Source organism: Phodopus roborovskii, unplaced genomic scaffold, assembly GCF_943737965.1.
Source record: "Phodopus roborovskii unplaced genomic scaffold, PHOROB, whole genome shotgun sequence".
Lineage (NCBI taxonomy): Eukaryota > Metazoa > Chordata > Mammalia > Rodentia > Cricetidae > Phodopus > Phodopus roborovskii.
In genome coordinates, this window is record NW_026126540.1 from 21704827 (window position 1) to 21844376 (window position 139550).

General features: G+C 49.3%; 6 protein-coding genes across 10 annotated transcripts in view; 4 read left to right on the plus strand and 2 right to left on the minus strand.

Moving 5' to 3' along the window:
• The first annotated feature begins 9744 nt into the window (after positions 1-9744).
• On the plus strand, positions 9745-19249 carry Gpatch4 (G-patch domain containing 4). The gene is made up of 8 exons (XM_051199072.1): positions 9745-9854; positions 15040-15176; positions 15588-15661; positions 15753-15845; positions 15928-16014; positions 17831-17916; positions 18139-18189; positions 18384-19249. The coding sequence occupies exons 2-8, from the start codon at positions 15098-15100 to the stop codon at positions 19153-19155; spliced, it is 1242 nt and encodes a 413-aa protein (XP_051055029.1). The 5' UTR covers positions 9745-9854; positions 15040-15097; the 3' UTR covers positions 19156-19249.
• A 735-nt stretch (positions 19250-19984) lies between these two features.
• Positions 19985-22000, minus strand: Naxe (NAD(P)HX epimerase). The gene is made up of 6 exons (XM_051199052.1): positions 21804-22000; positions 21607-21715; positions 21393-21503; positions 21196-21309; positions 20477-20624; positions 19985-20240 (listed from the first exon to the last, which is right to left on the minus strand). The coding sequence occupies exons 1-6, from the start codon at positions 21965-21967 to the stop codon at positions 20038-20040; spliced, it is 849 nt and encodes a 282-aa protein (XP_051055009.1). The 5' UTR covers positions 21968-22000; the 3' UTR covers positions 19985-20037.
• A 6466-nt stretch (positions 22001-28466) lies between these two features.
• Ttc24 (tetratricopeptide repeat domain 24) lies at positions 28467-34581 on the minus strand. The gene is made up of 10 exons (XM_051199242.1): positions 34553-34581; positions 33716-34431; positions 33343-33546; positions 32010-32138; positions 31781-31893; positions 31380-31478; positions 29608-29702; positions 29392-29489; positions 28710-28800; positions 28467-28551 (listed from the first exon to the last, which is right to left on the minus strand). The coding sequence occupies exons 1-10, from the start codon at positions 34579-34581 to the stop codon at positions 28467-28469; spliced, it is 1659 nt and encodes a 552-aa protein (XP_051055199.1).
• Positions 34582-41810: 7229 nt separating this feature from the next.
• Positions 41811-83281, plus strand: Iqgap3 (IQ motif containing GTPase activating protein 3). Its single transcript, XM_051198960.1, has 38 exons — positions 41811-41899; positions 45009-45096; positions 48204-48360; positions 48946-49023; positions 51730-51806; positions 52765-52832; positions 52922-53035; positions 53219-53397; positions 53802-53880; positions 54496-54659; positions 55429-55516; positions 57741-57904; positions 59543-59700; positions 60976-61097; positions 61179-61342; positions 62780-62870; positions 63776-63943; positions 64024-64163; positions 64243-64413; positions 66809-66892; positions 67046-67117; positions 67208-67277; positions 69146-69354; positions 70122-70274; positions 70604-70767; positions 71044-71268; positions 71571-71711; positions 73833-73917; positions 74119-74351; positions 74648-74780; positions 74888-74990; positions 75505-75631; positions 76768-76855; positions 77545-77757; positions 78300-78466; positions 78690-78791; positions 79195-79303; positions 82211-83281. The coding sequence occupies exons 1-38, from the start codon at positions 41863-41865 to the stop codon at positions 82322-82324; spliced, it is 4899 nt and encodes a 1632-aa protein (XP_051054917.1). The 5' UTR covers positions 41811-41862; the 3' UTR covers positions 82325-83281.
• Positions 83282-100706: 17425 nt separating this feature from the next.
• On the plus strand, positions 100707-127349 carry Mef2d (myocyte enhancer factor 2D). Of its 5 annotated transcripts, none has more exons than XM_051199136.1 (13): positions 100707-100815; positions 101125-101429; positions 113077-113258; positions 113779-113982; positions 115698-115832; positions 116593-116803; positions 117002-117058; positions 118676-118866; positions 119345-119365; positions 120481-120610; positions 124947-125166; positions 125464-125770; positions 126051-127349. In XM_051199136.1, the coding sequence occupies exons 3-13, from the start codon at positions 113205-113207 to the stop codon at positions 126060-126062; spliced, it is 1542 nt and encodes a 513-aa protein (XP_051055093.1). In that variant the 5' UTR covers positions 100707-100815; positions 101125-101429; positions 113077-113204; the 3' UTR covers positions 126063-127349. The 5 variants fall into 5 exon arrangements, with proteins under 5 accessions (XP_051055093.1, XP_051055096.1, XP_051055091.1 ...); XM_051199134.1 differs by lacking the exon at positions 115698-115832 and adding an exon at positions 115511-115648 and having other exon boundaries at positions 100710-100815; XM_051199139.1 differs by lacking the exon at positions 119345-119365.
• Positions 127350-134273: 6924 nt separating this feature from the next.
• Positions 134274-139550, plus strand: part of LOC127232921 (uncharacterized) — a 24905-nt gene continuing 19628 nt past the window's right edge. The window contains exons 1-2 of the mRNA XM_051199244.1: positions 134274-134310; positions 134369-134498. Of these exons, the coding sequence (XP_051055201.1) occupies positions 134274-134310; positions 134369-134498 (167 nt within the window). The remainder of the gene's footprint in view (positions 134311-134368; positions 134499-139550) is intronic.

Below are 139550 nucleotides of genomic sequence, written 5' to 3' on the forward strand. Positions count from 1 at the left end.
TCTGTCCATTTCTTTTCTGTTCCCACCCCACTGGAAACACAATTTCCCATTGTCTCTGTCTTTTCCCCTATTGTTGGATAACAGGGCCCTTTTATTCATCCTTTGGGTAATGGCATGGAAATGTCAACAGCTAGGGACGTGGGATGCAGGACAGGCTGGCACAAACCACCGGAAAAAGGCCTGGGTGGGTAATTGGCTCTGAGCAGAAACTGACATCCAAGGAGAAGACTATAGGTAAGATTGAAGCGGGCACCTTTAGTACCACAAACTCCAGGATTATAAAGAGAGTGTATGTGATGCTGGGAACCAGCTTGTCCCTGGGGGACAGGCGGGGCAGCAAGGATTACTGTTGGAGAGGTAGAAATAACATAAAAATGTTCTGTCCCTGGGAAGGGACATGTGACTCTTATAAGAAGGAACTATGGGAACGCTCTAGTATTTTTATTTTATTATTTTAGATGTATGAGTTGCTTTTTGGATATATGGTGGTGCGTGTCTGTGCACCTGCAATTCCCAAATGGCCAGAAGAGGGCAATAGATATTCTGGAACTGAAGTTAAAGGTGGCTGTGAACCACAACTTGGGTTCTGAGAATTGTCCTTTGCAAGTGCTCTTAACCACTGAGTCATGTCTACAGCTCCCTGGGACACTCTCTAAAACTGGATAATCTTTGTTTAAATTTTCAGGAGGACCAGTGAGATGCTCAGGAGGTAAAAGCCCTTGCCACACAAATCTGACAGCCTGAATTCAATCAGCAGGACCCATAGGGGAAAGAAAATCAACCTCCAAAACCTGTCCTCTGACCTCCACACCCAAATTCAACCTGCACTCCCTCACACAATAATAAAATCTAAAATTCTGAAAAGGCCAAGTGTGGTAGTTCCCATCTCTAATGCCAGCACTTGAAATGCTGAGGCAGGAGGATTGCCATGAGTTTGAGACCAGCCTGAGCTACAGAGTGAACTCTCTCAAAAACAAATAAAAACAGGGTCAGTGAGAGGACTAGAGAGATTAAGAGCACTGGCTGTCCTTTCAGAGGACCTGGGTTCTATTCCCAGCACACACACGGCAGCTCTCACCTGTAACTCCAGGCCCAGGGGATCCGATACCCTCTTCTGGCCACTGTAAGCACCAGTACACACATATGATGCACAACACATGTGCAGGCAAACACCCACACATATGAAATAATAAGATTATAAAAATTAACTTCTGAAGAGGAAGATCCTTAGTCTCTTGGGCAGAAATTTACTTCCTCTCCAGTCTCCACAGCCTCCCTCCCCCTGCTGAAGTCTACTCCCGCAGACAGAGTTACAGTTCACACACAGATGCACACAGCTGAGGAGTACACCTGGTGTAGATTCACCTGTGTACACCGTACAGACAGGTGTCTGCCAGAAACTCAGATTAAGACTTTTGGCTTCTATCAGTGCAGAGGACCTGTCCCCATGACAGCCTTCCAAACTCCTCTCTCTCTCTCTCTCTCTCTCTCTCTCTCTCTCTCTCTCTGTGTGTGTGTGTGTGTGTCTGTCTGTCTGTCTCCCTTTCTCCCTCTCCCTCCCTCTCTTTCCCTCTCTCTGTCTCTGTCTCTCTCCCTCTCCTTCTTTCTGTCTCTCTCTCCCTCTCCCTCTCTCTGTCTTTCTTCCTCTCTCTCTCTGTCTCTCTCTCCCTCTCTGTCTCTCTCTTCTCTCCCTCTCTCCCTCTCTCTCTGTCTGTCTCTCTCAGTCTCTCTCTGTCTCTCTCCCTCTCTGTGTGTCTCTCTCCCCCCCCTGTTTGAGACAGGGTTTCTGGCTGTCCTGAAACTATCTCTGTAGACCAGTCTGGCCTCAAACTCACAGAGATCCACCTGCCTCTGCCTACCGAGTGCTGGGACTAAAGGCGTGCGCCACCAATGCCCAGCCTTCTTCTTTTTTTTTTTTTTTTTAAGATTTTATTATTTTTAACTAGGAGTGATGGCACATGCTTTTAATCCCAGCACTCAAGGCAGAAGCAGACAGTTCTCTTGGAGTTTGAAGCCAACCTGGTCTACATAGCAAATTCCAGAACAGGTAAGGTTACATAGAGAAACCCTGTCTCAGAATAAAAATAGAAGATTTTATTTGTTATTTAGTCATGCATGCATCTGTGTATAGGAAAGTGCAGGTGAGCTACTGAGGAGGCTGGAAGTGTCTGGGCTTCCACGGCTAGAGTTATCAAGCAGCTGTGAGCTCCTGGATGTGGGTCCTGGAAACTGAACTCAGGTCCTCTGTGTGAGCGGTTCAGGCTCCAACCACTGAGCCACCTTTCTAGCCCTTTCAGATGCTTCTTAGCCATCTTTTTCTCTGCTGAGCAACTGCACCTGGATGCTTCAAGATCTTAGAGTTTTCTACCGTTAGAACGGGGGGGGGGGCAGACATTGAAGAGATGAGAAAGATGATGCTGCCCACCAAATCTGAGTTATGACTTCAACTTTCCTCCTTTTTGTTTGAGAGGCAGGCTCTCATTATGCAACCTTGGCTGATTTGGAACTTGATATGTAGAACAGGCTGGCCTTGAACTCATAGAGATCCACCTGCCTCTGCCTCCTGAGTGCTGGGTGTTAGTTTCTGATGCTGCTGCAGCAGCCTGCCTCTGCCACCAAAGCAGTTGTCATCAGCTGTTGCCAGGTGCCTTTCTGCCATCAGCTATGTGACATGTGTACCCTTTAAAGCGCCCTCCAGGCCCAGCCTGCTCTTTGCCTCTTCTCTTGTTTCTCATCTCTCTTGCCTCTTTCTCTTCTTTGTCTCCTTTCTTTCTTGCTTCTCTTCTTCCCCTTGTCGGTCTGCCTCTCTCAAATCCCCACTCCAACACTGCCTTTCACTGTCCTGCTCTCGCCTTTCCCCAGTAACCCTCTTGCACTAACTCTGTTGCATGTGGCGTGTTTGCTTAGTGGCACACATTGGCAGGGCCAGCCAAAAGGAACCCACTTCAACTTTCTTTTTATTTGTCTTTTCACTGGGTTGGAAGGCATTCAGCACCACACCCAGCCTTCCCCCCCCAAATGTGTGGGGGTGTCTGCTGCCTGCACCGGTCAGAAGAGGGCATCAGACTCTCTGGACCACTGGGTGATCTTTCCAGCCCTCCAATTTTTCTGCTAAACCTTCTGCTCCTCTCTTGATCTCCCTTAAATTTGATGAGCCCCCGGAATATCATTTAGGAATACCTAACAAGAAGCCCAGCGGGTTACACACTCCTTAGGGTCAAGTTGACCATCCTTTTCTAAGCCACCCCACCCTAATCCTGTGGCTATCCATTCCTCCCTAGTGAATAGACAAATAGCCTGCTGTCTCATGGTTCAGGACAGCCCGATCTTTTGCATCTGATTGGCTTCCTCCCAAGGCAAACAGAGGAGAGGAGGAGCAAATCTAGCGCACTCGCCCCAGAGACGCAACCCCTCCCCGGAGCCGGCTGGTCCCTCTCCTCTAACTGTGCACTGAGATTCTCCAGCATGGAGGGTTGAGCTTGGCCTCTCAGAACTACTGCAGAAGGATGCCTCTGAGGATGACTGAGGAAAGAGAGCCTGATGAACCGCCGTGTGTCTACTTTCAGCTCAGTCCTTTGGACCCTGTGAAGAGGAAGCAGGTGAGCGCTCTGGTTTGAGTTAGCATCTCTCCCCAGGTCTTCCCAGGAGAGGCTTGGCCTCGGAACTCCATTCCCTGTCCACAGCTTCCAACTGGATGGAAGTGGTAAAGTCAAGTGAGGTCCCAGTTTACCACCAGGGGTTCGCATGAATTGCTGGAAAGGCTGGCAGGATGCTACTGTAGGAGTTGAGAGAGGGGTGGATGTGGTTGGCAGGGTTCCTCTCCACTTCAGCGACCTTCCCACAATTGCATCCAGGGTCCTCTCTAGGGGGCTGGATCTCGCCACACTAAGGGGTGAGCTTGAGAATGAGCCCTGAGGACATCACACTTCCACTCAGGGAGCTTTAAAAGCTCGGATGAGTTAGAGTGAGGGTTCCAACAGGAAAAAGAGAACTGGGGGACCGACACCATGATGGAGAGATGGAAGGAAGTAGGGAAGAAGAGAGAGAGAGAAAGGCAAAAGAAGGCACAGCCAGATCTCAGCCTCCCTTTGCAGTCTATGCAGAGGCTACTGCCCTGGCACCAGACTGTGCCGCCTCCTGCTGCTCTGCCAGCCTAGAAGTCCTGGCTGGGATGCAGCAGACTGCTGTCCACTCTGATCTCTTGATCAGGAGTCCCCCAGTACCTGCTCAAAACCTAGAACTGGAAGGAGGGAAGAGTTCCCTGACACGGCGCTGCTTCCTGACATCATGTTCTCACCCAACCTAGCAAAGGCCAAGATGTCCAGGAACTCTTTTCAGGGCTGTTGACGATGTAATAACTAATGTTCTGTTTACGATCAATCATGCCACCTACCATCTGCAAGTCAGGTCTGCAAGTGTGGTGCCCTTAGGCTCAGGCCAGGTGGAGTGGCCAAAAGAAACACGCATACCCTTTCCTTCCTTCTTTCCCTACAGTCTTTTGAAGAGGTGAACCCACCTCAGTGAACGGGGCTGTTTATTTCTAAACTGTGAGGGCAGATACCATGGGCCTGATGGCTATTCTTGGTTGTCACTTGATCACATGTGGAATTAACCAAGATCTAAACAGCTGAGTACTTCTGTGGGAGATTTTTCTTCATCGAATCATTTAAAGTGGGAAGACCTGCCATTGCTACTGGGGTGTCCCCCAACAAGACTGCGATGCCCTTGGGTTGGTAAAGGGCACAGAGATGAACCACTGTGGAGAAGGTTTCAGGGGACAGTGCCTGCTTTATCACAATCGAACGACCGCTTATCCATGGAAGCCTGTGGACTGTGGCTGGCCAGCACATCACCAGGGTCTCTGTGGAGAAGAAACACATAAAAGGAGGCGTGGAGAGTGCAGCTGAGCAGCTACTTCAATCTGGTGTTCTGACTTATGGGAATACTCAGGAGCATCCTACACCAGGTCCTGCTTGCCCTCTCCTACAAAGACCCACCCTAAATCTGGATCTTTTGATCCAGATCTTTTGATCAATCTGGGCCACACCTTCCGGTGGCAGCATATATAAAGAACATGGAAGAAGGAAGCTTTGGCTGTTTGCCTGCTTGTTCCTGATTTTGGTATTAGAGCCTATGTATACTGAAGACCAGCGGAGACATCCAGCCTCGTGGACTGAACAACTATAGGATTCTTGGACTTTACATTAAAGATAGCCATTGTTGGACTAGCTGGGCCACAGCCTATAAGCCACTCTAATAAATCATATATATGATAATTAATATAATAATGAATCATATATATATATAATTTATTCTGCAGTTTTGTTTCTCTAGTCAACATTGACTAATACAGTGGGAAAGGGCTACCTGCTGAAGAGGGAAGAGGATATTTGGACTTTATATAGGGGGGTTGGAGAATGGGAAATTAAAGTAGCTGCTGGGGCTAAGGTGTAAACCTGGAGTTCCTGGAGTTGTTTGTTCATGCAAAGCCATTTTATCTTTAGAAATTGCCTGGCCCAGTTACCAGGATGTCTGTGACAGTGGGTGACCGAGTTAGGCAGTGGCAGTAAAAGAGGAGGGACTGGCATTTTAACATAAGGCCCAGGTCAGTCTGCCAGAGTTTGTCCAGGGTTTATTATGTCTCAGCTCTTCAGAGATAAAGGATGGGTCAGAGAGGACAGGGGTTCCAGGAATAGGGCTGGAGTTTTGGGTGGGGAGCTTCTTTCTGTTGATAGTGGGATGGGAGACTCCCACAGGTCTACTCTCCATGGTGAGGATGGTGATTTGGGGGAGGGGTTATAGTTGAGGGTCTGTCGAAGTGGGGGGGGGTCCTCTGGGCATTTCGCAGGAGCAGAGTTTTAGCTCAGTCAGCTGTGATGGATCATGTCTTGTCCTCAGCATTCCTGAGGACACTTTTGAGAAGTAATCAATATGGGGCTAAAGGCAGATGATTTGCTTACAGAGTGAAACTGAGAGGTCACCCAGGAAGGGTGAGGGATGAGGAAGACAGACAGACAGACAGACAGAGTGAGTCTGTGGAAACGGGTATAGAGTTGATTCATGGTGTGGTGGTTTGAGTAAGAATGTCCCCCATGGGCTGGTATATTTGAATGCTTAGTCATCAGAAAGTGACACTAGTTGAGATGGATTGAGAGGTGTGATGGAACAGCATGACTCCATTTTAGGATTAGAAGCCATCTTATTACAAGCTCAAAAGAAGTGCATTATTGGTTTCTGAAAAAAAAAAAACTTAAATTTGAGCATATCTTAACCCATTTTCTGGAATTTGACATCACATCCTATAACCTGACCTCTACCCTGATAAGATTAGATGCTCTGCCAAATAATTTTGAGATGTTCTGCCAAGTAATTATATAACAAGAAACTCTTGGAAACCCTCTAGCCTTGAAGTTTTGGGGCTGTAAAAACCCTATTTCTCCTGTGTTTGGGGCTATTCTCCCAAGCCCTGTCTTTAGGGAGATAGCCTGTCTGTCAGAAAATAAAGCTTGCTTAACTGAAAATTAGGGTCAGTAGCCTCTGCTCTCATTTGGTGGAATTAACAGAGTGTGTCACGGGGGTGGGTTTTGAGGTTTCAAAAGCCCAAGGCAGGCCCAGTGGTGCTCTCTTCCTACAGATCTGGATGTAGAACTCTTAGCCATTTCTTCAGCACCATGTCTGCCTGTGTACCACTGTGCTCTCTGCCATGATGATAATGGACTAAACCTCTGAAACTGTAAGCAGGCCCCAATTAAATATTTCCTTACAAACATCACCACGGTCATGGTTCTCTTCACAGCAATAGAAACCCTGAGACAGAAGCTGGTAGCAGGGACTGGGGTATTGCTGTGAAACGCCTGACCATCCTGTTTGTTGGTGGAATGTGGACTTCCAGACTTTGGATTAGGAAAGCAGTTGAACACTTCAAGCAGGAGTTTAATGGGTCACACTAGTAGGAGCAGGGGAGACAGTGGGGCTGAAAAACAGTGTAGACTATGACAGTTCAGCTCAAGAGGTTTCAGAGGAGAAGAATATTAGTAAGTGGCCTAGAGGCTATGCTTGTGTTTGGTGAAGAATGTGGCTGAGTTCGTCCTTGTTCAAAAAATTTGCCTAAGGCTAAATTGAAGAGTTTTTGGGCTAATGGCATTGGCAGAGGAGATTTCAAGACAGTCTATTATTGGCTCTGTCATGTGGTTATTAGTGATCACTTTTATGTAGACCTATAGCATAGTGACTAAGACACAGAATGACAGTAACTAGTCCCACTGCCGGGACTGCAACACCAAAGTGAGCTAGCAGAAGCGTCAGGGAGCTACAGAGCACGGAAGGAAGATGACAGGAGAAAACAGACGACTAATGTACAGAGCAGTATCAGGCCTGGGGTGAAAGGGATGACGGTCCACTGCAGCCAGTTTCTCCACAGCTTCTGAAAGGTCTTCGTGCAGATGTGTTGGAACCAAACGGAACAGATGGAGCTGTTGTAAGTAAGAGCCCCTGGGAGAGCTTGTGTGGGACCTTTTGTTTGGGTCTAGGGGGAGTTCAGTAAGTAAGACATTTAAAAGCCAGGATACAGACATAGGTGTGAGGGTAAGGAGGCAGGGGTGATCCAGGGGAGGAGCCAGAGTGGAAGAGAACAAACACCCACATGTAGGAGGCGGCTAATGGTGAAATTTTTGTCTGGTCCTTGTGTCTTCAGGCCCTTTCTCAAACCAAGTTTTAGGTTAACTTTTTCCCTAGTTGGAATTTTTCAGGTTTTTAAAGCATCACTCTGTGGCTGTACAGGTCCTGAGAGGAAATAAGTTTACATTTCAGCAAAAAGCTTCAAAGACATCCATGGGCTTGACTGGGGGACCATTTTTTTAAACACAAAAATAATCAAGAAGGAGAAAAATTATAAAGTTAGGCATTTGTAATTATATATGTTGTATGTACATTGATTTTCCCCCATTTGTTGTAAAGATGTCCCTAAGGGAAAGTGTTAGGCAATATCTGGGGCCCCCATTCAGTACATATAACAGCGTCACCATTGCTGCAGAGTTGAACTCTCTCTCCATTCTTAGTCTTAGCAGATACACTTAAGTTTTTCCAGAAAGCCTTGAGATCTCATAAGGCCTAATCACATACAACTAGCTAGGAGGAGAGATTGGACACTCAGGCGAAGGGCTGATGACCTTGTCTACCTTGAAGGCCAGCAATGATTACTTTAATTGGGCACAGCTGGAGTTATTGAATGGTTCCCCCCCCCCTTTTTTTTTTCTTTTTTTAGACATCTGGCCTTTCTCGCCCATAACCAGTTTATGTGTGTCTGCAGATGGAGGCAGACAACTTGAAAGAATGTTTTCTCTTATGAGAACATCAAGTTGTCAATAAAATAAGCTACACACCATCAAACACAAAACTATAAAAATATATGCAAGAGTATCCAGGGTTAGCCCGGAGTTGGTGACACACACCTTTAGTCCCAGCACTCAGGAAGCAGAGGCAGGCGGATCTCAGCGAGTTCCAGGCCAGCCTGGTCTACAGAGCAAGTTCCAAGACAGGCTGCAAAACAATATAGAGAAACCCTGTCTTCAAACAAACAAACAAACAAACAAACAAACAAACAAAAAGGGTATCCAGGACTGGTGGTCAGAAACAAAGGCAGACCAACATAAGACAAAAAGGTGTTCCAAGAATGATTCCAAGCCATAGATTCAGGGACTTTTCCTGAAGAGAAAAAAATTGCCTTGCATAAAGATACTTGCTTTGCACTCCGTGGCCGTTCTGAAGCGGGGACCCTGGACTCTGTTGGCTGACAAGGCAACTGAAATGCCTGGGTTGGGGAGGGGGGCAAAGGAATGTGGGAGGGGACTGTCCTGTTTCCATTTTGGGAAGCTTTGGATCCTTGGTTCCCTCAGTCACCGTTTGCCCTTTGTGATAAGCTGTCCCAGTTGGGACATAATCTTGACTTTATGGCTCATTTCCCATTTCCCAATAACTCTGGGGAGCCTTTGCGGGAAGGGGATGGAAGTTAATTGTGTTCTGGGAGAGGTTGTAAGCTGAGTAGCAGGGATCATCAGAAAGGTTAAGACGTTCTGGAATTTATGTGGTGGGAGGGGGTCTTAGGCCTACTCCACTCTGTCTTATGAATTTATCTAGATCAGTGTAGATATTAAAACCGAAATTTCAAATTGGGCCCATGGTGGCTATTGTCCTATTGAGGCCAGATTTGGACTGGGGGGTTGAACAAGTGTGGCTGATCTTAGGTCTCATAAATGGAGGTTTTTAAGGTTAGCCCACAGAAATTGAGGGTGTGTTATTTGGAACCTATGGTCGGTGCAGAACTAGGTAAAAACAGCCATCTGGAGCCATTCTTGGGCTTCCTATAGACCAAAAGTACCTGGAAAGTAGGAGGGGCTTCCCCAGACTAGTATAATTTTCAGGAGTCAGGGGCTCCCAGACTAAGGAAAGCGCTCCTGACTTTCTCCTGAACAAGTCTTGCAAGAGCTGGGAGAGTTCTCGGGACTCTCGATTGAGCGAGGTTTGTGAGTGTATGGAAAGCTCCCAGAACCATCGACCTGACAAATCTCAAGATGATGCAGAGGGGTCTCCCCTGAGCCTCTGAGACCTAACAGATGCTTCTGATTGGCTCCGGGTAGGACCCGGAACCAAGGTTAAAGCCGGTGCTTCCAGTGATTGAGAGGGGGAAGCTTGCCTTTAGCCAGGAAGCCAGTTTCCGTGGCAACCAGCCGGGAGCGTGGCCTCTGACAGGGCGTCTCTATGGTTTTTTGTATCCTAGAAGGACCGAAGTGCACTTCCGGGAATATGGCGACACCCAAGTCGGTATGGCACGTGCTGCCTCGGAACGCGCACTGAAGGTAAGGGGTTTGCTTCCCCAGGGGCTGGAGCAAAGGCGAAGATCGCCAGTAGCTCCACCTGCTGACTCTGTACCTGTGGGGCTCGGATTTATAACGGGGAAAAAAATCGGCGGCCAGCCCTCTAAGCTGCTGCAAACGGGTGGCTCTGGCCATCCCTGAAAACTGGCTGGAGAGGGGACAGCGCCTCAGAGTGTGCTTGCAGCGTCTGCGTACGCCTGCCCATTGCAAATGGGTTGAAAGCGACTCCTACTTGTGTCACTCAGTTCAACCCAGAAACGCTGAACGCATTCTTGCTGTAATTGTCAAGGGCTGGAAACTTGTCTCCAACTTCGGGCACAAGTGGTTTGAATTGCTGTGTCGAGGAATAGGATGTGGGAGAGAGCGAGAGCACGAGCTGTAAGAACCCCCAAAGTAGTAGCTTTTGAAATGCCTCACTACCAGCCTTGGATCTACTAGCCAGGATGGTTCAGCGAGTAAATGAAGTTAACAGTGTCCGATTTCTTCATAAATTATGGATAAGTAGTACCTCCTAATGAGATTGTCGACAGGCATAAAGAAATGTTCGAGTGAAGCAGTTAGTAGCAGGCTGGTATTGAGTCAATGCACTACAAGTGTGGAGTATGATGATTATTGTTAAAATAATCAGAGATAATTTCTGAGAGGTGACAGTTATAAGATGACCTGAGTATTTAAATTTTTCTTGTGTTTCCATATCAAGAAGAAAGGGAGCACCTGGGAGAGAGAAGCAGGCAGGTTCTAACCCTGGCCAGCCAGCAATTAGACCCTGTCTCAAAAACAAAAACAAACAAACAAAAACCAAGAGGTAGGGCTGCTTCTCGGTTTTTCTGTTGCTGTGCTCAACATTCATCTATCACTTGGGCTTCATCTAATCATCCTTCCTAGTGGAAAGATGGATAGAAATGTAATTTGTCCTGAATGTGCTCCTCTTTATACCTGACATACCTGCTAGCTCCCCTCCCCCACCCCCCTTAAAAGGTTTTGTGAGCTTTGCTGGCTTTAGCTATGCAGAAAAAGTTGGAGAATGTTCCTAGACACTAGAGTACACAGGGCATATTCTCTCAACAGAGCAATGTTATCACTCATGTAGTACCTGGGAACTACTGGGTCTATGCAATCAAAAGAGAGAGAGCAGGAAAGGGCAAATGACATGGGAGGGTTTCTGAGTAGAGTTTGACCTCATGGGCCTCTGGGAAGGTCTCAACCCAAAGGGACCTGTGTCACGTTGAGAACTGAGTTTACTTGTTTACCTATCTATTTATTTATTTGAGATAGGGTCTCACTATGTCCCCCTTACTGACTAAGTGTACAAGCGTTTTGCCTACTTGCATGTATGAACATCTGATAGATGCCTAATGCCAATAAGAGGGTGTGCAGATTCATAAGCTGCCTTGTGCTTGTAGAAAACCAAATCCCTGTTCTCTTCAAGAGCAGCAAGTACCTTAACCATTGAGCCATCTCTCCAGGCCCCGAAACTGTCGTTTTACACATCATCTCAATAACGTCTGTAAAAGCCTTTAGTCGGTCATTTTCTTGTACATTAGCTTCATTTCTATGTAAAGAACTGCTCAGATTTAGTGACTTAATTCAATGAATAAATAATAACTCTGAAAAGAACTTATGTGTGTGGATGTTTTGCCTGCTTGTATGTCTGTGTGCCACATGTGTGCCTGGTTCCCTGAGGAGCCCAGAAGAGGTGTCAACCCCTGGAACTGAAGGTTATGAGCTGCCATGTGAGTGCTGGGAATCAAACCCAGGGTCTCTGAAAGGGCACCCAGTTCTCTTAACCACTGAGCCAGCTCTCCAATCTCTGGGGGCCTTTTGTTTGTTTATTTTTTCCAAATGTGTGTGTGAGTGCATGCGCACACATGTGTGGGCATGCACATAATGTGTGTATGGGTGTGCATGCATATGGAGGCCAGAGGTCAACCTTAGGTGTGATTTCTCAGAATTAACCACCTGTTTCTTGAGACAGAGCCTCCTCCACAAGGCCCTGGAGATCTTCCTGTCTCTATCTCCCAGCATTGGGATCACAAGTGCACACCCCTACGCCTGCTTTTTACATGGTACTGTTGCTTTTAAAGTCCTGTCTTAAACTCCTGGCCACTGTTTATCTCCTGGTACATTTTGAAGGAGTTATATTGCCTTGCTGTTTTGTGTTCTTGAGATTTATGCTGCAGGGATTGAGTCATTGGTGGAATTTATTTAGTGGGCTGGAGAGATGGCCAGGGGTTAAGAATACTAACTGCTCTTACAAAGGACCTGAGTTAGTACCCAGCACCGACATGGTGTCTTTGAACCATTTATAATACTGGTTCCAGAGCATCTAACACCCTCTTCTAGTTTCTGAGGGTACTGTATGTACATGGTACACAGACGTGCAGGCAAAACACTCATACAACTAAAGTTCAAAAAAGAGCTGTTTTTAAAAACATCTTTATTCTTTCAGGAGTGTTTACAATGTTCAAGTGGGCCTGGGCTGTTCTAGTGTTGAGACATTATTTTCCTCTGCGAGATCAGGACATCCAGCCTTATTCTTACTGCTCCCCTGGATTTAGAATATTATCCGAACAAACAATATCAAAGAGTAAGCCTACTATGAAGTACAGTAATAGCCAATAAAGCACCAATCATTTTAGGAAGTAATGGAACATTGTGGATGGGGGGAAAACTCAGGGTAAAACATGTGATTTAGTGCTGGGTTGACAGAGAAAAAGTAAGGAAGGAAATATATCAAAGAAGGAAGGAATGGTAGGACTGGGGTGAGGCCCTACCATTGGGGTAAAGGCTAAAGGCAGACTGAAAAGAGGTAGGTTAAGAATCAATCATATAACCAAGAACAGTCCCAGCTTCCAGGAGGAGGCCCCGTAGGCCTGGCCAGTGTGTGTTCTTTGGGAGAGAGGAGAACAGGTCAGAGCTAACTAATACCAGGTATCAGAGAGGAGTGTGTGTGTGTGGGGGGGGGGGGTGTTGTAGAGAGTATGAAAGCAGTCTGGCCCTTGGTTGGTTTGCTGATTCAGTCTTGAGTTTGAGTCTCTCTGAGTTCCTTCCAGGAAGCCAGCCTTTGGGAGCCAGTGTTACAGTCATGGTCTGAGCAGTGTTTCATAGGTGGGGTCTCAGGTGCAAGTTATGCCTCCTTCAGGTTCCCAGTTGCAAGTGCTGGGCCTGCCCTGTGTGATTCCTGCCTCATCAGCACACTGCTTGACACGTGTGTTCAAGTTCCCTGCAGACTCTGGTCCTACCAGGTTTCCACACCAGTGACTAATGGTTCAAGACCTTTCCCTGAAGTCTAGAAGTTCCTGTGTCATTTGCTGTGTTTCTCCCAAGAGTGCAGTCCTCAAGAGGAGCCCCTTTTGAAATGGTGTTTACAACTGTTACAGCATTGCCTGTGAAAGCCTGGCATCTTAGCACCCGCTGGAGCGTTCTTGTGTGGATCCGTCTCGCTCTGCTCTTTGAAGTGTCTATTATAAAATTACTGTGGTACAGCGCAGGTTCTCCAAGCCCCTCTTGAGCCATGTCTCCTACTATCTGATGCTGACAATTGTACTCACCAGGAGTAGAGAGCACCCATCAGACTCTGGATTTCTGTTTCCTGCTTTGTAAAGTTTGTGATTTGCTATTACAGCTAGAAACAGTCAGGTGTCCCCCACTTCTTAACTTATTAACTACCTTTGTCCAGTTTATTCCTTTCGAGACTCGGACAGCCCTAACTGGATGTCACCTGTCACCTTCTATTGGACAGAAATTCTGCACATCGTTCTTAAATGTTTAAGAGCATTTGCTAAAGTTTTTTGGACACTCTAAAGGGTATTTAATAGACTTTAAATCTAATGAAAGTTTTGCTATTTAAGCTGTCTCTTTGAGAAGCTCCAGATTTACTCTAGTCATCCCCATCGTCAGCTTTGACAGTGTTCTGTAGCAGGGCTGTGGCACACAACATTTGTCCCAGCACTTTGTAGGCAAGTAAGCATATCTGTGTGAGTTTGAGGCCAGCCTCAAACTCAGAGTTTCAGGCTAATGGGGGATACATAGTCTCAAAACAAAAACAAAAAGCAGCTGTCTCCTATGCCCATAACAAATGATCTTAGCACAAATTGACACTGGTAGTCTGTTCTCAGTGTGATGTGTCATCTTAACCATTTTGAAGACAAATTTAATATGCAATAAGTTGGGTCCAAAAGAAGTATGTGTGAGTTACTATAAAGAAATGCAGTTACTTACAGTCATGCAATTTGGGCTGAGTAGGTCTTCAAATTGTCTGAATAGATCTTCAGTCAAGAAACCCAGGTCCTTTTTCCTCACTTGCAGGATGAGAGGTTGATACCTTTCAGACAGGACTATCTATGAAGTATAATGAGGTGATTTGACAATAAATGGGGTGATAATGTGTGTCACCATCTTTGTTTCCTGAGCTGGACAGTTTAAAGGGAAGCTTCTGAAACCTGGACTATTCTGGTAATGTGGAAGGAATGGTTTCCACACTAAGACGGCACAATGCCAGGGCACAGGTGCAGGTGGTAGGCTCTCTTAAGTACCAGTCTCTAGCCCAAGTTACCAAACACCTCATAGCTTTGTTTTTACGGGTAATGTTTGGGGAGATCTTACAGACTCTGCAGACAGGCTTCCTGGTTTAAATTCTCCATATGCTGGTTGTGTGACCTCTAACAAGCTACTCACGATAGCTTATATTTGTGTGTGTGTGAACGTGCTTGGGAATGGAGATACGAAGATACCCCATAGAAGCCAGTTCTCTCCTTCCACTGAGTAGCTCTGTAGGTTCAAACTCAGTCATGGCTTTGGCAGGAAGCACCTTTGCTCACTGATCCATCTCTCTGTCGGTAGCTTCCTATAGTTTAGGAGCCACAGCCAGTGGATGGTATTAGGGATTGAACCCAGGGCCTCATGAGTCTAGACATTCTACCTACTAAAATATCCATAGGCCCACACTACCACCCTTTTGTTTTTCACTCACTTAGGGTCTCATATAGCCCAGGCTGGCTCAGCCTTTGTATACAGTTGTGGATGGTATGAACTTCTGATCCTCTTGCCTCCACATTCCAAGTGCTAGGATTATCCGTGTGTGCTATAGGATGCTGAGGGTTGAAACCTGGGACTTGCGCTCTGCTGTCTAAACTGCATCTCCAGTCCTTTCCTCTCCTATTCAAAGGATGGTGCCACATCTTCTTCACTGGTGAGAGCCTGAGGACAGAGCCTCTCTGCCCACCATGAGTGCCACCCCAGAGGTCAAGAGTCGTGGGATGAAATTTGCTGAAGAGCAGCTGCTAAAACATGGATGGACTCAAGGTGTTCTAGGGCCCTTCCTTCCATATCCTCCCAACTCCCTCGTTTTTCTCTGCGCCTTGTCAATTCAACTAAGAAGAAACTAGTTTAAAGAGAAAACGTTAGAATCATAAACTTTCTGACCTAGCTAGAAAAGGGGTGAATGGATGAAATTCTCATTCTTGGATAATGGGGAATAATGAGGGACAAGTAGTTGAACAGCCTTGAGGAGGCAGTAAGGAGGAAATGTGACAAGAAAGATCATTCCACATCAGAGAGAGGCACTTGTGGAGCAGTACTAGAAAGAATGTTGACATAGATTTCTGAAGGGTACATAGTATACCCAGTGATCAGTGAAAGAATGGCAGTTGCCCAGGAAGACTTGGTGAGGGCTCAGGGTAGGCTACAAAATAAGTCCTTCATTGTCCTCTACAGGCAAGGGCCTGGGCCGGAAAGAGAATGGCATCACCCAGGCCCTCAAGGTGACACTGAAGCAAGATACCCATGGGGTAAGCCTGGGAGGTGATCAGCATGAGTGTGACAGGGCACCCATGAGGGCCAGTGGGCGTGGCTCAGACTGTGACTTTCATTTTCGTGGAGGTGGGACACGACCCTGCCAAGGAGTTTACAGACCACTGGTGGAGTGATCTCTTCAACAAGACTGCAGCCAGCTTGGTAGTGGACACAGGGAAGGTATGAGCTTGTCAGGTACGTCTGGGATGGGGCAGGGAGCTGTAGCATGTCATGTCGCTTCCTCACCGATACCTTCCAACAGGATGGAGTGCAGATAAGGCGCCTTTCCACGGAGACCGCCCAGCGCAGTCACCCCAAGTCCAATTTGCTGTATCAGAAGTTTGTGAAGGTACCAGAGTGGGAGGCTCAGCTCTTTGCTGCTCCCCTATTTTCCCTGGGTCCTGATCAATTGCCTTGTGTGCCCAACTAATTTCCAGGATATCCTAGCACACCAAGATCCTGAGTCCAACCTCGCTGTGCTTAGACTGAGTAAGGTCCATGCCCCCCTCCAGAACTGAGATATTATGGTTCCATGGGCCCTGCCATCTGCTGGGGAGGCAGCACTGAACAGTGGAGGGAGGGCCATCATGTAGTCAGGAGCTGCTGGGGTGGAAGTGCTGGTGTCTAATTCTCAAAGATTTGGAAGCCAGAAGAATCCTGAGGGTTACTTCATCCATCTTTATTTTACACGTGTGACCAAAAGGGTGGAAAATGGGTTGCTGAAGAACCCACAGCTGGATAGTAAAGGCAAAAAGAATAGAACCCGGGCTTTCCAGCTTCTTTCACCATAGCTATAGAAAGCCAGCAGTTAGTGAGCATAGGCTCTGCTCAGCAGTTCTCAAGTTATCTAGCAACCCTTCCCAGTTTCTGCATCTGTCGGCATCTACTATTTTAGTTCAGGCAGTCCTTGCCTCTTTAAGATACTCTGCCTCTGGTCTCATTCTCCACCACAGTCTGCTAACTGTGTTCTACAAAACATCCATAGGGTTCTCTCCAAAACACAAAGTGTATCATGATCCTTTTTGTTCGTTGTTTTTCAAGACAATTCTCTGTGTAGCCTTGGCTGTCCTGGAACTCACTCTGTAGACCAGGCTGGCCTCACAAGAGATCTGCCTGCCTCTGCCTCCCAAGCACTGGGATGAAAGGCGTGCAGCGCCACTGTCCGGATCCACCCTTTTTAATGAGATTGGCTTCCGTGGCCTTTGATGCTCCTTGTCTCCCTTCCGCCTGTTCTCCCTGGAGCAGAAGCAGGTCTGTTTCTGCTTCCATCTGTCCTTTCCCTGCCAGCTGTTCTGCCTTTGCCATTTACCTGCTAACCGTTTCTTGACTTTCAGATTCAGATTATACATAGCACCTTCTAGAACCACTCCCCAAACCCTGGCCCGAGTTATCTGTGGGACAGGCGACATTCATCCTAACTGCCCATGTAATTACATCTGGACTGAACCCATCTCATTCTTCCACAAATACACGGGTACTTATGTGTGCAGGCGCTCTTGCATGTGTCTGCATATAGAGGCCAGAGGTTGACATAGGTACCTTTTTTGATCTCTACCTTATATACTGAATTAGGGTCTCTCACTTGAATCCACTTGCCAGTTTGTAGTTTAGTACCTAGCTAGCTTGCTCCAGGGACCCCATCTCCACCTCTTGCATGCTGGGATTGAAGGTGGGTAGCCATGCCTGCCCAACGTTTATGTGGGGCTGGAGATCTGCACTTAGTCCTCATTCTTGCACATGGAGTGTTGTTACCAGGTGAGCTGTCTCCCCACTTGGACCATTTCATTGCCATTCTACTCTGTCCTGAGCTACGAGGCCCATGATAATCTAGTTAGACAAAAGTACTGGGAATAGGAGCGCTCTCTTTATTGTCAGTTACTGGCTCCTACTCCACTAAGAAAACTTAACTGGGAACACTTTTCCCTGCTGGTTCTTCAGTCAGCCAGCTGTGAGCCAGAGAAGCCCTGGCTGCTCCACTTCTCAGTAACTGGCCCATGTCCTGTCCAAACTGAAATATGCAGGCTGCGTGGCTGTGCATGGGAACAGTGGTGAGGGCTGTCAGATTCATGGCTTGGGCAGTGAGTTCCTAGGGACTTCTGAAAGGGAGGAGAGTTGGTGATGGTGTTGGGCTGGCTTCACCCATCTCCATGATCCTTTTCCTCCAGACAGCCACACTAACCTCAGGTGAAGAGAAGCCTGACAGAGAGAGCGGCAGTGCTGATGACAGCCACGAGCCCAGGCCTCCAAAGATGTGAGACTCTGTTTTATACCGAGGGCATGTGGGAGGAGATGCTCTGGACTCTAATGCTTGACTGGGCTCTTGGGGGGGAGGGTTGTAGAATTAAAATCTTTGTATTCTTAGTACTTCAAAAAGTGTCAGATTGAACAAGAAATAGTGAAAATGTACATATTTAGACAGGAGGAAAAAAAAAAAAAGCCTTCTCACCATCTGACTTATCTTCTGCCCTTACAGTCTGACCGATGAGATGCTTCTCAAAGCTTGTGAGGGGCGAACAGCACACAAGTAAGTTGTGGTCACCTTCTGGGTCCCCCATCTTTTCTGCCTATGGTTTAGAATAGCTTGTGCCACCTCTCAAATATTTTCCTTCCAGGGGAATAATTCCTGTCATTGTATTTGTGTTTGAAGTCAGGCAGCTCCCTTCCCTCTGTTCCCAACTTTCTATGTAATGCCCTTGCTGACTTACACCCATCTCTTAGGGCTGCCCGGATTGGAATCACAATGAAGGCCAAGCTTGCTCGCCTGGAGGCCCAAGAGCAGGCCTTCCTGGCTCGGCTCAAAGGCTCAAAGGATATGGGCACCTCTCAACCACAGACTGACAGGGAACCCTCCCACAAAAAAAAGAAGAAGAAAAAGCAGAAACAGGAGGAAGAGGCTGCAACAACAGAAAAGAATGTAGATGAGGCGCTCCTAGAACACACTGACCCTCACAGCTTCAGGAAAAGCAGGAAGAAGAAAAGGAGGCAGAAAGATGAGAGAGAGGGGTCAGCTGTAGGAAGTGGGGAGGAGGAGGCTGAAGGAGCAAGCGGGCCTGGAGAACTGAGCACAGAGCAATCTGATCAGCCTTCTAGGAAAAGGAAGAAAAAGAGGAGACGGCACCATGAAGAAGAGGGGGAGATGGGAGTCTATGATAAAAGAGGCAGAGATGTGACAGGCAGGCCACAGGCAGTGGACAGTGCAGCAGAGACAGACCCACGGAGAAGCAGCAAGAAGCCTCAGCAGTGTGGGAGTGACCTGGACACCCAAGATGAAGAAGGGAAGAATAGCCTAACAAAAGGAGAGAGAAAGGTCAGAAGAGGCAAGAAGAAAAGACAGCAGTGTTGTGAGGAGGTGGCTTTGGGTGTGAGCAATGAAGATGATGATGGCAGGACTTGGGAAGTAGAGAAGGAAGGTGAGAGAAGTCAGCCACACCCAAAGGAGAGAGCTGGCATCAACAAGCCAGCCAAAGACAAGAAGCGGAAGAGGGACTAAAGGCCTACAGTATAGCTCTGCTGGCTCCTTACAGGGTGGCCTGGGTTTGCACAGGGTTTCTTCACACCCTCTGCAGACAACCCGGGAGCACCAGTCTGCTGAAGACAGCCAAAGCAGTCAATGCTAGCTGAGGGATGGATGTCTCCCATACAACTTTTTGTCCGGAAAGTATAGACCTTGGTGTCTAGCAGCTCACCAGCTAAAGGATGGGGGGGACAGGAATCAGGATAGGGAGTCTATATTTGAAGGAGTCTCTGCTAAAAGTCTAAATGTAGACTTATGTGAAAGACTTTTTGTTTGGTTGGTTTTTTGAGACAGGAGTTCTCTAACATAGCTCTTGCTTTCCTAGAACTCACTGAGATCCACCTGCCTCTACCTTAAGAGTGCTGGGATCAAAGGCCTGTACTCCGTACCCTGCAGACTGTCTTCATTTTTAAATACTGTGAAGATTAAGAAAAACATTTAGATGTATGGACTGGGTTAGCCTTCCAGACTGCCTGTTTCTAATCATGCTTAAATGAGAGCTTGGGCCCCAAGCCTAGGTCTTTCCCAGTTAACACCATCATTCCTAGCATGAGAAGGTCTGAAAACAAATCAGGCAGCCCTTGGAGACCTTTCTGATAACATTTTGGGGTCTTGCTACAATGCTAAGCTGAGCTTAGAGGTGTCATCTACCTCCCTGTGAATCACAAATAAGTAATCATTCCTGGGTAAAGGCTATCACATCTGATGTAGCAATGGAGTTGTTTTCCATTGCTTACAAATGCCTGGTCTGTTTCCCCAAAGAAAGTATAACCTACTGACAATTATTAAAGTCAGAAGACTCCAGTTTGAAGAGAGGAGGTACCAAGTCTTTATTAGAAAGTCACCCACCCACCTCCCTTACTGTAGACGGTAGACACACTCTGTCTCAGGGTAGGATGGCAGGTTCAGCTGGTACTTCTTTTCTAGAGCAGGTGGTACAAAACGACCCCCCAGGTAATGATACCGGCCAGTAAAATGTGCTGCAGACTTCTTGGGTGCCGTCAATGAGATGAGTAAGTCTGGTTGGATTCCTCCAGGGTTTCCCTTCTCTACATCCCATCCTGAAGAGAGAAGGTAGTTGTGAGGAAGTACGGAAGGCCTAGTCCTAAAGAGAGAGATTCCCCAGTCCCTACTTGAGGAACACTCAGGGCCAACATGAGCCCCAATATGGGACATGGAAAGGTACATTCAGATTATTTTAGACCTGACTATATTGTGGATCAAGAATCCAGTCCCCTTGGTACCAGGCTGTAGACAGGGTGGAGCACCAGTCCCCCAACCATCTGGGTCCCAGCACCTGAGGGAATGTCGATGCTAGCAATGGGCACAGTAAGTCCACTCAAGACACTCAGGATGCTGTGGAATGGCTCCCGAACATCACCCTTGAAGCTGAAGCCAAAGATGGCATCCACCACCAGCTCATACAGCTCATCAACCATCATGGGCTGTGGAGGAGCAGGAAGAATGTCAGGAACAGTTGTCACAGAGGGAGGGCTGTCCCTGCACCACAGACCACAGAGACACAGATAGAATTGTTTCCTAAAGTGCAGAGAGTAAGGCCATTCCGAATCCAGACATATTTTCTGTTCTGCCTGCCAGTGGGGAGGAAGCGGCTGATTGTAGGGGAGTCTGAGACTGGGAGCCAGAAGGAAGCAATTCTTCTTAGTCTGTCTTTCTCCAATTTTGTGATTTTGGGCAAACCATTTCTCTGCATGTCAGTATCTTCATCTACAGAATAAGTTAATTCTTTGCATTTCAGATTTCCCACCCCTAAATCCATGCATTTACATAAAAGGATTAGAATGAAGCCAGATGAGTGTTAACTGCAAGCTAGAGGAAACAGCTAACTACAGAATGGGGCTGCCTAGAGCTGCTAGTGTTGGGAACACACAGTATGGAGCGGCTCCTGCCCCAGTGCTATTAGAGAGCAACTCGCAGGCCAGCTTGGTCTGAAAACATGAAGGGAAGGGCAGAGGCAGTACTTACTGGGGAGATGAGATATATCAAGCCACCTACCTCTGGGGGCATTTCACTCAGGAAAGGAATGTCCATTTTCTGACACTGAGTCACTAGCCCAGTGAAGAGTGGCTTGTTAGGTCTTTTGGGGTAATAGATAGTTGGCTGGTAACCCTAGATGAAAAGGAAAGTAGCAGTTCAATCTCGGATCCCAAACTCCTTATACCTTTCCACAAAGACTAGGTTCATATACTCACAAAAAGTTTGAGGTGTCGTGCGCAAACCAGGCCGTCCCCTCCGTTATTCCCGGGGCCACAGATGACCAAGACGGTCGGGGTACTCTTGGACATGGACGTGGGAGGATAAGCCTGAAGGCAGAGGCGCAAAGGACCCGGCAGTCACTGCCCTCTGCTCCACCGCGGGAGGCCTCCCGACCCGTTCTTCTCGAAGGCTTTGCACTGTGACACCTACCTTGGCAATGGCCGTGGCACAGCTCAGGCCTGCCAGCTCCATGAGTTGATCCACGCTGAACTGGTATTCGTTAAATAGCTCCTCGTCCACAGCCCGCGCCTCCTCCTGACTGGGGGAAGTCCTGGCCTGAGTCCGCCGCCTGGGTGCTGGGGGCGCGGCCTGCCCCGCCCCGCCCCCGTGGGAGAGCGCGGCCGTACCTCAGGTACTTCACCGCGGCGCTCGCCATGGTCTCCGAGCCCCGGAGCTGCGTCCCCCACCGGGCAGGCCTTGCACGGCATACACTCTGCCGGCTTGCGATCCGGGGCAGGCGCGAGCCTGCAACCAGCAACCCGAAACCCAGCAGCGTCCGCAGCCCGGACATTCGGCACGCAGAGCGCCGCCCGCCCGGCGCATGCGCAGGCCCCCAGCGCAGTTTGCCACAAGCCGTAGGTTCCGAGTCCCAGGAGTACCGTGCACTTTCGTTCCGCCTTGTATTCTCGCCTTTCGCCAGCTTTGCAAGGATTCATACTTACACGTACGGATATGCTTGGCTCACTACGTGGTACAGGCAGGCCTCGAACTCAAAGCAGTTCTGCTGTCAACCTCCTTCGTGGGAGGCTGGGATTATACACATGTACCATCATGCCCAGCTCCTTTTTAATTATAAGAGAATTATCCCTTCTAGGGCTTATCTTTGACCTTCCGCTATGCCAATTTTTCATTTTTAAACATTAAAAATAATGGAAATTGGGGGTGAGGAGGCGTGCACATGTAGAGTTCACAGGACAATTTGTGGGCGTCCATTCTCTTCTTCCTCCATATGGGGATACAGAGATGAAACTCAGTTTGTCAGGCTTGGAAGCCAATGCCCTGCTCTCTGAGTCATTTTGTGGGTCCCCACCATGCCTATTTTACTTATTTGATGTAGGAAATAGAATTTGTAAGGCAGTGGTAGTGGCTGGATTTAGATTACTCATCTAGTTGTACTTGAGTCCAAGGTTCCGAGGTCTTATCCAACACCCCACTAGCTTTATTTTCCTATTTCACCAGCATGTGAGTGGCTTCACTTTTACACGTTACACAAGACTCGTTACAGAATTGCTGGAGAAAATAAATTTGGTCTTTGTTTGTTTGCTTTTTAGTCAGCCGGTTTTGTTTCGGAATGTTTCCGAGTGGGGGTATGTGTCCATGAGCTCAGGGACCACAGGAGCCAGGTGTCAGATCCTCTGGAGCTACAAGCAGTCTCATGTGGCCTAGGCTGCGCTTGAACTTATGCTGCCAAAAATGGCCTTAAATTCCTGATTCTCCTAACCACCTCCCATGTCTGAGATTCTGGGTCTAGGTCACTATGGCTGGCTTTAAGTTGGTGATTCTGAAAACTCGTTTCTGAAATACAACGTAAAACATGTTCATTTGACATAGATAGTATGTATGCTGACCACTCACACATGCCAGATGCTAACATGGACCACTTCATTTCACAGCAAACCTAAAATCCCATTGCAAAGGTAAGAAAACATGACTTGCCCTGTGAGTGATGGTTGGAGCTGGGGGTCTCTGCAGGTGGACCTACAGGCTGCATGGAAAAATCATCCTGTATCCACCAGTGGCAGAAACATGTAAATAAGGGCTTAAGCCTTCTGATTTCATTCTGGTGAGCTATAACTATAGAACGAGACAAAAATATCCCAGCCACATAACTCATGAGACACCCATGAGAACTGTTTCCATGAAGGCAGTCACTGAGTGCCGATTGTAAGGAGTAGGGGTTTTTCCTCCCGCCGCTGGTTTGGTTTTGCTGTCGCACCAGCCCCAATTAACACACTGAGACTCTGTATTTGATATAATTTTGTTGGCCAGTTACTAGTTTCTTATCGGCTAGCTCTGTGTTAATTTCTATGTATTTCCACGTGCTCTTATCAGCGAGAGGCGGCTGGTGGTTCTAGTCTCTCCAGACTCTCCATGTCGACCCCTCCTTCCTTTTTCCTCTTTCCTCCTTGTCTCCTAGTCCCTCCTATCTTCCTTTCCTATTGGCCAACAGTGCTTTATTTATTAACCAGTATGAGAAACATATACAGAATGACTTCTCCCATCAGTCGATCCCTTTTGTTCCTGCCATGGAGCTTTTTGGGGAGTGGTTTCAAATCCAAATTGAGTGACTTGGATTGAGTCTCAGAGGTTTTTTGCATCTACATTCCATTTTAATCCTGCCAAACTCATAATGTATTTTTAGCCAATCAAGTAAGGCAATGATGGTTGGTGCAGGGCCTGACCCAGTAGCAACATTCTTGTGTGGCAGACACTGTCATTTGTCCCTTAAAACCTATTTTCCTCTCCTCTTTTGCTAGCAGATCCCCTGACTTGCATATCTTACATTCTCTAGTCTCCCTCCAGCTGGCAAGAATGGCCAGGTAATTAAATCTTGACCTCTTATGAACAGAAATGATGTCTATCTAATTCCCAAAAAGTACTCTTTGCAGAGGAGGGGGTGTTGTTATTTTGTTTGTTTTTGAGACAGAATCTTACCATGAGCTCTAGCTGTTCTGGAATTCACTCTATAGGCCAGGCTGACCTCAAAGCAAAAGATCACAGAGATCCGCTTGTCTCTGCCTCCACCTCCCAAGTGCTGAGATTAAAAGTATGCACCATTATGCCTGACTTCATAAATTTTATTTTATGTGCATTGGTGTTCCAGATTCCCTGGAAATGGAGTTATAGACAGTTGTGAGCTGCCACATGGGTGCTGGGAATTGAACCCTGATCCTCTAGATGAGCAGTTAATGCTCTTAACCACCAAGCCATCTCTCTAGCTCCATGGTATACACTTAAAAAGGATGTGTCTTCCACTTATTTTCTTATTACTGACTGGAATAAAGGTATGAGCTTGTCTTAGTCAGAGTTATTACTGCTGTGTTGAAACTTGACCAAAAAGCAAGTTGAGGAGGAAAAGATTTATTTGGCTTACACTTCCACATCACAGTACATCATCAAAAAAGTCAGGACAGGAATGCAAACAGGGCAGGAACCTGGAGGCAGGAGCTGATGCAGAGGTCATGGAAGGGTGCTACTGGCTGGTTTGCTCATCATGGCTTGTTCAGCCTGCTTCCTAATAGAACCCAGGACCACCAACCTAAGGATGGCACCATCCATGATGGGCTGGACCTTCCCCTATGAATTGCTAATTGAGAAAATAACCTACAGCTGAATCTTATGGAGGAATTTCTCAGTTGAAGTTCCTTCTCAGATATATCTAGCTTGTGTCAAGTTGACATAAACCTACCTAGCACGGTGCTCTAGGTGAAGCAGCTTTTCTCCTTCTTTCCTTGATGGCCTGTGTATTCGCTTTATCACTGAGCTACTTGCCCAATCCCTGAGGCAGTATGAGGTGGAAATCCCATGTTCATATCAGAGTCTGGGCTGTAGGGATGCCTCAACAGTTAAGAACACTTACTGCTCCTGCAGAGGAGCCAAGCTCAGGTCCCAGCACTCATATCAGGGGGCTCACAACTGCTTGTAGCTCCAGGGATCCAGCACCTCTGTCCTCTCCACCCATATGCATAGATCAACACACAGATACTCTTGCACACATAATTAATAATAATAATGGAAGAGCCAGGCCAAGTAGTACATGCCATTAATCCCAGCACTTGGAGGGAGAGGCAGGTGGATCTCTGTGAATTTAAGGCCAGCTTGGTCTACAGAGTGAGTTCCAGGACAGCCAGGGCTACTGTCTCAAAAACAAACATTAAAAAAAAAAGAAACCCACCCAACAAAGATAAACATTAACACCTAGCATCACTTAATCATCCTGACACTCATCCATTACTGGTGGGAGTGCAAACTTGTAACTATAGAAATTAGTGTGACACTGATATAAATACAGAAATCAGTATACCACTCTCAGGCATGTACCCAAAGGACTCTACATTCCTCTGCAGAGACACTTGCTCATCCATGTTCATAGATACTGCTCTACTCACAATAGCCAAAAATTAGAAACAGCTTAGATGTCTACCAACAGATAAATGGATAATGAACATGTGATACATTTACACAATGAAATATTATTCAACTGTTAAAAATATGGAATTTACAGGTAAATGGAAAGAACTAGAAAAAAATCATGCTGAGTGAGGTAACCCAGACCCAAAAAAGACAACATGGTATGTGTTCTCTGATAGGGGGGTGGTAGCTTTTAAGCCTTCAATAGGTTTACCAGGACAACCACAGAGGTTAGGCATAGAGCAAGGAACTAGATGGGAGGGGAGGATCTTCTTGGAAGGATTTCCCAAGGAAGGGGAAATAGAATATATAGTAAGAGAGAGACTCGGGGGTGGGGGAGACAGGAACAGGAGGATTAAACGGAATAGGAGAAAGGGAGACCTATAGAGAGGGTCAACTAACCCCAGGGTCACTTGAGTGGTCATATGGGCCCAACTACAGCAGACGTTTCTGAAATATATACATATAGGAAAGAATTCTAGATGCAGTCACCAAACAGTAGGAAGACAAAGCCCCAATCAGACAGCTTTTACCATCAAATGAAGCCTTCAGCACCAGGAGCAATGGCATCTAACCGACTTGTTGGCTAAACGGGCCCCATGGAAACCCCAAACAACATGGGTTATTGTCAAGGCGCTTTCCACAAACTGATGGTAAGGACCCATTGCTAAACACAACATTTACACATCTCTCTTAATACAGAGAATCTGTATTAAGAGCCCTGGCTACCTTGGAACTCTCTCTGTAGTCCAGGCTGGCCTTGAACTCAGAGATTCACCTGCCTCTGTCTCCCAAACGCTGGGATTAAAGGTGTAAGCCACCTCTGCACAGCCAAATTTCTCATGCTTTTTATACAAACTTTAACAGTAACCCGTTACCCACAGTTTTAAAGATAAATTTTTTTAGATTTATTTGTTTTATTTTGTGTATATGAGTGTTTTGCCTACATGTATGTCTGTGAATCACATGTGTGCCTGGTGCCCTCAGGTCCCCTGGAACTGGAGTTACAGATGGTTGTGACTCACCATGTGGATGCTGGGAACTGAACCCTGGTCCTCTAGAACAATAAGTGCTTTTAACCTTCTTTTCAAACCCCTCTTCACCCCCAGTTTGCATCTGTAAAGGGAATCAGCAATTGGAGTTCCAGATTACTCTAGACTCTTATGATTTGGGCCACATTGTAAAACCCTCCTTGCTTGTCTCTAATTCAACTGCAGCTTTTTAAAGTGGCAAACCTTGGCCTCGATCCAGCAGTGAGGTGCTTGCTTAGCATATGCCCTGTTAGACCATCAGTCCCTAACTCCAAATGAAATAAATAGAAGCAATCAGGAAAGTCACTTAGTTTGAATGAGTCTTTTTAAGGCTCCAACTGGCTATGTAGAACAAAGCTTCTTTTCACACGTAGGTCCTGGTTTCACACTTTGTACTAAATTGCAGAGGATTGTGGGCCAGCTCAGGTGGGAGTGAGGCTATACAGCTGGCTGCATCACTGAGTTGCACTTCAGGGCACTGTCTGTGTGTCTGGAAGTTTAAGCCCTTAACCTTTGAGCATCCTTTTCCTCATCTTTGCTTTGTTGTTGGATTTTTGTTTTGTTTTGGTTTTTTGAGACAAGGTCTCACTATGTAGCCCTGGCTGGCCTGGTACTTGCTATGTAGACCAGGCTAGCCTCAACCTAGCAGGAATCTGCTGGCCTGGGCTTTCCTAATGTTGTGGAATTGAGTATTTGTTTAACTATGTAAAGATATGTTGTATTTGTTTATGCTGCATTTGTTTAACTATGTAAAGATGTATTGCTGGTTTTACTTTGTCTGCTGAAGGCACCTGATTGGTCTAATAAAAGGCTGAACAACCAATAGCTATGCAGAGGAAGGGATTGGTGGGGCTGGTGGGAAGAGAGAGAAGGGGTCCAGCAGGGGGCGGGGTAGCCAGCCAGACATGGGGAAAGCAGGAAAGCAGGAAGGACAGGACATAGATGAGGTAAACGAGCTCAGGGCAGCACATAGATGAATAGAAAATGGCTTAATTAAGTTAAAAAAAAAAAAAACTGGCTAGAAACAAGTCTAAGCTAAGGCCAAGCATTCAAAATTAACAATAAGTCTCCATGTCATGATTCAGGGGCTGGTGGTTCAAGAAAGCCTGCTATACCCTAGTTATTTTGTTGGTTTTTTGTTTGGTTGGTTTTGTTGTTGTTTTGTTTTGCTTGTTTGTTTGTTTGTTTTGATAAATCTCACTATGTAGCCCAGGCTGGCCTTAAAGTGGTGATCTTCCCCGCCCTCTCCTGAGTGCGAGGGTTACAGGCCAGTGCCCATATGCTGAGCTCTGTCTTTTCCTCACATGCTCCTGTGAGAAATACCTGTGAGTGCTTAAAGGAGTAGACTTAATAAATGCCGCATCATTATTGCTGCTGTGACCTGGGGTGTCCTGCAGGGGGCGGTAGTAAAGTGTTGTTCCTTCATACCTTCTGTTGTACAGCATTCCTGTCTCCCACATGGAAAAGGGGGACATGGAGAAGGTCAGTGGTCCCAAGTCACCCGAGCTAGGGAGTCATTTTTAGAGCTGACCAAGGCCTTAGCAGTTATGAACTCCTAATCCAGAAAAGCAAGGGTCTAGTTTTATTTTGTCTACAGAGTTAAAGACTCTCCAAGAGGAGCAAAGAGAATCTCAATGCTGAGGCAACACAGCCCTCAGCCTGTCTATGCCCATACCCGCTGAAGAGGCTCCTCCCGCAAGAGCCCCTACGTGCAGACATATTGGGAAGTTCCTGCAGAGGCAAGGGCTGTGGCCAGCATGTACAGGTCACAGGATTGTGCAGAAGCCAGAATGGGTGCATGTCCTCTGGGGGTTCCTGCTGAGGACTTGCTTGGTCCGCATGGATGGCCTAAAACAGGCAGAGGGGCCTCCCGGGGGAGGCAGCTTTCCTGAGCCGCAGCTTCTCATCCCTGTTTTCTTTAGGACTCGAAAGCCTGTGAGCAGGCCATGCAGGAGCCAGGGACACTGCCAAGCATGAGAACCTTTCTTCCCTCAACTTAACCATGGTTATGCTCACTTAAAACCACCACAAGCTATGCCTTTTACTTGTGCTGTCCATCCTCCAGGCCCCCACCCCTCCCCTAGGACTTACCTACTGACTTGGAGCTTGTTGGGCGCAGTGATGACGGGGTGATCCGCTCCGGTGAGACTGAGGCCTCCAGCTGGAACATGGACTGTGGCTCCTAAGCCTGGATGGAGAGAGTCGGATACATTGATCACAGGCCTTTTCATACTCGGGCAGCACAGTGGGTGAGAGGAAGCAGGGGTGGGGACAAGTCAGGTGCGTGTCCGGGCGTGGATTGGCCACCTCACCAAGGATGCCTTGCACAGGCCAGGTGCTTGGTAACGTAGAGACAGTGGTGTGAGCCCCTGTGCCAGACGGGAGCAGACTGAGAAGAACAGTGATTCAAGCCAGCTCACCAAGTAGCCATGCCTTTGTCTCCCCAAGCTTGAAAGCTTTGAGGGACAGCCTAGTAAGAAGCAAGGCCCTAGCACAGAGCTTGGCATGCAGCGGGCTCTCCACAGCCCTGCGCTCGAAGTTTAAGGCATTAGGAAATGAAAGCCACCAGACAGGAGGGAACACACACACCCGGGAGGGGCTTGGAGGAGACGGACCAGGCCCTCAAGAGACCTGCAGAAGTGTGGGGAGCCTGCTGCAGGGGCGGCGACCCCGGGGAGATGGGGATGGGTGGCAGGCCTGGGTGGGGGGACCAGAAGGGAGATGAGAGTTCTGGCTGCAGGAGTGGGCATGCTCCTCCACCCCCTCCACTCACGGTCCTGTCTCTGAGGTCCCACGGAAGCAGTCATGCCCACCAACCCCTTCATTTCTTTCTCCTCGTGTTCCTCTCGGGACTCTTCATCTCTCCACCTACTGAGAGGTTTTCAGGGACGGGGAGCTGAATGTGGCTGGGCTGTGGGACACCCCAGGGCCAGCTCCCCACCCCTGGCCAGCGAGCCCTCTTCCACCTACCCAGCCCTGCTTGGCTCACCTGCCCTGGACATCTTCTGCATTGCCTTGGAACCTGGCGGTCCTTGCCACCAGGGAGGCCTTCCACTTGGCCTGGAGCCTTCCAGGGGCAGAGGGCTAGGATGGGGGAAGTACAGAGCATGGTATGGGAAAAATGACCGCCTGGCTGTCACACTGTCCTTTCAGCTGCCTTCAGGGAGCCACCGTATCCCTGACAGACTTACTTGCTGGAGACAGCCCGGGAGGCTTCTGAGAATTCAATCCTGAAGTGAGGTTCTTAGCTCTGTAAATGTCCACCTACTAAATCTTAGGTTACAACCCAGGCTTGCTGACTGAACCCTAACCTGACCCTACCCTGGCATGCCTAGACCCTCTCTGGTACTGCCAGAGTTGGTGAGTGACCTTGGCTGGAGCCCAAGTTTTTTGACTTTTAATCCAAGCTCCTGTGTGTTCTAGGATAACTACCCCTGCCCCGCAGTGTGGCAACTGAACTTAAGGCCTCTCTTGTGGAATATCCGATAACACTGAGAACCCTGAGTTAGCATTTGTGTTAATTAAATAATAAAATCAACCTTGGGTCAGGAGGCTGTTAGCAACCAGTTAACAGAAAATAATCATAGAGCCATAGGTGTCTGTAAGACGATAGAGAGGTGAACAGGAAGTGGTAGGGAGGGACTTAGTATAGCATGGGTGCATTTGTTTTGGTGGAGCATAAGTACACCTTCTTTTGGAGATGCTCATGCCAGCCAAGAGAGAAGGTCAGATAGTTGCCACTTAATCTCTCTGAGCTGGCGTGTTTTCACCGAAGCCTTTGGTTCCGGAGTCTTATGGATAAACAGAACAATTAAGATTTAATGAAAAGCTATATTTGGCCGTAGTGACATAGCTGGTACCTGTGGGAACGGAATTCCCACCAAGCTGCAGCCTGACAGCCAGTTCGCTGTCACAGGAGCAGGCCAGTAACTGTGGAGCTGCATTTGCTGGCTAACACAGCAAAAGATTAAAGTGCAGCCTCTGTGATGACAGAGAAACAACAGGTCTCAAATTTTCTGAGCAAGGATTCTACAACCGAACTATACCTCCTCCTTCAGTTGAATGTAATTGTGCTCAAAGATTGTAGTGTCTTGGTCTTAAAAACAAGAGGACACTGGGCAGTGGTGGTGCATGCTTTTAATCCGAGCACTTGGGAGGCAGAGGCAGGTGGATCTCGGTGAGTTCCAGGACAGCCAAAGCTACACAGAGAAACCTTGTCTCGAAAAAACCAACAACAACAACAAACCCCAAGAGGTCATTCAATTCATTCAATCCCTATAATAAAGCATACATTTCAGTTCTTGGGGTGAGAGGACATTTCTTACAGAGGAAAGCATTTGGAGGAGCCATAACCTGTGGAGAGAGACTTGGAAGCAGAAACAGGTTGGAGGCAGAGTCTAGGGGGACTTGGAGCATCACCACCAACAATACAGCTCCTGGGGCTTTTTTAGAGCACCACCCCCCTCATGTGGCCATTTAGGGAACTACGACCGGCTCCCAATTCTTCACACAAATGGCTACAGGTCTTGGCTTTAACTCAATCAATGGGCTTACCACTCAGCCAAAGTCGCGGGAAAACCCGTGTGCAGACACAACCTCCGCTCACCTCCCCGTCCCACCCTCCACAACCTGTTATGCATACATCCTTCGTGCAAACCCAGGGCGGATGAACACAGGAACAGCTAAGTGTGGCGTCCTGAGAACATCCTTTCTGGGCAACTTGCTCCTACCCCCATCTCCTGGTCTCAGGTGTCATGTTACCAGAATAGGAGCTCGGGCTAGTCTCTCTTGAGCCAAGAAGGTCCGCATGGCATCCGCCAGCTTGGCCACAAGCCGCTCTCGAACAGAACCCGGTTCGTGCTGGGGAGAGGGGGACAGTGGAGGAATGAGAATGGACTGGGCTATACAGTCTGCAGAAAAGGGAGAGAGGGGGGCAAGAACTCCTCTTGCCTCTTTTTGTGCCCTGCCCACATGCCCCCATGCCACCGAGCCCAGAACTGTGGGCAGAATGCCTTTGCCTCCAGGGAACAGCCCAGGCCCCGGATGGATGGTGCTTCTAGTCAGTAACTATGAGGTGGGGGCAAGGAACAAGGGCAGTGTCAGCCAGAGGAGGCTGATGGGGGGGGGCAGGAAGAGTCAGGGGTCATCATGCAGGGTCTCACCTGACACTGGGCCAGAGCCTCTTTATAGTATTTCAAGGCCTGGCCATGTTGTCCCAGTCTGGCTGCAGCTGCCCCAAGGCCTTCACAGGCCTGCCACTGTCCCTTCATGTCCCCTGAGGAAGAGAGCTTGAAAGATCGATCTCACATTGCCTGTTCAACAGATCCTTCTAGCACCGTGCACCCTCAGGCTTTGCCCTCCCAAGTTTCAGGCTAACCGCCTTATTCTTACCAGTATCTTGGGCAGCCTGCAGGGCATGCAAATAGCTGTCCCAGGCAGCCCTGTGGTCCCCCATCTGGCTCAGTGAAAATGCCAGACCGCCAAAGCTCCGACCTTGCTCCAAACGCTGGCCCACAGAGCCTGAAACCAGAACACATCCGTTTGTACAGGACTTGGTTGCTGATTGCATCAAGACTGTTCCCAAACAAGGGAGGGTTCCACGTGTCCCAGAACCCAGCCTCAGTGCCTCTAGGTGACCCACAAAGGCCTAAGCTGTCCAGCTTTAGCCTCGCACCTCAAGTTTTACCCCCAAATGCCTCCCTGGCCAGTTGGAGCCAGTGAGTCAATCAAGGTTAGAATAATAGTTTGAGACAAAAAGCAAATTTTTTACTGTGTAGGACCTGGCTGGTGGAATTCAAAGATCTGTCTCTACCTCTAGAGTGTTAGGATTAAAGCAGGGGTTTTCTGCCATATCCAGCAGAAAAAAACTAATTAGGACTAGGAACCCAGGTCATAGTTACAGCACCATTTATGTGATGTGGATGCTACGTTTACGTTTTTATTTGTTTGCTTTTGTAGTGCTAGGAATGGAATCCAGGGCCAGGCAAGTGCTTTAGCACTGAGCCACACCCCCAGCTATCTGAGGACAATTTCCAGGAACAGGCACTCTCCCCTCATCCACATGGGTTCTGGGGATTGAACTCAGGTCGTCATGCTTGGTGGCAAGTACCCTCACCTGCCAAGCCCTCTCAGCAGCCCCTCATAGTCCATTCTTCTGTGTGGAACCTGAAGCTCAGAGACAGGAAGTGGTTTGCTGCTGAAGGTCACACTCACCGGAGGAGATCTAGGGCGGCACTTACGGTCTCTTAACCTCCAGGCTCAGGCCACTGAGTCCACAACCTTCTGCTCAGTCCCCTCTCCCATTTCACGTAGTCCCAAATGGTCCCAAAGATCCATCCACCCAAGGCTACGGGGTGCACACCCACACAGGTACGGCTCCAGCCTCCAATCCTCCAGGTTCCCAGTCCCCTCCTGCCCTCAGAGTATCACCAGGTCCATTGGAAACTTTTTATTCTTTTCCTTTTTTGACAGGATACCATGTGACCCAAGCTGGCCTTGAGTTTGATAGGCAGCCAAGGATGACTTAAAGCTTCTGATTTTCTTGCCTCCACCTACTGGTAATGAGATTACAGATGTACGGCCACACTTGGTTTTCCTTGTCTGGGAATCAAACCATGGCTTTGTGTATGCTAGGCAAGCCCTCTGGCTGTATATATATCCCCAGTCCTGAAACAACTCCTCAATTCTCCAGTCTTGGCCCCATTCCCCAGCCCCCGGCACCCACCATGTAGACTGGCAGCCTTCTGGTGGAACTCTTGGGCTTCTTGATAACGGCCAAGGATGCTGCAGGTCATTCCAAGGTTTTGAAGCACTGTTGCCTGCTCTGCTGGCTGTCGACACAGGGGTAGGGCCTGCAGAAAGGCCTCTACTGCCCGAGGGAACAGTTGAAGCTGGAAGTAACCCACGCCTAGATCATTGTAGAATGGCCCTGGAGAGTACAGACAGTCACTGGTAGTTAAATGGTCTATAACAAAGGCTGTACAGGTACAGCGCCTCACCCGCTCCTCCAGCTCCCAGTCCCCTCCCAGCACTCAGGGCACCAGCAGGCTTAGGCTCAGCACCTCCTCAGATCCCACACCTTCTTTACTAAGGCTCACCCAGCAGTCCCCGGTCAGTGGTCCGGTGAGCATCAGCAAGCTTACGGCTCTCCTCCAGAGCCTGCAGGACCTCAGTCAGTCCATGCTGCCCACTGCTCAGCATACATCTCACTGCAGCCACCTGAGCCAGGGCTGCATCCCAGAGCTGGCCTGCATGTGCATAGGCCCGGCTTGCTTCCTGGAAACTGCAGGCTGCTTGCTTAGGCCATCCCAGGGCCTGGTAGCAGGCTCCCACTTTTGCCTGTGTTTCCCCATGGTCCCCCTGTGACTGGTAACGGCCCAGAGCCCTGTGATACCAGTCCAAAGCTTGGGTCAGTTCACCAAGGGCCTGATAGGCCAAAGCCACGTTGAAACACTGGTCACCAGGACACCAGCCTTCAGACTTCTCTTCAGGATGGGCTCTCAGAAGTAGCTCAAGTCCTGTGGCTGGGTGCCCGGTCTCCACATAGGCAGCCCCCAGGTTGAAGGCACAGGCCCGAAGAACAGGGCTATCTCTGAAGGAGGGGACCTGGGAGGCCAGCAGGAAAGCCAGCTGGAAGCTGCCCAAGGCCTCCTGAGCCTGACCAGCCTTCAGGGCCCTGAGGCCAGCCCTGGTGAGGGTCTGGATGTTGGCATCTTGCTGCAGCCACTTCCTTTTCTCCTTTTTCTTCTTGCAGTTTGAAGGTTTGGGCACAGGCTCAAGCCTGGGGTGGCTGCCCTTGGGGACAGGGGAAGACCTAGGGATGATACCAGGGAAGAGAGGGGTCAGCATGTCAGCCTTTGCTCTCCCACTCCACCCCGCCCCCAGTGGGGTCCCTCTGACCTCAGAGGACCAAGGACTGCCCTCCGACCTCTTACCTTGCTTCCTGTATCCCACTGGGCAGCATTTTGATTCCCACTTTTAAAGAACTCTTCCTGGGTTCTTTGTCAGCACTCAGATCAAGTAATGCCTGCTTCCTGAACGTCCCCTTCCACGGATCAATCCCCCATGCTACAAAAACCAAACACCAAACAAACAAAAGTGCCTGCAAACTTTTATCATTTCATAGGATTTTTCTCCCAGAGTACTAGGATTAAACCCAGCATTCAAAACAAGCAGTCTCCATAAGCTGTACCACGGGCATCATTTATCACACAGGGTTAACAGGGTTGACTTTCTTATCTTCCACTAGCCTGGGAACAAGTGGAAGGCAATTAGATTTCAATGGAAGTTTACTGAAGGGTTGGGGTTGGGACTGGAGCAATGGCCCACTTGCTGCTCTCAAAGAAGGCTCAGGTTTGGTCCTCAGCAGCTACATGGTGATTGACAACTGCTTGTAATTCCAGCTCCAGGGAATCCAAAGCTTCTGGTACACACATACACACACTTTTAAAAATAAGTATTTTAAGCTGGGTATTGTTATGCATGCCTTTAATCCTGGCACTCAGGAGGCAGAAGCAGTTAGATCTTTTGAGATCAAGCCCAGAACAGTTAGGGCTACACAGAAAAACTCTATCTCAAAAAACCAATATACATACAATTTAAAAGCATCTTCAAGCGTTCAATTCAATGACATTACATGGACTCAACTGTGCAGTCATCATCCAACACTCTTAGGGGATTTTCTCTGCTTTGGCTAATGTCTAGAGAATTGTGTTTGTTACTTTGAATACCTGTATGTGTGTGCATGTGAGTAGGTACACCAGAGGCCTTGGCTGCCACAGTGCTAAAGTTACAAGTGGTTATGAGCTGATGTGGGTGCTGGGAACTGAACTCAGGTCTCTGCAAGAGCAGAGAGTACTGTGAATTGTCTTTTCACCCTCCTTGCATAGTAGTCTTGAGGCCCAGGGTTTGATTCCCAGTATCCCACTGAAGCAAAGCAAACAGATGAAATGCTATGATGGCAGTGCACAACTTTAATCCTAGAGCTCAGGAGGTAAAGGCAGGTAGATCTACGTGAGCTTGAGGCCAGCCTGGTCTGTAGTGTTCCAGGACAGCCAGGGCTACATATAGAGACTCTGTCAAAATACAAAACCCAACCAGTCAAAAGCAAGCACACACACGGGGCTCCCTTCCTGCCTCTTTCACACTGCACTTGTGCAGACAGCTGCCCTCTCGGGTCCTGTGTGCTGCTGCCTCATAAACCAATGGAATGAAGCACAAGCTCCCCCAGTGTGTGCCAGAAGCTGTGCTAGCCCCAGGCATCCAAAGATGAACCGATGCTGAATTAGCAAGAAGCCCTTGTCCAGGATGGGTATGCCTGTGTTTACTATGCCCTTCCTACCACCTCCTCTACTTTAGTCAGTTACAAATAACCAAAGTTCCTGCTCTGGTCTTCGCAGCCCTCTGAAGTCCAGATACATTCTTCCCATCAGCACATTTCCTGTAGGGGTCTTCTTCCTGGAAAGATACAGCCTTGCCCACCTCAGAGAGGCCTCCTCTCTTTCTTTTTAATCAGAGAGGAGGCAGAAGAGATGCCTCTTTTTGGAGAAATTATCTCTGGGGTTGGGGATTTAGCTCAGTGGTGGAGAAAGGGATGAATGGAGGGAGGGAGGGGGAGGGAAAAATAGGAGGGGCGGAGGGAGGGAGTGTTGTTTCTAAACACACATGAAAGCCTGACTTGGCTGAGTCCGCAGCCCTGAGGCATTCCTCCCCATACAGTCCTGGGCACCCACCACAGAATTCCTTACCTCAGCGCTCTTTCCTCCACAGCGGCCTTTCTGGGATGGTTCCTCCAGCTTGGGTTACTCCTTACCAGCTTTAGCTCACAGGTGTGCTACCAGATACCTGGGCACCACCCCCTACTCCCAGGTGATCCTTTGAGTGACAGCTGTGGTGGCCTGTCTTAGTGCAGAACCTGGATGGTGGTCAGGCACAGCTTCCTAAGGCCTATTACCCTCCTGCCCAGCTGCTCCACCTCTGGAGACACACCCTCGAGTTCCTTCAAGTAACAAATCAAAGCATCATGGAACTATTAATTATACCCACAAAGATTACCCATCCCTTCCCATCTCTTCTTTTTAACTTAATTTGAATTTATTTTCAATTTTAGGGTTGGTTCTTGTGGTCCCTCTTTCCTCAGCCAGACATGTGTCACCCAGCTCCGTCTCTCCCTTTCAAAGGGGGAGGTGACAAGCCAAAGTGTTCCATCTGCTACAGAGTGACTGCAAGCTTCAGTGAGGCATAGACTAGCCCAGAAGTGGACCTTTTCATGTGTACACACACCCCTTACACACATACATGCATACTCACAAGCATACGTAAGTGTGCACTGAACGGCATCTTTACAGTTGGTAACAGGATGGAAGGTGATGGTCATAAGAAGCCTGAAGAGTAGAAGAGCCTCCCTGCCCCCGGTCTCTGCAACCTCCAGGTCCTGTTTGATGAGAAGACAGGAGGTCTCACCAGGACTCACTAACTCACCAACCCCCTATCGATGGCTGCATCTGAAAGTAGATGTCCTCATTTGCCTTGGGAGAAGCCCTTTTGAAATAGAAAGGCCATTGTCAGAAACAAACTCATGAAGTAGGCATGCTGACCACAGTTGCAACAGTCTTTAGGGCAGGCCTGGTACACGGCACCATGTTTGTGCCCCAGGCTTCTGTCTGGCCTGGGCTTTCAGGGTTGCTCACAGAGCCTCTCTAGGCCTATTAGGCCACCAAGTGGTCCTATATTCAGCAGGCCTCCAGGAGGATAATCTGGGGAGGGGCAGGGGCTGAAGGAGCTCTCAGTAATTGAGGTCATTTCCAAATCATTATCCAGTTCCTTCTCTGTCTTTCCCACCACATCCTTGCAACTCCCTCTGTAATTATTAAAACACAGAGTACCGCAGAGAATATAAACATGGTGATCACAATTAACACATTCATTTCAATAATAACTTTAAATATCAGTGGCCTCAATTCTCCAATCAAAAGACACAGACTGAATGAATTAATCAAGAAACAAAATCCATCTATCTGTTGCTTTAAAGATAGGTACCACCTTAGAGTAAAAGGATGGACAGAAGTGCTTTAATCAAATGGAACCAGGAAGCAAGCAGGTATCACCATCCTAATATCTGACAAACAGACTTCAAACTAAAACAAATTAAGAGATAAAGAGGAACATTTCATTCTAAGCAAACAAACGGTTAACCAAGACATTACTATCCTAAACATATATGTAACAAACTCTGGGGTGCACAATTTTATAAAAAATCTACTATTGGACTTAAAGATACAAATTAATTTCAATCCATTAATAGTTGAGAAAGTACCCCACTTTCTCAAATAGAGAGATCATCTGAACAAAAAATAAATAGAGTAGCTGGGTGGTGGTGGCGCATGCCTTTAGTCCTAGCACTCGGGAGGCAGAGGCAGCCAGATCTCACTGAGTTCAAGGCCAGCCTGGTCTACAGAGCCAGCGAGTTCCAGGATAGGCTCCAAAGCCACACAGAGAAACCCTGTCTTGAAAAAACAAAATATATAAAATAATAAACAGAGCAACATCACAATTAACTGGCATCATACACCAAATGGACAGAATATTTCACCCACATATCAAAGTGCACATTCTGGAAGCCTTTCTAAAGTAGACCACATCTGGGACACAAAACAAATCTTTACAAACTCAAGAAGATTGAAATCACTCCTTGTATCCTATCTGAACACAATGCAATAAAACTTGAACTTGACAGCAAAGTCTCTAGTCAATATGCAAACTCATAGAGACCAAACAGCTCATTACTGAAAGATCAGTGGGTCAAAGAAGAAAGCAACAAATAAAATAAATAAACGTTCCAGAACTAAATGAAAATGAAAACACAACCAATGAAAGCCCTGGGACGCATTGAAAGCAGCCTCAAGGGGGAGGGGCTTATAGCTCTAAGTGCCAGTGCTAAAGAATCAGAGAGATCACAAGTAAATGGCTAGAGGCCATGAATTTGAAAGAGTAAAGTGGGGAGGGGTATATGGAAGAGTTTGAAGGGAGGGAAGGAGAGGGATAAATAGTGTGGTTATATTATAATCTCCAAAAAAGATGTGTGTGCATGCCTGTGTGTGTGTGTGTGTGTGTGTGTGTGTGTGTGTGTGTGTGTGTGGTGTAACTTTTTAAAAATCAACTGAAGAGAGAAAGGATTATGTTAGCTCATAGTTCATCATAGTATGAAGCCCAAGCATCAGGTGCTTAAAGTAGCTGCATCTACAATCAGGGGACAGTGAGGGACGAATGCAATGCTCTTTGCTCAGCTCCACTTTATATAGTTCAGGAGCCCCTGTCCAGGAAATGGTCTCACCCACAATTTTAAAAGGTCTTCCCACATCAGTTAACATAATCAAGATAATATCCCAGAGGCAAGCCTAGAGGCCTATCTTCCAGTTGATTCTGCCAAATTGACAATTTACAATAGCCGACATGAAGCCTTTTCAAATGTCTGCCATGAAGCTTTGGCCCTTGGCTGCCACTGTTTGCATGACGGGTGGAGAAGGAAGAAGGGAGAAATACAGGTCAGAGAAGCCCATCACACACTAAGCACACTCCTTTCCTCACCAAAGTTGTGATAATTGTCTTTATCAGTGAAGCCGTATTATCTGTCCTCTGTGCCACGGAAGTGGCTTCCCAATTAGTCTGTACCTAGTCTCGCTCTCTCCAAGCCCCTGCTGTCATCTTTTCTAAAGCACCAAGCTGCTCTGACCTGCGTCTAAAGGGTTAGTAGTTGCTCATCAGCCCTTGTCTCAGAACCTTGGCAAGTTGCCTAAGATGTGTAGGACGTGTCCTTCTCCCTAGCTGACCTTTTCTCCACATCACTAAGACAAGTTTAATGTCCCTAATATTCTTATGCATGCTGTTTCCACTGTGTGGAATGCCCCTCACCTTTAATCTGGCAAATGCTTCCATTTTCAACTTGGATTATTAGGGGCCAGAGGCACAGCTCCATGCAGACACTTCTACCAAGCAAAGCCAGGTTTCTGATTTTGCTGCAGAAAATTGTTGCAGGAAAAGTCAGAATGAAACAGAATTGGAGTTTTATTAATATGAGCTTTAAATGGATTTTTAGGCACATCTGTTAATAGGAAAAAAGAAAATATACACCCAAGCATGGGTGTGGGCTTCTTCGTGAGTCATGCTTTTTGTGCCTTTGTAATAACCATATATCAGATTTTAATGGCTTCTGCAGTTACGTCTGAGAAGGTTTCCAAGGAACTTAAATGGGATCATAGGTTGGTTGTCAAGGTACACAGGATGAGGTCATTCGGGGAAGGGAAAGCCTTAGGTAGACATGAAGATTGCACAAGACAATCGAACTGTTTTTACTGTAAACAATGCTATATTCTTTGTCACTAGAAATCCAATGTGCTATCCATTGCACCTCAGAGTCACATAACCAAGTTTATATTCTTATATGTGAGATTCCCAGAAAGGGGGCTTGGCTTTGTAGAAGGTGCTGCCCAGAGCACTGCTCTGTGGGAGCCTGAAGAAGTATGCCTACAAGCAGGTAGACATGCCTGCAGCCTGGCTGCAGGGCCTTCGAGGGGCATTCTCCTTTATTCCCAGGTTCTGGGGCTCCAGGGTCCGGAGAATGTAGATGATTTAGATGGCCCCTTAAAACTCAGCAGTTACCAAAGGCACCGCAGGATGGGGTCCCTAAGAGACTCGGGGAAGGGACTCTTAGGCTTTCATTCCACATTGCAGGTTCATATCTGGAAAAGAGGAGTAACGCCAAACTGGAAGACCCACATATGCTTAGGTCTTAATTGTGGTTCACTGTAATTTTAACATGTTTTTCTTTCCTTTTTTCCTTTTGGAAATTTCATATATGTATACAATGTGTTGTGATCATGTTCATTCCGCATATCGTACCATTCTTACTTGAAATATTTCTGTATAAAAATTATACAGAGAAATTTCTGTATAAAAAGGGTAGTAGCCCTTACATCAATTGTTAGTTGTATAGAAAGTTTTCTTTTTCCCAAATAGTTTATTTATTTTCATTTTATTTGTTTTGCCTGCATGAATGTCTGTGTGAGGGTGCCAGATCCTCTGGAGCTGTAGTTACAGGAAGTCGTGAGCCACCATGTGGATGCTGGAAATTGAACCCAGATTCTCTGGAAGAGCAGACACAGCTCCAAGTAGGAAGTCTTAACTCTTAGCTGGTAAGAGATTTCAACCGGACTCCATGGTGAGGGGGCCCATTTGTAGCTTTTTTGTTATTGTTATTTTTTGTTTTTTTGTTTTACTCTTTTGGCTTTTTTGGGGGGCTGCCACTCAGCTCCCAAATTAATACATGGAGGCTTACTTTTACTTATGAATGGCTGGCCTTAGCTTGTCTTGTTTCCAGCCAGCTTTTCTTAAATCTACCTTTTACCTCTGGGCTTTTCCCTTTCTCTATTCCATAAACCTATCTTTACTTCTTAATCTGTGGCTTGCTTTTTAGCTGGGTGGCTAGCACCAAAATCCTCCTCCCTTCTCTCGCTTCCAGATGTCCCCCCCCCCCCAGATTTCTCCTCCTATTTATTCTCTCTGCCTGTCAGCTCCGCCTACGTTTTCTCCTGCCTAGCTATTGGCTGTTCAGCTCTTTATTAGACCAATCAGGTGTTTTAGATAAACAAAGTAACAGCTTCAAAGAGTTAAACAAATGCAACATAAAAGAAGGCAACACATCTTTGCATCATTAAACAAATGTTCCAAAGCATAAACAAATGTCACATATCTTCATTCCCTACCCATGCCTTTTTAATTAGATCTATTTTTCTATTTTGCCTCTTGATCAGTTGAAGCCTCTACTAGGAAGGTCTCTGGCCTCCACGCAGTTATTCTCCCTCGGTGCGGCACTGACCTCCAAGCTTTTTGACTTTGTGTCTACCACTTGTTATAACCCTACTCTCTAAAGAGCATGTTTACCCATGTTACTCGTTCAATGTATAGCGTACTGGGAGTCCCAGGAATTCTATATGAAGTGGGACAGGATAATGAAAGGAAGGGCAGCGGCAGGGAAAATTTGAAAAAGCCAGCTGAGCAGAGAAGGGGTCTTGTAGAAAGAGTAAATCAAGGAATTGCCACAAAGCAATTTCGTAGTTTCTCCCAAGTGGGAGAAACTACGAAACCCAAGAGTCTCTGCGGCTCGACCGGAAGCGTCCCATCCCGGTGTGACCGCGGTGAGGAGTGGTGTCCCAGCGGCGGGAGATTCAAAACTGGCAGGAGAAGGAACATGGAACCGTGTGCGGCAAGCCGGGCTCGGACAGCCTGTGAGTGCGGGAGGGACTTGGGGGAGGGTGAAGCGGGGTGCTGCCGGTGGGGCTTGGCCTTCGCGGGAGGGGCTGCCTGGAGCAGGGTGGGGAGTGGGCCGGTGTGCGCAGTGTAACCGCTGCAGAACCTTCCAAGGGCGCTCTCCCTTATTCCCAGTCTGGGGCCCCAGGGCTGGGGAATGTAGACAGTCTAGGTGGCCCCTTAAATCTGAAGTTCCCTTACTTGCCAAAGGGTGCCACGGGATGGGATTCCGCAATGCATCTCAAACTACTTGGTTCTTAATCACCTGGCTGTTTGTTTAAAACGCAGGACCCGGAGGGCGGGCTTGGTGGCGCACTGCGGTAATTCCTGCAGTTGGAAAGTGGAGGCAGGAGGTCAAGAGGTCATGATCATTCCTAGCTACATAGTACATAGAGGATGCGCTGGGCCACCAGAAACACTGTTTCCTTAGAGAGAAACCCAGGTTCTTGGGAAGGGCTGAACCGATCAGCGGAATGAAAAACAAAACCTGCTTTCTTTACATCCCTTCACCACTAGGACACAAATAGCAAAATCAGTGTCCACCCACCTCATGAGGGAATGCTTGTTCCAGAAAAACCACTGTGGTGGTTGTTTTTGGGTTGTGTGGCTTTTTTGAGACATTTTGTGCTCATGTGTGTGCGCGCGCGCGCGCGCGCTCTCGCAGGCTCTCGCTCAAGACCCCGCCCATTTCATCTCGCTGAGTCCCCAACTCATAGCTCTGAGGTGATGTCACTCACTTATGGGTTTATTTTCCATTCTTGAACAGCCAACTCTTGTTCCTTGTAAACTGCCTCAGAGGAACTTCTGAGTTTTCCGCCGTTAGCAAGTACTTTCAAATCTTTATTTGGAAGTGTGTGTCTGTGGGTTTGAACTTTTCTAACTGCCAATTCAAATAAGCCCAGCCCTTCCTGAAACCATACAGCAGGATATCCAAGATGAGGAAATAGGATAAAGAGTAAAAATGACTGGTACCCAAAGACAAATTCACCAAGCTGTCTCTTGCATTTCGCTAAACTCATTTTGTTGTGCAATTATGTTTTTGTTTAATTATGTGTTGTGTACTCCATGAAAAACAGAAATACAGACTGTGGCTAAGGCAGAATAGGAATGCTATGCCATTTAAGGCATTCCCTATTCCTGAGCTTGGAGGTCAGAGTGTTATCTACATTTTGTTTAACTTGAAGATTACTTTCCTCCTCAGGTGAGCTATGGAAAAAAGGACAGTGAAGCTGATCTCTGTGAGTTCGAGGCCAGCCTGGTCTACAGAGTGAGTCCAGGACAGGCTTCAAAGCTACAGAGCAACCCTTCTTGAAAAACAAAACAAAACAAAACAAAACAAAAAAAAAAGAAAAAAGAAAAAAGAAAAAGAAAGAAAGAAAGAAAAAAGATAATGATGATACCCATGTGATATTTTAATTCTCTCTGTCCTTCCATTTAATTTCAAGTGTATAGTGTGGGTCCCTCTGTTGGGCCACCTGTTCTGCCTCAATCTGCTCATCATTCTATGTAGCTCAGATAGAATGGTTTGCTTCTTCTGCTAGCCTGAGATCTTCTTCATGGCCTGTAATTGCATCCCTCACTTTGGGTTGGAGTCATTCACTTACATGGTTTCCTCTTAATAATTGTCTCCCCGGGCTGGGGAGGTGGCTCAGCAGTTAAGAGCACTGGCTGCTCTTCCAGAGGACCCGGGTTAAATTCCCAGCACCCACATGGTGGCTCACAACCATCTGTAAACCTGTAGAGGCAGGTGGAGCTCTGTGAATGCGAGGCCAGCCTGGTCTACAGAGCGAGTTCCAGGACAGACTCCAAAGCTACACAGAGAAACCCTGTCTTAGAAAACCAAAAAAGATAAAAAAAAAAATAATAATAATAATTGTCTCTGTGTTTCTTCTCTCTCTCTCTTTCTCTCCCTCCCCCTCCCTCCCCTTCCTTCTCTCTCTCTCTCTCTCTCTCTCTATATATATATATATATATATATATATATATATATATATATATCTGTCTTTTATATTGCATGGATGCCTGGGGCCAGTGGAGGCATCAGGCCCCTGGAACTGGAGTTACAGACAGTTATGAAACACCACATAGCTGATGAAATTGAACCCAAATCCTCTGCAAGAGCAGTCAGTGATCTTAACTACTGAGCCATTTCTCCAGCACCCATCTTTATATTTCCATTCTGTTCTGTTCTCTTCTTCTTTCTTCTTCCTTTCTTTTTTTAAGACAGTGTTTCTCTGTAGCTTTTCAGGCTGTCCTGGAACTTGCTCAGTAGACCAGGCTGGCCTCAAACTCACAGAGATCCACCTGTCCCTGCCACCTGTGTACTGGGATCAAAGGCATGTGCCACCACCACCCAGCCTGTTCTTTTCTTTTTTAAGATAGCAATCCTGGAACTGGCATTGTAGACCAGGCGGCCTTGAACTCATACAGATCTGCCTGCCTCTACCTCCTGAGTGCTGGGACAAAAGGTTTTCGATACCACCGCCCATCTAAGTTTGCATTTTTTTTTAAGAGTAGAGATTCACTAGCCCTGGTTAGGACAAACTGTGCTTATTCATTGGCTGTGTCAGCCTTGCGTCCAAGGGAGACCTGTGACAGCGCATCTTTGAGAAGTTAGCATGTAATGAAGGGTATGACTCAAAGCTAAGGTCCCAGCTGAGGAAGCTCTGGATAGCCCTGCTGGTGGCACTGAAGGACGTGTTTGAGGCAGACTTTGGAAAGAGGAGAAAGAAAGGAGATGGCTGCAGAGGAAAGAAGGAGATGTCTCTGGCGGAGAAGGATGCTTCCTGTTAATGGGTACACTGGGGAAAAGAGCAGGGACATGGAGAGGTGCATCTGTGCTCAGAAGGGGCTGTCTAGGGAATATGTTCAAAAGCAGCATCAGAGCTGAGGTTCCCATCGTTTTGCTGCTGCTGTTGTATTTTAAGATTTATTTTTATTATGGGCGTGTGTCTGTATGTATATATGCCGTGTGTGTATGAGTGCCCATGAAGACAGAAGAGGGTAGGTTCGCCTGAAGCTGGTTGGTTACAGGTTGTTGTGAGCTGCCCAGGCTGCATTCCTTGACTGTGTCCCCTCATACTTCAGATGAACGCCTCACAGCTGAGGAGATGGATGAGCAGAGGCGCCAGAATGTTGCCTATCAGTACCTGTGCCGGCTAGAGGAAGCCAAGCGGTAAGCCAGGCCCGGGAAGATGGATTCCTTTTGGTCCACATTTCCTATTCCAGGCACCTGTCCCCAAAGCAAATACAAACAGGCAAGGGCCTGTGCTGTGGGGAAGGGCAAGTTAAAATAATTTTGCCATGCCAGGCACGATGGTGCATACCTGTAATCTCAGTGCTTAGGAGGTAAGAGAATAAGAAGTTCAAGGCCAGCAGCAAGGGAGATGGCTCAGTTAGTAGTAGAGCATGAAGTCCTGAATTCAGATCCACAGCACACACAGTCAGCTATGGCAGCATGTACCTGCAATCCCAGTGCTGGGAACGCAGAATCAGGCCGATCAATAGATTTCATTGGCTGACCAGCCTACCCAATCAGTGAGCTCCAGGTTCAACGAGAGAAATGAGAGACCCTGCCTCAAAAAGTAGGATGGGAAGTAACCAAGGAAGATGCTTTATATCAGCCTCTGGCCTCTGCAGGCATGTGCACACACTTATACATGTCTCGCCACACACACACACACACACACACACAGAGTCCAAAGTCAGCCTCCACTACATACCAAGTCTGAGGCCAGTCTGGACTTCATGATACCCTGTCTCAAAACAAGACAGAAATGAAAACTAGCATTTTCTGATTTTTAAGGCCAGTCCCAACCATTACATTCTTTCCCCAGTATCCGCCAATATATATAACTCTACAGTCTTGGGGTACCTCTACCTACCATACTGTCACAATGCCCAACTAACTACCGTGAATCCCTGGAAAATCAGGAACCAGGCCATTTTCCAGTTTCACTCATTGTCTAAAAAGAAAAATCTGTCTTTATGTAACAGAGTACCATGTACAATGAATATGTACAGTGAAAATTTTAAATTAAAAAGTAAATCTGTTTAATTAAAAAGAATCTAGCCAGGCTGTCGTGGTATGCACCTTTAATCCCAGCACAGGGGAAGCAGAGGCAGGTGGATCTCTGAGTTCAAGGCATATTAAGGCCCACAAAACCCACAAAACCCTGTCTGAAAACCTACCCCCCCCAAAAAAAAAAGAATCTAAAAGTTTGCACATGACACTTGCCTCTTAGGCCTTCTTTAGCCTGGCACGACTCTTCCTTTTTCTTTTTCCTTTTCTTTTCTTTCTTTCCTTTCTTTTTCTTTTTTTCATGTCCCTGACTTTTTGAAGAAACTAGATCACTTTTCCTGACATTCTGGCTTCATTTGCTTCTTTGGCATTCCACTCGAGCCTCCAAGCCTCTTATTTCCTATAAATGGGTACTGGCTCTTAAAGGCTTGATTAGGTTTAAAGGAAAATGGTGGTGGCATGAGCTTCCCTCAGTAGGGACACGCATCTCCTTATGCTGCCTCTAGCAATACTAAGTCTGATGTTCGTGTGGTAATGATCTCTGTCTCGTGAGTTTCCCCATTAGCTTTCACCACATGACCTGCTTTTAGCCCTCATTGGAACCCATTTTGGGGGATGCAAATGACTGTCCATCCCTCAAGTTACCTGACACCCCATTCCTTCCCTACCCCAAATTCCCGTCTTCCTATTACCTCACCATTTCCCACTTTCCCCAACCTGCTCAGATGCCTAAACATGCCAACCCTTTGCCTCGAGACAAGGTCTCTCACTAACCCTGGAGCTAGACTAGTGGCCAGCATCCCCAGCCATCTTCCTGTTTCCCCAATAGTATTGGGGCTACAAGTGCTGTGGCCATGCCTGGGGTTTTATGTGGGTGCAGGGGATTTGAGCTCAGGCCCCCTATGCCTGTTTGGTAAGCGCTCTGATCTGCTGAGTCATTTCTCCAGTCTCCATTTAAAAATTTTTTAATTTATTTTTATTACCTTTTTTTTTAGTCAGGGTTTCTCTGTGTCCTGGCTGTCTTGGAACTTGCTTTTTAGATCAGGCTGGCCTCGAACTCAGAGATTGTCCTGCCCTTGTCTCCCAAGTGCTGAGGTTAAAGACGTGCCAATGTACATGTCTGGTACCTTTGGGAGCCAAAAGAGGGTATCAGATACCCTGGAACTAGAGTTACAGATGGTTGTGAGCCACCATATGGCTCTAGACCCATGACCCATGTCCTCTGGAAGGACAGCCAGTACTCTTAACCATGGAGCTATCCCTCTTTCCTTTTTAGCCAATAGTCTGTTTTAATGCCCCCCCCAAAAGGTGGAACAGAGCAGATAAGAAATCAGGTGTCAGCAGGGTGTGCTGGTTCACACCTTTAATCCCAGCATTTGTGAGATAGAAACAGGTGGGTCTCTGTGAGTTCAAGGCCAGTCTGTTCTACAGAGTGAGTTCCAGGACAGCTGGGGCTACCCAGAGAAACCGAGTCTCAAAAAACCAACAAACCAATCAGGCAATCAATCAGTCAGGTTTCCAGCAGGAATAGTGTGAAGCAAGGTCTCTTTGGAAACATATGTAGACCTCAGTATCTGGAGAGTCTCCCCAAGGAATCATGCCACAGCTACCAGCGGTGAAATACATTTATGTTCATGTTCAAAGTGTGCTCAGAATTACCAGCTCACTGCTTCTGGCAGCTGCCCACCGAAGCCAGCACTACAGTGACGTTGGCCTCATTTTGCAGAGTGCAGTTGAGTTGCAGGGGCAAAGCAAGGGAGATAGGTTGGAAAGAGGGCCTCTCCGATTCTAGGAGGCTGGCCTTTCTGTCCCTTTGCTGTCCCTCTTCCATCCACTCACAGGCCTATAACACCCTCCTTATCCTCAGAACTGAATTGTGAACTGTGGAGATCATTCCAACAGACATGAGCTTCCTGCACCTGAGTTTTCAGAACCATGCACAATGAGAGAAGTGGCGAATTCCATTTGGTTTGAGTCAGATATGTAGCTAGAGTAAGGGGTTACCTACCGCAACAGGGTAAGAGTCTGGCTCACCTCCTTGAAGACAGGCGGGTATGGGAGCCACTCAGGGAGACTTTCCAGGATGAATAAGGCAAAAGGTTGGCATGTGTAGGCATCTGAGCAGGTTGGGAAAAGTGGAAAATGGTGAGGCAATAGGAAGAGGGGAAGTTTGGGGAGGGAAGGAACAGTGTGTCAGGTCACTTGAGGGATGGGCAGGTCCTGCAAATACCTGTGGGTAAGAACTGCTCTCCTGCTCACAGCTGGATGGAGGTGTGCTTGAAGGAGGAGCTTCCTTCCCCAGTAGAGCTGGAGGAGAGCCTCCGGAATGGCGTGCTGCTGGCCAAGCTGGGCCACTGCTTTGCACCCTCTGTGGTCCCCCTGAAGAAGATCTATGACTTGGAACAGCTGCGGTACCAGGTGGGCACAGTGTAATTCATCCCCCTGCCATCTCATCTCCCTCCCAAAATGTTCCTTCTCACAGCTGTAAGAGCATGGTGACCATGTAACATCAGAGTCCATACAGGATCACTTTTGAGGCTGAAAACAAGTACAAATAATTGTACTGGGGAAGTAGATTCACCAGGTGGGTGCTCTGCTAACAGCAAGGGGCGCTGCTATATGGGCCTTAGGATGCCCCAAGGTACAAATAGCCTGGAGAGTCACAGTTCATACTCCAAGGTTCGTGGGCTTTGCCACCCTAAAGGGCCTTTCTGGGCATGTGTCCCTTCTCTGAACTCTAGTTAGCCCAAGCCTCCTGTCCTATGCCAGCTTGGAAGCCTTACTGCACTGCCCTCCCTGTGCCAGCCTCCCATTGTCTTGCTGGCTCAACTATTCCTGGTGGTTTCAGCTGTTTTCTGTTCCATGGGGTAGGGATCCACAGGGTGGAGTCCTTTGGCTCCACCTAACCCTTCCTTCCCCCATGAATTTTTAAGCTGGTATCTGGGTTCCACCGGTAGGGAGCCCTGAGAACTCTAGAAACATTCTCTCTTTTCTCCCTTTCAGGCAACTGGTTTGCATTTCCGTCACACAGACAATATCAACTTTTGGCTTTCTGCAGTAGCCCACATCGGTCTGCCTTCGGTAAAACGGGATGCTTTAAGAGAACAGTTCCTTGGGTCTCTGTGCCTTTGAACCAGGTTGCTTGGGCTTTGCCTTCCCCTCCCTGTAGATCCTGGGCTGAGGAGCATCAGTGCTGTCTTGTAGTGGAGCTCCTGTATAGCACAGATGGGGCTCATGTTAGCCAGGCATCTTCCCACCAGAATTCCAGAGTGAACCAAGAACCTGCCTCTTCCCCAGGTGGGAGACCGCAGACCCAACTGTGCTCATGCTACATGTCCTCTCCCATGTGAATCCCAGTTTGTTTCTCACCTCTAATGTTGGTAGGAGAATTGCATGGCCTGTGTAAATTCCCTTTGTAAAGTACTACAAATTAAGGCTAGGCAGAATTCTGCAGTGTATGTGTCCTTCTCTGTGTTCCCTGTAGAAGGTAACTATAAAGATGAGGTGAGCCAGGTAGTAGTGGCACACGCCTTTAATCCCAGCACTCGGCAGAAGCAGGCAGATCTCTGTGAGTTCGAGGCCAGACTGGTCTATAGAGCAAGTTCCAGGATAGCCAAGGCTACACAGAGAAACCCTGTCTCCAAAAACCAACAAACAAAAAATATGAGATAATCCAGGCAGTGGTGGTGTATGCCTTTGATCCCAGCACTCGGGATGCACATAGAAACCCTGTCTCGAAAAACCAAAAAACAAAACAAAACAAATAAATGAGATAGCTCAACAGATAAAAGACCTTGCTGCTTAACATGACAGCCTGAGTTTAATCCCCAGGTGACACTTGGAGGAAGAAGAGAACCAACTCCTGTAGGCTGTCCTTAGACACACACACACACACACACACACACACACACACACACGCATGCACGCATGCACATACACTTGCATGTACACTGTATGGGAAATAGTAGCAAAGACATTTTGTTGGGTGTGGTGATGCAAATCTATAATCCCAGTACCTAGAACGAAGCTGAGACAGCAGGATCAGGAGATTGAAGCCAGCCTACATTATATATATTTCAACAAAAGAAAAAAAGACTTGTCCTGGTGGCATAGGCCTTTAATCCCAGCACTTGGGAAGGGGGTGGGAGGCAGGTAGATCTTGGTGAGCTCAAAGCCAGTCCAAAAAAAAAAAAAAATGCTGGGTGATGGTGCTGCACACCTTTAATCACAGTGCTTGGGAGGCAGAGACAGGCAGGGGGAAAAAAAGGGGGGAAGAAGAAAAAGGAAGGATTAAGAGCACAGTTGCTCTTGCAGAGGATTCATGTTCTCCAAGTTCAATTCCCAGCCCCTCCATCAGGTAGCTCACAATGTCTATAACACCAATTCTAGGGTATCAAATGCCCTCTTCTGGCCTCAGTGGACACTTGCATGTTAATAGTGCCTGTACAGACAAGTGGGGACACACACACACACACACACACACACACACACACACACACAGGTAAAAATTTTAGAGAAAAGAAAAAGGAGCTGGAGAGATGGTTTGATGGTTGAGAACACTGGCTGTTCTTCCAGAGCCTGGGTTTGATTCCCAGCACTCACACAGTGGTTTACAGCCATCTGTAACTTCAGTCACAGGGATCCAGTGCTGTCTTCTGCTTTCTATGGGCATGGGACACTCATGTGATACACAGACATACATACAGGCAAAACACCTATACACATAAAAAGAAAAGGATGTAGTTCAGTGGTAGAGCCCTTGCTCGGCATGTTCGAAACCCTGGACTCCTGGGTCTACAGAAAAAAGCAAACAGCTGAGCTTAGTAGTGCATCTCTGCTTCCAGCATTGGGGAGATAAGGCAGGGGGTTTGGGAGTTCCCAGGCAATACCTGGGTTATTCAAATTTGATATGGCAGATTGAGTTACACAATGAGACCTCATTTCAGAAAAATGCTACAGAGGTGGTTTAAAGATTAAGTGTACTTACTGTACTTGCAAAGGATCCAGGTTCAATTCCCAGTGTGCACATGGTGGTTCATAACTAACTATCTGCACTCCAGTTCCAGGGATTCCTTTTCTGCCTCCCCATCTTTGCAGGTACCAGGCAGGCGTGTGGTGCACATAAATACATGTAGGCAAAATGCTTGTGCACATAAAAGAAATAAATCTAAATTAAAAAAAAAATCAAAAGAGATAGACATTTTGGTGGAAGTCAGAAGCAGTGGAGGGCACATGCTGTGTTGGTGCAACTGAGACAGCTCTCTGGCTTTGGTCCCTTGTTAAGAAGCTGAATGTAGCATAGAATGTACTGAGCTTAGGTTTCAGTTCTTAAGTTGCTTATACAGATCAGAGGACTCTATGGGCCTTAGCATACCTCACTGGGTCCTCCCTGGGAGCATGTTCAGCTCCCCAGCATAATCATGTATGTGGTGGAAATTTCAGGTCAAGGACCAGGCTTATGGAGGCTGAATGCCTGGGGCATGTTTTTCCTAGAGGCTATGGCTTGCACCAGGTCTCATCTGGTGGTCAGCTAACCCTGGATACTCTGTTACTATGTGACTGGCTGTGTCTTGGCTTAGTAAGCCTTTTTTACATCGGGCTGAATGGGGATGGTTATAGAAACTGAGTTAGAAGCCTGGGCTGTGGGTGCTCACAGCTCTGGTTGGAGAGAGTATTGCTCAGCCCAGGCCTCCTGTACCACATCAGCTTGGGTGGTTTACTTACTGCACTACCCTCCTCTGTGCTGTGCCTTCTCAAAGTGCAGCAACTGTCTGGCTTCTCCTCTAGATTTTCCTCCCAGAGACCACGGACATCTATGACAAAAAGAATATGCCTCGGGTGATCTATTGCATTCATGCTCTCAGGTGAGACACCCCTGACTTTAGTTAACCAGGTTCCTCGAGGTCAGTAGTTCGTGGTCTTCCTAATGCTATGGCCCCTTAATATAATTCCTCATGTTGTGACCCCCAACTGTAAAATTATTTCATTGCTATTTTATAACTGAAATTTCACTACTGTTATGAATTGTAATGCAAATATCTCTGTTTTCCGTTCATCTTAGATAACCCCATGAGAGGGTCATTCGATCCCTAAAGGGGTTGTGTCACTGATGGAGAACCACTGCTCTAGGTAGATCAATCAATAGATGGAGCAATTAATAGCAATAAATATAATAGAAATTAGTGAGAGTAGCCAAATGAGCAGTTTTTGGGAGGGTGAGATTTTAAATCTGTATGGATGTTTATATCCATTTGTATGTTTGTGGGCACATTTATGTATGAGCCTTATAAATGAAGGAACAACAGGATAAAGTCCTTAGCTTGTGACTGGGACATGAATAAATCAGAACCAGAACCCTTCAAGAGCATCATGTACAAGCCACTTAGTAGAAGCAGGGAAGGCTACTTGGTTCTATTCACAGGCAGGTATACCAGTTGGCTGAATCATAGAATAGGACTGGCCAGTTTCTGTGTCCACTATATCATCTCTTTATGCCTTCCCTTCCCATGCCCTCCTTTGCCTCCGTCCCTGGCCTCAGCAGCCTTGTTTGCTGTAATCTTCCTCTTGTCCATCTCCACCCTGTGACATTCCATTGCAGTGTGTCCTCTGTGGAGCCATCACAGTTACAGAGACTCCCTATGGCATCTTATTTCCATTCTGTAGCTCTTTTCTTGGCTGGTAATCCCTGGTGCTAGAGTGACTTAAGGACAAGTGCTAAGTGTTCTTCACCTCTGGGTCTCCATTGTAATTTTACACACCTGTTATGGACAAAGTGTGAAAAGTCAGATCCCAGTGTGTTCTGATACCTTCCATTCTCCCCAGTCTCTTCCTCTTCCGTCTGGGATTGGCCCCTCAGATCCATGACCTGTATGGGAAAGTGAAATTCACAGGTAAGCCAGCTCCTTCCTCTTGTCCATGGACTAAACAGGGGGCATGGGGATCCTGAGCCTAATGAAGAACACTTCTGGTACCATTGCAGCTGAGGAACTCAGCAACATTGCCTCTGAATTGGCCAAATATGGCCTCCAGTTACCAGCCTTCAGCAAGATTGGAGGCATCTTGGCCAATGAGTTTTCAGCCGATGAGGCTGCAGGTAGGGCTCTATCCTGGAGTAGGACATGGAAGTGAGCATGGGGGTGAGTGGGGGATAAGACATGGGATGGGCTCTGGCATCTCATATCCACAGTCACATGGGTCAGGCTCCCTGGCACTGCAGCTAGCTGTGTTCTGGTCTGGGTCCTTTTGGCTTCTTGACCTTGTTCTCCTGCCCCATAAGTCCATGCAGCTATTCTTGCCATCAACGATGCCGTGGAGCGAGGGGTGGTGGAGGACACTCTGGCTGCCTTACAGAATCCTAATGCTCTTCTGGGGAATCTTCAGGAACCTTTGGCAGCTGTCTACCAAGAGCTGCTGGCCTTAGCCAAGATGGAGAAGGCTGCCAATGCCAGGAACCATGTAAGGAGAAGCCTTAGAATATACAAGACAATAAGTTGAGAGGCTGGGGAGTCTCAAGTGGAACTAGGACTGCAGTTTGTCCTGCCTTGAGTTCCAAAGATACACCTGTGACTCTAGAGAAGTAGGAGAGAGCCTGGAGTGATGTCTGTTGAGCAAGAAGGCTGGAGAAGACTCTGGATGACGGAAGTGACTCTGGAATGAAGCATGAGATGAGACTAGACTAGGGGGGCCACGGGCTGATTGGCTTAACTGTTGGTGCCAGGGGTTAGACCCTATGTTCTCCTCAGAGTCCTAAGCAGACTGGTCTTTGGGGCTGGCTTTTGGTCTGCAGAAGTGAGTGTGACAAGGACAGGAAGGAAGATTGCACTGTGTCCCCAAGTCTCTTTCTACATTCACTTTTGCAGGATGATGGTCAAGAACAGGACATCTATGAGTCCTGCCTCACCCAGGCAGAGATCCAGGGCCACATCAACCTTGCCAATGGTAAGAGATGGCTTGGAAAGCCTGGGAAGCTTGCAGATAGGGGCTTAAATAAGCCCCATGGCCTTATTATATGCCCTGCTCTCTGGTCCCAACAAAGAAGTTTATACCAGACAGCTCCTGTGGGAATGGAAAATTATTAAGACAGAGGCAAATGGCTGGGCTTTTCAGCTCCCAGTGCTGGGGGTAGATGTTTGGATTAGGTTCCTTCAAGAAGGAAGTATAGCTGGAATACCACACACCCATGATCCCATCAGTCAGGAGGATAAGGAAGGAAGATTGAGAGTTTCAAGGACTCACAGGGCTGCCTTGTGAGACTTTCTCAAAAGAAAAGGAAACAGGAAGAAAAGAAAGTATGAAGCTAGACGGGGTAGGGAAGATGGTGGACAGAGGGGCAAGCCGAAGGCTCACAACAGGAGGATGTTTGCCTGCTAGGATCAGGGTATTCTTAGGGTCTGGAACAGTGAGAAGGGAGGACTATGAAGGCCAAGAGGAAGACGCAGGCTGGACCACATGAGCTCACTGTTGTGTGGGAGGCAGAAAAAAGGCATATTCTCTGGAATGGCCAGGGATGGTAAGAGCAGGCTTTCACACACTTGGAGTTTTGCTGTTTTTCAGTCCAAGGGGCTCTAGAAATTGTTGATGATGCTCTGGAGAGACAGAGTCCTGGGGCCTTGCTTGAGGCCCTTCAAGATCCTGTTCTGGCCCTGCAAGGAGTGAGAAGAGACGTGGCTGGCTGGTACCTGGAACAGCTGAGTTCAGACAGAGAGCAGAAGTCACAGGTCAGGCTCTGGCTAGCACCTGCCTGCCTGTCGGGTGGGGAATGGCTTCTTACATGCATATCATCTCTGACTCCATGTTTAAATGGCTGAATCACCCACCAAAGCATAGTGGACCAGGCCAGTCCATTAGGCAACCATATGCTTCTCATTGCTGAATTGGGGGTCTTATTTATCAACTTTATTTTCAATGCTTTGATCCCCACCCTTACATTTTTCATGTGTATGTGTCTGTGGTATGAGTGTATGTCTATATGTATGCTCACATGGGGTAGGGCAAATGTGTGAGCATGTATGTGTGTAGGAGGCCCAAAGTTGATGTCAAGAATCATCTGAAACTAATTCCTCCACCTTGTTCACTGAGGCAGGTTCTCTTAACTGAATCCAGAGCTCACCAATATGGCTAGTCTCACTAGCCAGCTTGATCTGGGAATCCCATCTTTGCATCTAAGCCTAGACTTACAGGCAAGACTTGAATGGGTTCTGGAGATTGACTCTCCAGTCCTCTTGCTTACATGGGAAACACTTTGACCAGGGAGCCATGTCTGCAGCCCTTAACACACTGGCTTTCTGTTTGATGTTATTTATACTTGCATCTATAACATCTAGTCTTGTTAATTTAGATGTTTGCTGGGTTAGAGAGAGACAGCATACTAGAGATGGGTAGGCCAGGTCCTTCTATCTGGAGAGAGGCAGGACTTAGTCCTAGCAGCTCCTAATGCACATTCATGGCCCAGGGACTCTCTTCTACTGCAACTCTGCTCTCTTGCAGGAACTAGGTTTCATGAAGCTTCTAGAAAAGGAGGAGATCCAGGTTGGGGTGGCTGCAGCCAATGAGAAGAGCGATCAAGAGCAAGCCAGTAAGTCCAGGTCGGGGTTGAGGGTCTGCTGGCTCTTGGTAGTGTATCTTGCTCCTTTACTGGCATATGTATTGGACGAGGCAAACTGCTGTCCAGTTCCAAGCCTAAAAAAGGAAATTTACCCCTCATATGTTCTGCCCTCTGCACCCCCTTCTGGGGAGTTTGCCTATGATTTTGTTTCTCCCTGTTTATATTTTTTTGACTTCTGAAATGTGATTTCTCAGGTGAGGAGAAAGCACATTCTAATTCATTGTCCATTAAAATAGCACTGTATGTGGGGCTGGAGAGAGGGCTCAGTGGTTAAGAGCTCTTGTTGCTCTTGCAGAGGACCTGGTTCAGTTCCTAGTATCTGCTGGTCCACAATCATCTACAACCCCAGTCCCAAGGGATCCAAACTGGATCTGAGGCCTTTCCTGACCTCTGCGGGCATGAGACACATGCGGTACACAGGCACGTGCAGGCAAAACAACCTTAAATGGATGATAAAAGGAACCTAAAGAATTAAACAAATTACATGCAAATATAACTGTATTCAAGGTTGAGTGAGGACAACCAGAGTCCTGGAGCAGCTACAGGGTCTGTAGCTGGGCCTGACCTGGCTCAGTTTTGCCTCCATGTCAGGTTTGAAGTCATTCAGTCACCGTTTATTTACCTCTGAGTAACAGCCAAGTGTCAGTTTGCAGCCTCCCCTAGACTGCTCCTGGCTGCTGCCTGCCCTGTGAGCCCACTTTATCCCTAATTGTTGTTGCCAGAGTGATCTTGGTACGGATCTCTCTGTAGGAAAGCTTCAGCTCTATGTTCTTGGCGTGTTTTTGTTTTTTTTGAGATAGGATCTTTCTGTGTAGCTCAAGCTGGCCTGGAGCACAATGTGATACTGTTACCTTAGCCGCCCAAGTGCTAACCCTGAGTGCTTCTGTTACAGGTGTGAGCCACCACACCCAACTGGCCCTTCCGTAATTTTATTTATGCTGGGCAGTGGTGGTGCACGCCTTTAATCCCAGCACTCAGGAAGCAGAGTCAGGTGGATCTCTGAGTTCAAGGCCAGCCTGGTCTACAGAGTGGGTTCCAGAGCAGCCAGAGATACACAAAGAGATCCTATGTGCCACTGTGTGGGCACTAGGAACTGAACATGCACCCCACCTCCCCCACCCCCGCAAGAGCAGCAGGTGTTCTTAGCTGGCCCTGCTCTTTCAGTCTTTATCCCACACTTTGGTTCCATCCCCGGGGCCTGACAGGTGAGGCCTTCCGGGTGTTCCCCCTTGCTTTTCAGCTCGCATTTCACCACACAGGCTGCTCTTCCTTGCTTCCTTCTCAGCCCCTGGCCTCTGGGCCTCTGACTGACATTCCTCGCACATTTCACCTGTCAGAAGCAGGGGGAAACGTCTACAGAGCTGTCTCCAAGGCTTCTCTGAAAGTAGTCTGCGGGCTTCCAGTCAGAGCCCCTCCTCCTCAGCACTGCCTCGGCACTGGGGCGGGGCCTCTTCTAGCACGGCTGGGCACTGTAGGTCTTCTCACGGCCTTATTGCTCCCCACAGGGTTGTGTGCCCCTTGGAGTGAGTGTCCCTTTCTGCTGGCCCCTTGTATGCCACACTTGTATGCCATGGCCCCTTTTAGCCCCTTTTAGCTCCCTCTACCCACTGCAGTGTAAATGGAGCTGGCTCTCCATTCCTCTGCATTGTCACTAAGGTTTGGTCCCTAGAGCCCTTTGACTTACTTCATCTTAGTTATGCATCGTTGCCACCTGTCAATCTTGTGCTCACTGCCTTAGGAACTTACCGCTGCTGTGACAGCCCTCTCTGCTGCATTCTAAGCTATGCAGCTCCTGGGCCCAACACGCTGCCTTTCACAGACCCCTTCTCTCTCTCTCTTTTTCTCTCTTGGTTTTTTGAGACAGGATTTCACTGTGTAGCCCTGGCTGTCCTGGAACTCACTCTGTAGACCCAGCTGGTCTTGAACTCACAGAGATTCCCCCCGCTTCTGCCTCCCAAGTGCTGGGATTAAAGACGTGTGCCACCACTGCCTAGTCAGAGCCTCTCTTTTAAAGTACCACACCTGCTTTTCCTCTGGAACATTTAGAAATGTATTTTGAATCTGGTAGAATGACTTCCTAGAGGTGTTACGAAGCCGTTTCCCTTAGCGGTCCCAGCAGAGCCTGGTGGGTAAGGACAGCCGAGATAACAGGGAACACTCAGCCTGTGTGATTCCTTGCTGTCCTCCCCTGCAGTGCTCCAGGCTGTGTGGAGAATCAACAGAGCCATCCAGAGGGAAGTGGCCACTGACACTGTGAAGGAGCTCATGTGTCCTGAAGCCCAGCTGCCCCAAGTGTACCCCTTTGCCTCTGCTGTGTACCAGCGGGAGCTGTCTGTGCTTCAGAAGCAGCAGCAGAGGGTATGTTCTGGGGACCCCCAAACAGCTGGGGGGGCTGACCAGAAATTAGGATGGGGAGGGTTGCTTTCTAGGGTCATCATGGCAACCAGTAGCATTAAACACACTCGGTGCAGACAGCGGCCTTGCCATGTAAGTGCTGGTTTTGTACTTTAGCGCTAAGAAGAGGGTCGCAGAAGTTGAGTGCTTGCCTGCTCAGCGGACTGGCAGCACTGTGGCTGAATTCAGCGCTGAACATAACTGGCAGGACATGCTTTAACCACAAGGCTGCCCCACCTCACTCCTGTCCACACAGCTCTTCTGATAGCGAGGCATGAGCTTTGCTGTGGGAGTTAGAATACACCCAAGGGGCCAGGCAGAGGTAGAGAGAAGAGTAAATGATGTAGCTAGAAGATGATTTTACAGCAGGGACCAGGAAAATGGAGTAAGCAGTGCTAGAGGAAGTCTGGAAAGCTTTCTAGAAGAGACTCCATAGTGAATCCCCACCAGCAGGCGTTCATAGACCATTTACTTCAGACACGATCTGCACAGAGACCGGTTTCATCAACAGTACATGACAGCAGCTGAGTAACAGGAGAGCAGCCCAGAAATATAACAGGTGAAAGTGTAGTGCTGAAGGCTGTGGACCTGAGAGACCTGAGTTCAAATCTAGCTCTGCTGCTTCTTAGATGTGTGACATTGACAGTTCATTTACTTTCTCTGCTTCACGGTTTCTTGGTAAATGGTGCCAACCTCATAGGATTGTTTCAAGGGCTGTGAGTTAGCACTCGTGCTTTGAGAAGTACCTAACAAGTAAGTTTTAGCTGTCGTTATTGTTTACAAGTCTCCTAGTAGAATGCAGGAAGCGTGCTCCAGAAAAAGGGAGCAGCCTATGCAGATATTTGAAGGGAAGCAGAGAGAAGGTGGCTTAGAAAATGGGGCCAGGGCCCATGATGTGCAGCATAGCATGAGATGGCCACTCGGTCTTCTCTGCCCAGAGCCCTGTACAGTTCTGTTCTGTCACTGTCTCACACACACACACACACACACACACACACACACACACACACACACACTCACACTCACACATTCTCTCTCTGTCCTTTTTGGCTTTTTGAGAGACAGGATCTTACACAGCTCATGCTGGCCTTGAACTTCTTATGTAGCTGATTTTCCTGCCTCTGAGTGCTGGGATTAAAGGCATGTGCTACCATCGCTTGGCTCATGCAGTTCTTGAAACAACTTGGGACCAGAAAGCTGTTGGCAGAGGTCATGGGTTGAGTGTGGGCTCCGCAGTCCGGCAGCTCCATTTAACTGCATTTGACCACATAGCTATGGGCTTGGCTGGGACATGGGTACATACCCCATTTGGCCTGTTATGGGAATTAAGACCACACTGTGTGTGGTCTTCATAATTGTGTTCACAGTAAACATCCCCAGGTATAAAGTATAGATGTTGTTTGTGAATGAATGCATCCTAGGTGTTGGGCATGAGTAGTGTTAGTGGATGAATGTGGCCCAGATATGGCCCAGGTGTTGAGCATGAATGGTGTTGTGGAGTAAATGGAGTTCCTGGAACTTGGGAATGGAGATGGGATGTTGGAGAGCTTGGGGTAGGCTGACTCCCAACAGTGCCAACAACTTCCCTCAACTCCTCTACAGGAGCTGAGCCAGGAAGAGCTCTTTGTGGCCGTGGAAATGCTCTCAGCTGTGGTTCTCATTAACCGCGCTCTGGAAGCTAGAGATGCCTGTGCCTTCTGGGCCAATCTGGTGAACCCTGCTACCGGCTTGGCCCAGGTAGAAGAAGAAAATGCTCAACGGTGAGTGAGAAAGTTTTGCCACCTGTCCGAAGTGAAGGGATAGCGTGAATGTGGCTGACACTGGACAGAAGCCTTCTGTCTGAGGCCCAGTCTTGGTCCTCCCCTAGTTCTGCTCACAGTTGCCCCTGCTGTATTTCTTCCCCAGTAGAGGAGCTCATGATCGTCCCGTTTCCTCTCCTTTTTTTCTTTTTTGGAACAAATGTTGAATGCCTGCAGACTGCCAGACACCATTCTAGGTGTGGAAAACAGTGACTAAACCAAATCCCTGCTCTTGGCAAGCATGTACACAAGCAGGAGTTGTGATTGGATGGGCACAGAGCTATGGAGCCAAACAAAACATGCCAGAGTAGGGGCTGGGGCAGTCTTCCTATTCACATAATGTAGTCATAGATGGCTTCTGAGGAAGAGGGTCATACGGACAAGGATGCCCTTCAGGACAGGAGAGTGACCTAGGTGCACTCACAGAACATGAGGAAGAACTTGGGAATAGCTCAGTGGTGGGTGCTTGCATGGCATGTCTGAGGCTCTGGGTTTAACTTTCCAATGTCCCAAAAAACCAAAAGCAAGGACTACCAGGAAGCCAGAGTGGCCAAATGGAGTGAGGCAGGAAAGGAGTAGGCTAGCAGAGACCAGCCCATGTCCTCAAGCATGGAAGGAAGCTTTGGGGGTGTTCAGCCCACCTGACCTGCTTTACCAAGATTATTCTGGCTATGCTGGGACTGCACCACAGGGCCTGGGCCAGGCAGAGCAGCAGGGATGCCTTTTAGGACCACGGTTTGACCCAAGGTGGGACCGTGGGAGAGGCAGGAGTGGGAAGAAGATGGCAGCATGTAAATGGTATTCTGAAAATAGAATTGTCAGGACTTGGTGGCAGAGGAGACAAGTGGAAGCTGACTCCACAGAAGTTTATCCAGAAGGGACAGGCTGAGGCACAGAGATAGACTGAGGGGATTGGGAGTTCAGATGTAAGCTAGGGTATGAGACCCTGACTGGCATTCGTGGAGGGAGGGTCAGCAGTTCCCAGGCCCTTGAAGGATGGAAGTACGCTTTGGGATTCGTTAGTGTAAGTCATTAAAGGCCTGGTGAGTGGCTGAGATCTGGGGTAAGAGAGAGGAGGGAAAAGATGACTGAAGCTTGAAGAGCTCCATGCTCCACACAGAGGGCTCAGAACAATCTATAAAGGGAGAAGACCCCCTGGACATTAAGGTGGCTGAGGGAGGAGCCAACTCAAAGCTTTCTCCACTTTTGACTTTGTGCTCACTCCTCTGCTGCTAGTTACTTTGATGCCCTGGTGAAGGTGCCACAGCTTCGAGGAACGGATAGAACCTTCCTGAGCTGGAATGACCTGCAGGCTGCCGTGTGCCAGGTCAATGCACAGGTCCAGGAAGAAACAGACCGTGAGTATCCCCCCCTCCCCCAGACAACCTTTCCCATTGTCTTCAGTTTGGGGCTGCTGCTCAAGGAGATGTCTTCCTCAGAGGTCCTCGCCATCAGCCTCATCAATGAGGCTCTGGACCAGGGCTATCCTGAAAAGACTCTGTCTGCCCTGCTGCTTCCAGCGGCTGGCCTGGAAGATGTCAGCCTTCAGGTTGCACCTCGGTATCATCTCCTCCTTGTGGCAGCCAAGAGGAAGAAAGCCAAGGTAAGGTTAGGGATAGATGTCTGGGTTAGAGACCATAGCAAGAGGGTCGGCCTTGGCCAGAGCTGCGCCCAGCATGTACTCTGCAACTGATTCAGCTTAGATATAGACTCTGAACCAGGTGAGACACAGGCAGGATTTACTGTCATGGGAAAGCGTGGACTTCATTCAGGACAATGTGGGAAAAGAGCCGGCCTGGGAATCAGGTGACTGGATTCCCCGCTCTGATCTACAAAGGCCCGGTCTTGGGCAATCCCTCAGTATCCCTGGGGTGTGGGTACTTATCTGTAAAACTCTACACGCTCTGCCCGTGCCCCTAGAGGAACAGAGGATTTGAACTGAGGCACCCTGAGTTGTGTGGCAGCAGAATGAGGTTGGAACCTGGGCCCTGAGCCAGGTGATTGAGTTGCATCCTGTGGCCTCGCCCTGTAGCATCGCCTAGCCCCCCTGTGCTTCCATTTCCCCCTACGGACCCATGCCTGGAACAAGCTTAACTTACAGCAGTTGGGTTTGAGTAAGGTGCCATGGCAGGAGGACTAGCCAGCATTTACTGAGTTTTCACTCTGTACCAAGTACTGCTTGATGTGTCTCACAAGTACTGATTCATGAGGCTGGAGAGCTGACTCAGTGGCTGAGGGCTTGATGCAGTCCCAGAGAGTCTGAATTCAGTTCCCAACCCCACTTCAGGTGGCTCACAACCCAAATACAGGGGATCCAATACCCTCTTCAGGACACCTGCACTCACATGAACACACCTCCACACAGATACATAATAGACACCTAATTAAGTCCTTAAAAATTAATTCATGGGAACAGTACCTGATAGCTACCCCTGCAATGAGGCCTACAGACCCTGTTAGAAAGAAAAGACAGCAGGCGGGCGGGCAAGCACCTGACACATAATGCTCAATGCAGTGTTAGTTTCCAGAGTCCACTGAGTTGGGTTGGGTTCAGAATGACCCCAATGGCTTCCTTGACCTGTGTACACAGTCTCCCTACTACATTTTGGTGACAAGAACTGTGTAGCCAGGAGACACACAGTCAGGGCCAGGATCTGTCTGAGGACTGTGAACTGAGGTGCAGGGAGATGGGGAGGGCTGTGGGGTAGATGTCCCGAGGTGTGGTCCAGGCACAAAGGCCAGCAATAGAGCTGTCAGTGGGTGCTGGATACTGAGGGCACAAAAGCTGTAGGAGCCCCGAGGCCAAGCTGAGCCAATGCTCAGACTGTGAAAGCAGAGTAAGGAAAGAGCCTTCCTAGTCTGGCACTATCCAAGGGGGCCGTGGGGTCATGACTCCACAGGGCCGGCAGAGGGGAGCCGAGAGAGCCTTCCCTGCTGCTCTGGTGTCTGCTTGCACTTTAGTTACTTGCTGGGCTTTTGGGAGCCTCGAGATACCAGTTGGGGTCTTGTGCTTTTTTCATCTTCTTTTTCAATTTGCCAGGTGACAGGAGATCCTGGGGCTGTACTGTGGCTGGAAGAGATCCGCCAGGGAGTGGCCAGAGCCAATGAGGACACAAATACAGCTCAGAGAAGTAAGCAGTTAGGCCCTGAGAGGGCGGAGTGGAGCCCCACCCCTGTCTCACCTTAGCCATGGGGACAGCTTAGCTCGCTTTCTATTGCTGGATGAACACTGTGGCTGGAAGCAATTTGGGGAGGAGAGGCTTTATTCTCACACTTCCACACCACAGTCCTTCATCAGAGGGCAAAGGGCAGGAATTCAAGGCAGGAACCTAGAGGCAGAAACCAAAGTAGAGGGCACGGAGGAGTGCTGCTCACTGGCTTGCGCCTTGTGGCTTGTTCAGTTTATTTTCTTATACACCCCAGGACCACCTGCCCACAGGTAGCACCATCCACATCAATCATTAATCAAGAAGATGCCTCATAGGCCAATCTGGTGGGGGCATTTTCTCAGTTAAGATTCCCCCTTCTCCAGGGGGTGGGAGGGTGAAGGGGGTGGTACACGCCTTTAATCCCAGCACTTGGAAGGCAGAAGCAGGTGGATCTCTTGAGTTCGAGGCCAGCCTGGTCTACAGAGCTAGTTCCAGGACTGTTAACATAGAGAAACCCTGTCTCAAACAAACAAACAAACAAACAAAAAATTCCCTCTTCCCAGATATGTCTAGATTTGTGACAAGTTGACCAAAACCAGTAAGTGGCGGGGGGCAGGCAGAATTAGAGCAGGCGGGTGGTTTGCCCACAGGAAATACTCAAGAATTTAGAAAGTACCTCCACAGGCGCCCTTCTCTAACCGCCACCTCTCGTCCTGAGTGCAGCTGCCTGCTGCTGTTCCCAAGTACAGCTTTGCCACCCTTGCCCCTCCCTATCCCCCTCCACCCGCCATGGCGGCTGTGTGTCTCCTGATTCTGGACAACTGGGCAGGTCAGGGCTCACGGGAGGGACTCCAGAGGATTGACTTTTCTCTCCTGATGCCCGTCAGTAGCCCTTGGTGTGGCTGCCATCAATCAGGCCATCAAGGAGGGCAAGGCAGCCCAGACAGAGCGGGTCTTGAGGAACCCCAGCGTGGCTCTCCGAGGGGTAGTTCCTGACTGTGCTGACAGCTACCAGCAGGCCCTGGAGAGAGCAGCGGCAAAGAAACGACGTCCTGGTAATGGCCCTGGCCTACCCTTCCCGTCTCTGCCTCTCGCCTCCTCTGAGCCTTCTTGGCTCATTTGAGTTTCTACTCAGGGGACACAGCCTTCTGGGTTCAACATGACATGAAGGATGGCACGGCCTACTACCTCCACCTGCAGACCTTCCAGGGCACTTGGGAGCCTCCTCCCAGCTGCCGCCTCAATACCTCCCATCTAACCTGGGAGGAGATCCAGGTGGGCAGGGTTCCTGCCACGGTGGGGGACTGCACATGGGGAGAGGCTCCTACTCACCAAAGGACTCCTGTCTCCACAGTCAGTCGTCACCAAGGTCACTGCGGCCCACGACCGCCACCTGCTCTGGAAGGCCAATGTTGGCTTTGTCATCCAGCTTCAGGCCCGCCTCCGTGGCTTCCTTGTTCGCCAGAAGTTTGCTGAGTGTTCCCAATTCCACAGGACCTTGCTGCCAGCCGTCATTAAGATTCAGGTGGTGGCCTTGGTTTTTCTCCATGCCTGTGAAGATTAGAAATACAGGATGTCCACCCTTCTTCCCTTTCCCTGGGTAGAGTTGGGATGATTCTTGGACCTCTGAGCAGCAGTGATGAAAGGTGTGGACTCTGTGGCTAGATTACCGTGGTTAGAAGGCCAACTCCCTGACCTGCTGGCCACGTAGCCTTGTAAGCTAGTTTGTGTGTGTGTGTGTGAGTTTACTGCCCCCCCCCCCAAAATGGGGATGGCAGTACCACTTTACAGGGTAGTTAGGAAGGTTTAGTAAGACAATGTCTAGAGTGTTTCTGTACAGTAAAAGGAGGACATAAACACCAGTTACAGGCATCATCGTCACCATTGGGGACAAGTAAAGTGAGATTCAAACACTTTTCCTGGAACACAGGTTGTGAGGAATGGCCGTGGGCTAGGCAGAAAGGGAGTCTGCCCCTTCCTGTCAGATGTTAGCAACTGACTGATGTGGGGTTCTCTCTAGTAGGCATTCCATTCAGTTCTTCTATCCTGTGCATGGCCCATGGGGTCTCTGGGGCTCTCCAGCAAGTGAGTGGGGCAGGAGACTATCTGGGAAGGTAACCACAGCACTCTGTGAGCTAGAAATAAGCGACCCTCCCTTGTCAGGTATGATGTGGGGAGCCCCATGGGGACGATGGCAGTGTAGCCACCTTTGCAGACCTTATTGAATAAGCATCTTCGATGCCTTGTATCTTCAAAGAATGCCCCAATGCATAGGGCAAGGTTGGGAGATGGGTGTGGAACCTTCAAATGAATAGCCATATCTCTCCCTTCAAGAACCGGAGTATGGTTGCCATTAGATGTGACAGGAGGGACACAAAGGTAGATAACACTAGAAGGCCCAAAGGGAGAAATGTGAAGCTGTGGGGTGGCCTTAGCATGACCTAAGCCTGCAGTAGTAACTGACAGCTGGAGCTCTGGAATTGGCCTTCTGGTCCCGCTAACCTCTGATTAAGGCCTGTGCACCCTACTCAAGTCCTTACAGCATCTACTTCCTCCATAAAGACACTTGGTTAATGCATTGGGTGTGAAAAATTAGAAGGAATTTGCTTTTGTTACTAAGTGTGGCATGGATTCCTTTGGTGACACACCATTAGATGCTGATGTCAACATTGGTCCCAGAATTCAGTTATGGAGTGGCCCAGGTCACAGACTTCATTGATTCCAGAGGATAGCCATATGCACACAGACAGAGGCAGCCAGCTACTTGTCTCAGCTTTGGGAAAGACTCAGAAGTGAGGCAGCCTAGATGCCCTGAGGATTTACTGGCTCCTGAAAGCTCTGGCCATCAATGGATCTCCAAAGTTCTCGGCACTGACTACTTCAGATTGGGCCGTGTTTTGGTTTGTTTGGTTTATATTGTATGTATATATGTGTGTATATGTGGGCTATGGTATATATTGATGTCAGGACAAGTTACAGGAGTTAGTTCTCTTTCTACCATGTGGGTCCTGGGGATTGAACTCTGGTATTCAGGCTTGGGTACAAGCACCTTTTCCCACTAAGACATCTCACCGCATGTTTTCAGGGAAGAATCTTGTCAGGACTGGCAGAGTATAGGGGAACATAGTGCATTCTCTGGTGGGGGGTGGAGGGCATGGTGCATTCTCTGATGGGGGAGGGGCTGGGGCATGGTGCATTCTCTGGTGGGGGAGGCTGGGGGCATGGTGCATTCTCTGGTGGGGGAGGGGCTGGGGCATGGTGCATTCTCTGGTGGGGGAGGCTGGGGGCATGGTGCATTCTCTGGTGGGGGAGGCTGGGGGCATGGTGCATTCTCTGGTGGGGGAGGGGCTGGGGCATGGTGCATTCTCTGGTGGGGGAGGGGCTGGGGCATGGTGCATTCTCTGGTGGGGGAGGCTGGGGGCATGGTGCATTCTCTGGTGGAGCTGGTGAGCATTTGTGCTTTATTAGTATTTTGGGTCCATGTCTCTCATTTGAGTTTCTCTTCCCCACACCTTCTTTCTTAGTCACTGTTCTATTGCTGTGAAGAGACATCATGACCAGGGCAACTTATAAAAGAAGAGCATTTAACTGGGGGCTTGCTTACAGTTTCAGCGGGTTAATCCATGATCATCAGGCTGGAAGCATGGTAGCAGGCAGGCAGGCAGGCTCGAGAGCTTACATCTGATTCATAATGCAAAGCACAGAGAGTGAAACCAGACTTGGTGTGCATTTTAAAACCTCAAAGCCCTCCCTCAGTGACACACCAGTCCATCAACTGGGAACCAAACACTCAAATACATGAGCCTATGGGGGACATTCTCACTCAAACCACACCATCCCTAGAAAGCCGCGATAAAGCTGTTTCCACTGACCTCTTGAACCCAAGGAGATCTGCTAGGGTTCCCTCTTCTGCTTGGCAGGCTCACTGGAGGGGTTACAGACAACGGAAGGTTTACCAGGAGCGGTTGCAGTGTTTTAAAACAAACCTGGACGCTGTAATCAAGGTAACCGTAGTGGTCTGGGTGGCTCCTTTTTCCCGAGGGCCCTCAGTACAGTTTTGTCATTCACCCCCTTGTGGCCCTGGAGTTGGTTACGCTGGCTAGGGTCTGAGGAGGGGTCTCAAGCTGATGCTCTGAAGGTAGTGTCTTTTCTCTCAGATCCAGGCCTGGGCCCGAATGTGGGCAGCCCGGAGGCAATACCTCAGGCGTCTGCGATACTTCCAGAAGAATGTAAGTGCTGCTCCATCACACCTGCCTGTGCTCCTAGATCAGAGCAAAGTGAGTAGAAGGGCCCCACCTGTTCTCTTATGTCCCTGGTAGGTTGACTCCGTTGTGAAGATCCAAGCATTTTTCCGAGCTAGGAAAGCCCGTGATGACTACAGGATGTTAGGTATGCTGGGGAGATAGAGACCCAGAGCCAGATAGGTCTAGGTGACCCTTTTGGGGATGCACAACAGGCAAGGGCAAGGCCATCCCAAGTTTTCTGAGGTGTGTAGAGTCCCCTCCTCCCAGTACCAGATAGTTTTGTGGTAGGCAAGTCTCCTCTAACCAGGTACTTTCTGAGCAGGCATAGTATATCCATCCCTCTATGTTAGGCTCTTTCCCCGCCCTGAGCACCCACCTGTGTCATTTACTTGGCCCAAATTCCCACCTCCAGGCCTCTTCGGCTTGCTCCTGGCTTCCTCAGCTTGGTTTCCTATTTACTCCAGGACCACCTGCCCGAGGATGATCCTGCCCACAGTAGATGGGGCCCTTCCACATCAGTCACTAACCAAGAACATGCCCCACAGACTTCCCTACAGGCCAGTCTGAAGGGGGCATCTTCTCAGTTGAGAAGTTCCTTCTCTGATGTCTCCGGGCACACTGTCCTTTCAGCTTCTCCTGACCTCTGCTGTGGCCCTTCCTCTCCTTCCCACCAGATAGTGGGCTGCACGGCCTCTGGCAGGGTTTCTTTGCTCTCCTGCAGGAGTGGGGTTCACTTTTGTCTCCCTCCCGCTTGCCCCTCTCAAAGCAACAGCCATGTATTACCGAACAGTGGCTCATCGGTCTAGATTAATTCAGCCTCCAAATCTGACTGTTTCATTCATTGCCAGCTGGGTAACCTAGGGTAAGCTACCTGCTCTCTCTCTGTCTTTGGAAGCTCATTGGTAATGTGGATACTAAGTGTTTGACCCATTGAATTTTTAAAAACACTTAGATGTGGGGCTGGACGGATGGCTCAGTAATTAAGGGCGCGAGCCGCTCTTCAAGAGAACCCAGGTTTGATTCCCACACATGACAGCCCACAACTGTCTGTAGCCCTAGTCCCAAGGGATCTGATACCTTCTTCTGGCCTTTGTATAGTGCCCAGACATACATGTAGACGAAACACCCATACACATAAAATAAGATGAAAACAAAACAAAAACACTCAGACTCAGGCCTGGTGGCACCTGCCTATAAGCTAGCACAGGAGGATCCTGAGTTCAAGGCTAGCTAGGGCTGCACAGCAATACTGTCTGAGAAGCGCCAAACCAGCAATAAGACACGAGGAAGCCTGCCTGTCTCAGTGAACATGCATGTGTTTATTGTCTTGTTTCCCTGAAGTTTAGCTCAGAGGCTTCTTTGGTGATTGATTGGTTGATTGATTGATTGATTTAGTTTTTTTTTTTTTTTTTTTTTTTTTTTTGAGATAGGGTTTCTCTGTGGCTTTGGAGGCTGTCCTAGAACTAGCTCTTGTAGACCAGGCTGGTCTCGAACTCACAAAGATTCCACTGCCTCTGCCTCCCGAGTACTGGGACTAAAGGCGTGCCTCCACCGCCCAGCTTCTTTGGTGTTTTGTGTGTGTGTGTGTGTGTGTGTGTGTGTGTGTGTGTGTCTGTTTCCTGGCCTCTCCTTAGCTACCTATCCCCCACCCCAACCATGGACACTCCACACAAGTACTACATGAAGCTGGCAGGGCTAAGCTGTGGCAGATAGGTCAGGGGCATGAAAAGCAGGCCAGCCCAGCAGGCAGGGGAGCGTGTGGAGTGGGTAGAACAAGGATGCCTTTGAAAAGCATCAAAAGGCACTGGCTTTGGTGGTGGAAGTCACTGGAGAGGCCCACATGCGTGGTGCATGAGGGACAGAGAATGGCTGTGCAACTTCTAGGTGTGACACAAGAGCCCAGAGACCTGGCAGTTAGAAGAGGCCTGGATCGGGCACAGGGGATCCTCATGGGGCAGCGGCTGCCAAAGAGGCTTTATGGCCTCTGCCTGATCCGTGTCTCCCCCCTGCCAGTGCATGCCCGCCACCCTCCCCTCTGTGTGGTGCGCAAGTTTGTTCACCTCTTGAACCAGAGTCAGGAGGACTTCTCAGCTGAAGCGGAGCTGCTGAAGCTCCAGGAGGAAGTGGTCAGGAAGATCCGATCTAATCAGCAGCTGGAGCAGGACCTCAACCTCATGGACATCAAGATCGGCCTGCTTGTCAAGAACCGAATCACTCTGCAGGTGAGAGGCCCCCACCCACCCAGGCCAGCTGCTCTATAGAGAGAATCCTTACCATTCTTCACCTAGTAATTCAGCCCTTTTCAGATGTGTGTAGATTACCACCTGGCTCAGTCCCTATGATCTCTGCCCTTGCGATCAGCCATTGGATGGATGTGTGTAGTGAAGTGCCCCATGGGCAGGATAGGAATGGCTGGCTCTGCTGACTTCTAGTGAAGGGGCTATAGGTGACCAGTTAACTTAGAAGTTCGTTTCCTGTGTAGCTCACTGGAAGTAAGGAGTTGCTATCTTTCCCCTGCAGAATGCAGAGACAGATATGAAAGCTTTATAAATCACATTCAGATAAGGAGTAGCAGGCCAATGATGCTCCATCCCCACAATTGTACATTAGTCAATAAATAGAAGCAAGAGAATAGCCCAGAGTTGTTTTTGTTTTTGTTTTTTTAGATTTATTTATTGTGTACACAATGTTCTGCCTGCAAGTATGCCTGTAGAAGAGGGCACCAGATCATACTAGAGAGGGTTGTGAGCCACCATGTGGTTGCTGGGAATTGAACTCAGGACCTCTGGAAGAGCAGCCAGTGCTCTTATTTAACGTTGAGCCATCTTTCCAGCCCCAGCCCAGAGCTTCACCTGTGAAAGCAAGGGTTCCAGGTGGCTTTGTAGAGGCTTCCTCCTCTCCCTGGTTCTTCAGACACTGAGTCTGAACCACATGTTTCATGGTTGGTACCAATCTGGGCTGGTTGGTTTGCCCCTACCCCCACATCCAGGAGGTTGTCTCCCACTGCAAGAAGCTGACCAAGAAGAATAAGGAGCAGCTGTCAGACATGATGATTCTGGACAAACAGAAGGGGTTAAAGTCACTGAGCAGAGAGAAACGGCAGAAGCTAGAGGCCTACCAGCACCTCTTTTACTTGCTGCAGGTGAGCAGGACTCTCTGAGGGGAAGCCCTGGTGGGCTAGCACAGCAGTAGAGCACTTGCCTTGCATACACATCACTGAAGAAAAACAAAACAGCTTAAAAAGCCAAGAAGTCTCCATCACCTCCTGAGCTTGTTCCCTTTGCCTTTCTCCATGCCTGTCTGATGCTCTGTGTCCAGGGACAGAACCTGTCTCTCCCTATTTGTATGGGATATTTCCAGTGCCCTGAGAAGGCGATCCTTTTCTCCACATCAGGAAATCCTTTGTAACTGATCTGATCACTAACTCTCCGAGAGCACTCCCAGCCCTCTTGTCTCCCTGATTGTTCACAGACTCAGCCCATCTATTTGGCCAAGCTGATCTTTCAGATGCCTCAGAACAGAACCACCAAGTTCATGGAGGCAGTGATTTTCAGCCTGTACAACTATGCTTCCAACCTCCGGGAGGCCTACCTTCTGCTCCAGCTGTTCAAGACTGCGCTCCAGGAGGAAATCAAGTAGGCTCTCCTGACCAAGGAGCAAGGGTGGGGATGAGGGTAGGAGAGTGGGTCAGAGATGGCAGCTGATGCACCTACAAACATTCTTCTCTTCAGCCTATAGGAAGAATGTAAGACAGCTCTGGAACAGCATGGTGGGGGGGGGAGTGTGGGCTGACCTCAAAGGATGACACCCAGAAGTGGGACCTCCCTTAGGGTATGTACTAGAGTAGGCTGGAAAAGGCAAGGCAGCTCTGTCCTCCTTAAAGTATGAGACCAGTAACCAATGCACCACAGGTCAAAGGTGGAACAGCCCCAGGATGTGGTGACAGGCAACCCAACAGTGGTGAGGCTGGTGGTGAGGTTCTACCGCAATGGGCGGGGACAGAGCGCTCTGCAGGAGATCCTGGGCAAGGTTGTCCAGGATGTGCTGGAAGACAAGTCAGTCAGCATCCACACAGATCCTGTCCACATCTACAAGAGCTGGATCAACCAGGTGGAGGCCCAGACCGGGCAGCGCAGGTGAGCCAGCAGGGGGCAGCATGCTTTGATCAGGCCCCTGTGCAGATGGCTAGGGAAGCCTGCCTGTGTTTGAGGATGGTACACAAAGGACTGTGCGGAGATGACACGAGGCCTGTGTAACCTCACCGCTGCCGTCCTCCCTGGGTGCTGCCTTTTTCCTCTGTCCCTTCCTCTTGGTACACTGGTCTGTCTGGAGCCTCTCTGTAGAAGAGTGTACAGTTAGGGAAGAGTCGATGAGGAAAGTTTGAGAAAGGAGGCAACGGAAGGGGACCCCAGCTTTACCCATCTCTCTCTACCCTCAGCTGCCTCCCTTATGACGTCACCCCTGAGCAGGCTTTGAGCCACTCTGAAGTCCAGAGGCGGTTAGACATCTCTCTACGCAATCTCCTCTCCATGACTGATAAATTCTTTGTCGCCATCAAGTCATCTGTGGATCACATTCCGTATGTAGAACCACCTGCCCCAGGGATAGGCCAGTTTGGAAGGAGAGAGCAGAACAAGTAGCATCCCAAAGGAAAGGGGATGGGAAGGAGGAGCCTGAGGTGCCTGTAGGATCTTCAGATGTATCGAAGCCCTTTGTCAGGGAGCTGAGCTGGGATTCTACAGGTGGGTCTGTGACTGGTCAAAGAGAAATCCAAAATGGTGACAGGGACATACTGTTGTCTGAGGACAAGTGAAGAAAAGATGGGACTTTCTGACCCACAAAGTAAAAACAGGTAGCATTTCAAACTGCTGAAGAACTTCGTAAGTATGGTCCTCCCAAGACTTTGCTTCTTTTTTTTCTTTAGATAGAATCTCTCAACTTAGGCCTGGCTGTCCTGGAACTTGATAATAGACTCACAGATGGCCTCAAACTCACAGAGATCCATCTCCTTCAGCCTCCCCAGTGCTGGGATTAAAGGGATACTTCACCATGCCTGGCCCTCTTTTAAATTATTTATTTATTCATCTGTGTATTTATATATTTATGTGTAGCCCTAGCTGTCCTAGAACTCACTTTTGTAGACCAAGTTGGCCTGCCTCTGCCTTCCGAGTGCTGGGATTAAAGGCGTACGCCACCACCTCCGGTTTGTCCTTTTTTATTTTAAAGCTTTTTTTTTTTTTTTTAAATGTGTATGGTGTTTTGCTAGCATACATATCTGTGCATTGTGTTTGTGCCTGGTGCTCTCAGAGGCCAGAAAAAGGGCCACAGATCCCTTGAGACTTTAGTTGGGTGGTTGTGAGCTGCCATGTGGGTGATGAACATCTTTCTCTGGGAGAGAAGTTACTTATTAACCACAGATCCAGCTCTCCAGCCCCTAGCTCTCTTCTTTCTTAATAACTTAGAGGTAGAGGCAGTGTGGTCAGACTATAAACAAGCTTCACACTTGTAAGTTTGAATCCAGCCTAAGCTACATGAGATCCTGTATGAAAACAAGCAGGCAAACAAAAATGGTTCAATAAATGTTTTACAAAGAAATGTTTAATAAAGCCAGGTGGTGGTGGTGGTGGTGAGGCATGCCTTAAATCCTGCACTCAGGAGGCAGAGGCAGGCGGATGTCAAGGCCAGCCTGGTCTACAGAGAGTTCCAGGTCAGCCAGGGATATGCAGAGAAACCCTGTCTCAAAACAAAACAAGCAAAAACCCAAAAACTTAAAACGACTTAAACATGAAAATGTGAGCAGGTGGTGTCATCTGGATCGAGCATCCAGCCACTGGCCTTGGTTCTCAGCACTGAGGGTGGTTGAGTACCAAAGGGAAAACAGCCCCAAACTGGAGAACTGGACTGAGGCTTTGCAACTGGGAGTGAGAAAAGATAGCCTGGCGTCTAAGAAGAGAAATACACAGCCAGTTATGAATCTGCTGGTAGCTGGGAGTGGAAATAGCTTTTCACAGAGTCTAATTGGCTTTTTGGTAGCAAACCCATCACAGCAGTGACAAGGGAGCTCAGTACAATTGGAATAACTCTGCTACTTTCATAAAAACCTTGTGAGACTGACTGCTCACTCCAGTCTTCCAGCCAGGAGGCAGGTGTGCAGATGGGAAGGAAATGGCTGAGAGGGGGTCTCTGTAGGCAGGCAGCCCCTGCCTCAGCCCAGTCATGCTACTCTGGGAACTGGCAAAGTTGGCTTCCTTGGAGCCTCCTGGGCTGTCAGGTACCCAAGAGACAGAATAGCGTGCCTGTAGAGAAGGTGAGGTGGTTTATGGGGAAGTGAGGACCTGGGGGAGAAGGTTCCTGAGCTGGCTATGTTAGCACACAACTGTAGCAGAAGCATTTGGAAAGCAGAGGTTGAGATCATGAGTGTGAGGCCTACATGCACTGCATTGCAAGTCCCTTCCTCAAAAACAAGGCGTTGGAGGCAGGGAGAGCTTTAGGGGCCAGCTGGGCCCTATCCCTGGTATTGGCACAAGGACAGGAGGAAGGGCAAGGGACAGGGGCTGAGGACTGCAGCAGGGAGCTGCGGCAAGCAGAGGGAATGTGTGTGGGCTCTGCTCTGGTGTGGCTGAGACGGGGAGAGAGGCAGCCAGGCTCTCACAGCCTGAGTCCTGGGACAGGAATGGAAATGGCCTGCTTTGTTCCTAAGGTATGGGATGCGGTATATGGCCAAAGTCCTAAAGACAACCCTGGAGGAGAAGTTCCCCGGTGCCACAGAGAGTGAAGTCTATAAGGCAAGTGTTGTGTCTTTTCCTCCATCTCTAAGACCCTCCTTTGCCCAATTTTGCCAGTGATAACAAACTATGGTGTAAATATCCAAAGAAAGAAATGAGTCCCATTCTATATACAGAGCCTGGCCCACCATTGTGGAATATGGAGCTATGGCTGTCAGGGTAGCTTCTAGATCTTTCTAGAAGATTCTCCTCTGCACTCAGGTGGTTGGGAACCTCCTGTACTACCGCTTCCTGAACCCAGCTGTGGTAGCCCCTGATGCCTTCGACATTGTGGCCATGGCAGCAGGAAGCACAATTGCCGCCCCACAGCGCCATGCTCTAGGCGCTGTGGCTCAACTCCTACAACATGCCGCTGCTGGCAAGATCTTCTCCGGAGAGAGCCAGCACCTTCAAGTCCTGAATGGCTATCTGGAGGACATGCATCTCAAATTCAGGTCTTGAGTCCTGGCACCCTTTCTCCACTCCTTATGGTTCACATCCTCTCTAGAGTCTGAGGAAGAAAAATCCAGAGGCACGGGGGGATAGGGGAGCCCTAGGGGCAGTGATAGGCCTCCGGGGGACAGAGAAGACCATCGAAAGCTAGTTTGGATGGCACACTGAGAGGAAGGACCAGACAAGAGCAGGGCAGGGACTGAGACGTGCAGCAGACTTCACCTGACTTGGATGGTGGCCATCCAGGTGGTGAGGCCTCTGGCCTAGTCCACCCTGACATACCCTCTTTCTGGGATAGGAAGTTCATCCACAGAGCCTGCCAGGTACCAGAGCCAGAGGAACGCTTTGCCATAGATGAGTACTCAGACATGGTAGCTGTGGCCAAACCCGTGGTGTACATCACTGTAGGCGAGCTGATCAGCACGCACAGGGTAAGGGATCGGCACTGGTGGGCTAGGCTGAAAGTCCTCGAAGATCCCTGACCCCCAGAGCCAGGCTTGGCTCAATCCTGCACCCTCTTTCTTTCTACCATCCACAGCTCTTACTGCAACACCAAGACCAACTGGCCCCGGATCACCAAGACCCCCTGCACCAGCTCCTAGAGGACCTCGGGGAGCCACCCACCATCTCTGACCTCATCGGTGTGTGCCTTCTTGGCATCTGGAGCCAGCTAGACCTTCAAGGATGTCTGTCAGCAGGCAGCCCATCATAGGGAACTCCTCTGTTGTTCCCTAGGACTCTGATGGACACAGACTCACAGCCTTGTGTGGACAGGGCACAGATATTGATGCTAGAGGAGACCAAACTATGACAGTGGCCAATGCAATCATGCACAAGGGATGTGGCGGGAGAGGACCTCTTAGGTCTTACTGGTCTAGCTGTCTAGCTCTAGAGCTTTGAAATGAGAGGAGTCTGGCATGCAGTGGAAGGGCAGTGTTCCTGGGATGCAAGGCGCAGCTGGCACCCACGTTGAGCTCAGAGCTACAGAGGCCCAGCAGTAGTAACTCAAGTCCTTCCGTGGGTGTCAAGGTTGAGGGTGTGGTATGGTCCCTGGGGACAGTGTGGGAGGACTTCCTGAAAGATGTATGCCGAGGAGCACTTTTGCTGTGACCCCCATCTCTGTGTGCCTGTCACTCATCCCTCATCCCATCTCAGGTGAGAACATAGCCACAGATGGGCAAGTGGATCTGAGCAGACTTGAAGTATCCCTGACACTCACCAACAAGTTCGAAGGGCTGGAGACAGATGTTGACCACACCAGCAACCAAAGTCTGCTTCTGAGGTGGGTGTGGTGGCTCTCCCAGGTAGCCCTGCTGCCTATGTGGTGGTCCCGCTCAGAGACGGCCGTTACACCTTCTTACTGCCTTACATTCGCCTCACTCAGAAGTGTGTCAGCCGGTCTCTGATGACCTCACAGCCTTTCCCCTGGGGTCACAGCTGAAGGTGCGGAAGGAACAGCAGGGTGTGCTGCTGCCCAAATGCTTTGGTTAATTTACTTTACTCAGGCAATCCTCCTGTCTTAGCTGAGATTACAGACATGAGCCACCATGCCTGGCTTGACCAAAAGGGTGGGTTTTTTTTTTTTTTTTTTTTGTTTTTTTTGAGACAGGATTTCTCTGTAACAGTCTTGGCTGTATTAGAATTCACTTTGTAGACCAGGTTGGCCTCGAACTCACTGATATCCTCCTGCCTCTGCTTCCCAAGTGCTGGGATTAAAGGCATGTGCCTCCAACTGAGCAAATGCTTTTTAGTTTATTGTTTCACTTTGGGCACAGGCTACTTCAGGTAAGAAGGGAGTTTATGGAAGCCTACTCTAAAGTCCACAGCCCTCAGAAGGTGGGATCCAGTTGTCATGCCTACCCTAATGATGGTCAGAAGAAAAGCTGAAACATTTTTTTCCTCTGCTTATTATTGTTGTGTATGTATGTGCATGAACAGGGATAGCACGTGTCATGGCACATGTATGGACACCGGACAGCTTTGTGGAAATCAGTTCTTTTGAAAAATTTCCATCTTCACATGGGTTCCGGGGATGAAACTCAGATCCACAGACTTGCATAGCAAGGGCCTTTGCCAACAGCCATCTTACCAACCCGGGCTAGGAATTCACTCTTCACATTTGTATAAAAGCCAGTCAGGAAGGACCACACGGGGCTGGGCTGGCCACCTGGGTCTGTTAGCAGCACCATCTCCCTGAGGCAGCTCTCCACTCATTCACACACTGTCAACCAGACTGCCAGGCAGCGGCAGTGTTAGCAGAAAGCTACCCAGAGAGGAGGGAGGGGTCAGGTCATGGGGACTAGCGGGAGGGTAGGAGGACAGTTTAGGAGACGGTTCTCACGGGACAGCGCCTCTCCTGGATCTTCACACTCTTCCTTGTCCAGACCCTTCCTAACCCTCACCCTGCCCTCCTTGTAGCACCAAACTGATGCTGGCTGACCTCATCCAGTTCCATCCTGGGGATTCCCTGGAGGAGATCCTGTCCTTCTCAGCTCCCAGAGAGCAGGTGAGGAGCCAGGACAACCCTTAACAGTTTAGTCCTTAGCTCAGCCTGTCCCTTAGCACTGCCTATCCCTCCCAGTCTGCTACAGAGGTCTGGCATTCTTAGACCAAGCTCTGACCTTGATTCCAGAGGCTGCGTGCTGAGGGGTCGGTCAGCCCAGGCAGCCCACTCTCTCCCTGCTCCCTTCACAGTGTTGGGGTTAGGGTAGCGCTGAGGGGCAGTCTGTTCTGAGAATCACATAAAGGAAATGGTCTGAAATCAGGGAGTGTTGGAGCCAGGAAAGGGTGCCAGCTGGGCTCCCTGCGGGGCCAGATTAAGGGCAAAGCCAGGAGTTCTCTGAGTAAAGATGGTAATGGCAGGCAGAGGCATGTCCCAAAAAGCTAGGCAAGCTCCACATATACCTCATGCCCACAGGTACCACGATGAGTTGCAAGTCTATTAGCAGCCTTGTCTCCTTGGTCTGTATGTGTCCCTTGAGCCCACCTGTGATCCACAAGGCACTTCCTTGCATTGTGGTCTATGTGTTCTCCACCTCCCCCCCCCCCCACACACAGAAGCTAGGCTGGGAAGGTGGTACTTTTCCTGAACACACAGGAATGTGCACAGGACCCCCAAGCTCTGGACTTGGTCCTGGTTTGAAGTAGGATGGTAGGTGCCTGGGAGCTCCTCAGCATCTCTGCCCTTCCCCCCAGGAAGAGGCCCATCATCGGCTGATGTGTTGGCGCCAGGCCTGTGACACCCAGAAACCAGAGTCACTTCGAAGACACCACTCAATGATGGCACACTCCCTCCTGCCACTGGCGGAGAAGCAGCGACGTGTCCTGCGGAACCTGCGCCGGCTACAGGGCCTGGGACTGGTCAGGGCCAGCGACTGCTACCAGGGACTGGTGGATGAGCTGGCTAAGGTGATAACTCAGGCCAGGCTACACATGGCTGCATGCAAAGCCACTGCACTGGCATTTAAAGGCAGTTCTCCCCAGTGGGTGCCACCTCAAATTGCCAGCAACTTAAGGAAGGCCCAGGGTTCTTTTTGAAGGAAAGATCCTAAGGTTAAGTAGGCAGAATGATTTTTCTCTGAGCTCTCTTCTACTCTGTAGCCTTAGTCAGGTGCACACCTTTAATCCCAGCACTTGGGGTCCAAGACACCCAGGGCTACTACACAGAGAAACCCTGACTCAAAAACAAAAAGACATGGTAGTACAGACAGAAGCACCGAGCTTGTGCCCTGGGTGTGAGGTGCGGTATCCCTGGACTCTCTCTTGGGTAAATAGCTTTCAAGGCGGACTTCCTGGTGCTGGGAATGGAACACACATGCTAGGCAGACACTGCCCTGAGCCTCTCCTGCCCCAGGCCCTCATCCTATCTCCTTACTCTTCACAGTGTGTTAGTCAAGTGTTCTAGGCCTTAGGAAGGTTGCTGACCTGCTCCCCCCCACCCCCATCTGCAGGACATCTGCAACCAGCGCAGGCACCGGCAACGGCGGAAGGCAGAGATGCTGAGACTCCAGGCCACACTGCAGGGCCTAGATGCCAAAACCACCTTCTATGAGGAGCAGGGCGACTACTACAACCAGTACATCCAGGCCTGCCTTGACCACCTGGCCCCCAAAGCCAAGTAGGTGTTGTGAACCTATCCTAACCCTGGCCCCTTCACCGGCACTGTGCGCCTTTGTCCTGCCGTCTCCCAACCCCAGTACAGCACTGCTTGCCCCTAACTCTGACATGTATGGCTCCCTCCTCACCTTCCACAGCAGGCAGCCTCCTCCCCAGCAGCCAGGAGCTGTCAGCCAGTGTTGAAAGTTTATGGGACAAACTCTCTGGGGCCTTCTTTTAAGCAGGAGTTCTGGGAAGGGGAAGAAGCAGCCGTGTCTCCATTACACAGCCGCCCAGCTGCTGGAAAAGGGCGTGTTGGTGGAAATTGAAGACCTCCCTGTCTCTCAGTATGTGATTGGGGGCAGCATGTCAGACCCTTCCTGTCTCCTGGGAGGCACGAGGCTGGGATGGAACTCTGAGCAGGGGTTGGAAGGAAGGAGGAAGCTGCTTGCTGAAGGAAAGGTGGGGAGATGGGGTGTCTTCAAGCAGAGGGGAAGGCAGTAGACATGTTCCAGCACTGGTAAAGATGCTGCTAAGAAAGCTTCCTGGGGAGAGCAGCTTGGTAGTGCCAGGCAAGTAGAAAAGATTAAATGGGCAGAAAAAGTGGGAGAAGACGGAGCAGGGCCCCAGCAGTGGGGTATACAGAGAAGTCAGGGCTGTCAGTGGCACACACTGGATTGGGGAGGGGGGCAGGTGTCATCAGGCGGGCTCTGAAAAGAGGAGCCCTGTGTTGACCCCTATTCCTAACAGCTTCAGGAACGTCATCTTTGACATCACTCCTGGAGATGAGGCGGGAAGGTTTGCCGTAAATGCCAAGTTCCTGGGTGTAGACATGGAGCAGTTTCAGCTCCACTATCAGGTGAGACTTACTTAAGGCCCCTGCTAGAGCCAGGCCTGTGGGGGAGGGCTGTGATCCAAGTACCTAAGGCTGAGGCAGAAGGGTCAAAAGTTCGAGCTCCAGGGCTGTCGATGGCTCAGCTCACACCACTTACCTAAAAAGCCTATGACTTGTGTCTTGATCCCTAAGGCCCACACACATGGTGGAGGTAGAGAATTGACTCCTGCAGACTGACCTCTGACCTCTACACATGTACTGGGGTGTGCATGACTACATATATGCACACACACAAATAAAATTAAGAAAATAAATATAAAACAAAAACTTTTTTTTTTCATTTCAAGGTCAAACTTGAATTACAGAGTTCTAGGCCAGCCTAGGGAACTTAGTGAGACCTTGTTTCAAAACAAAGTAAAGCTGGGATGGTGGTGTGTGCCTTTAGTCCCAGTTCTAGGAAGCAGAGGCAGGTGAGTTCCAGGCCAGCCTGGACTACATCCTGAGACCCTGCCTTAAAACAAAGACACAAGTAAAGATTAAAATTAAAAAGAGGGGCTGGAGAGATGGCTCAGTGGTTGAGAGCACTGGCTGCTCTTCCGGAGGACCCAGGTTCAATTCCCAGCAACCACATGGCAGCTCACAACTGTCTCTAACTCCAGGATCTGACACCCTCACACAGACATACATGCAAGCTAAATACCAGTGCAAATTAAAAAAAAAAAAAACCCAAATTAAAAAAATAAAATTTAATTTAAAAGAGAGCTCAGTGGTAGAGTACTTCTTTAGCATGCCTGAAGCCCTAGGTCAAATCCCAACACTGCCAACACTGAGAAACAAAATATACGGTTCTTCCCCCCTCCCCCCCCCCCAGACTTTAGGTATCAGCTCCCTGCCTGGCCTTGCTTAATCCCTAGGTGCTCTGCAGCGTCTGCCATTTTATAGGCTAGGAGACTAAAAGGTTAAGAAGTTGACCTCAGTCCTAGCTAGTGTTCAGGGAGCAGTGATTTCATTTTACTTCATTATTATTTGAAACAAGGTCTTGTGTAGCCTAGAACGCCTTCACTAGCTGAATGGGACCTTGACTTTATGATTAGCTTCCCTCCTCCCGAGTGCACTACCTCACCTGACTTACCGGTGCCGAGGCTTCACACATCATAGGCAAGTGCTATTCCAACTGAACTGCACCCCCAAGATTGATTTTTTTACATGGGTTCGGGGAATCCAACTCCAGTCCTTGACAAGCACTTTGCCAACTGTACCATATCCGGCTCTATTTGCTGTCGATGTTGTTGGGGTGTGTTTTTTTGTTTTTTTGTTTTTTTTTAAGAGGCAGGGTCCTGAACCTGGAGCCTGCCAGCTCACCGTTTTGAGTAGGCTGGTTAGCTAATGGGCCTCTGGGGTCTACCTGTCTCAGCTTCCCTGGGCCAAGGTTATATAGCACACACCTCTACAGATATTGAGGCTCCAAACTCCGGTCCTCACTCAGCATGCACTTTCTCTGCTGAGCCACACTCTTAGTCCCCCTTTTAAATGTATATTTGATTTATTTGTGGGTGAATGGGTGCCTACATCTATGTGTGTGCAGAATCCAGAAGAGATCACTTGCAGCTGAAGTTATTTATAGGCATTTGTGGACATGGGTGATGGGATCTGAACTTTGCTCCTCTAGGCTGAACAGCAAGTACTCTTGATCCCTGAGCCATCTTTCCAGTCCATATTTTGTTGTTTGTTTGCATTTGTTTATCTTTTGGTTTTTCTAGACAGGATTTCTCTGTGTAGTCCCTGACTGTCTTAGAACTCACTCAGTAGACAAGGCTGACCTCAAATTCACAGAGATCTACCTGCCTCTGCCTTCCCAGTGCTGGGATTAAAGGTGTGTACCACCACCATCGCCAGGCTTTAGCTTTAGTTGTTTATTTATTAAATTTATTTATTTATTGTTTATACCGTGTTCTGCCTGCATGTATACCTGCATGCCAGAAGAGGGCGCCAGATCTCACAACTATAAAGAGTTGTGAACCACCATGTGGTTGCTGGGAATTGAACTCAGGACCTCTTAACCACTGACGCATCTCTCCATCCCTGGCTTTATTTTTTAAGACAGAGTTTCACTCTGTAGCTCAGGCTAGCCTCAAACACACAGAACTTTGCCTTCTCTGTCTCCCAAGTGGTAGAATGAAAGACACAAAATACCATACCCAGGTCCTATTTACCTATTTACCACTTAGCTTTTTGGTTTTTTGAGATGGGGGTCTGTAGACCAGGCTGATCTCGAACTCACAAAGATCTGCCTGCCTCTGCCTCCCGAGTTCTGGGATTAAAGGGGTGTGCCACCACTGCCTGGCTGCTTGGCTTTTTTTTTTTTTTTAAAGATTTATTTTATTTTTTATTTGTGTATTTGTATGTGCACACTCATTCAGATGCTCAGAGAGGCCAGAAGATGGTGGTGTTACAGGCAGTTGTAAGCCATATGGTTGCTGGGAATCAAACCCAGGTCTTCTGCAAGAGCAGCCAGTGCTCTTAACCACTGAGCCATCTGCCCAGACCTATTTATTCTCTTTTGTTTGTTTGAGAAGGGGTCCTGTTCTACAGCCCAGGCTGGCCTGGAACTTGTCACTGTCCTTGCGCCTCCTCCTCCCAGGTGCTGGAGTTACAGGTGTGTGTCACAACTGGTTCAGGGCATTGGTTTTCAGCACGAGTCTCTGTGGTTTGCCTTGTGAATAAGAAACCTAGTTTCAAGTCCTGGCTCTACTTGGCTTGACGTTTGGTCAAATCACTGGGCCTGTTTTCTCATTTGCAGAGTGGGCTTTCCAGGCCCCGCTTCAGTGGCCAGTGTCCCTGGCAGCTGTAAGGCTTGGTGACAAGTGTTTCAGAGGCTGCAGGACACTCCCAGAAGCTCATAAATACCCCTCCCTGTCCCTTCCCTCCTAGGACCTCTTGCAGCTGCAGTATGAGGGTGTGGCTGTCATGAAGCTCTTTAACAAAGCCAAAGTCAATGTCAATCTTCTCATCTTCCTCCTCAACAAGAAGTTCCTTCGGAAGTGATGGAGGCAGTGGTGCTGCCTGGCCTGCCCCTTAGCTGCCTGCTATGCTTTAACATAAACCTGTCATGCTCCCTGCAGACCAGGCTCAGGCCTGCCCGTGACTCACGATTCTCAACCCTTCCTGCCCAAGAGGGATTGTCCTACTTGGCTACAAACACTGTGTTTCTACCCAGCTGAAGTGGGCCTTGCTTCTAGTTCCAGCTGTGTGATTTTCCCACACATCTGGCCCCATCCCTATGAACCAGAAACCTGCACTGATTCCTAGAAAGGTTCACGGTTGGTCACCCCAGTATCTGCAAGCAGTTGCAGCACTGAGCAGCAGCCTGTCTCCCTTTCCACAGACTCCCAGAGCCAGAGCCAGGCTGTCTGCCCTGCCTCCCCTTAATAAGCAAGTCCTGGGCATTGCTGTCCCCTAGCCCAGGGCCCTCTAGGCCATGCCCTCAATAACCTCTAGCCTTTTATCACATCCCAGCAGTGACTTGGGTGCAGCATTTGCTGATGTCCTCCATGGCAGCTAGATGCACACCTCAACTCTCATTCCTTCATTTGTGGTCTGTTTCTTATGTGTGTCAGCGGGGTATTTATTCTAGCCTGATTGTTGTGTAGCCTTAATCATGGTTTTAATTCTCACGTTTGAACTCAGAGAGTTCTTGTGTTCCCCCCCCCCTTCAAATTAATGTACACTCCATTTCTCCTCTCCCTGATATTCAAGTCTCTTGTGGGTTGGAGCAGGGGGGTTCCTGGCTCCAGCTGAAGAACTCATTGCCTCAGCTTTCCACAAGACAAAAAGCATCTGGCCATCTTCCTTGTCACCTCAGAGCTGTCTTCCAGGTGGTTCTCATGGAACTGCAGGCCTGCCCTGGCCACTCTCTGTCCACCCCACACCTTCCAGCTTCTGGCCCTTTCTGCCCTCTAGATTTCCTCTCAATAAAGCCAGCTGAAAAGCCACATCTGTTAAGCCCGGTGTTATCTCCTGTAGCGCAGCCCTCAGGTCCTGGGGAGCAGCTTGCTACCTGCCCTGGGCACATGCCAATCATGCCTGCCTTCCCAGGCTTGATGGAGGATGTGGCATCTCTTCCTCTTGTCCAGGGGACAGAGAGGAGGAAGAAATGTTCAGGCTGAAGAGAGTCCAGCCCAGACTCAAATCCACCCATTCAACACAGTTCGTGCGTGCCGTCTGAACCACAGCTCCTTACAGCTAAGCCCTCGTCCCAGGGAGAAAGCTTCCCTGCTTTCAGGAGCTGCCAGGGCTGTGGGGGAGGGGGCAACACAGCCCTGCCTGACACTTGAACTCAGCAGCATCTACTGGGCACCCACATTTTCCTGGCACAGCCTGCCTGCCTCTACCCCATTCCGTTCTGTCACTCAGTTATCTGTCTTGCTGTCACATTCAATCTCCCTCAAAGCCTCTTCCCCCTTAACATGTCACAGTAAAAACTCCAAGTGCTGCCTTGCTCTGGGTGACAGTGACATATACCAGGATCCTAGTTTCTACGCACACACAGTCATTAAAAATCTCACACTCACCAAGTAGCTCTGACATTGTCCTGCTGCAGAAGCAGCATGCATGAATGTGTGCATGCGCGCACGCACACACACACACACACACACCCGGTCACAAGCTCAGCTACACATACCAAATGAAGAAACGACACAGTCTAAGCTGTGAAGGTCATCACGGGACTCCATCGGTGCCGTCCCTTGCATCCATCCCTGAGACATGTCACTCTCACCCCACACTCCTTCACCTGGTAACAATTCCTAATAAACTCAAGGTAGTCAGTGTCCTTGCCAACTTCCAAGCCCAGTTTGAAATACAGGGGCTGAGCCTCTGTGGATGGGAGTATCAGAAACTTAAATACAAAGTGCTAGCAAGCAGAAAAAGTACTCTAATCCCGGCAACTCAGCATATGATAGTAGAGGCAGTATATTCAAGACCAGCCTTGGGGCCAGGCAGTGGTGGCTCACACCTTTAGTCCCAGCACTCAGGAGAAAGAGGTAGCAGATCTCTGTGAGTTCGAGGCCAGCCTGGTCTACAGAGAGAGTTTCAGGACAGCCTCCAAAGCTACAAAGAAATCCTGTCTTCCTCCACAACCCCAAAAAGACCAGCTTTGGCTACACTCCACATTCAAGCCCCAGGTGCTAAGGATGTAACTCAGTGGCTCTGTGGTATGGTGGTTGTCTACCATACCCAAGGTCTTGGGTGACTTAAGTAGATGGTCCTAAGAAAAACTGGAAATCCACGCTTTTAGAAAGGAATGGCATTAAACCTTAAACCCCTGTCTTGCACAATATGCAGATACTCTTTTTTTGAGAGTCTCACTACATAGCACAAGCTGGCCCTGAACTTGCAAACTTCCTGCCTTAAACTCCCAAGTGTTGGGGGAAATTCACTCAAGGTGGTTCGTGGAATTTAAGTGGAGAAAAACAACAACTATAGAACTCTTAGAAGAAAACAGACTGGGCTAGGGCTCAGTAAGTAGGGAGCCTGCCTAGAGAGCACAAAGCTATGGGTTTGATTTCCTGCACTGCATAAAACCAGGTATGGTGGTGTGCACCTGAAATCTCAGCACTCAGACAGGAGAATCAAAAGTTTGTGTTGACTACATACCAAGTGCAAAGCCACCCTGGTATACATAAGACCCTGACATGAATGGGCACCTACACACACACACACACACACACACACACACACCCCTAAATTTTCCTTACTCCAGCTTGACAGTTTTAGGAAATAAAAAGCAGAGAAGAGAAGATAAGCTGGCTTTACCAGCCTGAAAGGTGATGCTTTGAAGGGCATGTTCAAGATAATGAAAAGACATGCAGTGACACACACTTTAACCCAGCATGTGAGAAGCAGGGGGATTGCCAGCAGTGGGAGCTCAGCCAAGGCTGCATAGTGAATCCCAGACCAGAGTGAGAGCAACAAACAAAAGGAAAACACTCCCAAAGAGCATCAGGCAGGGGAGGAGGTGCCTTCTAAGATGTTCATCAGCAGTCGCAAAGCACACACAGCTCAAAACCACCATGAAGGGACAGAATGGACACAGAGTTTGTCTCTGATTCCAGTCTGCAGATGCCATGTGACCAGCACCTGAGACTCTGGTTTCTGTGCTGTCCCTGCCACATATACTATAACCTCAGACTTAAGAAGCACACCTTTCCCTACTAGGACAGCTAACACAGGGTAGTGAGGTTGTGGATAAACTACAATGTGTGCTACTGGGAAAGTCATGTTAGCAACTCCTCAAAACGTTAAGTAGAGTTATCAGGCAACCCAACAATTCCACTCAAGAAAACTGAAGCTGGATATAGTACTACATGTTTTTAATGCCAGTACTTGGGAGACAGAGACGGGCAGATCTCTCAGTTTGGGGTCAGTCTGGTGTAAAAAGTGAGTTCCAGAACAGCTAGGGCTACTCAGAGAAATCCTGTCTCCAAAAACTAAAACAAACAAATGAAAAACTGTATGTTGAGCCGGGCGGTGGTGGCACACACCTTTGATCCCAGCACTTGGGAGGCAGAGGCAGGTGGATCTCTGTGAGTTCGAGACCAGCCTGGTCTATAAGAGCTAGTTCCAGGACAACCTCTAAAACCACAGAGAAACCCTGTCTCGAACCCCCCCCCCAAAAAAAGAAAAACTGTATGTTGAAAAGCTGGAGAGATAGTTTAGAGGTTAAATGCACTGGCTGCTCTTCTACAGACCCAGGTTCAGTTCCCAGCACCCACATGGTGGCTCACAACCATCTGTAGCTTGCTTTAGATCTGGTGCCTTCTTCTGCCTGCACAGATACCAGGCACATAAATACACACAGGCAAACTCAAACACATAAAAACATATAAACCTTAAAAAAGAAAAAGACCATCCCTGTACTTGGGAGGCAGAGGCAGGTGGATCCCTGTGAGTATGAGGCCAGCCTGGTCTATACAAAGCAACTTCCAGGACAGGCTCCAAAGATACAGAGAAACTCTGTATCAAAAAAGGAAAAAATATTGACAACACATTTCATACAAAAGTCTTCCATAAGTACTTATGTCAGCATTATTTGTAATAGCCACCAATTGATAAATGGATAAACTCAGGTGGGCTGTCCACACAGTGGTATATTAGCCATTAAAAGCAACTGGGCTCTGAAATACAGACAAAGCTTGACAACAGACTGGCACACATGCCTTTAATCCCAGCATCCCAGCACTCGGGAGACAGAGGCAAGCAGATCTTGTGAATTTCAGGCCAGCCTGGTCTACTGAGAAAGTTCCAAGACATGTGTCTCTATGTAGCTAAGACTACATAAAAAAACCTGTCTCAATTTTTTTTTTTTTTTTTTTTTTTTTTTTTTGAGACAGGGTTTCTCTGTAGCTTTGGAGCCTGTCCTGGAACTCACTCTGTAGACCAGGCTGGCCTCAAACTCACAGAGATCCGCCTGCCTCTGCTTCCTGAGTGCTGGGATTTATTCTTGTATTTTGGTGTCCCTGGGCTTACATACATCTTCCCGTTTGCTAAGCATGCAGTCTCCAATTGAGCTGCCAATCTTCTCAAAACTTCTCTTGTAAAAGCTTACCATATACTTTGCCTTTTCTTTTTTGTTTCACTTCAAACAAATGTCTAGTACATATGCCATCTCAGCATAGAAAACGCCAGTAATTCATACAAAAGTAAAGTAAAAGCTACCCGCCCCCACCTTCCTCACAGGTGGTAGTGTTGGCAGCCTGGGACAAACCTTCACAGCTAACTGTATTTTCAAAGACTGTATTTGCTCTTTTACCTGCCTATACCTTCTGCATGAGGTGGTGGTTCTGGTCTCCACACTAGAAGCTAGACAGCCTGGTACTCCCTGTGACTGCCTTAGCTACCGTATGGCCTGGTAATGCTGTATCCCCTAAGGCCAGGTCACTGCTATGGTTTAGACCTGATCTGCATCCTACTAGAGTTTCTGTGTCCCAACCTAATCCCCATTGTGTGGTATTAAGAGGGTAGGAACCTGGCTGGGGCCATAGCTCAGTGATAGAAAGAATATGAGGCTCTGGGTTCAATCCAGGGCCCCCCAAAGAAAGGAGAAAAGAGGACAGACTTTCAAATGACGGTGGTGTGAGGAAGGGATTAGGGCCAGATAGGGACACTTGAGTGGAGCCTCATGAGTGACTTTACAAGAGACACAAATGCAAAGTCCTGTTATTGCCATTTGATGCCCTGTACCACCTTGGGACTTCCCTGGAAAGAAGACCGTCATGAAACATGGACAAGATGGGTTCCCTCATTGCATGTGGTGAAATGCATGGGGTGGGGGTGTGTAGTGAGATAGTCCTTCTGTGGCACTGACCACGCCCATTGGGGGGTGGAGCCATGGGCGGAAGTGACCTGTGGAAGGAGGTCAGAGAGAGAGCCGGACAAAGCTCTCTTGCAGGCGTGACTCGGACAGGAGAGGATCGGGTTGAATTTCCTGGTGTTCATCTGTCTAGGTTGTAAGTTATTTCTCCCTGAATAAACATCTATTCGGCCTATTTGTTTATCCTGATCCTTATTTAACCACGATATCTGGTGTCAGAAGTGGGATACGAACCCACGCCTCCATACGGAGATATGAATACTTTGTTTTGGAATGGATTTTCATTTATTGATACAATTAAGGTCAATTTTGTGATGTGTATATTCTCCTTTTGTTTAGGTATTGTGTTTTTATAGCTCATTTAGAAATGTAATGTATAATTTAATGCAGATTATAGATAGTTACCTATAATAGTAAAAACTTATAGTTAAGTTAGTTAGGATTTCTAGATATAGAGACATGTATTTAAGGTGAATAGGTATTCTTCAAACCTTTCAAAGACCTACAGAATATGGCATTTAAAATGGTTTAGGGTTTTTCTTGACAATGAGACATAATTGTTCCTGGCAGGAGTGGGGGGCAAGAAGTCATGGTGCTAATGGGGCAGTAGATTCCATTCCCATCCTTCTAGAACTTGTGGTTTCTCTGAGTTTTCTCAATATCTGCATTAGAGGAGCAGGAAAAGAGGAGCTAGGAGTTTTATTCTCATCCTCTGTCACCAGGGTCCATTTGCTCCAGCAGGATTACGTTAGCTTCCAGCCATCCTGGGTACGTTGGCGCCAAACATGACTCCATACTCTGTCCCTTGCCTACCACTAAGGAGGGTATTTTGCTATAGTCCCAGCACTCCACCAACAGATTTCCCCCCCACCCCTCACTCCGCCTCTTGAATTTGACTCTAGCAATATGTCCTCTGCAGGGGGTATAGCAGAAGCACCATCCATTGTTTCCAGGCAACAATGGACATTCTCTTTTGTTTACATATTTGTTGTCATTTTTGCAGCCCTTTATGAGTAAGCCTCACATTATTATAGCACTAAAGAAGCCATGGCTCAGAGAGGGTCAATGATTGACCCATAGTCACACAGCTAGAAAAAAATGGAGCAGGGATTGGATCGCAGAGGAGTCTGATCCAGCCTTCTTACCTAGCCATTTCTTTCTTTTTTTCTTTGTTTTGTTTTGGTTTTGTTTGTTTTCAAGACAGGGTTTCTCTGTATTGTTTTGGAGCCTGTCCTGGAACCTAGTCATTTCTAAATACGAGTAATTCTGAGATCCCCATGTCCAGCCCCAATGTCTTACCTTTCTATTGTTGTGAAGACACCGTGACCAAGGAAACTTATAGAAGAAAGAGTTTATTGGGCTTACAGTTTCAGAGGGTGAGTCCATGACCATTGTGGGGAGCAGCATTGCAGCAGGCAGGCAGGCATGGTGCTGGAGGAGTAATTGAGAGCTTATATATTGATCCACAAGTTCAGGCAGAAAGAGAGAGTGCTAACTGGGAATGCTGTGGGCTTTTGAAACCTCAAAGCCCACCCCCAGTGGCACACCTCCAACAAAGCCACACCTCCTAATCCTTCCCAAACAGTTCCACCAACCGGGGACCAAGCATTGAAACATATGAACCTACGGGGGGACCATTCTCATTCAGACCTCCACATATGACCTGGCTACTGGGAACTGAACGACTCCAGTCCTCTAGAAGAGCAGCAAGCATTCTGCCTCTCTCCACCCCCCCCCCCACCCTTGGTGACACCTTCACCACGGTACTTGTAAAGTCTTGTTCTAAGTTTGCTTCAGTGTTGTGGGATATTTGTACACTGTATAAAGAAGTATTGCGTAATAAAAAGCCAAATGGTCAATACCTAGACAGGAGGTATAGGTGGGACTTTTGGGAACAGGGAGGACTCTGGGAAGAGAAAGAGAGAGACACAGAGCAAGCAGGATGTGCAGGAGGACAGGTAACAACCACGAGTCATGTGACAGAATGTACAATTAATATAAATGGGTTAATGTAATTTAAGTTATAAGAACTAGTTAGAAACAAGCCTAAGCTATAGGTCAAGCTTTCATAATTAACAAGAAGTCTCCATGTCGTTATTTGGGAGCTGGCGGGACAGAGACAGACTTGTTACTCCTCAGTACTTTTCCTCACCATCTCTGGACGTGCCACTGTGATCATGGAGTGCTGGCTCTCTTCCTCAGCAGTGGTAAGGTCCAAGCTGATTTTTCCCTGTACCTTTCACTCCTGTCTGCTCACATGCAGTACCTAACCCACAGTTACTTTCTGGAGTTTGTTTTGTTTTCTGAGATAGAGTCTCACTGGCTTTGGCTTCTAGCAGTCCTCCTGCCTCAGCCTTGGGAAAGTTGGGATCCTAGGCATGAAGGGCCACTCATTGCGGGGTGGGCGTGGATATACTCATTGGCCTCTATGATCTTCAAGTTTCCTTGTCCAAAAGCCTCCAAGCCCTAGTGAGCAGTGTGGTGGCATAAAGCAGGGATGAAGAGAAAAAACACTTAGACCCTTTTTGTCCCTGACTCTTTCTCTAAATAAGAGGCTTTATGTCCCCTCAGCAGTCAGCCCTGGCCTAGGCCTGGAGCATATGAGGCCAGGATTTCAGCTTCCACTTCTTCTGAGAGGAGGGGGCTGCAGGAGGTGGGGCCATACCAGGATGAATGGCAGAAGACTGGTAGCTAGCAGGTGCCGCATATGGGAGCTCACAACAAACCTGCTGAGGCTCCAGCCTGCGGGGTACGAGCACCCGGTACCCTCGAGGTTCCCCCATACCTCGACCAGTGGAATCTAGCTGCTTGGTAAAGGCCTGTTGAATAAAGGCACACTTGTCAGGAGAGAAACTGAGCCAGTAAAGGACAGCAAGAGGATGGTATTGGCCCTGTTTCAACATGGAGAGACTTGGTGGCATGAATCCTACCAAAGACACAGTCACTTGACTGAAGACCAGGAGAGGAAGAACAATCAGTCTTCTGCTGATTCCACGGGCCTCCAGCTGATGGGTCCTGCCCATCTGTGGCCCAGTGCAGCCAACCTGAAAATAGAGAGGAGCTGGCACAGTAGTACGACCTTTGATCACAGACCTCAAAGGCTGAGGTAGGAGGATCACAAATGCCAGGCTAGCCTGGGTTACAGGGTAAGACTCTGTCCCCTAGAACAGCAACCAGGCTGGCCATAAGGACATGTACCTGTAATCCCAGTATTCAAAAGCCTGAGGCAGAAGGATGACTAGGAGTTTTTAAGCTACAGAGTGAGACCCTATCTCAAAATACCCTTAACCCTCTACAGAGACTCAAAACTGAGGAGGGTTGGGCATAGTGCTGTAACCCCAGCACTCTTGGGAAATAGGAGAAACTGAAGTTCAAGGTTATCCTCAGATACATGTTGAGTTGAGTCCCAGCCTAGACTATAAGAAAACCTAAGTAAGTAAGTTAGTAAATAAAATAATAAATAAACCAGGAAGGTAATTGTATGGTAGGGAAACTGGGCTTGAAAGGTACCTGAGGCCCGGTGTATGCTGCCCTACTAAGGGGACATGTGCAGCTGCTCCCAGCTCCCACAGGCAAGAGCTGCATCCTGAGATACACTGAAACCCAGAACTGTGCTTAACCTAGTTCCTGTCCTAGCTTTGCACAGCCCAGGTTCTCAGGCCTGTGAGTGTCTAAGGTCAGCACCTACCATCACCAAGTTAGAGAAGGCTCACACACTTCTTCCTCGATGCTTGCTGAGCCGTGGTCATCCTTGTCCTGTAGCGATGGGGAGGCAGGAGAGAGCTATACACTTGGCCCACCCAGCTCTTTCTAGTCTCCCTTGCTCACCATCAGTGCCAGGATCCCTCCTATATGCCTTCTGTTGCTTGGTAACCATGCATCCTCCCATTCTGCAGCAGCACCCTGGAAACTCTAGTGGTGATACTGTAGGAAAAGCCTTGGTGGACCCTGCAGGACCTGACAAGCCATTAGTAGTCAGTATGTGGGAACAAGGTCCAGAAAGGACTAGGTGTGAGCTGGCTGCATCACCTTCAGGCCCCATACCAACTCTGACTGCTTAGCCTACGCTGGCATGTCCACCGCTGGTACTCTCACAGCTGCTCCTCTTGCCCTGCATTTCTGGGTCTGTGCCTGGGGATTCATCTCCACTAGCTCAAGCAGCACTTCCATCATTTTGGCTGACTCCTGTCAACACACACACTTCCAAGGCCTCACCCATCAAGCATGTAGTAGCCAGTCCTCACACCACTTACCGCCGAGGACCAGTCATTGTAGCCATCCCACGATGTCTCGAAATGAGGACTACAACTCCTGTGGCACCTTCTCACAATGTCCATGGTGGGAGAGTCACAGGAGTCTCAGGAGCACTGTTTCTCTGTCACCAGTGGGCTCCCAGAGAAACCACACTGGTCTTAGTGGGCCAAGCAAACAAGGGCTGGGCCCTGAAGAGAAAGACTCCACCCTCACCTCCCTTCCTTTATGTGGGCAGTCCTGGGAGACCCTGTCTGCTCCAGCCAAAAATCTCTCCACCCAGACCGCTACTCCCCCACCAACTAACAGCAAGTACCCTCCAAGGGCATGGTGCTTGCCTGATCCACTCAGCTGTCCTCTGCCATCTAGCCTTCCTGAGTCACCGATGCTGGGTTTGACAATATTATTTTTTGTGGGTTCAGAAGCTGGACAGAAGCTGGGCAGTGGGGGCACATGCCCTTAGTCCCAGCACTCGGGAGGCAGAGTCAGGAGGATGTCTGACTTCAAGGCCACTCTGGTCTACAGAGCAAGTTCCAGGACAGCCAGGGCTATACAGGGAAACTTTGTCTTGAAACAAACAAAACCAAAACCAAAACCAAAACAAACCAAAACAAAAACAAAAACACCACCACCCACCAAAAGAAAAAAAGAAAGGAAAAGAAGAAGCTGGACAGAGAGGTTAGCATAGAGCTAGCTGAGACAAGACACCTTCAGGCTGAAGGGACATGCTGTGCCGTGGGGCAGCTAGCTCCCAGCAAGCTGGAGGGGTAAACTGGTGTGGGGAGCCTGCAAGCTGCCTTCTTCTAGCTGAGGAGGCCAGCAGACAGTAGGCAGCAGGTACTTTTAGTCCTGGGCCAAGTGATCTCAGCAAACCCCTGATGTTGTTGCAACCTGGCGAGTCTCCCAGCTCTCCTGGGTCCCCAAGTAGAAGGGCTTTATATAGCTCACTCCCCAACTTGGGTTTGAATAATTAAACAGAGTGGACAGAAATAGCAGCCGGACAGTGAAGATGGGTTATTTTGGGGTTTTCTGGAACACAGTGCTCCTGGTGTCACCCAACCTCTATAGGAGGGTGGAGCCAGCACCAAGGCTGCTGGGAGATTCCTGTGGGAAAACCCACCTCAGTCTTTGGGCTCCGTGGCTTGTTAGGGCTGCTCTGAGCCAAAGGAGAATCTCAGCTCTGCTTGGGCCTCTTTTTCAAGGATGAGTCGGTGCCACTGCCTCCTGATCTCAGTTATTCCCAGGCAGGAAGTGCCCTCTGGTGTGTATCAGGCCTTCAACCTTGGAGAGGGTGACAGAAATTGACAAGATCAATAAGCAGCTGCAAGACAGGCTGAACAAGGACTAGGTGGTCTCTAACCACAAGAAACCGGAATCAGGTGACGAGGCCCTGCTCACTCACTGTGGGGAGTGAAGGTTGGGATGGGGAGCAGAGGCAGAACTAGGAAGAGAAGAATGGCAGCTGGGGGTAGAGGTGGGAGAGAGCAGGGGTGAGGCATCAAGGAAGAAAACACCCAAGTCGAGTTAGTTATCTAGCCGAGAAGCCCGTCTTAGATGCTGCATTATATTATCTGTAATTACACTCTATGCCAAAGTCAGATTGCAGACTCAGGCCAGCCTGGGCTATAGAATGAGACCGAAGGCCGTGACTCTCCTGGCAGGAAGAAGTCCAGTCTCCCACATTTCAAAGCAGGTGGCTAGCTGAGGCACATTTTAGCCTCTGAACTGAGCCTCAGCTCTTGAAGTTAAAACTGCCATGATCATACCCCTCTCTCCCTCAGAATAACTTCAGGGTGGGAATTTAGTTCAGACTTGAGAGATACTAAAGTCATTAACTTTTTCCTTTTTATTCATTAACAAGGAGTGTAGGTGCATGTTGTTTTGTTTTAGATGGTGTCTCATGTAGCACAGGCTGGCTTGGAACTCTTTATGCAGTCCAGGGATGACTGAATGACGAGATGTCCTGTAACGTGGTGTCACTTCATTGCTGTGATGAAACGCTATGACCACGGCAACTTCCAGAGGGAAGCGTTTAACTGGGGGCTTGCCCACAGCTTCAGATGGTGAGGCTGTGATTGTCATGGCAGGGAGTGTGGCAACAGGAAGGTATGGTGCAGGGGCATAGCTGAGAGCTTACACTGAGAGCCATAGGATAGAGGCAGATGGTGGGGGGGGGGGAGGAGACTGGGTCTGCGCCTGGGCCTGCACATGGTGTGGGCTTTTGAAACCTCAAAGTCTACCCCCCCTTCCCCCCGTGACACACCTCCTCCAACAAGGCCACACCTCCTAATCCTTCTCAAATAGTTCCGCTAACTGGGGACGATCATTCAAACGTATGATCCTAGGGGTCCTAGGGTTTGAACCCTTATTCAGACCTCTACAATGACTGAACGTTTGATCCTCCTGGGTGCTATTGTTACAGGTGAGCACCACCACACTTGACTTATGAGGCATTGAACCTGGGCTTTGGGCATCTGGCCAAACACTGAAAACTAAGCTAACAAGAAAGCTTTAGCCAGACACGATGGCTCATGGCTTTAATCCCAGCACTTAGGAGGCAGAGGCAGGCAGATCTCTGTTGTTTTATGTTTGTAATTTTATTATTTTGCCTACATGCATGTCTATGTGCTGCCTGCATGCCTGGTGCCCAAGGAGGGCAGAAGAAGGCATCAGATTTGCTGGAAATGGAATTACAGACAGTAGTGAACCTCCATGTGGGACTTAGACTTGAACACAAGTCCTCTGGAAGAGCTGAACCATCTGTCCAGCCCTGCCTTATTAAGAGACAAGATCTCACTACATAGATCAGGCTGGCCTTGAACTTACAAAGACATACCTGTTTCTGCCTCCAAAGTGCAGGGGTTAAAGCCATATACCACCATACCTAGCCTGATGTTTTGAAAATGAATTTGAGCTATGTGGCATTCTAACTTTCAGGGATATTTCTTTCCTTCTGTTACATGGGGTCTGGGTATGGAAGAGATCATAGGTTTGGTAGCAAGCTTTTACCCACTGAGCCATCTCACTCATTCTCAACAAACATTGGTTTTTCCAGACAAGGTGTCTCTGTAGCTTTGGAGCCTGACCTGGAACTCACTCTGTAGAAAAGGCTGGCCTGGAACTCACAGACATCCTCCTGCCTCTGCCTCCCTAGCACTGGGACTAAAGGCATGTGCCACCACTGTCTGGCTCAACAAACATTTTTAGAGCACCATCTATAAGCTCCATGTTGTGTTTGGTGCTGAAAATAAATTTGATTGCCTTATTCTCCTGAAGCTCAGTTTTAGTAGGGGAGAAGGTCATTACAGAACCCATTCCCAGCCAGGCTTTTAATCCCAATACTCAGGAGTCAAGAGGATCAACAGTTTAGGGCCAGGCAGAGATGCCTAGTGAGATTCTGTCCTAAAAAAGTACTGACAACCGTACACATACTCTGCACTACTCCTGAGCGTTTGCCCCAAGCTAAGTGCCAAACAAGTACTTCACAAAGGGCTGGCAAGCTTGGTGACCTGCACTCTGATGTTCACACCTGAACTTGTAGCATATGTGCATATACACTAACAAGAAATTTTTAAAGAGGTTGTGTGAGATGGCTTTCTGGATAGGAGGTACTTACCATCAAGCCTGACTTGAGTTTGAACTCCCTCCCATAGGTTGTCTCTTTACCTCTACATGCAAACATGGTATGTGTGTACACTCACACACATAGAGTAAATAATGGAAATGTAATGAACAATGACAAAAAAGAGCTTGACTAGGCATGGTGGCTCACACTTTAAACCCCACACTGGAGGCAGAGGCTGGGGGATTTCTGTGAGTCTCAGGCCAGCTAGGGCCTATTTAATGCCCTATTTAATGCTCACAGTAAGCAACACTGTCCAAGGTCAGTCAACTAATAAACAGTAGAACCAGAGCTGGGACCTAGGTTCCAGTGCACAGGGCTTGAATGCAAGAGCTGCGCAATAAATGCTGTGTGCATTCAAAAACACAAGACCACCTGATACCTGAGTGTGAGTGCTGTGTGCGTGTGCATGGGACAAACAGGAGAACCTCTTGAAAAAGGTGTGTCTGCATCGGCGCAAAGTATCAGTTCTCTCACGCTACAACTGTCTACTCCGTGCTTTGCTCTAGTTGGAGGCACAACACTTGTGGACAGACACACTGAGTAGAGTGAGGGAAAAGACTGAACTCATGTGTTTTTGCTGTTTGTTTTTGTACCTCTCCCCCACCCCCCAGACAGGGTCGTTTCATGTAATGCCTTAGTTCCTGGAACTTAATGTGTAGACCAAGTTGGAACTCAGAGAGATCTGCCTGCCCCTGCCAGTGTTTCTACCCAGCTAGAACTCAGGGTTCTTTTTGTTTTGTTTTGTTTTAGCTTTTCAAGACAGGATTTCTCTGTTGTCCTGTTTTGGAACTCACTCTCTAGACCAAGCTGGCCTTGAACTCATAGATCTGCCTGGCAACTCATGGTTCTTAAAGTTCAAGCCTTCTTTGCTTTTAGACTCAGCTTGCAAACCCAAACATCTGGGGTAATCTAAATAGAAAGCTTGGTTTAGGATTCAACCTCTTGAGCTGGGCTGTGTAGTTCAGTGGTAGAACATGTACTTATTAGTATATGTGAAGCCCTAAGTTCAAGCCCTGAAGGGGAGGGAGAGGGGAAAGAGGGAAGAGAGAGAGAGACATGGGGGACATCGGGCTCAACTGTGAAAAGAGTTTACTGCCCCACCAAATCGCCCAAAGTAGTGATCTGAGTTCGAATCCAGGAACCTACGTGGTATTTGGAAAGAAAACCAACTACTGCAAGTTGTCCAATAGAAAGTAAAAGAAAAAGGACTATACTAACTACTCTGAGAAGTCTTTTTTAAAAAAAAATTTATTACTGTACGTTTGGGGTGGTAGAAAATGCTGTATGTGATGGTCAGAAGATAACTATGGGGAGATGATTCTCGGGCTTGCACAGCACCTTTATCCCCTGAGCCACTTCGCTGGCCTTATGCAGTCCTTTTGAAAGTCTCCCCGGCATTTCTTCCTGCGCCAACTGTTACCAGCATTCCACTGAGCTTTTCTTTTCTCCGGTAACCTAACAGGCCCTGAGCGACTGTCACTTTAAGATTGCCTTCTTCCCCCCACGTGCTGTCTGGTTGGGCTGGCGATGCTGACGCACGATTGACGTCAATAGCAGCTGGTGGAGTTTGGGCACGAGGAGAGAAGTTGGGATGGGGGTTGGGGGAGCGGAGCATGAAGGCGATTCATTTGCATTTAAAGGGGCCTCTCCCGAGTTAGTTCTCGCTTTAAAGAAATTTGTGCTGGGCAAACTTTCCGTCCTAGGCTGGAGATGGGGGCAAGAAAATGGCGTGGTACAACTTGAGTCCATGACAACGGGTTTCAGATGTCCTTCCGCAGAAAATGGGAAATAGTCCGTCGATACCCAAGCTGAGAGCACGTGACCCGGAGGGGGTGGAGGCAAGAGCTGGGGGAGACTACTGTCGGGCTGCGTTCGTCTGCCCCCACCCCCACATCCTGCCCACCCAACTGCAGCTGCCACCACATCCTGCCCAGCCGGGGGCAGGGAGCTCCTGTGGGGGTACACGGTCTCGGGACCCGCTCTAGCACCTCTCCCTCTCAGCTCCAGGGGCCTCTGCTCTTGTCCCCGCGTCTGGTCCTAGGCACCCTGGCTCTCAGCGTAGGGCACTACTGTGCCACACGGGCCTTGAGTCCGGGGGACTCCTCTATCTATCCCTCACCCCAACTCTGCCCTGAAGTGGAGTCATAGGACCCGAGACTCGACCCCTGTCCTTGGCTATCACGATTATCGATGCAGAAATAAGGTGTTCAGTAGAGTTTGCACAATCCAAACTCACACAGCTGCGCATATATACATTTGCTGAGCGCGTTCCACGCCAGCTCTGCAAAGCTCTGCATCCCCGCAGGGACTCAGGAGCTGGTGAGGAAAAGTACTTTAGAAACCCAAACCAGCAAGCTAGCTAGTGCGTCCTGAGCTGACTGGCAGAGAGTGCAACATCCCATTTTTGCGCTGAATTATACACTCCCGCCTGCTGAGGGTCCGGTTCGCAAGCGTGGTGGTAGATGCGGGGAGAGATTGGAGGGTCTTTGCTGGCATCATCCAAAAACTGAAGGAAGAAGAATGAGCTGGGTGGCTGAGTTGCGGGTGGAGGTGGGGATTGAGAACTGTCCAGATGGCGCAGGGGAAGGTGAGAGGAGGGCCTGCCAAGCAGTTCACCAGACTAGAAGGGATGGCAGGAGCACTTTTCCTAAGTTGAGGAAGGGCTGCCAGGTGGAAGAGGGGTGCTGAGAGGGATGGGGACCTGCGGGGAAAGACCTTTCCAAGCACAGGTGACTTGGAGAAGCCTGAGAAGGGGCGGATAAAGGAGGGTTAAGTTTTGTTTGCCCAAGAGCCTTGTGAAGATGGCACTGCAGGTGAGTTTACATGGTATTTTTTTAGGACTTCGGTGGGCATCTAAGTGTCCCAAGGGCCCACGGGGAATTTTACAGCAGCTTTGGGCTGGAAGGTGACTTTTTTTTTCTTTTAAAGAACAGATGGGTAGAAGCCGGCGAGACAGTAAAGCGCTTGCCAGGGAAGCCAGACAACCTGGGTTTGAGCAAAACCTATGGAATGGTGGAAGGAGAGATCGACTCCACAGAATCGTCCCCTGACCTCTAAGCATGCACCATGGCACGCTAACAAACACAATAAATTAATAAGAGATAGGTGTACAGTCAGAGATGGGAGAGAAAACGTGAGGCACAGTTGTTTGCCATCCAGAGGATTCTGGGATGAGAAGTCCAGGGGCCAGAAGCAAAGAATTCAGTCATTTTCAGGGAGTTCAATTTTCATCCAACCTCCAACATTACCTTGGCCCTTTTCGGTCCTCTGTGGAAACCAAGACATCACGTTGTCACTTTTTCTCTTCAGTCCCAACATGTTTTCAGACTCTGGATTTTGTCCCGCGTGTAGTGTTGCTGCGCCCTACTCTGGTCTCCTGCGAGCTGCCCAGTCAGCGCGTTCGCGTCCATGGCCCCCACCTCCCCGGAATTCTTCCCGGTTTCTTTTCCTACTAGCTAGTCCTTTAATACCTTCCTCAGGTGACTCACCTTCCTTCCTCATTCCTTTGTTAAGGACTCAACATTCCAGGTCTAGAAGGCCCAGTCAACCAATCATAGCTCTGGAAGGCCCGCCTCAGGTTTGAGATTGGCTAGGGTTGTGGTTGGCGGGAGGCTCACCAGGCAGATGATCTGGCAGAGGTTGGGGAGGGGGATTCTGGGAAAGGATTTCTTCTGGGCATGGTTGTGTTTTGAGAAACAGTCTTCAAATAGAGCCAGGCCAGAGGGTTCTCTATTTTGGATAGCCTCCAAGGTTGAGGCAGGTTGAAAACTCCTGAGGGCTTAGCTGTCCCGGGCCCATCCTGTTTTGTTTTCCTAAGCGCTGAGAGCCAGTGGTCTGAAGGCAGTGTTCCCAGGCCTGTTCCTAAGAAGTCTTTTACAGCAGCCCTGGATCTCTCCAGTCTCAACATTCTGCTTTTCCCGACGTCGGAAACAGCCGGAAAATAAACACCCTGATGACTAAACGTTTTCTCCAGCTAGAGCCTGGGGAAGCACTAAAAATAGAGGCCACAGTGAGGGGAGGTTCCCCACCAGCAGGGCACTTTCCCATACTGCTCCCACCATAGCTTCCAAGCCCCAACAAGGCTGTATTCTCCAAGTGCTTGGGGAAGGACAGATGCCTTCCCCGAAGTATTGGGGGCAAACCAGCCTACTCAGGAGTACTGGCGTCTCTGTGCTGGGAGCGCCACCCCCCATTCTACTAGGGAAACTAAAGAGCGACATTTGGGGACCATGTGTGTATACTGTATAAATCGGGCTTCTAGAAGGGGGAGCAAGTAGGGTTGAAAAGGGAGGCCAAGGGAATAGGAGCCTGCTAGCTTCCCGTTTAAGGAGGTACATTTAAGTCTCCAAGTTCTTTGCGGAACAATCCTATTTAACTTATCCCCCATGAGCCTTGTCTGGACTCACCCCCACTAAAGGGACTCTTTTTTTTTTTTTTTCATTTGAGCAGCCCATGAGTCATTACAGTGCAATGAAGCACTGTACTAATCTACTGGGAGCTAAACTCATTCCAAATTTCAAGTTAAATACTGTGCTCACCACCTTCATTTTACCCAAGAGGAAAGAGTTAAGAAATGTGCTCTGCAAAAAAATTAATTTTAAAAGTTAAAAAAAAATGTGTTCTGCTCTTAATAAATAGTGGAAGGATTTGAACCACGACAGTCTGACTCCAAGACAGATGTTTCTAACCCACCACTTGTTGCCTCTCCGTCTCTCCCACAAAAACCCAGAACAGTAAACTAGACCCTAGCTTGTGAAGAACCTGTGCTTCTGTTCTACAAGGCTTTGAAGTCCAAGCCAGACTCCGTCATTTCCTCAGCCTCCAGGTAGAGCCAGGGAGGACTTGGAAGTGACAGGATGCTGGATGCTGGACAGGAAGTCTGACGGGTCAGTATTCAGAAGCAATGGTGCGCACAATCTTGTTGTGAAGCACTTAAAAATTCGCCACGCCCAGAGGCCTCCAGGGATTTTCAAAGGTTTTTTTTTTTTTTTTTAAAGAGAGTTACTATTTCTTCTTTAAGACCAGGCTTCTGGATTTCCTGTAAGGCAAGGGAGGTGGTGTTTGTGGTCCCGCCCCTTTAAATTGCCCCCTTGGTAGTTCAGTAAGCTGGGGCCCTGCAGGCACTGAAGATTAGGTCACCCGAGAATTATGCACTGTTGCTTTAAATGTCTGGGCGTCAACCGAGCCGGGCCAGGGGAAAGGAGGGGACCTGTCACAGGTAGAGGGAGCAGCGGAGCTCCCCAGGTAACCCCGAGAGCACGCAATCTGGCTTCGGAGCTTTGTCACACAGTAAGTGGAGGGGCTGGGGCCTCCCAACACTCTCTTTCCCCTAGAAGTTATCTACTTAGACCTCGACCAACTCTGGGGCCGGGGCGCTGAGGTCCCTGCGGCCCCGCACTGTCCCGCAGGCGGAGGGATCTGGGCTCCACGCGCCGCGGCCGCGCGCCCCGGCGGGGGTGGGGCGCAGGCGAGGGCAGGGGGCGGGGCTGCATCCAAGGCCGCCCTGCCAGGCCCCGCCCTCGCCCTGCAGGGTCCTCCCATTGGCCCCCCGCTTGTCCATCACCCACCGCCTTCCCCCCCTCCCATCCCGCAAGCTAGGCTGCGCCGTGCCTACGTCGGCCTCGAGTCTGGGGCTGGAGGAGTTGCCTTTGGAGCCCGAAAGGAGGAAGGAAGCAAAATATCAACAACCGTCGAGGCGGCTTGGGCGCTCGGCCGCGTCCCCGCCGCCCGCCGCCGCCACCCCCGCGCGCACCAGGGGGTCCGGACCCTGCGGCGCCGCCCAGGCCGCGTGGACGCGGCGCCTTCGCTGTTCCCTGTCGGAGCTGCGGCTTCGCGCAGCCGAGGATACCGCGGGCCGGGCCGAGGCTCCCGGCGCTGTGACAACCCCGTTCCCCCGTGGGCTGGTGAGTCGCGGCGCGCGCCGGCCCCTTTAAGAGCCCCTCCCCCACGCCGCGCGGCCGAGCGCAGGGTGGTCTGGAGCGCGAGGGGTGCCAGGGCGCCCAGGCACGAGCGTCCCGGGCCGGGCCGGGCCGGGCGGGGCGGCGGCGGCGGCGGCGGTGCTGGGGCGTCTGCTGTGACAGCCGCGCCTGGCACCCGACCCCCGCCGCCTCGCGCTCTGGCGGGCGCAACGCACGTGGCTCCGGCCGCGATCTCGCACCCGTGGGGCCCCCGGGTCGGGTGTGTCAGCGACGCCAGCTGGAGAACCCCTGTCCAGGAGTTTGCAGCCGGTCACATCTGGCAGGACCTGTCCGCGTTTCTCTTGTCGGTCCTGGCGCGAGTAGGATTCGAGTGGTGAGGCTGGCCCAAGGGACTACGGTGCTCCCGGCCACCCGTGGCAGAGATGGGGCAACGAGGCCTCCTAGAGATTCCACCGAGCCTTTGGGGTTCCCAGTGGCCCTGGGCTACCCAGCTTGTCCTGAGTGCCAGCTCAGCCTGCGACTGACCGGCGCATTAGGGCCAGGCTAGGGGACTACAGTGGGTGGATCCGGTATCCTGCCCTCCCCGTCTGAGTTTCCCTCCGAGGCCTAGCTGCTTTGGCTGAGTGAGTGGCGGATCTGGCGGATCTTTCCCCTCCCCCTAGCCCTCAGTGGGTCTGAGCTGCCTGACTGTGGGAAGTTTGCCGTCTGGGATGGTGACCTTGGGCTGCTCTGGCTGGATCTCTGAGGGGAGCCTACTGAGTGCACTTGGCCTTGGGAGCTGTCCACCTCTGTTCCCCTCCCAGCTCTAGCGGAGGCATTGGCTAGGTACCTGTCAGTGTTCCCAGACACCCAGCTTCTGGCCTCTGGCCACCGGCCACCAAGCCCCAGTGCTCAGCCTGACTGTCCCAGCTCCCATGGCCTTGCCAGTGAATGAATTTCCTTCCTGCGTCTTTCAGGATGGGGGTGGGGTGGGGTGGGATGGTTGTGGGAGTGGTTGAGAACCTTGTTATGTGGGGTGGTTGGGGAATACTGGAGCTTATTTACCCCAGAAATGGACACTGGGACCTTGGAATCTCTGTAGGCATTCTTTGTTGTGATTCCTGTGCCCTTCACACATACCCTATGTGTGCCTTTTGTAAGAGGATTCACTTGGAAGGCTGGAGCTTTCATTCATTCCCATACCTACCAGAGTGGTCAAGCATTTTACCTGATATCACACAGCAAATCTGTATCAGAGTTTAATTTCCCCCTTTCTGCCACAGATTTCATGCAGGGGGAGACTCTTAAGAATGAGGACATACAAGCCTTGCTCTTGCAGGCACTGGCCTATAGAAGCAGTAGGACCCAGTCAGAAAGTATGGGAAACCTTGTATTGGGGGATGGGCAAAGGGCTTGTACTGCCTCTGCTAAGCCCAGTGCCTGGAACAGGGTGTGGGGACTTGGACTGGAGGCAGGTGCAGGTTGCCCATCTCCCTCTGTGTGGTGACACTGGGCTGGAGGACCCTGCTCTGGCCCTCTGGCTTCTAGTGCTCATAGGCCAGGCGATGTGACAGGCTGGCTGGCTGGCTGCCGTTATATAATCTCTCCTGCAGGTTTTTTCTTTCTTCTCCCAGTCTTCCTAAGTGGTATAATGGGAAAGGTAGAGGAAATCTCCCCAAGTTGGAAGCTGGACCAGGGGATGGGGCTGGGCTCACTAAGGCCTCACTCTAACCCTGCTCTGGAAGAGGGCTTCTGCCGCAGCATCTTGGGCTCTTGTGTCCCCGGCCTGGACCTCTGCCCATCTTCCCAGCTTTGTCTTCCTTGCCAACTTAGCCCACTGTCCTCCATGGTTGGCCCTGGCCTGGCACTGGTCCTTGTTGTGTATTTTGCTACCCACACTGGAGTGAGTGGATAGTCTGGCTTTTCTCTGTTGTATCCACTTCTCTGTCCCCCTGCCCAGACAGTGTGGCCTACAGGATAAGAGCTGGAGGCAAGGGGGGATAACTGTGTGTCACAAATACAGTTGTTGCTATCCAGGTTCCCTCAAGGGGTTGATGATTCAAGGCAAGCCCAGAGCCCATTGGCAAGGGTCAGATCTAGGGCTCTGTGGTGGTGGGCTTTTTCCATCCCTTGAGACCCTGACTTGGACTTTGTAGGCTCTCTGGAGCCAATTGGCCTGAGAAAATTATGTCCCTTTACAGGGAAGCGGGAAGGAGGAATGGTCGAATGCCGCACAGCCTCCGCATCGCTGTAATCACTGGTGGCTTTTATGAGGTAGTCATGGGGCCAGAGTCCAGCCAACCCTCTGTCCTTCTGTCCCAGTTTGGTGACTTACTCATGGAGGAGAGGTGGCATTAGCTGCTAGGAGCTGTGTTATAGAAATCGACATCTGGCTGTGTTGTGGCTGACATTGCCCTCTCCACAGTTAAGGAGGCTGGATGGAGCTTGGATATCAGGAAGAACTTCCCAGTGATGCTAGGTTGGGGAAAAGATGGCTCTTAATTTGGCTAGGAGAAAGAGGGGGAATCTCAGGCATTCTCCAGTGACTCTGCTAAAAAGGCTTTGACCTTTGGCCTAGTGGGGCTGGTGCTGTTTGACTCCTGGAATATTTTCTCATCTCTCCCTGCCTAGGACAAAGCATATTCTGAGTTGTCGTGGAGCTGTGGGAAGGCTGACCTCAGAGCCCCTTTCCCCAGAAAGCAGGCTGGGGGCTTCTGCAGGCCCAGCTGCACCTGGCAGTCTGCACCAGGTCATGGGACACATGCGGGAAGGGAAGGTGTACAGCACACCCTTGGGGGTGTGACACCCACAGAGCAGCTGTTGCACCGCGGGGGTGGGGGCAGCAGTGGTAAAGATGATTAAAGGATTGGAGAGTGGGGGGTGGTGAGGGACTAGAGGCAGGAAGGCGAAAGGCAGGCGCACAGAACCCAGAGAGCCAGGCTGGTGCAGGGGTTGAGGTCAGAGCACAGATGGGCAGGCAGGGCCTGTCTGTGGAGAGCGAGCCTTGTGAGTCAGGGAGCCCTGGCTGACTTCCACCTCCCTTGCTGTTCTGTCCCTGGCCAGCCAGTGCCCCCACCCCCTGGCCTGAGTCCTTGGGTAAGTCGCCCCTCTTCTCCCTTTTGGTGGCGTAGACACCTGTGTGCTTGATGGTCCATGCTGATCTTTGTCCCCACCTTCATGAGTGAGGCTACTCTGCTGCATTTGGGGGCAAACCCTTCGCTTAGGAGGTCTCCAAAGCTCTCCACATCCACTTTTCTTTCCTTTGTCCAGGCCCAGCCCACATGCCACCCCTCCTCCGGTTTCCAATGGCAGAATTAGGCAGCACTGCTAGTGTGGCGTGGATTGAGGAGGCTGATTGTGGCTGACAGCCCCTTCAGTGTAGTGTACTGGAGGGAGTGACCTGCCCCAAGCTCTGGCCTGTGGCAAACCACACCCAGGCGGGACCATATTTACTCATTTAAACTTACCCTCCCAGGAGGCCCTGAGCTCCAGGCTTGGTCACTGACCTTGGCGTGGTGCCCCTGGCTGTTCTGGGGCCACTCCCCTAACATTGGGCAGACAACATGCCACAGGGAAGGCGTACCCTGCCTGTCCCTAGCTCCCCACTGGCATTACCTGTGCACACCCAGTTTAACAGGGTACATGGTTCAGTCAAAAAATGGAGACTTTTGAGATTCCCCAGTCTCTGTGAAGAGTCCTAAGCTGGACAGGGTTCTGCCTGCTACTGGTCTTTGGCCTTGGGGAAACCAAGGCTAAAACTGAGGATTTATTCAGTGAAGTTCATTGTGAGGGGTGGAGAAGGCATCTCTCCAGGAGGGACTCTAGGCCACTGTTGGCCACAGTGCCACCCTGGTGCAGCACTCAGAGGCCTCAAGGGTGGTTTGGTGACAGTTTGAGGGTCTGTTGCTCTGACTCCTGAGACGGTAATTCCTTCAGATTTCCCCACCAATGGAAGAAGCCCCAAAGCAAGGATCTGGAGCCGGAGCCAGCAGCATACAGAGGCCCCTGGAACCCTGCTTGAGCAGACAGGAAAGGTATTGAAGGTAGCTCAGAGGCAGGGCAGTCCTATCCCCCCTCCACCTCTGCCTTTCCTAGAGGAAGTAGGTTCAGTGGGAAGTGTCACAGCTGCACCCTCCCTCAGGACCTTCAGCCAAGACCTAGGGTTAGGGATGAGGACTTGGAGAATGCTTTGAAGGGGCCACAAGACCCTGGAGTGGCATGAGAAACAGGATCGCCTTCCCACTCAAAGCCAGCTGCCTCCTGGCCTCAAAAACCTGCCCTGCACACGTTCCAGGTCCTTTCCTATTCCTAGTGATGTCCTCCTCCCCCTCAGACTGGGTTTGAGGGCTAGAGAATAATGACTAGACAGGGCAGGAGGGCCAGTGCAGCGGGGGTGGGGCAGATGGCAAGGGGAATAGGCCTCTTCTCTGGGTTCTTTGTGTCCCGTCGATGAAATTGAAGTGGGGACTGCAAGCAGGGACTGGAGTCTGACCTTGGGCCTGGGTCTCCTCCAGCTTATGTGGTGGATGAGGGTGGTCCTCCTTACTCTCTCCCCCTGACATCTGGACCCCTCTCTTTTTGCCCCCACACCTGCCTGCCTCTTGGCAGACTCCCCCGTGTGGTCCCCAAGCAGGCCCTTGGCCAGGCATGGAGTGGAAAACAGGTGTCCTGGCCCAGCTGTTCCTACTCTTCTCCCCACCTGTCGGCCCGGAGTTGGGGGTGTGGAGCTGAGGAGAAAGAAAGCCTTCACCTGTTCCAGGGAGGGATGGGCCTTGCTTGTGAAAGCCCCTGAGAGCTTCCCCTCATAGGAATGAACCCTCTGGGTCATGCATAGACAGACAACAGTCGTTGCTGACAAAGTCAGAGGGGTCTCTGCTGTGTTCTGATGAAACAGTGAACTCTGGTGGATGAAGGCGTGTCTTGATGAGAGTATGTGTTTGCCCAAGGGTGCTCAGGACCCATGGGCTAGGTACCCACCCTCACCTAGTCTTTCCTTAAAGCAATAAGCTAATTCCCATAAGAGCCTCCTTGCCATCTTCTGCTTAGGGCTTAGAGACCCAGCCACCACCAAGGCCCCTTTAAATCCTTGGTGCTTCTTGAGGTCACAATACCAGGAGGATTTGGCGTCCCTGATTGGATTGGCCTCTTTCTGGCCTGTCCCATCTGAGTATGCCTGGCCCTTCAGTTTGCACTGCCTCCCATTCCCCTTATCCCAGAAACCCAGTGATCAGGACTCAGCTCTTGGTCTATTCCTGGATTCTTGAAAAGATAAAGTGCCCTAGGAGAGGGCCCTTGTGATATTCTCCAGCATGCTCTGTGGCCCAGATCATGCTCAGAATTCCCTACTGTTCTTATTTCCATGGGAAGTCCCTCCACTCATCTAGCCAGCACCACTTGTTGCAATAGCAGGGAGCCCCCAAACCAGCACTAGTGGCATCATGCTCATCCCAGTGTCTGTCAAGATGATCTGTCTTCAAGGCCCAGCTGCAACTTTCACTTCTGTCTCCTGAGACCTCAGGGGGAAGTAGAGTAGGGAGGTGGAAGGTGACATGCTAAACGGTCTCAACTGCCCCCACCTCTCCTCAACTAAGGCTTCTAATGGCCAAGGTCACTCATACACTGTTCTTGTCTAGATGACTGAAGTGGGCTTAGATTGCCATGGCAGGATTGGCTGTGAGAAGGATGGCAGTTAGATACCAGAAAGGACTTCCCAGAGTAGGGAAACTCAGCAGGTCTCAGTTCAGAGGGTATGGCTAATGTGTGGTGCTGTAACTGGACAGATGGCAGTTGGACATCCAGGTACTCATGGGGCTGGTTGTCTGCCCATACCTGTGGTGGGAACACAACACCCTCGTGACCTCTGTGTGTCCCCAGCTGTCTGTCTTGGCTGGTTAGCTTCTGACAGGGTGAGCTTGAAACCCAGGGTCTTCTCTGAGTAGGACCCAGTCTTCAAAGTCCCCTTAGTAATCTAACTCATGTCCACTGTCTGGGACACACTCAGCACAGTGGAGAGTAGACTCCAGAGGTCAGGTGCTGGTAGCCCACCTTGAGCTCCATTCTAGATGCTCCTAGCTAGGCTGTGCACTTCTGCCTGTGTGTCCCTGGGCTGTTTGTGCATTCTCACAGAGAAGATGGAGCCAGCTCCGAGGTCCTGAATGCCATGGGGGGGGGGTGCTGCTGGGTAGGGGTGGCCTATGTGCTCTGGAGTGGGAAGCTGAATTTGGAGGAATAAGGGTGGAGATGCTATGCAAATCACCATGCAAATGGGCAGCTGTGAGTCATGGCTACTTGGGCCTATTAGGCAGAGCTAAAGCAATGCACAAGCTTGGGTCTCAAAAATGGGCCACACCAATGGCAGTGACCTTGGGCCTAACCAAAACCAGGACCCTTGGCGCCCTCACATTCTGGGTTCCAAAGGTATACTCTTTGGAGTACATGGCTGACTTTATTCATGATGGGCCTCTACAGGAAGCCCAGGAGCAGAGTAGTGGGGTAGTAGGGCATCTGGGAGAACCTCACCACTGCCCTTCTGGAATTCAGCCCTGGATGAAGCTGGAGGGCCAGTGACTGATTTAGACACACAGCAGGATCTTAGTACAGGCTAGAGAAGCCCAGCCCAGGCCTTCCTGGCAAACTCTTCCTTCACTGCCTGACCTCGAGGACTCACCTCTGTGCTACCAGGATGCAGTCTGTCTTCTGTAGCCCACAATAGTCCCTGAGGCCCAGCGGGTGGCTCTAGGGTGGGAGTAGCTAGGTGGGAGGAGGCATAGGGAGCCTCAAGGCTTCAGCTGCTACAGGAAGAGTGAGAGCTAGACTGCAGGAAGGACAGGGAGTGGGCCACAGTTGACAGACAGTCCCTCTCGGAGAAAACAGGATGACATTTTCCCAAGAGGTTTGCTAGACAGGAGGGGTGGGAAGTGTGGGGGGGGGTTGCCCAATGGAAGCGAGGGGAAGGTGGGTGCTCCTCAAGCCAGTTTCTGTCTCTACAGGTCACAGTGCCTGGGACCATCCCTCCCTAGCCTTGCTTTCCTGGACTGCCCCCTAGCCCGCCCTCAGGTCCCTTGTTGGTGAGTTATAATTAGCTCACTGCCCAGGCTAAAAATAGCCCCTGCCCAACCCCAAGCTGCTGGCTGGGGGAGGGGATGGAGGGACGTGGTGTGGGAACCAGGGTTTTAGGTAGTCAGCCTTCAGAACTCAGAAGGCTTGGGGCTTGCACCTTAGTATGCTGTTGGGAACTCTAGAGGAGAGAGTTAGCTTGGGGCAGGGAGGGTGCCCCCGGGGCAGGCTCCTGGGGCACCCCTCCGCTGCCCAGCCCAGTTGCTTTCCTAGCCTTGTGCCTTTGCCTCACTGGCCCCTTTCTGTCTTCTTCCTGTGTCTCTGCATCTGTCCCCACCTTGCCCACGCCTCCCCCACTTAGTTAAGCAGGCTGCCCGACTGTGGGGGTGACAGGTGGATTGGATTGTCGCCCCCTCCCCCAGCGCCTGCTGCTTATTTCATGCCCTGCAGCCCTACCCGGGAGAGGGTGGAGGAGGGTGACAGCTGTCTTCAGTGCAGCCTGAGGCCCCCCAGCGGCCTACAAGGGAGGGGAGCCCTGCCTAATGAGAGCAGATCCCTCCTGCCTCCCACTCCCTTAGCCCAGGGCTTGGCCTTTCTGGCCTCTGCTCCTTTGGAACCTGCTGGTATAGGGCTCCAGAGTCAGCTGCATGCTGCCTTTTAGAGCCTCAGGCAACCAGACACAGTGCTCAGGGGCAGAAGGGCGTGAGAGCAGAAAATAGGGGTTCATTGCTGAAGAGCTGAGAAAGGATAGAGACTTCTGGAGGAAGGATGTTCCTGCCTGGCCCTTCAGCGGTGGCTGCAGGAACCAGTCCTGACCTTACTCCCATCTCCACCCAGGCCTTTTACACAGGAACTGAGATGCCTCATTCTGAAACCCCAGAGTGGTTTGACTATTGCTCAGGTACCAAGACGTGTGACATTAGGGAGACAAGGGCCTATCCTCCTATGACCCCTCAAGCCAGCGTCCCTTTGCTTTTCACTTGTCCCTCCTTTGCGCCTGTAAACAGTGCACAGTTGCCATGGGATCCTAGATCCTGTGCCGCGCCCCCCCTTACAGGTCCCCCAGCCAGTGCTTTCTTCTTTCTGCTGCTGCTGTGGCCTTCTGGGAGCACTACCCTGTCCAGCTAGAACCTAGTGCAGGGCAGTGCTGTGACACAGCTGTGGTCTGAGGTCAGGATGGGAAGACCTGGGGCCTGGCACCTCAGCATGTCTGCCAAGAGCTGCAGACTAGGCTTAGAAGAGCAGCAGCCCAGCACTCAGGAGCCAGAGGCAGACAGATCTCTGTGAGTTCGAGGACAGTCAGGGCTACACAGAGAGACCCTCTCTCAGCCCACCCCCCAAAAAAAAAAAAAAAAGGAAAAAAAGAAGGAAAGAGCAGCCCAAAGGCCAGGACATGGGAGAAGAGGGGCTGGCTAAGGCTAAGCCAGGTAGTAGCAGAGCCTGCATCTGGAGAGCACATGCCCAGGCCTCTGGCGCCTGGCAGTTAGTTAGGTTGTGGAACAGAGGACTAATTAAGTAGGTCCAGGAGTTCGATAAAACCTCCTGATGGAGTGGGGAAGTTGGGTCAGTCTGAGGACCTTTGTGACCATCTCTGCCCAAGACTGAGTTCCTAATCTTGCCCTAGGGCTTCTGAAGCAATGTGGAGGACAGCAGAGGGGACAGAGCCTGCTTTGTAAGAGAGCTTGTGGTTAGCTAGGAGGAAGGACTGCCCAAGGCAGGGTATTATAAATGGCTGAGCCAGTGTAGAAGGAGTCAGGCTTTCTGGGCCCTGACCTCTTAGACAGGTTAAAGGATACTCACTGGGTCTCTCTGGCTTCCCTGCCTTCTCAGCCATGATCTCTCTCATATCCTAGCTCCCCCAGCATGCAGCAGGGATGGGGGGGCAGTGTAGGAGATCAGCCAGGGAGCTGGTTGCCAGGCGACAGTTGCCTAAGCAACCCCATCCTCTCCATCTCCATGTGCTCAGGGCTGCTCCTTGGAAGACTTAGAGTCTTACCCTCTGCACCAGCCTAGCTGAGTGTAGAGAGGGATGAGGGTGAGGGTGGCAGAGTTGGTTGGAGGGTCAGAGGTGTCCAAGCTGATAGGCTTTGAGGGCAGCTGATAGCTCAGCAGAGGACAGTGAGTGAGAACAGCAGGACAGACAGAGATTAGACTGCAGGAAGGACTTTCTCCTGGGCTCATGTTTTCTTTGCATAGGTATTTTCTGGGTTACTTTCTACAGGTAGTAGCATAGTAAAAAGACAGATCTGATTCCTGCCTTTATGAAGCTCCAATTTTGGGGGAACCAGGCACAGAAGAGAAGCATAATTATTTGGAGATTGAGACAGTTCATGTTCCCCGTTCCTGAGGAGATAGCACTGGCCATAAGCAAAAGAGAGGCTCTGTCATCAAAAATCTATTCATGGACTGAATGTGGTGAGCTGGAGACAGGAAAGGGGACAAGAAGGAAGGCAGCTAGCTGCATGGCTACTGGGGTCAGGAGACCTTTCATGGTGGTTCTAGATTGGAGTTCCCAAGGCTGGGCCAGAGAGATCCTTAAAAACCAACTTAACCATAGCCCTTTCTCCAGTGTGCATTCCCACCTGAAGAGGCCAATGGGGAAGACAGTTTGAGGACCATCCTAAGAGTTAGGAATAAAGTCTAAAAGTTCAGCTGGAGCCTCTGCAGTGAGTTGAGCAGGATTTGGGTCACAAGCCAGGAGAGGTGCCTGCTGCTTGGGTCATGGAGGGCTATCTAGGCTGCTGCTGGTCTGGGATGTAGAAGGCCAGGGACTGTGAAGTTCCTTGAGTATCTGAGTAAGGGAAAAGGGCGTTGGTTCCCTCTTTTGGTGACCTTACACACATGCAGACAAAACACTTCCTTCCAGGGGAGGAAAAGGAGCTAGATGTTCTCTGTAGACACTTAGGCAGAGTGGAAGCTAGACAATGAATTCTGAGGGACAGTCATGTGATCTCTGATGGTCCTAAGCAGGTTGGGGCCTTCCCTCCCCTCCCCTATCTATCATAGTCAGGTACCTGGTGAACTTGGCCATTTACTCTCTGTAAATTTCGGGCCTTGTGGCATAGGCTTTACTTCACAGCCACTGGCACCCAGCTATTGCTGAGGAACCCTTACCTCCCTGCCTGCGAGCGTGTCTATTCGCCAAATATGTGCAGCTCCTGTGGAGACCAGATGACATGGATATCTTAGGCTGGGTGGTGGCAGGTGGATCTCTGTGAGTTTGAGGCCATCTTGGTCTACAAAACAAGTTCCAGGACAGCCAGAGCTGTTAAAAAAAGAAAAGAAAAGAAAAGAAAAAACCCTGCCACCCCCTCCCCCCAAAAAGAATAATTTGTGCTGGAAACTGAACCCTGCTCCTTTACAAGATCAGCAAGGGCTCTTAAATGCTAAGCCATCTTCTCAGTCTTCCAGAACATCCTCTTTGCAAATCTCCTGCCCCCCCCCCAGTTTAATTATTTATTTATTTGTTTGTTTTTGTTTTTTCCAAGGCAGGGATCTCACTGTGTAGACCAGGCTGGCCTCAACTCCCTGATATCCGCCTGCCTCTGCCTCCTAAGTGCTGGGGATTAAAGCCCTGTGCCACCACCACCCGGCTACTGTCTTCTTGTCTTTTGCCAGAAAGGCTCCTGCAGCAAAGCTAAACATTACTATGGAATTTACAGCCTGTGGTGCCGGTTCTCTGGTACATTATAGAAACACTGGCCTGGATTAGGGTGAATTCAGTGATGGAGGACTTACCTAGGGAGTGTGAAACTATAGGTTCCATACCAGGCATCAGAGAAAAGAGCCAGACTTTGTGGTGCAGGCCTGTCACCATTACTTCTTGGGAGGTTGAGGCCAGCCTGGGAAACTTAGAAAGACCTGAGCTCAAGAAATAAAAATGGAGGTGAGGATGCAGCTAGGCAGAGCCTTCCTAGCCTGTGCAGGACCATTGAGTTCAGTCCCCAATGTGAGGTGGGTGAGGAGTTAGGGAAAATAGATTTGTCTGTGTGTAAGCAGCAGGACATCCTCCTTCAGACAAAAACTGTACTTGGGCTGAGAGAATGAAACAGACTGATGTACACAAGCTGTGACTGGGGGTGGGCATTCTATAATTCCAGCCTCCACGGTCCCCAGGTTCCATTAGTTCATGTAAGGACCCTGCTGCCAACCTGAACTGGGGCACCAGGCATCTTCCCTCAGCCTGTTGCACTCAGTCTGGGTAGATATTAGTTCAACATGTTCTCACTATGGTTCCAGCATAGGAACCTCCACTGGTCCAGGTGGTGGTGGTGGGTAGGAGGGAGGGGGAATACAATACATAGTACAGACAAGCTATACAAGAGAATAGGGTATGGGTACTCTCCAAGAAGCCAAGAGCCCAATATCTTCTGTGTGACCTAAAGTCCAAGAAAACCAATGACTTGGAGAATCAGCCTAGACCCAAGTACTAGTCCCAGTGGGAGCCTAACTTACATGTAATATTGGGGGGCACATTTCCACTATAGCCAATATTGCCTCAATTTGGGGTGGGGCACATCTCAAGTCTGGCCCACATCTCAAGCAACAAAGCTGGGGCTTGGGGGTCTAATGTCCTTTTATGACCTTCCACTCCCAGGAGGCTGTGCATGGGTTTTCTGCAGACCATGAACTGAACACTAGTCCCAGACATTCATGAGCACAGTGTGAGGCTCCTGACCACCACCCAGCGGCCCCTTCTTCCGGCAGCAAGGACCCCCGGAGAAGATGGGGAGGAAAAAGATTCAGATCCAGCGAATTACTGATGAGCGGAACCGCCAGGTGAGGAGATCCAAGAGTCCCACATGGTATGTGAGCAAGGGGGCAGGGAGCCAACATCTGTCACCCATGATCAGTTCTAGAAGAGGGCTTTCTTGGAAGCCCAGGAACTCAGTGGCGGTTGTAGCACAGGAGCCAGTCTGCATGGAGAGAGGGTCACCTTTGTGTGCCTCTTTAGCTCTGCAGGTCTGAGATGACCAGGGCTTCACACCATTGCCATACCCGCAGCTCCCTCGTCCCCGCAGGGATCCGCCCTCTCCTTGCCCAGGAACTGCGCTGCTCTTCTCAGCCCACTGCACAGAGATGTGGCCTCCTGGCCATCTCAATCCTTTCCCATCAGAGGCTGGTGTGTCTTGGCTGTGGTCTAGTCAAGGGGTGCTGTTGTGTTCTTTTCTAGACCAAGGATTTCCATAGACAGTGGTTGAGTCACCCTGAGAATGGAACTCTAGGGTAGGGGCTATGTCCAGGTATCTGTGGGCAGAGGGACTCATTGTGGACCTGGCCACCCACTACTCTCCTGCAGGTGACATTCACCAAGCGGAAGTTTGGGCTGATGAAGAAGGCTTACGAGCTGAGTGTGCTATGTGACTGCGAGATTGCACTCATCATCTTCAACCACTCCAACAAGCTGTTTCAGTACGCCAGCACCGACATGGACAAAGTGCTGCTCAAGTACACGGAGTACAACGAACCGCATGAGAGCCGCACCAATGCTGACATCATAGAGGTGCGCCCGTGCCCACCTCTGCCCATGTGTAAATCCATCTCTTCTCCTGAACCGAGGCCCCAAGGAAGGAGGGGCGTGGCAGCGAAGGCATGAGACATGTAGTCAATACCAGGTCTCAGCCAAGTCTGAGGCACATCCTGCTGTCTTCTGCTCTCTCTTTAGCGCCTCCTTCCTTCATCCTCTGGGATATTCCTCTTTTGTGTCTCCTTTGTTCCCGCCTCTCCTTTCTGTCCTGTTCCTTAATGGGTCTGTGTGGTTCTCGTCCTCTACTTCAGAGTCAAAATTTGAAATGTTGAGGACTTGAGCTTTGGGATTCATCTCTGGTCTTTACTGGCCACGTGGACTTAGGCAGGTGGCTTGGTTTCTCTGGGCTGTGGTCTCTTCCACAGACTGAGCAGTGCTGGCTATAAGGCTGTTCTGTGAACAAACAGCTCATGTTTCTCACTCTAGGATGCCAATATGGGGCACAGAGGCCAAGAGTACTGGCTGCTCTTCCGGAGGAGCGGGGTTCAATTCCCAGCACCCACATGGCAGCTCAGAACTGCCTGTAACTCCAGTCCCATGGGATCCACTCACTTCTGACCCCACAGGCACCAGGCACTCATGTGGTATATATACATACAGACAAAACAGACATACACATGAGATAAACTAATAATAATAATAATAATAATAAGCCAGATGGTGGTGGCACACACCTTTAATCCCAGCACTTGGGAGGCAGAGGCTGGCAGATTTCTGTGAGTTTGAGGCCAGCCTCTTGTACAGAGTGAGTCCCAGGGCAAATGGGGATACATAGTGAAACCCTGTGTTAAAAAGAAAAAAAGTAATAATAATAAGAAAAAAGTAAAAATTAAGCAAGGGCTGGGGAGATGTCTTAGCAGGTAAAAGCGCTTATTGCCAAGTCAAGTCTGATGACCTGAGTTTAAATTCCAGGATCCCCATGGTAAAAGGAAGAGAACCAACCCCTGCAGGTTGTCCTCTGACATGCACTCATGTGCCCTGGCATGTGCACGCACACACATGTAAATAAATAAATGTGATTTAAAAAAAAAAAATAAAACAAGTATCTTTAAAGTTCTGAGCAACTACAAGTACTTGAGTCTGCCACAGGTACACTCTAGGTCATGTGCAAGGCCTTGGCCTGGTCCTTTGTGCTCTCCTGTACCCTCCTCTCCTGTCTCCATCCAGTTCTCTACCTCAGTAGAACCTAGGGGTTTGGATGGGCAGAGCCCCCCACCCCCACCCCCAAACACATCCTTAGGGGAACAGGCTGGGGTTGGCCTCTCCCTGCACAGAGTGTGGAATATACCTGTCCCATGCCAGTACACTGCCTGGGCTAGGTCCCACTTCCCTCAGGGCCCCAAGGGAGCATTGTAGCAGGGAGGATGGCTCTTGGGGGGGGGGGGGACTGGAGCTTCTGGGAACCATGGGAGAGAAGTTGGAAAAGAACAAGGGATCGTTGGGAGGAGCTTGGAGGAGGCAGGAGGACCATTGCTGGCTGGCTGACTGAGTGGTGCGGTTGCAGACCCTGAGGAAGAAGGGTTTCAACGGCTGTGACAGCCCAGAGCCGGATGGGGAGGACTCACTGGAGCAGAGCCCCCTGCTGGAGGACAAGTACCGGCGGGCCAGTGAGGAGTTGGATGGGCTCTTCAGGCGCTATGGGGTGAGCCCTCCTCACCTTTTCTGTGGTCCCCTTCCGGCCCCTCCCCCAGGCGCTGCACAAGAAGCACAGGGAGTGTGAGAGCCCTGAGGTGGACGAGGCGTTTGCCCTGACCCCCCAGACGGAGGAGAAGTATAAAAAGATAGACGAGGAATTTGATAAGATGATGCAGAGTTATAGACTGGCCGTGAGTAGTCGCATGGAGGAGAGCCTCCTGTGCTGCATGGTGTGGCTTCACCCAGCCTTGCCCGGCCCTCGGCTGCCTCTGATGGGTGGACTAGGATGAGCCGGCTTGGAGCTGGTACTGACCGCTGAGGAATTCCTGGCCTTGGTTTTGATAACCCTCTTCTTGTAAAGTTCTTGCATAAGCTAGAGAGACAGGCATTGTCCCCCACCAACAAAAAGTGTGCAAATGCTTTGAGTCTTTAGAGGACAAAGAAGAGTATGTTTTGGGGAGAGGCCTCTTGGGCTGCTTCGGCACCTCTGCCTAAGACATTGAGCTGTGTCTAAAGGAGGTGGAAGTGCTAAAGGGAAGGGAGAGGGTGGGCTGGAGCTGCACCTGAAGCAGGCCAAATGGTGGGTGGCCACTTAGTGAAGCCATACTGCCAGGAGTGTGTGAGTTTGGGTCTGTATGCAGGGCACTAACTTGCTCCCAGTGTGTCCTGCCTGGCTGAGGACTAACCCACCTCCACTGGGGGTATCCAGTCCTGTCTGCAGGGGGCAGAGCCTTGCTCTCCTGCCTTGGACCAGACCTATGTTGCAAGGTGCTCTCATCTTTCTGATGGGAGGTAGGTAGGACTGCAAAAGGGCTGAAGGCAGGGAGCCCAAGCTGCTGGCCCTTGGAGATAGTCCAGGAGCCAGAGCGCTCTTGTGCCTACCCTCTAGGGAAAAATGGGTCCAGGTAGAGTTTCACCTGGTGTGACACTGCCCTCCATCTTTCTGTCTAGTCATCTGTTCCGGCCCCCAACTTTGCCATGCCTGTCACAGTGCCCGTGTCCAATCAGAGCTCCATGCAGTTCAGCAATCCCAGTGGCTCTCTGGTCACTCCTTCCCTGGTGACATCATCCCTCACGGACCCACGGCTCCTGTCCCCCCAGCAGCCAGCACTACAGAGAAACAGTGTTTCTCCAGGCCTGCCCCAGAGGCCTGCTAGTGCAGGTAAGTGGGCTGGAGGGTGAATTGCTAAGATGGAAGTGAGCCTCTGGGCTTCCGTTTTCAACTGGGGGGGGGGTTCTTCCCGTCACAGCATTCCTGAATGTGTGTGACTCATGAGGGGGAAAGGCCTAGGGCTCCCCAGGAAACCCTCTTCTTGTCCAGTCCCAAGATAAAGCTTATGATAGCTCTGTTTTCTCCCAGGAGCCATGCTGGGCGGAGACCTCAACAGTGCTAACGGAGCCTGCCCCAGTCCCGTTGGTGAGTGTGGCTGCCTGCCTTCCACGGGGTGGCTCAGAGGGGCCAGGAACTAAAGGGAATGGGAGGAAAAAAGATTTGAAGGCCCCTGGATTATTTTGGTATCTACAGCAGTGACCAGTTAGCAGAGGTATAGGTCAAGAAAGCTAAGAATGCATCTACAGTGTATTGAAGTGGAAGGTCTAGCATTTTCCATTTTGTCCCCCCCCCCAACCCCCGTGTTTTTTTTTTTTTTTTTTTTTTTTTTAACTTAATTTAATTTTTTTTTTTTTTTTTGGAGACAAGTCTCACTATGTAGTCCTGGCTGACCTGGAACTTAATGTGTAGACCCAGATGGTGTCAAATTCATAGAATCCACCTGCCTCTGCTACCTGAGTATTGGGATTAAAGGCAAGTGCCACCATGCCTGACCATGGCCCAGTATTTTCAAATAAAAGGGAATCTTGTTGGGATCAGGACTTGCCTAGATGAATGGTAGGCATGTATTTACCAGCCATGCACACAGGCCTCTGTGCCCCCATGGGGTCACCGTACAGATATGTACCTGTGGGTATACGTACCAGAGTCACAGAAAGAAACTACTGCTGGCCCTGTGCCCAACCACTTCCAGCCATTCTTAATCTTGGTCTGTGCTGGTGTATGGCTGGTGACCTTCTAATGTCACCATTGACGTCGCCCTGTCATTCTTGCCATTCCCAGAGTGATCTTGGAGTTGGGATAGAGACAGCAACACACTTTGAGAGTAACTGTGTGCTCTCAGGGGACAGAGCCAGGTGGGATTTTACACTATAGTCACCACATACATTCCTGAACCTTAGACTCCCCCGATTCAGTCAGTGAACCACCCCTTTCCTGTCCTGTGTGAAGTGGGCAGAGGTGCCTCGGCAATAGTTGTGCATTGGAGTCATGGAATTACGTAGTAGAGGTATATACCTCCTTTGTTTGCCCTGGGCAAGTCATCACACCTCTTTTAACTAGTGCCGTGTTTCCCTCTCTGCCCAGATCTGATAATGCCCATCCCATGCGCTGCACGGGGCTGAACACATATGAGATACTGTGTATGGAAGGCCTGTACCTGGCAGAGTGCAGAACAAATATAAAAGATAGTTGTGATGCCTTTATCCCCATTCTAGTTATGGTGGTGACAGTAGCACCATTACCGGCATCAGTGGCCTGTCTACCCCAGGCTGGTCTTGTGTTGATCAAAAGCACAGTTACAGTTCCTGTCAAAGAAACAATCTAAATGGTTAGCTAGCCCTGGTGATCCGGCTCCTAATGAAGACCAGGTCATAGCCTACCGTCTTTTCCCACTAGTCATTATGCATCCCGTATGAAGTAGATGGAGGGGTCTAAGTGCTAGATGGGCAAAGGCATGGCTGTAGGGCTCTGTTGTGTACCCAGGGCTGATAGTGACACATTGTGACGCTTTTTAGTTCTGTATTCGGCCCCACGCTCCCACTGGAAGCTGAGTTGAGGACCAAGGCTTTAGGCTGTTCATGTGGAACCATAGCATGCCTCTGAGGTCCTCCAGGTGACAGATTGACAGATATGACTGATGGGGCAGTTGGCAGGGACAGAAGGCAGGCCAGCATTTTTTCTTTCTTCATCTCACTTCTCCAGGGAATGGCTACGTCAGTGCCCGAGCTTCCCCTGGCCTCCTTCCTGTGGCCAATGGCAACAGCCTAAACAAAGTCATCCCTGCCAAGTCTCCACCCCCACCCACCCACAACACCCAGCTTGGAGCCCCCAGCCGCAAGCCTGATCTGCGGGTCATCACTTCCCAGGGAGGCAAAGGGTTAATGCATCATTTGGTGAGTGGGTTTCTGGGCCATGGCAGGGACTGGGAAGGTGGGAAGAGAAGAGTGACCTCTAGCAAGAGAAATGAAGGTTAGTGGTATGTAGTAGGACTGAGAAAGGAAGGGGAGGAAGGAGAAAATAGTTTTTTGTGAACCTTTTCTTCCCTGAGGGCCTCTTGTGAGGTTAGAACACAGTGGTGCTGGCCAGAGGGTAGTAGAAATGAACAGGAGATAGGAGAAAAGGTTCTGTGGTGGAAAGGATGATACAGGAATTCACACTGCAGCATGAGAATAAGAACTAGCTCACAGTGTCTGGCTGGTGGAGGCCAGGTTACAGTGTTTTCTGGATATCAGACAGTCAGAATATCTGGATATATCCTTCTGGGCCAGAAAGAACACTCTGCTCTCAGGCAGATAGGTAGATGGGGTGGCTGTGTGGGAAAGACAGAAGCCATAGCCTGAACATCCTCTCTGGTTTTGTTTCTGCTACCAGACTGAGGACCATTTAGATCTGGTAAGTGTGGCTGAGATATTAGCAGTGCTTTTGGGTTCCAGCTTTGCCCTTGTTATCCAGTCTATAGCATGAGTATGTGTATCCGTCTTCTCCCTGTGTGTGGTTGTTTAGTTCCTGGCTGCCAGGAGCTGTGCTTAGAGCTGAGTGAGACACTGAGGTGAATGGGGCAGGGGGAAGGGCTAGACATGGTATGCATGTTTATCTGCGTGTGCATGAGTGTCTATGTATTACCACATTTACTCAAAACATATATGTGTGTGCATCTGGAAAAGAGCATGAGGCGATCCCCAAGCCTTTGAGGCCCCAGCCAAATGCCTGAATTGAGCCCCTGGATTCCACTGGCTACCTGATTCCACAGAGGCCCACACAACATTGTAACCCAAGACTGACCTAATCCTTACAGGAAAATCTAGGAAAGTCAGTTTTCCAGGGGCAGCTGAGCCCTGAGGCAGGACTGAAATTGTTCTTAGCAAGGGCTTCCCTACCTGTCTGTTTGCTAGCTCCTACCCTGAGCCCATCTCACAAGCACTTATACAGCCCTCCCATGCTTTCATACTCACCATCAGCCAGGAAAGAGGAGGGTGCTTCCTCCCCAGCTTGCTGACAGGAGGCCAGAAAGGCTGGAAAAGGCAAGCAGGCTTTGGCGGCCAACACACCGGCAGTTTCGGCCCCAGCGTGGAGTTGGAATAAACAAGTGACTCAGCAGCAGATGGAGCTGACAGCCCTAAACACGTGTGTGCATACATGCCATCACATGCCACCCCAGATCCCACATTCCATTCGCAGATGCCAGTATACATCTCCAGGGGCATCTGCTACTGTAATGGGTGTAGAGGAGACCCCAGTGATTCTAACCCAAGGGAGACCACAGCTCTTCTGTCCCTCCACCCAGGAGCCATGGCTGTGTTCACATTGAGCTCCAGGCTGTCCCCATGCCTTCCTTTCTGCATGGGTGCAGATGCAAGTTAATCTGTGCATGTTTTTCTCCATGAGGCTTCCAGCCTTGTGTTTGTGTGTCTGTGGGCCTCCATGCTGTGGTGCCTACCCTTGGAATTCAGGGACCTTGAGGTAGCCCATCCATTTGCCATCTCTTGACAGACACTTTTCTCCTACAGAACAATGCCCAGCGCCTTGGGGTCTCCCAGTCTACCCACTCGCTTACCACCCCAGTGGTTTCTGTGGCAACACCAAGTTTACTCAGCCAGGGCCTCCCCTTTTCCTCCATGCCCACTGCCTACAACACAGGTGAGTGTTCATGTTACTTGGGACATTTGTACACTTGTACTTAGGGCAAGCGAGTGACCAGAGAAGGAGACTTAGAATGCTGGATAGGCCCCGATCTGAGGAAGAGTCTCCATTAATTAGTGTTATAGTTAGTAGATCAGACAAATAAAAACAGAGTGCCAGGTGGGGGTGTGGCTCAGTTGGTAAAGTGTTTACCTTGAAGGCATGCAGCCTTAGGTTCCGTTTCTAGCCCTTCATGAGCTAGATGTGGTGGCTCTCACCTGTAACCCGAGCACTCAGGAGGTGGATATCAGAGGGTCAGAAGTTCAGTGTTACCCTCAGCTACAAAGGGAGCTAAGTCCAGCTGGAGCTACCTACAGAGACCTGGCTAAAGATAGGGCTCAACAATGAGGAGCACTGGCTGCTCTTCCAGAAAGCCAAAGCTCAGCTCCCAGAACCCACTCAGGTTACTCACAACTCCTGGCCTCTAGACACCCTGTACATGTGTGGTATACACACTCACACACACACACACACACACACACACACACACACAGTATTTTTTATAAATGGAGAAATAACAAAATTCTTGGGTAAATTTGAACTTCAGATAAAACAAGTACATTCTTTGTGCTAAAGTGTATCCCAAAGACATACTTCTCGTTTTTTTAGTACGTTGTTTATCAGAAATCTGTTTTGAACTGAGTATCTCTTATTTTTAACATAGGTCCCCTGCCTGCCCAGTGTGAGGGGGTGAAGGGTCAGGATGGAGGTGGTGGCCTGAGCAGATGATCAGGTCACCAGGCTGATAAATAGACTTGCGGTTTGAACCCAGGAAGGAGAATATGATCAGTGCAGCAAAGCTTCCTGGGGGTGAAGAGCCAGTGACAAGTGGCTGGGTGCAGAGTGGGTTTGCTCAGTGCAGCAGTGAGTGGGACGCAGGCAAAGGTGCACACTTCCCGGGACATGGGAAAGGCCTCTGGGTAGAACTGCAGAAGGACATTCAGTGCAAGCTGGCATGGGTCCCCAGGGTTGTTGTGGTTTTGTCAGCCACTTATACCTTCCCCAGAACAGTGCGTGGTGCTCCCAGCCTTCCTTGCCTGCCTTTTCACGCTGCTGTGTCTGTCAGGGACCTGCTGGTGGGAAAAGGCTTTATCACCTAGTTGCAGAGCTGTTGTGTGGCAGGAGGCTTTTTCCCAACAGGGAGGCCATTTCCCACCTCAACCTCTGGCCCTCATAGTTGAGTGACCTGTGCTCAGACTGATTGGGCGGTGAGAGTAAACTAAACCAGAAGACCCCAAACTCTCCCACCTCCCTAAGTCCTCTTAAAGCTGAAGCAAAACTTACCTTTGCCCTCCTTCCCAGCAGTGGGAGAAATCCTGAGCGGCAGGAGGCAGCCTCGTTCATGCTTCTACAGGGACAGGCTATTGAGTCTGGGCAGACTTTCCTGCCCAAATGGCTGGGAAAAGGCTGCTTCAGAAATGGCACCCTGTGGGCCTGTCTCCTGTTGGGGAGTATTAGTAGATGAGAGGACTATGAGGTTCTACTAGCCTGTCTCTCCCCCTGCCCGCCCCAAGGGTAAGGAGAAGTCTTCTTCCTAAGTCTTAACAGGAGAATGGACTAAACACAGCTCAGATCTCCTTGGAAAATTTGTTTGGGAATCCTACCATGGGAGCTTTCTGCTTTTCCCACCCAGTCTTGTCAAAGAGGAAGGAAGTTAGTGGACATCAGTGAACCTGAAACAGGCTCTTAACAGAACTGGCTATGGACTCTTTTGTATCACTGGGGTGTGAAAGCAAGGCTCCAGTTCCTATTGCCACAGGATTAGCTAAGCAGACTTCTGTCAGCAGCAAACATTTGTGGGTACCCCATATAGTGTAAGCTAAACTCCAGCAGGTGCTGGGTGATCTACTCTGCTAATACCCTTCCTAAGAGATGGGTCTAGCCCTTGAGGGCACAGCTTTAGAAGTCTTGTCTGTGGTGACTACAAGAGCAGCATGAGGAGGCAGCCAGGTGGCCTGGGGATTGACCTCTAGGCCCTTAGGAAATGAGCTTCCCAGTAAATAGGGTTAGTGTGGTAGGATGGGACAGGACTAAGAGTTGGATTGTTCTGATCCCTCCCTAGGTCCTTGGCAAGGCCCTGCCCTGTTCTGAACCTGGCTTTCTTGTTTTAAAATAAGCGTTAAATATGGTTAGTCCTATGGCCCACTTTTTGCTCTTACACTGCTCTTTTTTTGGTTTTGATTTTGGTTGGTTGGTTTTGGGTTTTGGTTTTGGGGTTTGTGGTTTTGGGGTTTTTTGAGGTAAGGTTTCTCTGTGTAGCCCTGGCTGTCCTGGAACTCACTATGTAGATCAGGGTGACCTCAGACTCACAGAGATCCACCTGCCTCTGCTCCCAAGGGCTGGGATTAAAGGCATGCGTCACCACCATTTCTCTTACACTGAATTTTAATTCTAGTAACCAGGTTTCTGGAGAGATGGGTTAGAAATTAAAAGCACTGGCTGCTCTTCAGAGGTCCTGGGTTCGTTTTCCAGCACCAACATGGCAGCTTATAACTAACTCCAGTTCCAGGGCATACGACATCCTCACACATACATGAAGGCAAAACACCAATGCACTTAAAATAAAAATAACTCTTTTTTTAATTCTAGGAAAAAAAAAAACCTTAAAAACATAAAAAACAAACAAACAAAAAACCTAGTAACTGCCATTGGCCAGGCTATAGTGAGGTTTAAAGGTACTGAAAAAAGCTGGGCATAGTGGTATACACCTTTAATCCCAACACTCAGGAGTCAGGCAGGCAAATGTCTATTAGTTCAAAGCCAGCCTGACCTACATACTGAATTCTAGGTCAGCCAGGGCTATATAGTGTGACCCTGTCTCCAAAAATAAAATAAGGGCTGGAGAGATGGCTCAGAGGTTAAGAGTACGGGATGCTCTTCCAGAGGTCCTGAGTTCAATTCCTAGCAACCACATGGTGGCTCACAGCCATCTATAATGAGATCTGGTGCCCTCTTCTGGTGTAAGGGTATGCATGTAGGCAAAACAGTGTATACATAATAAATAAATCTTTATAAATAAAATAAAATTGTTGGAGAGGTTTGGGGTGCAGAGCAGATCAGTAGATCAGTGGTGAGTTCTTGCCTAGCATGTGCAAGACCTACATTGTGGAAAAACAATAAATAAAAGCAGTGAAGTGGCCAGGGCTCTCAAGAGTGCTACCACTAACTTTCCCTGTGAAGGCAGCTCCTCAGACCTGAAGCTGCACCCGTCTCCTGTGAGCAGTGGTGCGTGGGGAGTCTTGGAGTGTTCACTAGGAGCCCATGCTGTTGCTGTCCTACATGCTTCCTGTAGGACATGCCACTTGCTTATCCTTGATGGCTCTGCTGTAGAAGGGACTGTTGCCCCTGCTATAGAGAGTATTTTTCCCGGATCTCATAGTGAGTAGAGGTTGCCAAGAATCTCTCCTCATAGCTCAAGCTGTGGATGTTACAGAGGTCAAACTATCTTCCTGCACAAACAGGGCTAGAGCAAGTGACCTTGGATTCACTGTGGAACATAAGTTGGGGGTGACTGGACAGTACATCTCTTTCTAGCATGTCTTCCCACTGTGTACACATCTCTGTGGCTTTTGTGGAAGACATTTCTAAATATCTCAAATAGGATATAGCATGAGGCGTACTAGAGATGTGTGAATGGTGAGGCGCTTAACCAGTTCACCTGTTAACAGGGCAGATGTCACAATGTTTTCCTTAAGATCAGTGCTAAGACAAGCACTCTTCTCCATAATGCAATGTCCCCAGCTTAGGCCCTGAAGCCCCTTTCTGCTTCAGGGACATGAGTATTGGATGCAGACTCATTTCTTATGTCTCTATGCAAGCAGCAGCTTAAGCCCTGTATTTTTCTTTTTTTTTTTTTTTGTTTTTTTTTTTTTTTTTTTTTTTTTTTTTTTTTTTTTTTGTTTTTGTTTTTGAGACAGGGTTTCTCTGTGTAGCTTTGGAGCCTGTCCTGGAATTCTCTTTGTAGACCAGGCTGGCCTCAGTCTCACCGAGCTCTTCCTGCCTCTGCTTCCCAAGTGCTGGGATTAAAGGTGTGTGCCACCACTGCCCTGGCTTACCTTGAGCCCTGTTTAGGGATCAGGGAAGAAGGTAGAATGTGGCCAGTGTGCTCCTAGAGCTCCCAGCTGCCTCTCCTCGGCCTGATACTGGGCAGAGGCTACCGGGCCTTCTCCATTGCCTTCCCTCATTTCTCTCTGTAACTGTCCTTTCACAACTGTGGTTAGACACCAGCTGTCCTCCCCAAAGGGCTGGGTGAGGTGCTCCCCCTCCACGTTCCCCTTGATTTCTCTTACTACAGATTACCAGCTACCCAGTGCAGAGCTATCCTCCTTACCAGCCTTCAGCTCACCTGCAGGGCTGGCACTAGGCAATGTCACCGCCTGGCAACAGCCCCAGCAGCCCCAGCAGCCACAACAACCACAGCCGCCACAGTCACAGCCACAGCCGCCACAGCCACAGCCACAGCAGCCACCTCAGCCACAGTCCCACTTGGTTCCCGTATCTCTCAGCAACCTCATGTGAGTCTTTTGGAGGCCTTCCATGGGATTGGTGGGGAGTGAGGGACAGGTCTCCTTGAAGTTGTCCATTTTCAGTAAGTGGCGGTCATGAGCCCTTCCTCCCAGCCAGCAGGGCTAAGGGTGTGGGCTTTAGACGATGGTGTGGACACGATGGAGCTAACACTCATTTCTCTTCTTTCCTTTTGACACATGTCTCTCTCTTCACCCCACTCTCATTCTGTGGTGTTTTTACCCTTTGGTGACTTCTGCCCATTCTTTCTGTTATTGCCTCCTATGTTTCTGACCCCTGAACTCCAGCCCAGGCAGCCCCTTGCCCCATGTGGGTGCTGCTCTCACTGTCACCACCCACCCCCACATCAGCATCAAGTCAGAACCAGTGTCCCCAAGCCGTGAACGCAGCCCTGCACCTCCTCCACCAGCTGTGTTCCCAGCGGCCCGCCCTGAGCCTGGTGAAGGTCTCAGCAGCCCAGCTGGAGGATCCTATGAGACCGGGGACCGGGATGATGGACGGGGGGACTTTGGGCCTACACTAGGCCTGCTGCGCCCAGCCCCAGAGCCTGAGGCTGATGGCTCAGCTGTGAAGAGGATGCGGCTGGATACTTGGGTACTGTAACATTGCCCTTCTGTCTGCCGGTGTCTGCATCACCCAGGGACTGCCCCACATGCACTCAGCCTGCTTTCTTTCCCACCCGAGAGGCCTTGTGGCCAGGCATTCCTTTTGGGTCAGTACTCACAGCCCTTGACCCCTCCTCGCAGCACTGTGCCCTGCTCAGTGACCTGCAGCTGGCCTCGCCCTAGAGTTTTACCCCTTGGGAGAGGGTTGGGGTGCATCCTACAGGCCAGGCTGCCCCTCACACCACCTTTTCCATCTCCTCTCTTCACAGACATTAAAGTGACGGTTCCCACTCCCTCCTCTCAGCCTCCCTGATGAAGAGTTGACAATCTCACCGCCCACCCCTCCCTGTCCTGGGCTCCTCCCGCTCGACCCCCCACTTCCTTTCTTCTGCTCCATGTCCTGTTGATGGTTACATTTGTGTATAATTATATTATTATTATTATTATTATTATATTTTTAAATTCGAATTCTCGCTTTAGAGAGAGGGATGCTTTTGCCCCTTTCTTGGCCCCACCATTTTCACTGGTGGGGGACTCTCTTTATTGCGGGAAGGGGGGGGACACTTTGCACGTTGTACACATATGCTGCAGGAAGGGGGGGGGCAGTAGGCCTTGGAGAAGGACAGGTGCCGAGCCCTGCATGTGGAGCCTCCCATCCCATTCCTAGATAGATGTAAAGAACCAAAAACTATCCAACAACAGAAACCCGGACAGTAGACTGAAACCCCAGAGCTGGCTTGATGATGGGTTTGTGTCTCAGGGACAGGAAGAGGCAGACTCTGCTTCTGGGCTGTTCACAGCTAATTACCCATCTTGGTCCCTCCAGCTTTCTGCGTACACACCACACTCACTGATCCTGTGTGCTGCATCACAAGATCTGGGTGCTATGCTAGGCAGGCTGCCTGGGAGTCTGAGGCCAGGGCAGGGGCTTGCGGTAGGAACCTCTCCCCAGGTAACATTGGAGGGAGACCGCTGTAGAGAGAGGGCTAATGAGGGCAGTAAGGACTGGGTGTGATGACCTGGGACCCTACCCCTGGCTTTTTTTAAAAAATGTACAGTGCAATAGATCCCCATCCCTCGGCCTGTCCCAACCCTAGAAAGCTGGCCATGTACTGGAAGAGTTGGGAGAGGACCTTCAGTGAACTGGCTCCAGGGTGGTTCCCTGGGGCACTGAGGGCAGGAGGCCTGTCAGGGGCAGGCACGGGGCGGGCACCTCTCTGCTCTGCGCACCCATACCCAGAAGAGTGCACACTGGGCACACAGCACGGTCTGTGGAGCTAGAGGTCCCTGCAGGTGAGGCCCCTCCCCCATCCTCCCGGCTGTTGCCCTGACCCACCTCCCAGCTCTTTTTGTGCTCCTTGTCTCGCTACCTCCTGTCCCTCCACCTCCAGGCCACACCCCAAACCTGCCCTCTTGCTACTGTAATTGTAAATAGCGACCTTCCAAAATGTTAGTGGTTAACAGTCCAGGAAACTGTTGTGTTTGTTGTTGTTGTATTGATATGAAATGAGATTCTATTTTTGTCAAAGTATATTGTAATAATAATGACTCAAATGGCCCGTACTGTACAGATGGGATTCTTCTGCTGTTCTTGCCTTCCTCTCCCAGACCTGTGCTTTGTCGCCTCCTCAGTGGGGCTGCAGGCAAGCACCCAGGGGCAGTGCAAGCATTGGGTCCTCAGGCCTCTTGCTGAATCTGAGATCAAACTGGAGGGAATAAACACACCCCCAGCCTGCTCTCTGTCCACCCCTCCCCATTCCTTTGCCTCCTCGAGGACCCAGGGAAGGGGATGGGAGGCAGCACACACTCCCTTGGGGCGTAGGGAGGGTAGAGTTAGACAAGGCTCAGTGTTGTAGTAAGATGGTCTTTGCCCACCTATGACCCAGCATTTTGTAGTATTTTGACACTTGATGCAGGGAAGGAGCCAGAAGCAGAGGGGTGTGAGCATGCTCTCGGGGGCGTATCTGGGTGCACCCTGTGTTTATGTGTTTGTGTGCAGCTGTGTGGATGTACCTTTGAGTGCCTCTGAGTCCAGTGGGTGTATTCGTAAATCTTATGTGACTCAGGCTCCAAGGGCCTCTGTGTCTGTGTGGTTGGGTGTGTTTACACAGGGATAGGTGGCTTCCAATTCTGTAGCTCTCACTCCCCTCTTCCCTGGGCTGCTCTCAGCCCTGAAACATTTGTCCTAAAGTTATAGGGAGTTGCTAGTTGGCCATCTGCTTCTCCCGACAGCCTACCTCCACCCAGGGCCTCACTCTAGGAGCTCTGTCTCCTTACAGTTTTCCCCAGGCCCCTCCCAGACTAGTTCTGACCCTGGAGTTCTCACTTGTTTGTGAAGCAAACTCAAGTTCCTCTTCCTTCTGGGAGCTCTGCCTTCCATAAGGCAGGGACCCTCCTTTGCCCAGAGTTTCACCCCAGTAGCTGACCAGGCAAGGGTGTCACGCACAGGCCCTGCCTTCCCACCCCACCTCACAGTTCCTAGAGGGAGTTTTAAGACTTGGTTAAGGCCTTGAAAGAAGCCAGGGTGTAGTCCTGTACAGGAAAGCAGCTGGCACATTGTAGGCCCTCAGTAAATGCTGAGTGGGTGAGTGATAGGTGCTCAATAAACATGGAGTCTCTGGCCTCTTCTCAGGCCAACCTTTCTAGGCTGAGCTTGGCCACCGTTACACACAGCTCAGGGTAGGGCCCCTGAAGTTCACAGTGTGCTACTCAAAAGTTTGCCATCTGCTTCCTGAAAGCAAACCTGGCTTCTGATTGCCATGAATGGGTGTGTGTGTGTGTTGTGTGTGTTTGTCTCTGTCCCTGACAGTAGGGACAGTCTGTGAATGAATATGTGATATTTCTGCAGTTCAGTATATCCAGGTTTCTCCTGGGGCTATGTAGGGGCTTCTGGCTGGCCAGGTAAATGGATCCCTGGGAACCCAGACCTCAAACGGGGACTTATTTTCTTCCTCTCACAAGCCAAATTTGCCTCCTATCCACTCCCTCTGCAAAACTGGGTATTTGCCAAAGTAGCCTCTGGTGTCACCCAGTGCCCTTCCCACCCAGGTGTCCCTCAGCTTTCAGGGATAGTGGGACTGAGGGCCATCCCCACATGCCTCAGCGGAACACATTCCCTCCACCCACAGCAGTGCACTCGACCGTCCCTCCCCACCTTGGACAGGAAGGAAGAAACTTGCACCTTCTCTTGCTGATTATTTATTTGTTTGGAGAGACAGAAATGATGTATCTAAAAATCTCTCTTATCTCTATATATTTTTAACTGACTCTCTGGAACCCCCTGTGGGGGAATGTAGGCTCTCCTGGAGGCTGGGAGCTCCTTGTTCTACCCCCTTCTGCCTCCTGCTTACGCAGGATGGGACTTCATGGGGCAGGAGGGCTAAGATTCCCAAAGAGAATCTGAATTCTCTACCCCACTCAAGCCCCAGAGAGAGGGAAGTAGGAGGGGTGGGGCCAGCCAAGAGGTGACCCATCCCCAAACTTGACAATCACCCACACTCCTGGCTCCGGAGTCTTGGGGCAGGGTGAGTCCAAGTGTGTGGCTGTTGATTTGTTTTCATTATTTCTTTCCGTGCTGTACGGTGACGCTTTCTAGTATTCTGCACATTAAGAAAAGACAAAGTCCTCGAGATTCTTACGAGTTTGGTTTGAAAACTCTTTCACTATATTTGTTGTAAAGAGGTTTACTATTAAAAGAAAAAGAAAAAAAAAAAAAAAAAAAAAAAGAACACGTTTCTGATACCTCAGCTTGGGTTTTGATTTCTTTGGTGCGGCGAGTAGGGGGAGGAAGACCTGGTGCCCTGGCAGAGTGAGAGGGATTATCTGAGGACAGGCTTCTCGGGCTCTCTTAAGGTAGAGGCAGCCCCAGGACTGAGGAGAGGGGTATACCCAGGTAGAAGCCTTGAAAGGGATCATGCAACACAGGAAAACCAAGTGTTCCTAGGGTCGGGTGCAGCCTTCCCACTCCAGTCTCTCTTGGCAGACTTCCTTAGCAGTGAAACAGATGGAACCCACCTCTACAATCTACCAGTGTCCCTCAGGTCCAGCACCATGCTCCTTCCTCTTTTCACAGTCAGGCTGTCAGCAGATTTGGCAACTACGGAAGCGTGATACGCTGTTCTGCACCTGGTCCATGTCATGTGCTGAAGCAGCTAAGTGTGTGAGGGGCCTCTGCTTAGTGGCTACAACTGCCCTGCAGTGCTTAAGATGACACAGTCTCCTGATCCGGCGACTGTGAGAGGACAGGAGTCAAGTCAGGCAGACACAGAGTGTCCTCAAGCCTCAGATTTCCATATTGCAAAACACTTAGCATCTGTGTCGGCCCTGCCTTTCTCACAAGGTCACTGGATTTCACCTCATTTCCTCAGCAGTGGCAAAAGAGATGGTGTCCTGATCAAGAAAGGGTTAACAAGATACTGTCTTCTAGCTCAATTGAAAGAGTGCTTGTCTAATTCAGTCTCCAGGACCACATAAAAGTGTTGTAGCACACACCAGTAATTCTAGATATAAGCAGGAGGATCAGAAGTTCAAGGTCATCTTCAGCTCTATAGGGTTACATGAGACCCTGTCTAAAAGAAAGCTAACACTGTCTTCTGGAAGCTGCTCAGATAGCAGCTTGCACAATAGCCTCCCACTGTCCCTGCCTCCATCCCACACTGAGTGATCAAATAGAAAAAGGCAAGTAATGGTATGTCCTTTCAAATGGGAAGTGTGGCTTCTACTTTTCTTGTTATCTGCCCTTATGTTATGCTGTACATCCAGCCCTGTGGAAAGTCCACATGCCAAGGACCCATGGGCTCCTACCAGCTGCCACTTGAATGAGGTCATCTTCTCCAGCAGTATAGTTGCCTAACTTTTCCAGACGTTGCTCCAGGGGAGAACCTTCAGGTAAGATGTGCTACCCAGCTCAACCATGCCCATGGGAAAGACTTTGTCTCTGAGGTGACCTCACAACCCAAATCCTTAGCAAAACCTTTCTGCTCAGTGCATCTCCCATCTGCCTTAGACTCTGCAGCCTTTTCTCTGGCAGCCTCTGCCTTCCTCAAGGTATCAACTGCTGGGGTCTAAAATAAGCCTTACTGTTGCTCACAGGCTTCCTGTTCCCTCTCTTCTGGTGTTTTCCCAGTCCCCATGTAGTTCAGTGGTATCTTGGACTGGATCTGGCCAATGGACTAATGAGCTGTCATGTGTGTCCCTTCTGAAATACAGGTAGGCCCTGCCTCTCCAAGTGTTGTTTCTCTGTTTTGAGCATCCTGTGAAGTTCTACAGATCAAAGTAGCCTGGGGTGGGGGTGGGGAAGTCTCACGCCCTCTTCTCGCCTCCACAAACAATGCATGCAGGTGGTGCACATACATACATGCAAGAAAAACACCCATACACATACCTATTTAAAACAGCCTGGATTGCTAAGCCACCCCAGGAGGGTGTTGCCACCAGGGAGAACTTTATGTGAATACAAATGAAACCAGTGCTGTGACTACCCTGTCCTGGCCAGTGCAGTACCTCTCCCACTCAGTCATGGAGCCCTGACTGTTAAAATCACAGTAGTGTGATACAGGGGTTTCTGGACTCAGCATAGTGCAGAGTATGCTGTAGTTCTGATACTCACTGGCTGTTACTATGCAGCACTGCTAACAGCTGCCTCTTTGCTTTAACTTCCACCTGCCCTTCTCCAGGCTGTTTAAGGCAGGATCTCCCTGCATAGCCCTAGCTGTCCTGGAATTCACTATGTAGACCAGGCTGGCCTCAAATTTACAGAGATATGTCTGCTTCTATTGGAATTAAATACATGCAACACCACAACTCACATGGCTTCTTAAACTTTCTCACAAACTCTCTTCAGCTGAATTAATGACCTGGATGTTACTGGAAATCACAAACTTATATTCGTGTGTGGGTAGGTGTGGGGTACATGTGAAACATGCCATCAATGGTGAGTGTCTTCCTCAGTTGCTCTCCACAGAATCTGGAGTTTGCCATTTCAGTCATACTGGCTGACCAACAAGTCCCAAGGATTCTCCTGTCTCTGCCTCCCCAGTGTGGGATGACAGGCACTCAGAACTGCGCCCAGCTTTGGTGCAGGGGACCTGAACACATGATTGTGTCATCTCGATAGCCCAAGAAACTTATTTTAAATAAAATTCTAACTTTATGTACTTACATTTTATGCATGAGTGTTCTGCATGTACAACTGCAGGCCAGAAGAGGGCACCAGATCTCATTGTAGATGGTTGTGAGGCACCAAGTGGGTGCTGGGAATTGAACTCAGGACCTTTGGAAGAGCAATCAGAACTCTTGACCCCTGAGTCATCTCTCCAGCTCTAAAATTCTTTAATAAAGATTGAAGCATCCAGTCCAGCCAAGGCTACATAATGAGACCATGTTTCCAAAAAAAAAAAAAAAAAAATATTAAAATAATTTTTTTATTTCAATGAAATGGATTTATTTTTATATAAATGTGGGCTGGATACTTGATAGTTTACAATGCAGACCTTCAATATTTCTCAGAATTAATATTTTGATTTCATAATTGTCAACACTGAGTAATACTGCTTGACATAAATAAAGTGACATTATGTAGCCTGGTCAGTTTTGTCAACTTGACCCACCTGAAATCAGCTGGGAAGAGACAACCTCAACTGAAGAACTGTCTCAGGAGCTCAGAGAAGGCTCAGTGGTTAGATACTGGCTGGTCTCCCATAGGAGCTGGGTGCCCTCTTCTGGCCTCTGTGAGGACCGCACACATGGTGCACATATGTGCATTCAGGCAAACAAACATGCACGTAAAAATGTTTTTAAAGAATTGCTTCTATCAGGTTGGCCTGTGGCCATGCCTGTGGGACAGCTGTCCTGATGCTAATTAATGTAGGAAAGGAACTAGGAAGCAGCATTCCTCTCTGGTTTCTGCTTCAGTTCTTACTTTTCTAAGTGATGGGTTGTGACAGAAATGTAAACCAAATAAACCCTTTCCTTCTAAGTTGCTTTTAGTCATAGTATTCGTCACAGCAACTGATCAAACTGGATGAGTGCAATTTCGGAAACTGCTGGAAATTCTGTCCTAATCAGTAGTATTAGTTGAATATTGTTGTGACAAAATACCCAACAAAAGAACTTCAGGCAAGAAGGGTTTTGGCTCACAGCTCCTCACCTTGCATGTGCAGTCAAAAGCAAGAGAGATGAATGCTAGCATTCCGGTCACTTTCTCCTTTTACCATTCTGGGTCCCTACTTCAATTATCCTAATGAAGAAAAATCCTGCAGGCATGCCCAAGGCTCCTTTTCGTGGGTGAGTCGAGATCCTGTTGATTTGGCAGTGTAAACCATCACATCCACCAAGCCAAAGTTCATTTAAACTTTAAAATAGGACTCAAATTGGCAAGTCAAGTAGCAGCTTTCAAAATTAGGCCTTTGGGGACAGTGATGTGACTAAGAGATCTTGCTCAGTATACAGGAAGCTCTGTGCTCAAACCTCAGCACCAAAAACATGTCCAGGGTGTTGCCACACTCCTAAAATCCCAGTAAGAGATAGAGGCATTAGAGGTTCAAGTTCATCCTCTGCTATATAATGCGCTCAGGATCGCAAGGAATACATGAGACTTCATTCAAAAAGAAGTAAATAAAATGAAACAATGTCAAACATTCTAACGATGATCACAAGGATCTTAAAATACTAATTGGAAACAGGCTAGGGAATGACAGTATCTGACACAGTGCCTACACAGGACATAATTTTATGTTTGTATGTACTACGAGTGCCTGAGTGTCCACAGAAGGCAGATCAGTCATTGAGTCTTTTGCAACTAATGTTACAGGCAGCTGTGAGCTGTCTGACATGGGTGCTGGAAACTCAATTCATTTAAGAAGAAAATTAAAAATACTCCAAGGTGTAACTTTGCCACTTCTCTTTTTAAGCTGAAGGACAGGCTCCTTAAGAACTGCCATGTAAAATGGGACTAAGGTCTGGGTTTCTTAGACTTAACTATAGGTCAGTGGTTCTTAGGAGGCAGAGAGCAATTGGTAATGTCTCATTGTTCATGCCACGGGGGCCAGTCCAGTTATTATGGGCTAACTTTCCCAGCCTTGTAATTGTGTGGAAACTTATTTAGGGAACAGCAGATGTGTAAGGGACCCAGGGCGATCTCTTAATTAAAGCGGCGCCTAGTGGAGCCAGTAACCCGGACTTGAACATTCTGAAATCACTGTTTCTGCCTGGGCAAAGAGCCTGCCCTGTCTCAGTGCTGGGTCTCCATCGGAAGAGATGGCCCTGCAGCGCACACAGCCTCCGTTCTTCCCACCCAGCGTAGCGCATTCCTATCAGTGTGCTGTTCGTGAGCTCCTGCCGGATTTCGGGAAGCGTCTCCTCCCTCACAGCACAGCAGCCCACGACCACTCCTATTTAGGACATCAGCTGCCACGTGCACGGAGCATGCTGGGTGACTCCGGGGAGAAGATCTGCGGAGCGTCGGGTCACGCCCGCGGTGTGTTCCGGCGGCGATGAAGTGCTTCCGGGTTTCTACGGAGAAACGGGGAGGTATAGAAGACAGGCCCTAAAATTCTCCTGGCATTCATTCCCGCACGTTTGGCCCCAGAGGCGTTTCTGGGCGCTCGGCTGCCGTTCCAGGGCAGCAGAACTCGCTCCCCAGCCGCTCTCGAAGCTCCGCCGCGCGTGGAACAAAGCCCTCCAAGCCACGCCCGGCACCGCCTGCCGTTCAGTGGGAAGTAGGTATCTAGGCTCGCTCATTGGCCCTTCCGGTGAGTGACGGAAGCGTCAGCCAACCGCTGCCTGCACAAGGCGCGTGCGCGCTCAAAAAATTAGTGCTGGGGAAATGCGACTTAAGCCACTGCCTTCGGCAGGCTCTCTGGGACTTGGAGAAGGTACGCATGCGTAAATCGGCCTTCCTGCTCAAATTGAGAGAATTGGCGCCCCTCGGTCCTCTTGGCAGTTTTACAGAGATTATCAGCACTGCGTAAGATTTGGCATTGCCTAGACGTTCCAGAAGGAAAATCTGAGAGGCGAAATGCAGTCGTTTTTCATAGCCAAAACTGTTGTTACCTACAAAGTTCACGCCGATGAACTGCACGGTTGAGTTATAAAAAGATCAACAAAAACAAAAAAGTCGCGGGGCTGGAGATGTAGTTCATTTGATAGTTTGCACAAAGCCTGGGTTGCAGCAACCTGGTATTGCATAAACCAGATACAGTAACTGATGTCTGTAATCCCTGCACTTGGGATCTGGGGTGAGGCGGATTAGGAGTTCAAGGCCAGACTACAATGTTCAGGGCTATCCCGGAATCTATGAGACTCTTGTCTTAAAAAAAAAAAAAAAAAAAAAAAAAAAGCCACAAACGATTTTGTGTTGTTTTCCTCCTTAACCTTAATGGGCCACAGGTTGGACACGCCTATTTTCCTGTCCTCTGGCGGTAAGATTATAGTGCGAATAGCCTGAAAGGTATTGGCCTGAATCTGCAAAGCCCTGCAGTTGTAAGAATGGTTTGGAGAGAACATTTCACAGCTTGTCACCTCCTTATATCCTTTCTCTCAAGAGGATCCTCATAATACCTCCAGTAGGTTGGAGGTGTAGCTTAGTGGCAAAGCACTTGCCTAGTAGAGTTCCATTCCCAGCCTATAATGACCAACAAAACCCTGTAGAAAGGTGGATAACTAGGTCACAAGTTTAGGATTAGGATGTTGGAGTCTAAAATGCTGTCAAGATGAAGCAGTCTAAAGCCCCCATCTCCCCAGCCAGGGTTCTTTTACTATTAGGAACAATCTCTCTGCTCACAAAGAACTGGTGTCTAGTTGGGCTGGTTACCTTTCAAGGAAGAGCATAGGTACAGTTATAGTCAGAACACTGGAATCATGGCTGTGTCTGCGGTCCAAGAAGCATGCTTGAAGGAAATGAGGACAGAATGCACAGGTTGTAACCTCAGGGGTCCAGCTCAGTGATCCAGGAAACCTCAGAGCATTCCAAACACCTGAAAGCAACTCTTGCATTTCAAAGATAACAAAATAACAAGGGCTCTGGAAGAGTAGAGGAATGATAAACACCGAGTGTGCTGATAGTTAACCTGGAGAAAGAGAGGCTGAAATAAAAACAACACAAGTGAATGCTGTTGACAATGTCCTGTTTACTAGGTTAAATGCTACGTTTCAGGCTATTCGTTTTGTATGTATGAAATGTAATTTAAAGGGTGATGATACAGTGGCCTTAGTAACAAAAACTACTTGGGAAACTAAGGACTACAGATGCAAGGCTGGCCTACATTGCAAAGTCAGTTCAAGGCCGGTGTTCTACTTTGCTTTCTTTTATTATTATCATTATTTCTAATTTTTAAAATTTATTTTTATCTTGTGTGCATTGTTGTTTTTGCCTGTATCCATGTCTGTGTGAGGGTGTCAGGTCTTAGAGTTAGACAGTTGTGAGCTGTCATGTAGGTGCTGGGAATTGAACCCAGGTCCTCTGAAAGAGGAGTTAGTGCTCTTAACCAGAGCCATCTCTCCAGCACCAGTTTGCTTTCTAAAGTTGTGATAAAACATTACAACCAAAAGCTTGGGCAGGAAAGGGTTTATTTCAGCTTACAAGTTAAAATCCCTTATCAAAAGATAGGGATAGGAGCTCAAGACAGGAACCTAGAAGTCAGAACGGGAGTAAAAATCATGGAGGAACACTACTTACTGGCTTGATTCCTGGCTCTCTTCCAGCTACTATTTTTATAATGTTTTTATACTCTTTTAAAGATTTATTTAGAAACTGGAGAGATGACTCAATGGCTAAGCACACTTGTTCTTTCTGAGGACCAGTTCCCAGCACCCACATGGTGGCTCACAGCCATCTGTAAATCCAGCCCCAGAGGATTGGACACTTTCTGGCCTCTGAGGGCACTGGACATGCATATGGTACATAGACATACATGCAGGCAAAACATGTGTACACATAATATTAGAAAAGAGAGAATGAGAATAGTAGAATTCTTACTAAGTATATGTCAGTCCCTGGGTTCAATTTCCAATACTTCAAAATAGAACTAATTAGGAGCCGGAGAAAATTTTAAGTGAATAAATGATAGTGCGAGTAGTGCAAAATGCTCAGTGTAAAATCAGGTACTGATCCAACGTGCTGCCCTCTGCACCCTTAAAAAACTCATACAGTGTGACATTTTTAAAAGTTCTCCGGACTCTGTCGGTGTGGCCAAGTGGTAGAGAGCTGGTCAAGCATTCACAGTGTTGGGGGATTTACTCCACAGGAAGAGGAGAGCAGGAGGCAGTGGCAGCAGCATGGCGTTTAATTCGAGACAAGAAGAGCCTTGCATGTGCTGCACTTGGTTTACAGAGCTTTTCTACAAACATTGTGTCAGGGGGCCTCTCACACACAAATCTTTCTGTATTAGATTTATTTAACTTCAATGTGTAGGGATGTTTTTCTTGGATGTGTATATGTATACCATGTGTGTACCTGGTGCCCATGGAGGTCAGGAGAGGGTGTTGGATCTCCTGGAAGGAGAACTGAGATGGTTGTGAGCCTCTATATAGGTGCTGAGGCTGGAAGCCAGGTCCTCTGCAAGAGCAACAAGTGCTCTAAACTGAGCCATCTCTTCAGCCCATACACAGATCTTTTAAAAGGCAAGAGAGGGCGCTATGGGCTGGGGGCAGAGACAAGGTGGTACCAGCTGGAGGAGGGTGCAGATAGACACTGACCGTAGGCCGCAGCCCTCTCTGGACGTGCTGCTCATGATCAGGCATAAGACCAGCGTCTTCACAGACATCAGGGGGTCAAGCTGAAACTCACTGTTAAGGGTATCCTCAAAGCATCCTTCAAGGAGCAGCAGCTCATGCCACCCACTAATCTTCCAGGTTAGTGAGATGCTAAAATATGGAAGACATAGTATTGATTTCTGAGGAGTTCATTGGGACAGTATCAATGAACTTGGCAACAGATATCCTTTTCCCTTGTGGAAACTGGAGGCTCACCTTAAATGACAGCAAATTAACAAGTGGTGGCAGTTAATGATGAAAAGACAAAAGGAAGAAAATGGCAAATGCAATTTATTACTGTGTTTTTTTGTAGAAGGAGAAAAAAGTAAAAACTTTCTTGAAGGTGCAGTCCAAGGCCAGCCTAGTCTAGTGAGTGAGTCCCAGGATGGACAGAACTACATTCAGAGCCCCTGTCTAGAAAACACAAAACAAAGAGCAACAACAGACAGAAAAACGTGCTGGGGTAGGTGGCATAGGAGAGCTCAGTTGGATCAAAAGTTCGTGTTCGCCTTAAAGGGGGAGGGCATAAAATTGTAGACTTCCAGCAAGTGCCTTGTCTGCCTGCCACACAACATTGGCCCACACTTGTATATCCAGCCACTGGGATTGTGCCCCAGGGTGTTTCATAGTATATTTAACACAAACACAACAGCTTTAGCACTAAAGGCATCAATTTCTGGTAAACTGTGTGAGAGCTAATGGTCACACTACTTTCTTAGATTCTCCAATTCTGTCTATCTCCAAATATGTGTGCACAGAGTGTATGTACATGTAAGTAGGAAGACATTTAAAAGACTATGGACAGGAGCAGGTAAAAGCATTCGCTGGCTGAAGCCTGATGACCTAAGTTTGATTCCTGGAACCCATGTAAAAGTGGAATCATCCTTAGAGCTACACACACACACACACACACACACACACACACACACACACACACACACACACACGGTATCTCAGTGGTTAAGAACACTTGCTGCTCTTGCAGAGGACCCAAAATCCAGATTTGGTTCCTAGCACCCACATCAGTTAACTGACAACTGCCTTCAACTCCAGCTCCAGTTCCAGTGAATCTAATCCTGTCTTCTGGCCTATTCTGGCATTAAATACACATACAGACAATCAGGCACCTTAACAGTAAACAGTAAATTCAAAAGAGCAGTAACAAACACCTGCCACGCAGTCCTTTTCACTTCCTGATGTCATGTTTATTTTATCATGTTAATAAGTACCTTTCTGAATTTTTAAAAATTTAATAGATATGAGTGTTTTGTTTGCAAGTGTGCTTATGCATGACATGGGTATCTTGTGCCCAGAAGGGCTTTGGATCCCGTGGGATTTATATTACCCATATAGGTGCTGGGAATTGAACCCAGGTCCTCTGCAAGAGCAGCCAGTGCTCTAAACCACTGAACCATCTCTCCAGGACCTCCTTTTTCTTTGAGATGTTCTCTGTGAATCTCTCCCTCATGTATCCATCACCACAACTCCTTAGGTCAGCCTTACTGTCATTTTGCATGAAAATTACCAAATTTTCTTAATTATCAGTAGGATTTCTGTTTAAAGCATAGCTGTTTTTTTCCTCTCCTCAGTTATGTAGATTTTGCTTTTATAATTTTATTTTATTTATGTTTTTGGTCTCTTTTGAAATAGGATCTCTTTATGTAGCTCCTGCTCTGTGTAGACTAGGCTATCTTCAAACTCTGCCTCTGCCTCCTAAGTGCTGGGATTAAAGGTGTGTGTTCAGTTTATTTAGTTAATAGACAGTACTCTCCTCATCCCACACAGCTTTCTCTTTATCAGATGTTTGATTTCCTCATAAAACCTTTGGCCTCTGCTAGGTGAAGTGGTAAATGCTTTTAATCTGAGCACTCAGGAGAGAGAGGCAGGCGATCTCTGTGAGTTCAAAGCCAGCCTGGTCTACAGAGCAAGTGTCAGGACAGCCAAGGCTACACACAGAAACTCTGTCTCAAACAACAACAACAAAAAGCAAAACAAGTGAACAAAAACCTTTGGCCTCT

Bases quoted from the DNA above. Each gene is read 5' to 3' on its own strand.
- Naxe (XM_051199052.1), bottom strand. From the start codon at position 21,967: ATGTCCGGGCTGCGGACGCTGCTGGGTTTCGGGTTGCTGGTTGCAGGC. The intron at 21,716-21,803 runs GTACGGCCGCGC...GACTTCCCCCAG, and splicing joins GCCGCGGTGAAGTACCTGAG to TCAGGAGGAGGCGCGGGCTG. The intron at 21,504-21,606 runs GTAGGTGTCACA...CTCTGCCTTCAG, and splicing joins GTGCCACGGCCATTGCCAAG to GCTTATCCTCCCACGTCCAT.
- Mef2d (XM_051199134.1), top strand. From the start codon at position 113,205: ATGGGGAGGAAAAAGATTCAGATCCAGCGAATTACTGATGAGCGGAAC. The intron at 113,259-113,778 runs GTGAGGAGATCC...ACTCTCCTGCAG, and splicing joins CTGATGAGCGGAACCGCCAG to GTGACATTCACCAAGCGGAA. The intron at 116,804-117,001 runs GTAAGTGGGCTG...GTTTTCTCCCAG, and splicing joins CCAGAGGCCTGCTAGTGCAG to GAGCCATGCTGGGCGGAGAC.
- Ttc24 (XM_051199242.1), bottom strand. From the start codon at position 34,581: ATGCTGCCCAGTGGGATACAGGAAGCAAG. The intron at 31,894-32,009 runs GTAAGAATAAGG...TCTCTTCCTCAG, and splicing joins GCAGGCTGCCCAAGATACTG to GGGACATGAAGGGACAGTGG. The intron at 29,703-31,379 runs GTAACATGACAC...CCCCCATCCTAG, and splicing joins TAGCCCGAGCTCCTATTCTG to CCCTCTGCCCCTGGAAGGCT.
- Gpatch4 (XM_051199072.1), top strand. From the start codon at position 15,098: ATGAGTGCCACCCCAGAGGTCAAGAGTCGTGGGATGAAATTTGCTGAA. The intron at 15,177-15,587 runs GTGTTCTAGGGC...TGTCCTCTACAG, and splicing joins AAAACATGGATGGACTCAAG to GCAAGGGCCTGGGCCGGAAA. The intron at 17,917-18,138 runs GTGAGACTCTGT...CTGCCCTTACAG, and splicing joins GAGCCCAGGCCTCCAAAGAT to TCTGACCGATGAGATGCTTC.
- Iqgap3 (XM_051198960.1), top strand. From the start codon at position 41,863: ATGGAACCGTGTGCGGCAAGCCGGGCTCGGACAGCCT. The intron at 48,361-48,945 runs GTGGGCACAGTG...TCTCCCTTTCAG, and splicing joins TGGAACAGCTGCGGTACCAG to GCAACTGGTTTGCATTTCCG. The intron at 67,118-67,207 runs GTAAGTGCTGCT...TGTCCCTGGTAG, and splicing joins TGCGATACTTCCAGAAGAAT to GTTGACTCCGTTGTGAAGAT.